General features: G+C 44.5%; 4 protein-coding genes and 1 non-coding gene across 9 annotated transcripts; 4 read left to right on the top strand and 1 right to left on the bottom strand.

Annotated features, from left to right (window-relative positions):
- Positions 1-8,741: 8,741 nt before the first annotated feature.
- On the top strand, positions 8,742-13,014 carry CD207 (CD207 molecule). The gene is made up of 6 exons (XM_039852549.1): positions 8,742-8,817; positions 8,914-9,030; positions 9,983-10,357; positions 10,932-11,083; positions 12,077-12,195; positions 12,763-13,014. Exons 1-6 carry the CDS (start codon positions 8,742-8,744, stop codon positions 12,911-12,913), a joined length of 990 nt encoding a protein of 329 aa, XP_039708483.1. The 3' UTR covers positions 12,914-13,014.
- LOC120594722 (U4 spliceosomal RNA) lies at positions 12,556-12,693 on the bottom strand. The gene has a single exon (XR_005650667.1). It is a non-coding gene; the product is annotated as a U4 spliceosomal RNA (small nuclear RNA).
- A 4,718-nt stretch (positions 13,015-17,732) lies between the features above and the next one.
- On the top strand, positions 17,733-26,423 carry CLEC4F (C-type lectin domain family 4 member F). The gene is made up of 7 exons (XM_039852567.1): positions 17,733-18,068; positions 18,967-19,083; positions 19,373-19,468; positions 20,165-21,283; positions 24,228-24,379; positions 25,257-25,375; positions 26,008-26,423. Exons 1-7 carry the CDS (start codon positions 17,993-17,995, stop codon positions 26,156-26,158), a joined length of 1,830 nt encoding a protein of 609 aa, XP_039708501.1. The 5' UTR covers positions 17,733-17,992; the 3' UTR covers positions 26,159-26,423.
- A 9,577-nt stretch (positions 26,424-36,000) lies between these two features.
- FIGLA (folliculogenesis specific bHLH transcription factor) lies at positions 36,001-45,624 on the top strand. The gene is made up of 5 exons (XM_039852516.1): positions 36,001-36,201; positions 38,834-38,986; positions 40,648-40,872; positions 45,260-45,294; positions 45,548-45,624. Exons 1-5 carry the CDS (start codon positions 36,001-36,003, stop codon positions 45,561-45,563), a joined length of 630 nt encoding a protein of 209 aa, XP_039708450.1. The 3' UTR covers positions 45,564-45,624.
- A 6,089-nt stretch (positions 45,625-51,713) lies between these two features.
- ADD2 (adducin 2) lies at positions 51,714-139,823 on the top strand. Of its 5 annotated transcripts, XM_039852510.1 has the most exons (18): positions 51,714-52,107; positions 85,074-85,164; positions 86,205-86,207; positions 98,051-98,165; positions 103,570-103,786; positions 105,491-105,629; positions 112,862-113,013; positions 113,455-113,535; positions 117,170-117,319; positions 118,747-118,890; positions 120,605-120,703; positions 125,209-125,385; positions 128,753-129,010; positions 129,836-129,955; positions 130,973-131,062; positions 132,996-133,143; positions 134,508-134,633; positions 138,256-139,823. In XM_039852510.1, the coding sequence occupies exons 5-18, from the start codon at positions 103,604-103,606 to the stop codon at positions 138,561-138,563; spliced, it is 2,175 nt and encodes a 724-aa protein (XP_039708444.1). In that variant the 5' UTR covers positions 51,714-52,107; positions 85,074-85,164; positions 86,205-86,207; positions 98,051-98,165; positions 103,570-103,603; the 3' UTR covers positions 138,564-139,823. The 5 variants fall into 5 exon arrangements, with proteins under 5 accessions (XP_039708444.1, XP_039708443.1, XP_039708447.1 ...); XM_039852509.1 differs by lacking the exons at positions 85,074-85,164; positions 86,205-86,207; XM_039852513.1 differs by lacking the exons at positions 85,074-85,164; positions 86,205-86,207 and having other exon boundaries at positions 134,508-134,641; positions 138,256-138,528.
- The last annotated feature ends 3,043 nt before the right edge of the window (positions 139,824-142,866 follow it).

Genomic DNA, 142,866 nt, shown 5'->3' with positions numbered 1-142,866 from the left:
ACAGATGTTGGTCCTCCATTCATACCCTGTACACCAAACTCCATCTCAGTGTCTGCTTTTGGAAAACCCAGTCTGTGACAATGCCAAACCTATGATTTTTTTTTTTTTAACTGTTTTCCAGTGTAATGAGATGTTAGAAATAGTCTGGTAGCAGTCTCAGCTCTTAATTTAGGGGAATGATTGTTGTGTTTCCTGGTGGAAATAGTTCTCTTCTGGGTACCTTAAGTCAGCAGATTCAAAGTTTCAGAAACAGCAAGTGAAACCCTTGAGGATGGGTTATTATATGTCAATGTGAGAGATACTTATTTATACTCCTTGGTACCCAGATCCAAAGATTTTGGGGGAAGAAGGAACCCCTAAATCAGGTGCTACCTGCTGCAGAACAGCTGCTAGAATTTCAAGGTGTTTTCTGGTTGGTTCTATGGCTGACTCTTCAACAGACCATTTGACCGTTCTGTAAGGCCAGCTGCTTCTGGGTGATGAAATATATGGCAAGTACATTAAACCCTATGGTGCGAGCCCGTTGCCTTTCTTCCTCCACTCTAAAGTAAGTTCCTTAGAAAAGGGCTACGGAGTATGGGATGTCATGACATTTATTAAGTGACTATGGATGGTGTTGTTGGCAGAAGCATGGCAAGCTGTGAGAACAAACCCAAATCCAAAATAAAAGTTTCTTTGGTGATAAAGACAAAACTGTGTCCCTTCCTTGATGGCAGGGCTCCAAAGCCATCAACCTGCTATTAGGTGGCACTTTAATCCACCCAAGGAACGGTATCATTTTGAGGGCTCAGCGTTAGCTGCTGTGCTGGCAATTCGGATACCAAGCAGTGGTGGCCTTGGAGTGGAGAAATCCACGCCATTGGGTCTCATATATGACATTTTAAACATGAGCTCGTTGAGTAATCACAGAAGAGGCTGGGCAAAGAGTCTGACTCTCATCCATAGAAGGGTCATCTCATCCACAGATTATTGAGAGTGTTTTCTTCCAGAGGGCTCTTTGGTAAGTACCGATGTGGGACAAAAATATTCTCATACTTTAGGCCAATTTGCTATCCAACTCCTGATGGAAAAGGTTCAGAGTAATCAACATGTTACTAGGTAGATGAGAGTTCCCACCCCTAACTATAAAGCAGTGGGAATACCATAATTATTAGTAATGATTATAATCATTACATTTACTGAGTGCTTACTATATATATTTGTGCTGGTATTAACTCATTGAGTTGCTACAAAATGCCTATGAGGCAGATATCATTATCGTACCCATTTTACAGATGAGGCAGTTAAGTAACTTGCCCATGGTTATACAGTGAATGCGGCCAACCCAGATTTGAAACTAGATGGTCTGGCTCCAGAGTCTTTGTTCTCAAATACCATGCTGCACCATCCCTTTGTCCCAGTCTCTATGGCCTTCCTTCTTTCTTCCAGTGTGTCACACTCCCTCAGAATCCCGTTCTTGCAGGAATGCCTTTTCCTCTGCTGCAAAAGTTTACCCGTACTTTTTCTTCAGATCTCAGTTCAAATGTCCCTTTCCAGGGACATCTTCTCTATCCCCACAAAGTCCGCTTCTCTTTTACATGCTCTCAGTGCTCTATGTACTTTTCCTTCATGTCACTTAACACAACATGTGATGTACTTGTGTTCTGTTTATTGTAAGCTCCAATATTTATTGTTCACTCCCTATGCAGGCCTGGCACAGAGAAGGCATGCAATATGTGTTTGCTGAATGACTCTCTGGTGAGAGGTTCTCATTGTGTTCTTGATTCTCTGTGCATGTGTTCAATGTTCTGTGTGTGACTGATGGTAGGTTGCTCTCTTCAAGGTCCTGCACACACACACACACGCCTGTAGCTCTAGAGCAGTTAAGCTATGGAGTTTTGAGGTTTTGTTTTTTTGTTTGTTTTTGGCCCTAAGATGGCTTACTTCTGTTTTTTCTTTCCAATTCAAGATGAATAACTCTGGACAAACACTGCCAGATGTTTTCATTCAACAATCATCTTGACTAAGCAACTCTTGTTATGTTTCCACATAAAGTTATCTCACTTGACCTGAACTGACACAAAGGATGGAGGGTCCCCCAAACCATCCAGCCAGCTGGGGTGTTGCAGAGACAGGATTCCATTCTAGGACTCAATGTTTTTCCTCTGGGTTGGTGGTTTTCAACTCCAATTGCATGTGGGATTCACCTCAAGAGTTATTAAAGATACTGCTACCTGAGTCCCAACACACAGCCGTTAAGTCAGAATCTCTGGGGGTAGGGCACTGGCATTTTTACAAACGTGCTCCAAGAGTTGAGGATCGCTGTGCTAGGTCTTAGACATGTAGCTCTCTCACTTCCCCACCCTACCCAGAGAAGGGAGCTCTGAGCAAGGGCAGTGTAAGCATGTAGTTCTTATGTTGTTCAGAGTCAGAAATATGCAAAAACAGATTTATTTGCAGGAAATTAAAAGATGTACCTATATCTCTGTATTATATTTTAAATAAAAGTTTGGGAAAATGTCATGCTTTACACTGTTTTAAACTACATTTTTTCGTTATTGCTTTAGGCTTAATGAGGGATATACTTTATTTTTCTTACTTGCAGGAAGTCAGGTCGATGCCAAGAATTATCCAGAGAGAATTGCACTCTCCTGCAGGGCAGAAACCATGGCTATTTTGTTCAAGGCTGAATCTTCGACATCAGCATAAATCTTAGCACACAATGGGCACTTGATACATTTCTCTGAATGAATAAATGAATGCTTGCTTTCCTTTCTTGTTCTTCACACATGGATAGAATCTCAGGTAGGTATCATAGCTTTTCTGATCACATTAATGCACCCTGAATAATCCAGTCAAATAATCACAACACGGCAGACTTTTACTGAATCAGCATTTCTCCCCTTCCTCAGGCTAGGCTCAGTCTTGGAGGTAGGAGATGGTGGAGGGAGGGCTTGACTTTTTGTCTCATTCCCTTCCCTTCTCTCCTCCTCACTCTTACCCACCCCCACACCAAATCGTACCTTGCTCTAGATGGCAGAAAGGTCATCCTTGCTTGAAGAGTTGAAATCTGGTATTCACGACATCTAGGTGGAACATATTCTAAATGCCAGTTCATTTTCTTAGGGGTGCTTTTCGTGGGGGGTTTAGGAGAACTGCATTATGGGGATCTCTCACTGGCCATTCTCTTAGCACAGGCGAGCCTCTTCTGGCTGTTGCCTCACCTCAGCCCTGCTTTCCTGTGGTCTCTCCACACGCTCCTCCAGGTCGTCCTTATCGGCACAGCCCCTCTTAATCAAATAAGAATAGCTTCCTACCAGAAGGAGCCCAAGTCTGGTCTATTGACACACATTTTTTCCCCTACCAAACTCTGGAAGAGCAGATTTTGCCTTTAAATTTTGCCTTCCTTCACCACCCTGCTGTCCCAAGGCAATAGCTAGCTAAAGCTTCTTGCCTTCGATTTCCCTGCCCCCTTTTAAATAGACTATTTTGGGGAGCAGTTTTAGGTTCACAGCAAAATTGAACAGAAAGTACAAAGAGTTCTCATATACTCTGGCCTCCTTCCCCCAGTCTCCTTCACTATAAACCTTTCCCCGCCAGAGTGGTACATTTGTTAAAATTGATGAACCTACATTGACACATCATTACCACCCGAAGTCCATGGTTTACATTAGGGTTCACTCTTAATGAAGTTGTTTCTGTGGGTTTGGACAAATGTAAAGTGACATGTATCCGTCATAATGGTATCATATAGAATAGTTTTACTGCCCTAAAAATCCTCTGTTATCCACCTATTCATCCCTCCCTCCCCTTTAACACCTGGCAAACACTAATATTTTTATTGTGTCTATAGTTCTGCCTTTTCCAGAATGTCATATAGTTGAAGCCATACAGTCCTTTCAGACCAGCTTCTTTCACTTAGTAATATGCAGTTAAGGTTCCTCCGTGTCTTTTCATGGCTTGATAGCTCATTCTTTTTAGCTCCGAACAATATTCCATTGTCTGATGTACCACAGTTTATTTATCCATTCATCAGCTGAAGGCCTTAGACTTTTCATTTATGTGTCAAGTACCAGACTCTATGTCTCAAATTCCAGGGACACATACCAAACTTTCTGATTGGCTCCATGAAGGCCACCCAAACTTAATATGGTGATGAAGTGTGGTAGGCAGAACAATGGTTGCCAAGATGTCAAGATCCTAAACCTCAGAACCTAGAAGTATATTAAGTTAGATGGCAAAGTTACATGGCAATGAAGGTTGCTCACTAACTGACTTTAAGACAGGAAAATTATCCTGGATTATATGGGTGGGCCCAATAATTATATGTAAGGGTCCTTAGAGTGGAAGCAGGAAGCAGAAGACTCAGGGTCAGTGATAGGATGTGATTAAAAACTAAACCTGCTGATGTTGGCTATGAGCCAATAAATGTAGGAGTTCAAAAGGAGGAGTGGTTTCTCAAAGGAGAGAAATTTTTGGTATCAGAAATGGGGGTGAGAAGGATGTTGGGGAAGATAAACAAGAGCTGTCTTGTTTAATACTTACATAAATATATACATAGTTATAGCTAGATACAGCTATGGACTTAGATGTAGATGTGTATCCATATACACAGAGATAGGAAGAATAAACTGGTATACAGCTTTTTTTTTTTTTTTTTTTGGTTAAGGCAGGTAATTTTTTTTTTTTTTTTGCTTACCTGGATTTTTTCTATAATGAATATCATTATTTATATAACAAAGAAATAAAAGATTTAAAAAGAACTGTGTGCACTTTTTCCAAGAGCCCTTTGTTACTTTCCTAATATGAATCTGCCCTTCCCAGTAAGACCATAGGCAAGTGCTCTTTGATTTGCATAGTTCAGAGCAGCCTCCTCTATCTGGACTCAGCCATCTTTCTGTGCAGCAGGTCATCCACGCATATCCATACAAAATGCTTATCATGGTGCCAGACATAACAGCCTGTTCACTGAGATCTAGCTCATTGTCACTGTTCCAGAAAAAACACATCTGCACAATGTCCTAAAAAAGAGGACCTCATTCCCAGTTCAAGGGAGACCTGGAGAGGCCCCCTGCAGTCTCCATGGTCCTTTTCAGTCTTGGGAGAGACTGCCTTTCTCTCTAGAATTAAAAAAATAAGAATGTTTTTTCCAACAGAAGATATGCTATCTACACGGGCAGGGTCTATCCGACTTTCTCCCTGTAATCTGGTACAAAGCAGGCATTCTAGAGAAACAAACGGATGAATTGTCTCACCTATCACTCCTTTCTTCTTGGTGTCTCTGCTCTACCCCCTGTTCCCAGGGCATACATCCAGAGGGCAGCAAGGAATCCTCTCATTATCTGGGGTGTGCTGATCAAATCCCCTATTCCATGATAAGCAGAAGCCCTTCTGAGGCCTGTGGACCAGCCTGACCAGCTGTAATAGCTCCTTTCTCATTTCATAGTCATTGTTCCTTCTCCTCTCTGCCCTCGCCCTCCACCCCAACCCTGTTGCCTCTCCCCAATTTTCTGTCCATTCTAATTTCTTAACAACTTGGTTCCATTCCCACTCCCATTGATTATGTCCATAGTCCACCTTTAAGCATAGGGTAGGTCCCAGCCAGAGAAGGAGAAAAAGTGGTCACATTGTTTTCTTCTTCTGCCTTTATCTAGAGAAGGTCTTAGAACATTTGTAGCATGACGAGTGGGCAAACCGAAAAACGATCATGGACTTCTCTTTCTCTCATTAGAGCAGATTTTTGGTCACTCCTGGTCTGGCCGGAAGTTCTTCATCCTCTGGAAGAACTGGCATCTTCTGAGCATCCAGGAGAACTGCTAATTTTCCTGGCTGGGAAGCTTGGCTAAGGAACTTGTCTCCTGCTTTGTCCGTTCTCCCAGGCTGCCAGGCCAGGGGGCACATGGAGCATCCAGAGGAATTGGTGCAGGATTGGTGCTCGTGCTCAGCAACACCTGCAAATGACCACGAAGAAGCCACATGTGACTCATTCCTTCCCTACAAGTGGGAAATGAAACTCTTCTAGCTGGGACTTTTACACTCCAAAACCCCACAAGGCCCACAGCCCAGGATTCTGGTTGCTTCATGTTTAACTTCCTCATACTGGATCAGCCTTTTGCCCAGCAATCAGCAGAATATCTATCTGAGGCCTCTACTTCTATCACTTAGATAAATGCTTCCCACCTTCAGCACTTTTTTCCCACAGTTGGCACCAGCGTAGTAAGGCTTCTGAATCCTTTCCTGGGACCACTGAGAGGGCTTATGGGTGTTCCATCAATGGCTTATGCTACAACCAGCGAGTGCTGGGGAAAAGTCAACTTTTTGAGAGAGAGGGAAGGGGCCAGATGCTCTCGAGTCATATTGTGTGGCAGCTCTTCTCCCTTATATGCTGCAGGAGAAGACCCAGACCCCAAGGGCACCTTCTGCCAGGGTCTTGAGCAACTCTGATTCTTTTCTACCCCCAGGCCCTGGACTATGACAAGTCGTGAATGTAAAGCCAGAAGCCAAGAGCAGAAGGGCTGAGGAGACTCTGGGGTTAGATGGGGTACCAAGCATGAGAGTCCAGGAGCAGAACACTCTAACCGGGGGAACCAAGGCTCTGCAACTAGATGAGCAGCCTGAAGAAAATAGGTATAGTCACAGAGACAGGCAGTGAGTTAGAGGGAGGCCTTCAGTTTGTGTGATTAGCTAATTTTAAAGGTTAGACCAGATAGCAGTCCTGGAAGCTATAGACAGATGTGGGTTAGGAGATGAGATAAGATGAATGGAACACCATCCTTATGACCCAGCTTCCTTCTCAGCACTTGGGAAGCGTGGTATGGTGCTCTCTCTGGGTTCTGTCACCCAGTCAGAAAAGCAGCTCCAGTCTGAGGTTTAATTAGCCAGAGAGAGAGAGAGAGAGAGAGAGCAGCAAGGGGCCTGTAAGAACAACAGGCTGGCCAGGCAGAGCTGGGCTATTCAGGGAAGTAGGATCCTCTCAAACATCCTCTGAAAGTATAGGTAGCTGTTTCCTTGGCCCTGTTCATTTAGCCTCCAGCCCAGGTCCCTGACACCATTCTGTCATCCAGCCCACTGGTTCAGCCTCAGTGAGACTGGGCTAACTTTCTAGTTTTATGGCCAGAGTTTTTTGAATTTTGGGTAAGTTGTCAATCACACTTCCTTTATGCTGTTGTTATGGAAATGAATGAGCACTTCCAGAGGCAGTGGGAAGAAGCAGTAGCTTCTAGAAGACTGATCCCAGTCCATCGACTGTAGGTTTCAGAATTAATGATCAGTCATCAATTTTTCCAATCATTTATCTTTCATGTACCCATCCATCGATGGGTCATCCAATCAGTTAATTGATCCATTCATCTATCCACCCATCCATCCACCCATTGATCATCCATCCATCATCTATCCATTTATCAGTCTTCCATCCATCCATCAATCCATCCATCCATCCATCCATCCATCCATCCATCCATCCATCCATCTCATCATCTATCATCTCCATCCACTCAGTTATCTGAACTGATTTCCTTTTCTTTTTCCTTCTCTCTCTCCCTTCTTCTCTTCCCTCTTTCTTTTCCTACTTTCCAAGAAATATTTGTTTAGAATCTTTTATATATGAGGTTTCTCAGATTTGGTAGACTTCTTCAAAGCATGGGAAGCTAGCCAGGAGAAAACTTAGTCCTTCACTGAGCCCCCAAATCTGCTCATTTCTGCACTGAGAAACTCCCACAAATGAAAGAACAGTTCCTGGTCTGATGTTGCTGAGCCTCCCCGCTTTGAGAGGCTCACAAGTGCAGGCAGCAAGGAGGAAAACCCAGGTTTTACATTCACATTTTGCATCTCCAAGCCCCATTTTATAAAGGGATACTGTATCATCTAAGATGCCTTAATAACAGAAAGTAGAATATTTCGTCACAGTGGTTTCCTTACTGGTCTCCCTGCTTCCAGGCTTTCCATGCCCTAATCTATGCTTCTCAACATGATTAGCGTGATCTTTCTATAATGTCCCTGTTCTTGTTTTTCTCCTGCCTGAAGTCTTTCATTGGTTCCATGTCACCCATAAGCCAGAGTTCAAGCTTCTTAACACTATCCAAAAGGATCGTCATGATCTGATCCCAGGTGCCTCTGTAGACCCATGCTCACCCCACTACTCTCATATGCTTTACACTCTAACGCTACCAAACTACTTACGGTTTGCCAAGCACACCATGCTGTCTTATGTTCCTATACTTTTAAATATGCTTATCCCTCTACATGGAACTTTTTACCATTATTCCATTCTCTGAACTTCCTTTGGACTGTACATACATATTCTCTTGTGTTATAATTTATTTCCTTGGGTCTGTCTTTCCTTCCAGACTGTGAGCTGCTTGAGTGCAAAGACTGAATTATTCATCTCTGTGACCCAGTCATAGTACAGTGCCTGGTACTTAGAAGGCACTCAATATGTATTTGTGGGATGAATAGATGGGTGAATGGATGAAGGATGAGGGGATAAAACAGGTAGGATAGCCTGGGGGCAAGATGGTTAAAAGGTCCCTGTAACAGATGCCCCAGAGAAGAAGACAAATGGCCTCTTCCTGAAAACTCAGACCTCTGAGGAGAGGACCGAGCTGTGGCATAAGCCAGGCAAGGTGCCTAGGTCAGGAATGGAGAACTTTGGGATGACATGATGACCTCTTGTGGGACTCACTTCCTTTTTCCTCTAGATAAAAGTTCCTTGGGGAGACAGCCAGCTAGAAACACCTGTGCCGCTAGCGCGAGCGTGCAAAATGAAGGCTGCAGAGAGCGAGGTCCCTGACGCGCACTTCACTGTAGATAAACAGAACATCTCCCTCTGGCCCCGAGGCAAGCACCAGTCGCTGCCCAGAACCTGCTCACTGCTCTGCTTCCAAAGCCATCATTTGCTGGCCTTCAACAAATGTTTTCTTCTTCTTCCAACAGAACCTCCTCCCAAGACGGGTTCGCCTCTGGTTCTGAGGAAACCTTGCACAGTTCGTGCTGTAGTTATCGTCCTGACGCTGGTTGTGCTCGCCTCCATCCTGCTGCAGGCTATTCTCTGTAAGTCCTCTGGTTTAATCATCCAGGCTTGGTCCTTCTCCAGAGCCAGTTGGCTCCCTCAACATCCAGACCCTCTCTTTCCTGCTCTCCAGTGGTCTCTCCCACCAATGGCTTTTTCATTTGTCTTACTTCTTCTCTTTCCATGTGTAGCCACAGAGTCTTTGTCCTCAGTAAGATGAGCTGTTGCTCTTTTTTTCTCAAGTCGGGGGAAATTTTTCCTGAATGGGAAGGGAAAGGATAGGCTCAAGCTTCCCAAGGATCCAACCCCAGGAGCTGTGGCCTTCTCTCTTCTCATTTATAATCTATTCATTCAACAAACATGCATTGGCACCTACCACGTGTGAAGAACTCTGGTAGATTTGGGTAATGGTAAGATTGATAATCACAGGCTCACTCTTAGAAGACTTCACAGGCAAGCAGAAGCGGGGACTAGAACCCGGTCTTAAATTAGAGTAGAACCTACTTGCATGCTTGTGCTCAAAGACACACTCTTTTGTCCCCGGGAAATGTTCACCTATTTCCTCATCTGTGTCATTTTCTCTTCCCTCTCTGAACAATGTGTCCCTTTGACCCAGAGCCTTGTGACAGCTCCTAACAGTGAGCAAAGTATTTCCTGACCTTACAGGATGGAGTCTCAGCTGTATCCTCAGCCTCAACTGACTAGTTAGAGAACCTGACCAACAAGCTAATAAATCCCCATGTCCCCTCCCCTCACCAGGACCCCTTCATACTCTCTTCATTCACATCGAGGGAAATTTCCTATTTCTTCATTGGTTCTTGTGCCCCTCCCTCCCCTCCTCCCTCCTCCCTCCCACACCACCTCCCTCCCTCCTTCCAGCCCTTCCCTTCCCTTCCTTGCCCTGCCCTGCCCTTCCTTTTATCACCCTGAAAACATCACCACTCCCACCCCTATGGATCCCCTTGAATAACCTTTTGATTTTTTCAAATCCAGATCCCTGGGTTATGGGCACACTATCAGATATAAAGACCAATGCCCAACTGCTGAAAGGTCGCGTAGACAACGTCAGCACCCTGAGCTCTGAAATTAAGAGGAATAGAGGTGGCATGGAGGCAGCTGGCATTCAGGTCCAGATGGTGAATGCTAGCCTGGATCACATGCATTCTCAGATCCAGAGGTTGGAAACCGATGTGAAAAAAGCCAATGCTCAGATCCAGATGTTAACGAAAAGTTGGGAGAAAGTCAACAATTTAAATGCCCAAATCCCAGAGTTACAAAGAGATTTGGATAAAGCCAGTGCTTTAAACACAAAGGTTCGGGCACTCCAGAGCAGTTTGGAGAATACCGGGAAGCTACTCAAACGGCAAAGTAAGTGACTCAGAAAAGAATGTTGAAAGTTGATCAGTGGTCCATGGGACCTTGCCAGTCTCAGTATGTGTGGAGGAAAGCAATAGAGGAGAGGGGCAGGCATGGCTGGAAAGCTCAGAAGAGAGGGCTGAGCATTGGGGTTGGGGAGGACTTAGGGGCTTTTCAGGAAAGGAGGGACCAGGGACCAGCTTAGGCTCTCACACAAAGGCACAGAATATGAAGGCATTAAGGAATCTCTGTTCTGGCCCAAAGCTAGCCATTTTTCATTAAGTTTCTTGTCCAGAGCTGAGAGGCTTAGCCACTTGTGACGGTAAGTGGAGAATTCTTTCTCTTTCATGAGAGAGACAGATTCTTGATCCATCCTCTCTCATTCTCCCCTCTCTGAGACCAGAGGTTCTACTAGTCTCAGCCAGACTTTCAGGATCTGAGAGAGTATCCCCAAGCCTCTACACAAGAACTCAAAGACCCCAGAGCCTAGCCTCATTTACTGCTATCTCTTGGATCCCACTCAAGTATCCCCACCACACTGAGAAATCAGGAACACCAGCGTTCACCTTTCACTCCTGTTCTCCAGGTGACATTCTCCAGATGATTTCTCAAGGCTGGAAGTACTTCAAGGAGAACTTCTATTACTTTTCCCGTGTCTCAAAGACCTGGTACAGTGCCCAGCAGTTCTGTAAGTCCAGAGATTCACACCTGACCTCAGTGACCTCAGAGAGTGAACAGGTGAGTGCTGTTCCTATGGGCTCTAGGAAGAGGGTAGCTTAATACAGCATTAGTAGCTGTATTAAGCAGAATGGGAAAGATTATGTTGCGGTGACAAAAATCTCCAAATATCAGTGACGTAACAGTGAAAGATTACTTCTCACTTACACTGCATGTCCAACAAGGGCTGACAAGGGATTTTATTCATTGTGGTTACTCAAGGATGTAGGTCAAAGGAGACTTCATCTCTACGTATGTTTCCATAATTGCTGAGGCAGGAAAAGGAAACATGACAAATTGTGCCTTGGCTCTCTCTAGCAACAACAGACATCACTTTTGCTCACATTTTATTTGCAAAGCAAATGATTCAATGCTCTTAGCTTCAAAGAGGTCAGGGAGGTACAATTTTTCTCTGTGCCCAGAAAACAAAAATATTTGTAAATAACATTACTGATACTACACAACCCAAGAAGTCTACCTGATGAGGCAGAATATCAACCAAGCCCCTTTCATCTGGGAGGTGCGCTAGCAACACAGGTAAGAGCATGAGCTCTGGGGCCAAAGCCTAGAGTCCCAACCTGGTCTCCAACTTGTCCTAGATGAAACACATATGATAATAGTACTTGCCTCAGAGGAAAAACAAAACAAAACAGGTAAGTGCATATAAATGTATAATGCCTCACACATACTGAGTGCTCATTAAATTTAGCTATTATTATCTGGGCCGTTCTCTTGGGCTCCTTGCTCTGGGGTTTAGCTGAGTCTTTCTGTGCTCCAGTACTTTCTTCCTAAGGGGCAGAAAGGCCTGAGTCCTGAATCTCTTAGTTGCAGAGCAGAGACAAACCAGAAAATGGAAGATGGACTCTGGGCAGGAACAGGAAGAGGTTTGAGAGAGGTCAGCGTGTGTAGTGTGTCTGTGGGCGGTCACCGAGCACAGGTGAAAAACACCCAGAGAGACAGGTGCTCCAACTCCAAGTGATGGCAGCGCTTCTACTCATTCTGTCTTTCCTACAGGAGTTCCTGTACAAGACAGCAGGTGGACTTGTCCACTGGATTGGCCTGACCAAAACAGGGAGTGAGGGGGACTGGTACTGGGTAGATGACACTCCATTCGACAAGGTCCAGAGTATGAGGTAAGGCCCTCGGACCCCTCCCTCCTCGCCTCACTCTTTTAGCCAGGGACAGGGCACGAATGGTGGGAGTGATATTTCCCTTTGACTACAGGGTTTGTGATTCTTCCCTTTCACAAATGGCAGGAGCACTGAGCCAAAATCCAGCTCACCTCTGCCACTAATTGGCTGTGGGATTGGAGACAAATCTGTGGCCTCTCTGTGCTCGCTGGGGTTTGGCAGCCTGGCTGTCCACCCAGTTTTGGCCGGGACCCTGTTCTAGGTCAGGTCTCAGTACTGTGGATTTGTGTAGGGCCTTGAGAGAGGTGGGCTGGTTTCGCCATAATTTGGAGGCTGCTTGCAGGCTCAGAAGTTGTCAGTTCACCAATTCCCTTTCTCTCCGGCCTGGGTGCCAAAACCTGTGACTCTATTACCTAGGACCAAAGCTGGGATTGTTTCAATTAGCAATAATAATGCTTCGGATAAACCTCATTGGCTATGATACTGCCACTGTACAGATCTCAAAGCTGGGATTGAAGTCATTCATTTCCTCACTGGAAATAAGTTTTTCTTTGTATTTTCTTTTGATAGGTTCTGGATTCCAGGTGAGCCCAACAATGCTGGAAACAGTGAACACTGTGCCAATCTAAAGATGTCCTCTCTTCAGTCATGGAATGATGCCTCCTGTGACAGTCATTTCCTTTTCATCTGTAAACGGCCCTACAACCCCCAAGAACTATGACAGGACTAGCCCTCAGCCTGGCAGTTTGAGCTCTAGTGCTCAATGAACTCAAGGAAGTGCTACTCTGTCCTCCACACTCCAGGGTGACTTTTCACCGTAATTTTCCTCCCTTCAGAATTTCCGTCTGCCTTGGCTGGGAGTTCTCCCACCCCATAGAGGCAGCTGGAATGGGAAGGAGAGCTTGAGTTAAAATGGGAGGGGAGGGTGGAGAGGATTTAGAAGTTCAAACTGCCTCGGTAAGGTGGGTCAGACCCATAATTTGGGTCAACACCCTGAGGTTTCTCGTCACTTCAGAGAAGCCTCAATTTCATCACACTGAAGTTGCTTTAGACACCCAAACAATTCTCCTATTACTGATACTCGGCGCTTCTCCAGTTGACCCTGCCCCGCCCCACTCTCCCAAATGCCCAGTTGCCTGCTTAGGTGGCTGAGTTCTCAGTGGGAAGAGCTCTGATCTTGGTGACTCTGTCCATGCTATGTCCCCATCATCCTCTTCTTCCACATCCCCCAAGGTCTGAGCCGCTTCTTCCCTGGGACAGGATCGACTGGTTCTGATCAGGGGCTGGACCAGCATTCGGGCTCTTCCGCCCTTCCCTCACTCAGTAAACTCCAGGGCTTAGCCCCTCTGCCTCATCGCCCTGCATCTCTTCTTTTTTCTTTATTTCTTACCTTCCTGTGCCATGTGCAAAGAAGCAGCCCTCAGTACCTGAAGAGGTCGCCTCGAAGCTTCACTAGAATAAAATGCTACCTGGCAAAGGCCTCCCTCTGTGTGCGCATTTTATTCCTATACAGGTGAGTGTTCGTGGAAAGGCCATCTGCTTTGCCGTGGTGCTGGAGAGCTCCATGGGGGTGGGGGTGGGAGAGTCCAAAGAGGGACTCCAACTCGGGGCTTCTCTGGTGACCAGGTTCTTTCTTATGCTGCTAGAAAGAATTCAAGGACACGGCAAACAGCAGCAGGAAAGCGAAAGTTTTATTAAAGCAAAAGCACACACTTAAAAGTGCGGGCAAATTCGGAGACAGAATTTGCCCCAAGCTTTTTGAATTACCGGCCTCTGTTTTCTTGGATGGAGGGGGACTGTAGATGTGGTACTTGCAATGCAGGTGATATTATAATGATATTATGATTAGCCAAAGCCGAATGAAGGACAAGGTAAAAGCTCAGAGCCCTATCCTGGAGGGGGTGATGGCTATCCATCCATCTTAAGGCTATCCATCTTGCCTCTGGGTCTTGGCTTGTTTCTAATGCCACCTAGAGGGGAGAGTGTGGCCCAAGACCATCCATCCAGTCTCTGCTGTGGCTCCATTCTTATACTTAGAATTCAAACAGAAAGGGGGCTGAGTGAATGACTAAGGAAAAATTCCAGAGCCGCATTCTGGAGGGGAGGGAGGGACACTTGCCTAAACTAACTAACTGTCCTGCCTCAGCTGGACATGAAGTTCTGGATGTCCTCAGGAAGCAGTCGAGGGTTCAAAATTAACAAGTAGAGAAACTTTAGCTCTAGAAATGCCACAGAATATGAGCAGTGCTTACCCTTGGAGTTATTGAAATAAAGGAGAGTGAGGTCTGCAGTGTCATGACCTTCCTGGTGGCCTCTCGTCATAGATGTTCACTGGACCATCTTCTACTCTGGCTTTACTCTGGAGGGGGAGACTCCTCAGGTTTCCCACTCTTCACAGAGACTCTGTTTGTGGGTCCAAATCCCAGTCCAGCGACTGAAGCAGGTATCCAGGTGGCACCAGACAGGAGGGGAGTGGAGGGAAGCAGGAAGGAGCACGGTCTGAGCACAAGGTGGACTCAGCACAGCGGCCCTCACCTCATTAGCATTCTCGTTAGGATCTTCATTAGGGTCCTGAGGAGAGGACGTTTTAAAACAGGCTCTTCTCCAGATCCCAGATTTCTTGTGTGCTCACATGGCGGAATAGGTGAGCAAGTCCTCAGGAGCCTTTATTATAAGAGTACTAGTCCCCTTTATGAGAATTCCACCTTCTAAAGGCCTCTTCTGATATCATCAAATTGAGAGTTAGGATTGCAGCATATGAATTCTGGCAAGACACAAACGTTCAGACCACAGCAGTCACTGTGTGCAGCCCACACTTAAGGAGTGGGAATTATGTTCTACTTTTTTGAGGATGGAATATCTACAGAAATTGTTTGGAATTTTTCTGCATGGGAGATTTATCTTTTTATGCATTGAAATATTTATTTATATCCATATGAATTCATGGATTTTATACTTTGGGTTATAATCCAATAATACTATATATATTTTCTTGCTCAAGCTATTCTAGCTTTGGCCACTGGGAGCTCTTTCAGTTGGCTCCTGTATTCTTTTGACTTACCTTCATCATTTTTTAAATCATCTCTTTACCTTCCAGCAGTACAAGATATTCCAAACTCATTTTACATATTTCCTGCCCCACTCCTAGAATCAGACAATTCTCCAAAAAGCCCTGGTTTCTTTTTTTGGAGAATGGTATTAGAAACCAAGATGTGGGTGCTGCTGCTTTTGGGCATTGTTACTTTTTCTTGGCTGAGAGAGCGAGGGAGGTAATGTATGTGTGCACTCTAATTGTTTTTTGAAAAGATCATTATGCCTGCAATATGATGACAGGACTTGAGGGAGGCAAAACTAAAGACAGGGAGAACCATCAGAACATTAATTAAATTAAAGCCTGGTGAGATGGTGGCCTGCACTGAGGCCTGCGATGTGAGGGATTGTGGTTGGATTCGGTGTAGGGTGTAAAGTCGAGACACTTTGTGCTGCTGGGTACGGGTGCTTACATCAGGGCACGAAGCTGCCTGTCTCAAGCCTCTGGCTGCCTGTGGTTTGGAGTTAGTGCCAGGCAGACTCCCCACTGGTGATCTTGGTAGCTCTAAGCATACAATCTCATGGCTCTGCAGCTTCAGAGGAAAGACTGTCCCCTTTTCAACAGTTCCAACCAAAATCCAGCATTGGGTCACATGCTCGTCCCCGAAGTAATGTTGGAAATCAGGGAGATGGGTTATGTTGATGGAGCCATAAGCTCATTTCTGGAGCTGGGAATTGGGTATGGGTTCAGCCTTGCCCTTACCAGACACACTGAGCATGATGGAAGGGTGGTTCTCAAGACAAATCCCAGGAGAGATGCCTGAAGAACGGATGCTGCTAAGGACCCATGCTTGTAGGCTATGGGTCTTTCCTTTCCATTAAAACCGCTAGATCTAGCTACTCCCTGGAATACAGCTGCCCACCTGTGTTGTTAGGGGTTGATATAGATGACTGAAAAACTTCTGGGTTGCCTGAAGCTAGAGGTCTACATATCTAGGAGCATAGCCCTATATCCTTCAGTAGGAACAGGGAAAACTAATGCGTGAGTGGTCCGGCCAATGATTGGTTTTGATATTAATGTATAAAATGTCCATTTGATTTTTTTTGGCCAGAACACAGGAAGACCTCTCTGCAAGGATGTAGCATCCTGCTGGAGTTTCTTTCCTACTGACAGGTGGTGTTCTTGTGGGAGAAGTCCGGGGTTTAGGGGAATAGGGACAGGAAAGAGGGGCCAGAGGAGGAGTCCTGCTGAGCACCCATCTGAGGCCATCATATCTGGAGGACTGCACCCCTCTCCTGGCCAAGGCTCTGCCCTTCCAGTTGGGCAAAGGGTCATCAGAATTCTACTTTGAGGCTCCCTTGGCTTCTCAGGCCCCAGCTTGGTCCCCTCCTGTGAGTGGGGAAATAGAAACGAAGGCATGCCCATTTTTTTCTGCCCCCATCCCTGGACCTCATATGGGCCTCTAGGGAGGTACTTCCTGCAGCTCCCCTCCCATGCTGAGGGGAAGAGGCTTAGCAGACGCTGCTGGGGCTCAGATGATGTTGTTGACTGCTCCAGAAACTGGTGCCTTTACATTCCTCCTATGTCTCTCCTCTCAGATCAGCTTTCGTGGACAGGAAACAGGTCGATGGATGTTGGCTCTGCATTCGTGCACACACACACACACACACACACACACACACACACACACACAATGCCATGTCTTCATGAACTGGGTGTAGGCAACCACTCCCTTCTTCAGCATGCAGATCAGCTGTGCACTCAGCTAGTTGCTGGCTGAGTTGACCTTGGCCATCCATGACACAGGCTTCTTCTGGACTAAAGCTTCTCTCTCGGCCCAGCCTCAGAGGAGGCACTTTCAGTATGGCTCCTCCACCAGTAGAGTGGGCTGCAGGCTTCTTATTTGGCACTCAGGAGGCCTCAGGAGGCCTATGGGAGGCTGACTCCAGGATTTGAGAACTGAAAGTGGAAATAGAAAAAAGCAACACAATATAGATGGAACAAGCCATTTGCAAGGTTGTAACTGACATCTTGTAAATGGGTCGCTGGTGAGGTGGGGGGACAAATATGTAATTAGATTTTTATTAGTTAAAATGTGATCTATTTTGATAAAATTGTAATTATCTGAAGTTATGAGGGACTGAGGAACAAGAATTGGTAGTATCCTCGGAACTGACTTCGGGAGGGGTGCCTTGACCAGCCAGTGGGATTATTGATTTTGTAACACTGGTTATTCTCATGGGGGAATGGGGACTTTGGATTCACACAGCTCCAGTGGGATGCCTCACTTCCCTGTCTTCTTAGTCTAGGTCTACAAGCAGCAGGAACCCCCTGAAGCAGGCTAGGATTATATCACCACAGCTCACAAGGACTTTTTTTTTTTTTTGCAAAGCTGAGAAGGAATCTCTGATTCTCTTCTAGGTTGCTGGTGAGCTAGTGAAAGGTGTTTGTGATTTGGAGGCAGAGGCTAGTGTCTGGGGGCTAGGTCAGAGTGAGGAGGTTGGGGTGATGGGCCTAAGGGGAGAGCAAGGACTGATGTTGATGGGAAGATGGAGGGGATAGGGTCTGGGAGGACTGGTGTCTGAGAGCCCTGAGGGGAGGGGCCTCACTGGGGTGCTTCTGCAGACTCATCAGGGCAGGAAGGCAGAGCTTAGGGGTGGTCAGGACCTACGCAGGAGCATATAAATCTGGGATAGCTCAGCTTCCCTTCTCACCGCTACTGGCCACAGCACGACCCTTATGAGCTGAGGCAGGGCACAGCATTGGAGGATGAAGGAAGCAGAGATGAATGATGACAAGGTCTACTTCTGCACAGACAACCAGAGGGTCTCTCTGTACCCCTCAGGTGAGAAAACTGGGGACTCAGCTCATCCTTGATCAGGGACTGGCCTGCTTGTCTTTCAGCCCTTCCTTGGCAGGTCAGAGCTCTGCTTGTCTCTGTCTCAGCCTCCAGAACAGACAGGCAAGGACAGAAGGTAGGTCAGGTGAAGACAGAGAGCCTGGGACATACCCTCAGTCTCCTCATGCAATCTCTCCAGTCCCTTTTCTTGGGAACGGCAACCTGGCAAAAGAAAGAGGGTGGTGAACTTTGAGTTCAAAGAGGCCTGGTTTGGAATCCCATCTCTGCACACTGGGGTGACCCATGAGGTGTCAGGGCCTCCAGGATGATGTTGCTCCATATTGAGTGGATTTCCCTGTATAGTCTTTGTTCCTAAACACAGCCCCAGATCCCCAGGCACAGCCCTTCTTAGAACATGAACAGTGGCTTCCTGACCGCAGTGGAAGGAGGCTCCAGCACTGACCCAGCCAGGTCAGTTTGTGGGGGAGGCAGCAGCCCCAAAGAGCTGTGAGTCTTGCTCTGGTTAAGATTCATGAACAAGCCTGGCCCTGGGACTCTGAGGTCAGGGTTCTTTCTCTGTCTTTCCCGCTCTCCCTCCCTCGGTCCCTCCTTCCTTCTTTCATTTAAACCATGCTTTTGCTGTTCTCCTTGTCTATGCCAGATTCTGCGCCCTGTGCCCCTCCGCCAGGTTCTAGGCTGTAGTCTCCTCTCAGCCTTTGTGTTGCTACTGTATCCCCCAGTGAGCTCTGGTGAACATTTCAAAGTGTTCCACTTCTCTTCTTCGTGATAAGTGTAGCAAGTGTTCTCATTTCCATAAGGCAGGTCAGGAGATCGAGCCCGAGGGGCTGACTCTGTCTGGCTCGCATAGCACACTCTTTTCTGGACACTGGTGTCTTCCCCACAGGCCTGGACTCCTCGGCAGTGGCTCCCACAGCCCCCAAGATACCAAGGCTTGTTCTTGCCATCCTGGCACTTATGCTCATGATCGCTGTCACCTCTCTTACGGCTCTCTTTGTTATGGGTAAGCTCCCGTTGACTCTCTCCTTCCTGCATAAAGGCCAGACACATGTGCTCTGCTCCTAGAAGGGTCAGTCCATCTCTAGCCCCAGGCCCAAACTAGAGCTTTCTTGAGAACGGTCCAAGGCCACTGTTAAAGGGGAGCCTCCCAAGAACAGAGGCCCATGAGGGAAACTCTGAGGGGTCTTTGGTGCCATCTCTCTCCTTCTGGAACTCTGACTCTGGGTGGGGCGGCCTGTTGTACCAGGCTCAGTGCTGAGGGACTGTGCTGACCCAGGAATGGGGTGTCTCAGTTCTACAGCACCCAAGACCTGCACCAGAGGCCTATGCCTTCTCCCAAGGGTTTCCAGGAGACAACACTACTGAGGAGTTACCTGTGGAACCTGACAGTGAGTAGACGCAGTGGGGGCAGGCAGGTGGGAGGGAGCTGGGGCATTCGGGTTCCCAGACCCTAGGATGTGGCTTTCCCCTAACCCTCTCAGGCCCCTGATTAAGTTCCACTCTCCTCACAGAAAAGCATGATCTTTTTTTAAAAAACAGCTTTATTGAGGTATAATTGACACATAATAAAGTACACATATTTGAAGCGTATAATCTGATAAGATTTGACATATGTATATACCTGTGAAACCATTACCACACTCAAGATAATGAACATATCTATCATCCTCCCCTCAAAGTTTGCTTGTTCCCTTTGTCATCCTTGCCTCTTCCCTCCTCCCTTCATCTCCAGCCAACCACTGATCGACCTGCAATATAGATCGGTTGGCTTTTTCTAGAGTTTTATATAAAAGGAATCATATAGTATGTATTCTATTTTTTATCCTTTATCAGTCATGTGATTTGCCCCTCAGTTCATGTGAGATAACTAAGTATTTTTTTCTTTTTTTGGCCCATGTTCTCAGGTGGCCCCATTCCCAGGGTCTCAGTGGCCTCAGTGAGCAGCAGGCTGCTTGAGGAGCACTTAGGGCTGTGCCGTAGACATTTCTCTTGAAAATTTTAAGGACATTCTGGTCGGCCTATGTAATAAATGATTCTCTATGTCATGGGCCTCTGTGTCTGCCTTCTCCATCTCTTCTCTCCAGATCCCTTCCACTCTGGCAGGGTGGCGGAGTTGCAAGAGGCTATCCAGATGTTTAAAAACCATATGGAGAATTCCAGAACCTGGAGTGGGGAGATCCATCTGTTGACACGCAGAGTGGATAATGTCAGTTCTCAGATCCAGATGCTCAGTGGTCACCTGAAAAATGCCAGTGCTGACGTCCAGATGGTAAAAAGCATTCTAAAGGATGTCAGTACCTTGCCTTTCCAGATCCAGACGTTAAGGAGCTCCTTGGAGGGGGCCAGTGCTGAGATCCAGAAGCAAAGGGGAGATCTGGAAAAGGCAAATGCTTTAAATTCCCAGACTCAGAGTTTCTTAAGCAGTTTAGCAAACACTAGCCTTGAGCTGCACATGTTAAGCAGAGGCTTAGAAAACGCCAATACTGAAATTCAGGCACTGAAGGCAGAGTTGGAGATGACAAGGGCCCAGGCCCAGTTGGCAAATAGTACTTTAAAGAATGCTAATGCTCAGATCCTTGTTTTGAGAGGTAATCTGGACAGTGTCAATGATTTAAGGGCCCAGAATCAGGTTTTAAGAAATAGCTTGGAAGGAACCAATGCTGAGATTCAGAAGCTCAATAGAAGCCTGCAAAATGCAAATGATTTAAACTCTCAGACCCAGACCTTTATAAAAGGCAGTTTGGACAACACCAGTGTTGAGCTCCAGTTATTAAGAGGTGATTTGGAAAGGGCTGGCAATGAGATCCACTTGTTAAAAAAAGATTTGGAAACGGCCGCTGCCCAGACCCAAATAGCAAATGGCCACCTGGAGCAGACAGATGCTCAGATCCAAGTACTAAAAACAGAGCTGGAAAATGCCAGTACCTTAAATTCTAATATTCAGGTGTTAAATGATCATTTGAAAAATGCCAGCAGAGAGATTCAGACCCTAAAACAAGGAATGGAGGGTGCTGCAGCCTTAAATTCCACGACCCAGATGTTAGAGGACAATCTGCAGAAAGCCAATGCTGAGATCCAGAGGTTAAAAGAGGATTTAGAGAACACTAAAAAAATGCTAACAACGAAAATCCAAGAGGAACATAGTAGACTGGAGAACCTTTCTGCAACCTTTGCTTCTCAGGAGCAGCTACAGAAGACCCAGAGTAAGTGGGAGGGAGGGGGTTGGCCTGGGGAAGGCACAGTCCATTGGGAGAGTAGAGTGTCCTGTGCCTTTGTTCTTTCGCTTACTTCATCACGCATCCCCCTGGGAAAGAGTGTGGGTGCTGGAGAGGGGCCAAATCCAACCAAATAGGCTCGATATGCCCAGGCAGTGGCAGAGGTGGCATAGGAGATATAGGCCTTGCTCTCAAGTTGCTTATCATCTGGCCAGAGTGACAAAATGAACACTTGGGGAATAAACTATGTATGGTAAAGGTGTGTAATCAGAATAGTGGGTGCCAGTGGGGGTAAACAGCTTTATTTCTGAATTCCTGTGATCACAAATGGTAGAACTTTGATCGAGTTGCTTACGTTCTCTGAGATTCATTTTTTTCATCTGCAAAGTGGGGATGATAACGTTTGCATCATAGTGAGGATCAAATGAGTCAACACATTTAACAAGGTACCCAGCATTCATGCATCCATTTGACAACATTTTTTGAGGCTCTATTATGTGTCAGGGGCATAAAGATGATTAGACTGTGGCCAAGAGGGCAGTTGATGAGGTATAGGCTGAAAGGACAATAGGCAGGGGCCAGAATGATGGCTTTCAAACTGTTTTGAATGTAACTACAGCATCAAATTCATTTTACATTTGTGACCCGGTATCATTATGTATATGATACGCACAAACACACGTTTCAAAAAACAAAACTTTTACTACATGAATGCACTCCGTTATTTTATAATTTATTCTTAAAAAACAAAAAACACCTCAACACAACCCACTAATGGGTTGGTCACTGCAGTCTGAAAAACAGTATCCTAGAAAGGTAGGCAGACCTGGAGAGACATTGGCTAGGTGAGGAAGGCCTCTGAGCTTGAGTTTCATCCTTCAGGAAATGAGAATCTATCAAAGAGCTTCAAGGAGGCTGACTAGATGGGTCTTCTGCCGAGCTGGAGAACAGAATAAGCAGAAGAGCAGTGAGATTTAGACATGCTGAGTTGGAGATGCTATAGGGACATTCAAGTGGATGTCACCTGCAGGCTGTCTGGAGTGTAGGAAGAGAGGCTCTGGCCACAGACATAGATGTGGGGGCCCTGGGTATGTTGGTGCTGATTGTGGCAATGGGAGTGGAGGTATAGGGTTTGTATGAGATAAAATGCTTCATGGGAAGAAGGCTGAGGGTGGAAACAGGAAGTCAACCTTTAGATGGCAAGAAGGGAAAGAGGTATTTTTGAAAGAGACTGGAGAAGGCAGTCTTAGAGGCAGTATGAGAACCAGGAGATGTACAGTTGTGGAAGCCAAGGAAGGATAGAATTTCAAGAAATGAGTGACTAGTCCTGGCAAGTTCCTAAGAGGGTCAAGGTAAAATAACCAGTAGACTTCCAAAGACTCTGAGCAATCAGTAAGTCAATGTAGTGAAGTTTCAGTGGAGAGTTGTATGTGGCCTGGAGGCCAGACCATGGTTAGTGGGGCACGAATGAAAGATCAGGCACACGAGTCATTCAAGGACCTTGCCTGAGGAGAGGAGATGAGGCTGAGGCGAAGGGGATAGCATGGGAGAGGGAAGGATCGAAAAAAAACCCTGTATCATTGATATTGACATTATAAAACCTACATATTAATTGTAGACCATGTGCCAGATGTTGAAAAAGAGAGATAAGAAAATAATTAACCACTTGCATTTTCAAGAAAATTTTTATATTTTCTATATGAACGCACTGCTAACATTTTGGTGAACTTCGTTGAGAGGGTTTTTCTAGATTAGAATAGGCTTGATCTGATGTGAGAGAAAGGAGCCAGCAGCCTTCATGGCTTCCCATTGCTCACAGGAAAAAAATCCCAAGCTCCTTCATAAGGATGTACGATTTTGTGCCGGTGAACCCGCCCAAGTTCGTCTCCTATCCCTCACGTGCTGACTGCACCAAATACTTGAATAGATCAGGCCACACCTGTGGTGTGGTTTCACAACTTGATGCTTTTGCGTCTACTTTTCCCCTGCCTGGTATGCCCACCTTGGCCCTGACCACCTGGCAAACTTTTCCTCAGTCTTTTAAGACTCAGCTCAAGTGACATCTCACCTAGGGTGTCTTCCTTGAGCCCCTCTTCCAGCCCAGGTGAAATAGATCATACCCCCTTTCCTGCTTCTAGTCTGACATGCACATGGTTTTCAATCAATGCATCTCCAACACCCTTTTTTATACCTGTCTCATTTACTAGACTGTAAGTTCCCTGAGGGCATGAATTATGTCTTATTGATCTTTGTATAACAGTCTCTACTTCATAGAGGTTAAGGAATGCTGAGCAACAAATGTCGAACAAAAGAATGAAAGAATAAACAGCGAGTCTCTTATGGTACCATTTCAAACAGCTGTGGAATAGGTGGTGTTGAGGAGCCGAGTGCCACGGCGGGGAGGGATGAAAGCGCTGGGAGAATCATCAGGGCTTGTGCTCATGGGAGGAGCTGATTGAAACTGTGACATCAGGAGGACCAGGTGATGACAAGGTCCCAGGTACGCTCCTGGGTGCGGGCAGCTGAAATGGACGGAGATGAAGTCAAGAAAATGAGTGACACTCTGGCGTGACTGTGAAGCCTCCGCCAGGGAGTTGGCAGGGTTTGAGGTGCAGAGGGTTGCCAAGTGATAGCAATGAGTTGGAAAACAGTAGTAGAGCCAGAAAGCAGGAGCACGGAAAGAGAGTGTTGTCTGGGTAGCAAAGCTGTCTGAGGATCTCTGGAGCGATGGAGCCAGGTGTCCTGGGCTACAGATTCCTGGCATATTTGGTAGTAGTGCAGCCTCCCAGGCCTTGCCCTTGGGGCACTGGGCATCAAGCATTGCATGTGCTTGTGACTCTCAGTGGTCAGTCCCTGCAGAGATCAGGAAGGCATGTTCTTGCATATCCACTGCCAGTCCCTGGTTCTCTCTCCTCCTCAACCTCTGCTCCAGATCAAATTCTCCAGCTGATCCTGCAAGGTTGGAAGGCCTACAGAGAGAACTTATATTACTTTTCTGGAATCAAGAAGTCTTGGCACATGGCTGAGCAGTTCTGTGTGTCCCATGGAGCCCACCTGGCCTCGGTGACCTCTGAGGAAGAGCAGGTCAGAGCTGCTGGCTTGGGGTGGTGCTGATGGGGTGGGTGTGAGATAAAGGGCTTTGGTGCTTTGGTCTTTCCTCTCTTGAAGCAGGTGTGGCAGAGACCTTCATGTCACTTCTGTAAGTCAGAGAGCAAATATTTATTGAGTTCTAGTGAGCACTGACAGCAAACACCAATAACCTCAATAAATGTGGGAGACACTTAGAGGCCCAGAGATGTCAGCAGTGAAGGGCAATGGGAGGTGGCACCAAGTGACTACCCTTAGAGTGTGGGAGCATCCTTCTGTCCCCATCCCTGTGTTTAGACCTTCAGCTTCCTCTCTAGTTGTCAATCTTGATTTTAACATCAGTTAATACACCGGCTGTGGAGGGCCCACAAGCCAGAGACTCAGGCTTCTTGGCAAGGCTAGACACATACATAGGAGCCTGAGGACCACCAAAGTCAATATAGTCCCTGGGTGGCCCATTTGCTGGAGGTGTTTATCAGAATTTACTAGGGTTGTTGACAAAGGACCACAATAGGTTTGGTACAATTCAATTTACAGAGCCACCTACTCTTGTGGTTTTCCTGAGACTGTTTTTGTATGTCTGTCAAAGGACATACTATTTTGTAAAACAAGTCTTAATAAACTAGCCAGGTCTCTGTCCCAGTAAAGCTTCATTTCTCACCAAGTCAACATGGGAAAAGCTGGACTTCCTTTGAGGGGATCTGGCTGCTGTCCTAGATCTTGGACAAACCATGGAAGGCCCAAGGAGGGGCCCAGTTCCCTCAGAAGAGTGGCTGCGTGCCCCTGGGATCAGGAGGGAATGACCTGGACTCTTACATGGCTTGGAGAAACAGCTCCTCACACAAGGTCAAACAACACTGTCTTTTCTCTACAGGAATATCTGGTAAAGTTCACGAGTACCTTCTACCACTGGATTGGCCTCACTGACAGGGGCAAGGAGGGTGTCTGGCGCTGGGTAGATGAGACACCATTCAATTCTGCCCAGAGCGCAGCGTGAGTCCAACCAGTTCCCAATGCTGTCCCAGGCACTGTCTCAGGCGGGCCTGGTTAAAGACTTGTGTGTCCCTGTCCTGTGTGTGTTTACCTGCCCAGTAAGGGTTAGTGTTGTGTGTGTGATACACATATACAATATGTGTGCAACGTGTGTATGGTGTCTGTGTGATGCGTGTGTGATGTGTGTGATGTGTATAGTCTGTGTGTATGTGTGTGTGTACATAGGTATAGTTGAGATCCTTTCCTGGACTCCTCCACAGAAGGGTTTCAGAACAGGACCGGTCCTGCGGTTGGCAGGTAGCCTATGAGTGGATTTTCTTGTTTGTTTATTTGTTTGCCTATCTATACACGATGTAGGCACGGTCCCAAGGGGCTCTGCTCCCATCATGGGGTCTCCAAATGTGAGTCTTAGGGTGGGGCCCTGCAGCTTCAGACACTCTTCTTATCCCTCAATCCTCAGTAACCAAAAACAACCTCAGCAGAGCCATCCTCATGGTGACTCTGGCCCCAGCTTTGTCCCCATCTTCAGGCCACCAGGGGATTAGGAACCCATGTCACTTCAACTCCTTATGCAATAGTGGAAGGAAGGGACCCTTCCTTCATCTAGCAGAATAAAGCCCTCTTTTCTCCAGGTTTTGGAACGATCATCAGCCAGACAACTGGAAGCACAGTGATGGGCAGACCGAAGACTGTGTCCATATTCAGAAGAAGTGGAATGACATGAACTGTAACTCCCTCTATCACTGGGTCTGCAAGAAGCCCATTAGGCAGGGTGTGGTCTGAAGCAGGCCAGAGCTGAGAGGTCATTGCCATTGCCAGCTCTGGATCATTTCCACCATGACCTCTTGTGAGCCTCTGAACCCTACTTGTTCTCTGGGGCCTTCCATTTGGCCTTTTGTGTTTCCTGCTCTGTCCTTTTATTTAACCCATTCAAACATACTTACCTCATGTGATACGGTGGGATCAACGGCTGCTTGTCATACCTCTGCATCCCTCTCAGCAACCAGCAGAAGCCTGTCAGAGTGGGTCTTTAATAAATATACATTGGATAAACAAAAGCTTTGTATTCATCTCTGTGACAGCCACCACACTCTGCTCCCTGGATTTGTTCTCCTTTCTCAATGTCCCTTCTGTCCTGAAACAAGCATATCTTTAAGGGCTTTGTAGCTAGGAATGTTTAGTTTGTTAAAAAATAGCAGAGTTTTAACACAAACTACAGGGACATCATAGAAGGTCCAAGTTCCCAGGAAGTCATAGCCATCCTAGATGTTCCCTGCACTTTCTCTGTTGCAGATGGGGCTGGAACTGGTTTTTTCCAGGCCTTTAAACCACTCCAAAAACTTATTTCTCTCCTGTGGCTGGCCACATCTTCAGATCGTTAACTCTCAGAGCCGAATCTCTGGCTTTGGCCTCATCTTGTGACCCCATTCACCCTCCCAGGGACTCAGCTTTCTGCCAGCTTAATTTGGAATGAGGATTTCTATAGCAGTGTTTTGCCCCACATTGTGGAGCCCCCTCCTATATTTGCACGGGGAACCCTAAGGAGATTTCTGGAACTCTTTCTCTTCATCGCTCCCAAATTCTAGCATGCACTGTCTCTCCAAACTCCCATCTTTCTCTCTCCAGCTTACTAAGACTGGCATGCATCGTGTCGGACCCTCCTCTCTGCACTGGAGTCTGGAAAGAGCCTCCAGGAGGAAACCCAGGAGGGTCATGAGCTTATCTCACTAGGAACTCAGATCACAGTTTTGCTCTGCCTGTTATACAATATCTGAAAACAATCATTTTATGTATTTTGTCCAGTTTTCTCATTGCTTACAGCAAAAAAGTCTGGTCCAGTTACTCCATTATGACCAGAAATAAAAATCTGTTCTATCTGTTATATCTTTGGCTGAATAAGACTTTAATGTGATGGTATTCATATTTTTCTTTTGGCTTTTTCTTTGACCTTTTCTTTTATGGTTTCTTAGCTTTTTATCAATTTTAGAAACTCCTCTGTCTCAGGATTGAAATAACATTTTGCTACATTTCTTCTACTACTTATATATTTTTTTAGTTTTTACATTTACATTACTAAGCATCTGGAATTTAGTTTTGAGAATATCGTGAGGTAGGCATCTACTTTTTCTCAAATGTTACTCAGTTGTAACATACTCTTTTTCACTGACTTGAAAAGCCAACTTTTTCAAATACTAAATTCATGAACTTGTTTCTGGACTCTTGATTGCATTCCACTGAGCTCCCTTTTTCTTTACTGGAACCACATTGTTTTAATTATTGTAGTTTTACGATATGTCTGGTTATCCAGCAGGGTAAGTCCTCCTTTAACTTTTTCAAAAAAAGTCACATCTTTGTGGCACTGATTTGATGATTGGTGGGTTCTCCTGAAGGGCATGAGGTGGCTAGTTGGATTTTTCATTGAAGCATCCCTGCATTTCTAACTTCAGTTAATCCAAGGGCTGTGGGAGGCTCCTCAGAAAGGAATTCTCTAATATATTGCCTAGGAAATAAAAGCTCCCCTGCCAGCAGTCTACAGCCCCCAGAGCGGGAGGAGGGCCGGGTGTCTCTCTGTTTGGTATAGAGATGGCCCCTGAAGTCCTCTGCTTTCAGTCTGGCTGTGCAGGCCTCTCTGGATATAAACCAGCCTTCTGCAGTGCTGGCAGCTGTGGGGTGTTGCCTGGTTATGGGATGAAGAGGAGGAAATGGGTAAGGCAGCTCTCTCATTTTCAGTTTGCCCTGTAAGGCAATGGGTACTTTCGAGTTCTGAGTTTACCAGGATTGTCCTGATTTTTATTCTCTCCCACCACTACTGCCAATTAGAGTTCTATTTTCTCAGTTCTGCTGAGTCAGCTACCACTCACCCACCCACTGCCAGCTTCCAAATTGTTTTGAAATTTTTTATCTGCTGTTGATTCTTCTCCCATTCTCTTTGTCATTATGGGTTTTTCTTATATTTATTTCTTTACTGTCACTATAGTAGATTTTTGGAGAAAACACACGTGAATGTGTGCATTGAATTTACCTCTTTTGACTGGATACTCATTATATTCTCTAATAAGAGATTAGGATATGAAAGGTATCATATTTATCATGTATTAACCACTTTATTGAATACATACGTAAGAACTCTGGTTAGTTTTATTTTTATTTTTTCTAGTTAATTGTATTGGGTTTCTGGATAAACAAAATTATTTGCAAGTAATGATAACTGGAACTTATATCTCTTTCTTTTTTGTTTGTTAGTGGGTTGGTAAGACCTCTAAAACGATGGTAGCTAGTAACAGGGATCGCTGGCATGCTTGTTTTGTTTCTGACCTTAACATGACGATTTAGTTTTGCACTATGTTGCTTGTTGTTGATTTCTGATAATTACCTTTTATTAAGCAAAGAAAATTTCTTTCAATTCCAAATCACCAGAGGCTAATTTCTAAATTAGAAATGGGTCCTAATTTGTCAAATAGGTTTCCAACATCTATCAAAATATTAATAAAAATCTTTATCCTCTTATCTATTAGCATAATAACTTACATTAATAATTTCCTAATGATCAATTATCTTTGTATTTCTTGAATAGAAACCTATTTGGTCCTGGTATTCTTTTTTAATATGTTGCTGGATTTGATTTCCTGATAGTTTATTCCTTGAAATGTTTCATCAGAGGTGTGTAGAGACGGGTAATACTTTTCTTTGTATGTAATTCTGTTCTTTGTCTTAGGAATTTCCTAGCATATACAAAAAACGTTGGAGCCAGTATTAAGTAATTTAATTAAATAATTGCTTAAATCATTAAATAATCAGAAAAAATACTGGCTCTAACATTTTTGCATATGCTAAGAAAACCCAAAAATAGGTTTCTATTCCTGCTCTCACTTTAGGGTCAATTCTCATGCCCAGGGAGGCCCTTTCTCTCCTCCAGGGGAGGTTGTGAAAGCCGCAGTTTCCCCAAGAGAACGTCAGAAAGGCAGAGAAATTAAGTTCTCTGCAGACTGAGTGGAGCCATCTGGGGAGACAGAGTGAAGTCTTCAATTGCCCCGGGGGAAGTGGTCAGCTTGTCACCCTGGACAGCCTGCCCCACCCTGCCTCTGCTTGTGGGAGCCCTGTACAGCTACTACTTTCAGTGACCATGGATTGTGTTGGTGGCAATAGCAGGCAGGCTATGAGGGACAATTGCCATCACATGGGGTGTGCTGTTGACATCCTGGTGCCCACACCTTTTCTCTCAGATTCATAGTTTCCAGTCTTCCTGGTTATGAGGCCCCAACCTTGTAGAAGCTGGGTCTACGCACTGTGATCTAGGCGAGAGCCTGACTCCAGCACAGGGAGAGGGCATAGGCTTCTTTGTTGTCACAAAATGACCTCTCAGGCCTGGTTTTCTAGGGGCAGGAAATGATTTTTCAGTCAGGAACATGAACACATTCTGAAAGAAGACGTCACAGCATTTTGAAGGTGATGGAAGTCACTAATTTAGAGGAAAATGTACCTGTGCTTGTAGTCAGCAACTCTGAGTGTGCTGCACCAACTAACGCCCCAGCCTTCAATGCTCCTGAATTCTTACGACGCTGGTCCCCCGCACCGTACCCAGATTTGGGGCTAGGCCTTGGCCCAATCCCTCCAGTGTGCCTACATCATGCCTACTGGAAAGACCCTCTCCTTTTGTATTTCTCTCATTTATAAGAGACGGTTATAAGTGGCTCGACCTCAACCCACCTTTAGCAATTCCTGCAGCTTGAAGCCAACCAACCCCAGGGACCCCCACTGCCAATGAAAGCCCCAGGCCTCGGGGAGAATCACAGAAAAGTGAAGAGGCCTGGGCTGCTCTGGGGCGGGATGATTTAACATAGAAGAGGGGCCTGCCAGCTGGGCCTCAAGAAGGCGCACTCCTGCAGGACAAGGGCCCACCCAGCAGGGTGTCCACAGCACAGATACGCCTCTTTGCTCCTCCTACCCTCTCCAAAGCATCCTGCACCCCACTCCTTGAATCTCTCAAAGCCTTGTTTATGTTGTAATCTTACCCTTCTTAGATATGGCAAGCATTTTCCACTCCCAGGGTATACAAGTCCCAGGACTGGGATTCCAGGCCCTCTTCAAGATGGCCCCAATGAGCCTTGACATCTCGACATCTTAACATCTCTACTACCAGATCATGGGAACCGAGCCCTGTACCTCAGAGTCCCCTTAATCAGCTCTGATTATAGCTTTTGTACTGTTGTTCAGAACATCTCTCTGCTTGGGTCACTTAGGATTTGTCTGTACAATAGCTGAGTTTCTGGGTATTCCAGCTGGTTCATAAATCATCATTGCTATTGTAGCCATCACTTAACAATGTGGTGGGAGTTACATATGACAGAAGAGATTGATGGTTATAGATCCAGGCTCTGTGGCCAGACTTTGTCCCTTTCTATCTGGCAAAGCTGGTTACTTGACTTTTGTGTCTCAATGTCTTTTGTGAAAAAAATTAGAGTACCTTGCTCTTAAGGCAGTTGTGTGGATTAAGAAAGTTATTGCACATAACGAGTTTAGAATGGTATGTGGCACATGAATCACTCTATAAAGGTGTTAACTGTTACTATTATACCAATGGCCTAATTGACTCCTCACTACAACTCTGAAGGAGGTTCTATTATAGCCTCCACTTTACAGGTGGTGAAATGAGGCTTAAAGTTTGAATGACTTGCCCAAAGGTCCTGTGAACTCCTATGCAGTAGAAGGTCTTCCCTCTGACCCACGACTAACCCCGGGCCCTGCTTATGTCTCAGCTCTTCTGTGAGGCCCCGCAGCCCACAGGGCTCTAAGCTTCCATCTACCCCTACTCGAAGCTGCCAGACGTCTTTCTGAGTCTTGTCAGAGCTCAAGGCTCACTGGCTGCTGCGGAAGCACAAACCGAGACTTGAGGTGAGGGACCCTGTGAAGACATGACCTTCTACCAGCTTCCTGCGGACAAAGACTGTGGGTCTGTTCCGCTTCTCTGCTCTTGGTGCAGAAGCACTTCTGACCCACTGTTAACCCTGCCTGTGATGTGGCCAAGTTGTTAACCTCAGCTCATGCCCAGTGGGGGTAGAGGAGGGGAAGCCTCAAGGGAAGTGAAGTATGGGGCAAGGAAAGCAGGGCCCCAGAGAGAGGAGCAGGGCCTGTGTGACAGTGGACCAAGTCAACCAGAAGCGTGGGGATAGGCTCAGTGACCTTGGGAGGAAGACCACTCAGATGTCGAGGAAAAAGAACTGCAGTGGAGGCAGCGAATCTGAGTTCTAGGCTGGGCTCTGCTATTGGCCAGCAGAGTGATTTGGCTAGTCACTCAACTTCTCTTGCATCGATTTTCTCGTCTTTACAATGGGAGTAAAGTCTAACTCCCAGGAATGTGGTGAGATAAAATAATGCATACTATCTAATAAAGAACATGTAATAATAATAATACAAATTTATGTGAATATGAATAATATGAAATTGCCAAATTAATTTAGATATTCTGAGCCATGCAGACATGTCTCTGCATAGTTTTTGAAAATGCTTAAGGTCCCCAATCATCAGAGAAATGCAAATTAACACCACAATGAGATATCATCACATATCTGTCAAAATGGCTATCATCAATAAATCAAAAACCAAGTATTGGCAAGGATGTGGAGAAAAGGGAACCCGCCTATACTGTTGCAAATTGGTACAGCCATTATGAAAAACAGTCTGGAGGTTCCACAAAAAATTAAAAATGGATATACCTTTTGATCCAGCAATTGCACTTTTGAGTATTTATCCAAAGAAATCCAAAACAATAATTTGTAAAAATCTGTGCTCCTTTATGTTCATGGCAGCACAATTTACAATAGCCAAGGTATGGAAGCAACCTAAATGCCCATCAACAGATGATTGGATAAAGAAGTAATGGTTCATATATACAATGGAATATTACTCAGCCATTAAAAAAACGAAATCCTACCATTTGCAATGACATGGATGGACCTAGAGGTTATTAGGCTGAGTGAAATAAGTTAGACAGAGAAAGATAAACATTATATAATACCACCTATATGTGGAATCTAAGGAACAAAAAGAACAACCTAACCAAAAACAGACTCGCAAATATAGAGGACACTCTGGTGATGGCCAGAGGGGAGGGGAGTTGGGGGGCTGGAAGAAAGGGGTGAAGGGTTAAGGAAGTACAAATTAGTAGTTGATAGATGGTCACTGGGATGGGGAGCACGGCATAGGGAATGCAGTTAGTATTAATGTAATGGCTACGTGTAGAGCCAGAGGAGAGAAAGGGCAATCAGAGGGATTGTTTCATCAACTATAAAAATGCCTAACCAATGTACTATATACTTGAAACTAATAATAAAATAAAATTAATTAATTAAAATAAAAATAAAAATGTCATTCTTTGTCTTCTCTTACCAAAGCTGTTTGTTTTTTACTGAAGTTATTTTTTAACATCTCTTTTGTGTCTTGACTAAGCTAAGGAGATTAAGGGAGCCCTGTCTGAGCCATGATCTGGTTGGTGGCATGAGGGCTGCTGAACACCCAGGCTGGCAGATGTAGGAGGGGATGCTCCTCTCAGCAGGACCTCAGGGTAACAAAGGTTGATGACATGAACCTGCTGGGACACAAGATGGAACAAGGTGTAATTTTTCTGTGTTTCGGAGTGGAAGATAATGTGGATTGGCTCCCTCCACCACCATCCTTGTTTCCTTCCTCCAGGGTGCCTTTCTGCATTGCTGAGGCAGGAAGGCTGAAGTTCCATTTTCCAGAACCCCCTGTACTCAGGGTTCTGGATGCCAATTAAGGTGACTTAACTAGAAACAATAGTGTGAGATTGCGAGTGTGGAAGTGAGGCAGAGCACACCGCCCTGTCCGTTTTTTGTTTTGTTTTTGTTTTTTTTGTCTATTTACTGTGGACAAGCCAGGGGGTGGGAACTTTCTCTGCAGCAGTGTTCCAGGGGCTCTTTCCCCTTTGGAGGGTTGAGTGGCAGCTGCAGGAGCTTCCTGCTCCATGATCTACAGCTTTGGTGGTGTGTTCTTGAACCCAGAACTCCTCCTGCTCCTCCAGCCCTCTCAATGCTTGTATAAGCACCTAAATCCCTGAACTAAATTCCTTATAATACCTAGAAGAGTTTCTGATCCTGCTTTGAACTCTGACTGGAGTGAATGTCCAGGGACTTTGATGCTGTGAGGCTTGATCCCTGCCAGGCACCAGCGATGGCAGAAGCCTCCAATGGAACAGCTCCATTTTTGGAAATGACACCCAAGAGCAATGATGGAGGAGCATGATTTAGAAGGAATCTAAGTCCCTGAGTGACCATGAGGGGCAGAGATGCCCCACTAACCTATGGCTTTCACATTGCTGGAGGAGAGAGATAAACTTATTTGTTCATTAGGCCATTCCATTATTGGGTGATCACAAGGTATCAGCATTAAGCCACCACCAGGTGTAACACTTTAACTCAAACTGCTCTCCCTCAGAACAGATGGCTTAATGGAGGAATCTAATGGGGAAGACATCAGAAAGTTACAGTTGGAGTCAATGGAGGGGTGAAAGTATGAAGGGAGAAATTCTGGGATTGCCACACTAGGTTCCTAATTCAAACCAGCTGGTCCACTCAAGAACCTGGCAATAAAATAGAATAATGTCAGTAATGTCTTTTTTGATGCTCAAGGAAAGTTAAGTGAGTAAACTGTCCTCGTCCTCAGTTGCATCCCCGTGCATTTGGCTCCTGTTGCTTTCTATCTGCCTCCCAGCAGGCAACAGCAAATGAACTTATTTTCCTTCCTAAAAATATATTTCGAAAAATTATAGAAGTGACTCATGCTAAATATGAAAAGCACAAGCAATATAAAAGATGGGATGCACAGATCACACCTCCCCATTCCCGGGCCCACTGCTCCAGGGAACCTTGGTCGAGCATTTGGTATGTCCTCTTCTCTTCCCCTTGCCCTTTCGTTGGAGGCAGTGGCATGGCGAGAGCTGAGGAGATGCGGCTGAGGAGGTGGCTGATGTGGCTAGGACATAGGTTAGATATCAGAACTGAGCAAATAAGTAAATATACTGAGGATGACTGGAGTCAGGTTTCTCACTATTGGAGAAGGGAGTTATAAATAAGGAAAGGAGGAAAACTAGAGAGAATCCTGAGGTGTTGAGTTGGAATTGGAGGTATTAGTGTGAATCGTGCTTTTTAAATCTATCTATCCATCTATATACACAGATAGATACAGCTGTATGTGTGTGTATGTCATGTTTGTGTGTGTGTGTATGTATGTATGTATGTATGTATATTTTTTTTGTTTGTGTAAGGGCTTAGAAGCTATGATATCCCAAAGGGAATCAAGCATCCAGTCTTGGTTTCTAAATCTCATCTTCCACTAGAAGGAGAATTGACTGATTCTAGGGCTGAGACTTGGAAAATTCAGGATGAGTCTGGAACCTGTTGTATCTTATTTTGGCCCAAGTAAGAAAATGCTCAAAAAAAGGTGGGGTCATGTAGAAAGGAGCCAGCCTGAAGGGCTTCCCACAGGTCAAATCTGGGACAATTTGAGTATTAAAATAAATAATGACATGAATGAATTACATCCTATTGAATAAAATAGAAATTCATGAGCCCATGTTTATGAATACAAAATGAATAAATGAAAGGGGAGAAGGGAAAGCTCTTCCCCCATAGGATGCTAACCATTTGGCCTTTATAGAGTGGTGGTTAATTCAGACAGGAGTCAGCAAAAGATGCTAAGATATTTCTGTATGAAATGTTTATCAATTAAATGGAAAAATGAAAAAATTCAATTTATGGTGAAGAAATCTGACAGACGCGGCCCTGATCACGGGATCAAGGTTAACATCACCACGTGGTGGGACAGGTCAGCATCAGGTATTCCCTGGTGTGATGACTGAGAAAAGCCAAGTGGCATCTTTTCTATGGATTCCCAGCCAAGAGGAAACTACCTGGGTCTGGATATGAAGAAACAGTGGACAGACCCAGGCTGAGGGACATCCTGCAGAATGAAAGACTTCTATTCTTTGAAACTGTCAAGGCTTTGAAGATAGGGCAGGACTGAGGGAATGCTTAGAAAAAGAACCAGGAAAATGGTAATGCTCATAGAAAGAAAAGAGGGTGATGGAACTAATGTGAAAAACGTTAACAAGTAGAGAATCTAGTGAAGAGGATAACAGTACCTCTTTGTTACTGCTCTTGCAATTTTTATTTCAAAATGGATTTTTAAAAAGTTTTGTGTTTATCCATTAATTTTTTTTTAGTAAATGCATATATGTTTATATATGTATTTGCATACGTGTGTATACATATATCCAGAAGCTCAGCTCCCAGCCTAGACTGGTTAAATCTGAATTTGGGGGATTGGTACCCCAAGCATGTGGATTAAAAAACTCCCCAGGTGATTCCAGTGTGCAGTCAAATTTGAGAACCAATGCTGTTTGTAATCCAGTGTTCACCACAATCACCGGTGCAGCCTGTTGAAAACAATTCCGGGACCGACTTCCAGAGACCGACACCGAGTTTGCAGTGAGCCCGCCGGGGGATGGGTGCAGGTGGTCCAGGCCCCGCCCCCGGCTCCCCCGCGCACCTCGTGCGGCCCCAGGTGCCCCCATGAAAGGCGCGGGCGGCCGGTCGACCCCGTGCGACGCCATGGACGCTGCGCCCAGCCTCCTGGGCACTCCGCCGCCCGAGGTGCTGGAGGACGTGCTGCGGGAGCAGTTCGGGCCGCTGCCCCAGCTGGCCGCCATCTGCCGGCTCAAGAGGCTGCCCTCGGGTGGTTATTCGTCCACCGAGGACCTCCAGTTGGTCCTGGAGCGGCGGCGCGTGGCCAACGCCAAGGAGCGCGAGCGGGTGAGCGCCCTGCCCCGCGCGGGTCCCCAAGGCCACCTGGGCTCGGCAACCCCACGACCCCGCCCCGGGACGGGAACGAATTCCTCTCTTCTGCCCGCCATGCCCGCTACAGAACACCTGGTCAGGATCCCGTGCACCCACTCTCCGCCCACCGGCGGGACTTGGAAGCGACTTCGGCCTCCTGAGGGCGGGCTCGTGTTCTAGCCTGGGAGAATGACAGTGGCCTTGTTACCTCCACTCTGGTCCAGCTGCTCATTCGCGGCTGCTGGGGTGGCCGCCTTACCTGCCAACTTACCTGCACTTGTGCAGGAAACAGGTTTGGGGAGGGCTGAGGAGGCCCCTGATAACTTCAAAACTGTCTCCCCAGGCAGGTGCTTTTAAAAGGCCCAGAGCAAGGGAGTTGCGATTAAATCTCACAACTGACGGCGCCAGGTGGGTGCTTGGGGGCCACAGGGCTCCCACCACCCCTTTTCCCTGCACTCTGCATCCAAGCACAAATGGGGTAAGGGAGGTACCTAATAGAAGTTACTCTTTTCCTTACTTTAAACAAAACAAGACGCCTTATTGTGCACCCAGGCTCCCACTCGACCCCCTGCCAAGGGAAAGTGCCTGTTTCCCAGTCAGGCGGGGTTCGCAACAAAGTTGCGGACCGGAATGGTCCTGTGGGCTGTAGTCGGAGCGGCATCTACTGGTAGCTTTTAGTATTTCTAATTAAACTGGGGACCCAGACTTTTCAGATCTCGTCTCCTTTGGTCCCTTTGCAATCTTTGGGTTGGGTTGAAGTAGAAGTGGATCCCAGAGAGGGACAGGTGAGTGGTGCAAGAGGCAGGGGTGCACATTTAGGCTGGGACTTGAGAAGGGTCTTCTGGGGGTTGTTCCTACACACGCCCAGGCCCTTAGAAATGAAAACCCAGTGAATCAACTAGAAGCTTTGTTTGGGAAAGGGTGTGAGGAGAAAGGACCAAGGAAGAATAGAAGACTTAAGGGAAAGTTGAGAAAATTGCAAGAGTCTCCGTGGTTTTACCAGGCACTAGACCCTTTATGAAAATAACTCTGTATGACCTGATGTGATGATGTGGCCCTCAAACAAGATTCTGATCCAATATGTTGCATTGTAAGTTGGCCTTCCCACCAATTCTTGTTGCAGAGAATTGATACTGGTGTTATATACTATTTTAAAACAAATGACCTTATAATTATACAATTAATATACCTGGAAAATATAGAGATGACTAAATAGGAAACAGAAACACCCATCGTGCAAATGTAACAACCAGAAACTATCATTCCCGTGTATATGCTCCCAGTCTTTTTTATGTGTAAAAAAGTTATGTGTATGCATATACTTAATTTTACAAACTTGCAATCTAGTACACATCTTTGTATTTTTACACTTAATATTATCAAAAGCATTCCTAAGCATTCTTTCACAGAGCAGCTTTTGACTGCAGAGTCTGACATAGAAATGGACCATAACTTATCCAGGCTCCCATTGTGGGGCATGTATGCTTTTTTGCAACTTTTTACTGATACATAAATCTATGTTCATGTCTGATAATTGCTTTAGAATAAAATGCTAGAAGTGGAATTAATGGAGTATATACAATCTCATGACTTTTGATACAAATTGCCCGACTGCTTTCTAGAAAAGTTTACTAATTTTTACTCTCTTTTACAAGATATAGGACTGTTCCATTTTTCCATGCTGGGTATGAATTAACAAAACAAAACAAAACAAAAATGTTACCAGCTTGGCACATGAAAAATGGTATCGAGTTTCTGTTTTAATTTGTAGTTCTTATATTTTCACACATTTATTGATCACTATTATTAAAGTTCAATATTTTCACAAATTTATTGATCACTATTTTCTGCAATGAATGGGCTGACCCCAGTGGGGCTGTCCATTTTACCTTAGATATGGGGTGGGAGAGGGCTATCTATATAAGTGAGTGTATTGGCTTTATGGTATAGTGGGATCCAGTTCATTCAGGGCCTGTGTCCCCCAGGGGGTGATCATCAGAGTTTCAGGAGCTGAGGAATTAGACTCTGGAAGTTTAAAAACAAAAACAAAAAAACACCTCATTCTACATTTCAAGTCTCACCAACATGCAGGCTCTCTGGACACTTGATTCTAAACCATTAACTCGGCTGTGAAAGAAGTTGAAGAGTTATAATAAAAAAGCTACAAGGTGGATATTTTCCACCTTGCGGATAAACAAATCAAGTCTTGACAATATGAAGGATCCTACACACTCTTGTAAAGCTAAAAGGTAGAGCTAGGTTTTAAATCTCGCTGTATTGACTCCAAGCTTTCAGCCACTCCCCCTACTACTTCTACATTGCAGTGCATGTGTTCTCAGAGGAAGAAGAGAAGGTAAAGTGAACATAGACACCCGTTCCAGCCTGTCCACCCACAGTGCTAAGTTTACATCACTCCCTTGTGATGTAACTTGCCAGGAACTACTGCCAGTGAAGCAGCAATGCTTTGGCATGTGCCTGCTGAGGTTCCCCACCCAGACAATGAGCCCTCATTGTGGAAATGAGCCCTCAAAATCCCCTTCTGTGGTTTGAGGGGGATGTCTGTATAAATTAGCCTCTCTGTGTGTCACTGTGCCCTTTTGTTTTCTAGATAAAAAATCTCAACCGTGGTTTTGCCAAACTGAAGGCACTGGTGCCATTTCTTCCTCAGAGCAGGAAGCCTAGCAAAGTTGATATCCTTAAAGGTGCAACTGAATACATACAAGTTCTCAGTGATGTTTTGGAAGGAGCCAAAGACTCTGAGGTAAAGGTTTAAGCAGTTGGAAAAATGATATCCATTGTTTATTGAGTCTTTTCTATGTGCCAGGCAATTTATGTATACATTCCAGTTAATTTATAATAGTTCTCTGATCTATTTGTGGTCCCCATTTTAACAGGAAGAAAACAAAACACAGGTAAAGGCCACACGGTTTAAGTGTCAAGACTAGGGATTGAGCCCAGGTCTGTGAGAGCTTTGGAGCCAAGTTCTTGACCATATATATAGTTACCTCCTGTCACTGTCCAGGGCACTGGGTTCCTAACCACTGAATTTTCAATAGGACTTTGACAGTTGGGGCATGAGAGGAGGATTCCATAAACTCACTCTGTGATGGGGGCTTCTCTTCAGCAGGAAAAACATCAAAAAGGACACAGAAAAAAGAGGCAGTTCTGTCCCTAAGGGGCCTCCCTTGGGAGAGGCCCTCTCTGAGGGCCAACCCTTCTGGATAGCTCAGCAGTGGTCTGGTTACACCAGTCTCATGGGGTTTTCTGACCATTCAGTGGGACAACATAAATGAACCTGCTCTGCAAACTATGAAGCACCATAGTGTCACCACTGTTATCAGGGTACACAGCTCAGATGTGTCCTTTAGGCAGGAGAAGGTGTTGGTTGATTTTATGGGCTCATGCCTTGAAGAGGAAAACCTCGAAGGCCTGAAAATGGATTAGTCATCATAGGAAGTAAGATATGAAGAGAGAAAAGACCTTAGAAATTAGCCCTGGTGATATCATTGACAGGAAGGAGGAGCCATCAGAGAGAAGGTGGCAGGAAGGTAGCAGAGAAGCAAGATGGGGGTCTTAAGTCAGGGAGAGGAGAATCTTGAGAATCTGAGGGTGGGAAGTAGTGGGAGAAGCTATGGAGAGGCTGGAAAAGGCAACTAGGACCATCGTTTGAGATGTGGAACAGTGGGCTGGAAGCCAGCTTGTACGGAGTTGAGGGTATGTGATTGATAAAGATCTGGAGTCCAAGCAGAGGTAAGTGGCAGACTTCAAGTTCATTCATCCTGGAAGCCTGAGACTGGAAAGAAGGATCACCACCCAAAAAGGAAGAAGAAAAGCTATTAGAACCAGTAAAGGTCCTTTCTAAGTAGCAATATGATTGTGTTTAGGGACAGGAGAGAAGGACAGGTACTAGAGAGAAGAGAAACAACCATTCTAGAAACTTAGGGCAGAAACAGCCAGGTATATAATGGTACTTTTTAGTTTTTTTCCCCCTCATTCACTAGTCCTACTTAGGTGACTATTGGGAAGATACATTCTGCAGTGGTGGGAAAGGATGGTTCTATTGGCCAGATTGGATGGTTGGGTTGTGGCATGGTTAGTGTTTGCAAATGTGCAGGTGGCTGCCTTAGTTTTTTGTTTGTTTGTTCGTTTGTTTTGCATGTTTATCATGTAGTAGCAGTGCTTTGTTTTGTTCTGTATTCATTAAAATATTGATCTATTTCACGCTATAATCGCTTTAATTACATAACATTTTAAGGTTACAGAAGAACGAAATACAGTCTATTGAGCAATAATTTTCTCTCATATTAACTTAAGCAGTGCCCTTATTCAAATGAAACTTTATCTGTTAAAACCTTGAAATACACTGATTTAAATTTTTAAATATGACTGTCATACTGTTTGACAACTAAATACGGTTTCTAGAAACAAGACCCAGATCACCAGAACTATAGCAACAGTACTTCTGAACCACATATATCCTTGGCTAGAGAGCTATTGAGAAACAACACCCAACATCCCAGCTTTGCTGTGGGCTTGAAGAATGAGAAGGAAGGGCCCTGGGCAGATGGTGGCAGTGGTGAGTCGGCATACACTTGTCACCAGAGTGTGATGTCTACGACTGGAGTTATCTCCCCGATCAGGACTCTGGTAAAATGTTCCTTCTTAAATTGCAGTATAGATGTCAAAAAACTCAAAATGCATCCTATGAAGTTTGCATGTTAAACGATGATTGGAAAAAGATGATTTTGTGCAAGTATCTAGGTGGGAGGTGGAGCTTGCTGGTTTGGAAGATCTGTTCTTATGTCCCCAAATTAATTGGTAAGCAGCTTAAGGGGATGGCAACTCCTCCACATCACTCAAAATAAACCTAAGCTTATTTTTTTTTATGACCCTAATTAATACATCAAATGGTCTTCTGGATTCCGATGTCTCTAGAAAAAGAAGTACTGTATTGCCATACATAAAGCTGCATGCTGATACCATATACAAACATGCACATGCGTGCACACACATTTTTTTAAATTGCCTTGTTAGAAAGCAGCATTTTCTAAGTAATAACAAAGGGGTTTATTTTAACAGCTCTTATTACTTTGCCAAGCTAACAAAGCCACTGGAAGTAGCAGCCTGCTTCTCTAGGTCTAAAAAGTGGACTTTTGGCTTTTGCTGTGTCTCATTATTACACAAACAAGACTCCTTATTCCATCTTACAACATGCTTGCTATTGAAATGAGAAAGGCATGTCAGAATCTGAAACCAGGTGCGCTGTGACAAGTTGCTTTGTGTGGAGTCACAAATGATGGTTGGTGGTGGGAGCCAATTTCAAATAGCAGTTGAGTACAGGCTCTGGAGATAGAATGCTATGGTTCTAACTCTGGCTTTACCACTTGCTAGCTGTGTGACCTTGGGGAAACTGCTGAATCTCTCTGGGCCTCAGTTTCCCGATCTGTAAAATGGGAATGATAATTGTACCTGCCTTGTACGTAAGGTAATTGTGAGGTTCAAATTACATTGTGTCAGTAAAGTGTCTAGCACAGTGTCTGGCGTGCCAATTTCACTCGGACATACATTATTAAATCTGACTGACTCACTGTGAGCAATCAATATTGATTGGTGAGCAATCAATAATAAACCACAGGCAACCTAGCTATGTTTGTAGCAAGTGTTCTGGGTTTTCTCATTTGTCTCACTAATGCTCCACTCTGGGTTGAGCTGCCTGCTGACTGAAGGGCTTTAGTTCCCATTTCTGATTTGATTACTGTTTTCTAAGGATTCCCTTTGTGCACATGCTCCGTCTAGATTTTCAAATTCTGGCCACTTGAGATATAAAACTTCCCTTGTCGGTAAACCCTTAGGAGACAGAATTCCTGTTGCTACTACGTGAGTTGACAGGGAATGACAGAATGAAGGAAAGGAGTGAAGATATGACCTGAACAGAACTTTGAACCTAATAATAGTAATGCTTCCACAAATATAAGTTTTAATATGTACTAAATATTAAGGCAAGAATCTTATGTGCATTTAATCCCCCACTGATCCTTATCAGGTAGGCATCACCATGCCATTCTCCTGGTATGTCATTCTCCTGGTAAGCTACCTGGTTGGTCCTTTCCGCCAGGCTTGTTGAGTGAGCCTGGTAGCAGAGCAGGCTTACATTGGCAACACGTAGGATGCATGGGAGATCCGTGTTTTCCAAGGATAAATGATCCTGATAATAGACCACATATAGTAAATTTTTATTTAAAGTGGGGATTAACATTTTCTAGTAGGAAACAAAAGTTCTGCCTGGAAATTTCTTTTACAAAGGAAATGAGACACTTAATTTTTAGTCTTTTAGCTAACCAAGTTTAAGGTGTTAGCCGGAAGAGTGCGCAAATACTTAGAATGAACAAGGAATTCATTACGCATTTGAGATTTTTATCTACACAGGTAACTTCTGTCAAGTGTGCTTTCTAAGGCCTGAGTGTAAAGAGTGCCATGGAAGCATTCTAGGATTTCATCAGTTTTGTCAAGCGTTTCTCGTTCTTTGACATTCAAATCATCATTTAAAAAATAAACATTTATTCTGAAACAGTAATCCATTCATAGAAGGGTTGCAAGAACAAAGAACTTTTTTCTTGACCCATTTGAGAGTTGCCACCTGATGTCCCAGCACCCCTTCTTTTTGCCCTTGGAGAGGATCTGAGGAGTGGATCAGCATCTCCACTGGCAGAGATGGGCATTTGGGGGGACTTGGGAATGGGGTCAGAACAGGCTGTGCAAGATCAGCAACATTCCTGAGAAGCAAAATCCCAAATGAAGTACATGAGAATCTGATGATGGCAGAGATGGAGATTAATTTCTTGGGCCAGAGCAGGTTCACTTGGAGACTGAATTAGCAAGTTTGTGTGTAGATGGAGAGAGCCGAGAGCCAGGTGAAGCCACAGCATCTGGCCTTGGTAGGGATAGGGATTAATGTCAAGGTCCAGGTGAGGCTCATTTGGAATTTGACTTCAAAGTGTAGGATTTTGCCATTTGGGGATTGGGTATTGCAGGACGGCAAGATGTTCACTAGCCCACCATTGTTCATTTATTCTCTTTGTCACCTGTGGCTATGATTTGGGCATTTCACATCTCCTCTGACCCCAACTAGTCTTCTGGTCCCCAGTCTCGGGTATTGTTGAGCTGACAACTGCTGTGACTGTCCATGGCGCCACTGTGGCTCTCTTCCCTAGGCCAGACTTGATGGGCCTTCTGCATTCAGAACCCAGGCCTCTTCTTGTCTTGCTGGCTTTGCCACTTCCAGTGGGCTAGAAGGTCACCCTCAGGTCCATATACCTGGTGATGTCCTTTAGCCATGTGGTTCCTAAACTCTGAGAGGCTCCATCCCCAAAAGTGGGTGCAAATCCTTGCTTTCCTCAGATTCTACTTTAAATTTCTTTGGTTCTATTACATTATGTAACTCTTCCCCATCCCTGGTCAAGGCCCAGGATGGCACGGTACCAGGGCTCTTCTAGGGTTCAGGAAACTTTTACACAATAATTCCAACTCCTCGGAATAACTACATCCTGATGTTTCAACCTGCCTCTCAGTTTTTGATTATAGGAAGTCTTCCCCACATCATATCTTGCCTCCTCCCTGCTCTGTCCTACTTGATGAGCAGTCATCTAAGCTCTGCCTGCCAGGCCACATGTTCATTCTCCCTTTCAACAAGTCAGCTTTTTTTCAAATGAGAACCTTGCTTTTCTTGTTAAGCTGGGAATTGAACTCTAATGCTGAGGACTTCTGTTCAGTATCTATCTACTGCTGCCGCCCCGCCCCCCCCCCCAACCCCCAAGTCTTGACTCAGTGGATGGAAGGAAAAGTGCATTGAATAATATGTTAAATTATCCAGCTACACAAACAACAGGAGTGCACCACCTTATTAAAGGAGCTGAGCAGTAAGCTGGGTTTCTATTTCTCAGACCACACTCTTCTTGGACCTTTAACTCCTTGACTTAGATGAGGCCAACAGGCATTTTTTTTTTTAATGAACTGTGAGAATACGACATCAATAAACTTCAGGTTTTCATATTCTGATACTTAAATATTACCTTCCTGGAATTTTCCAGGTAACTCTTTGGACAAAAACAAAGACAATGATTTATGATAGACTATAGGCTGATAAGATTATCCTTTAACCTGTCAGATAAATACAACAGTATATAAATTTGCCTCTTACGTTTAAAACATTCTAGATATGTAAACACTTTAAAAATTTTAAATAAAACATCTAAAGCTAAATTTGAGCTCAAGAAAGCTCGATCACATGTATAGTGAAAAGACTTGATCAAGATCAGAAAAAAAAAAAACAGGTTGTGTCAAGTACTATTCCTGCCAGTTTGTACCTATTGACCTATTCAGTTTCCATAACCACCCTGTTATGTGTAATTATGCCCATTTTACATGTTAGGAAACTAAGGAACAAGTAACTTGCCCAATATCCAATGAATCAATGAAGGATTGGTGTTGGGGGGTGTGGGTAATAGTGTTAAACCTTTCAACTGCCTTTCATTCTAACAAAACACCCTTGAAATGTAATAGATGAAAAAAAAATTTAACCTAAACTAAAGCATTTGGTTGCAATATTTTCTTATCCACAGTGATATACATCTGGGTTCTAATATCTGAACTACCCGACCATGATTTAAGTGACTTTATTTTTTAGTCATGTATTTGTTTTTTCTTCAAGTAGAGATTTTAGAAAATTGGGAAGATTTTAAATGATCTTAGCAAAACCATTGATGGACATATATTAAAATACTTCCAAATATTTTTCCTATACAACCGAATTAAGAAATTATCATAGTGTACATAACATTGTTCTGCTTTTTCTTATTCTATCATTGGCATGTTTAGAAGTTACTATACAGTCTTTATAATAAGTTTTAATGGCCTGTTAAATGGGATAGTTTTCTAATTGTTGGATATTTAAGTTGTTTTCAGGTTTTTTTTTCCTCATAAACAGGGCAAATAATCTGATGTGTTTCCCTTTTTCTGTATTATTATTTTTTTTTAGGATAGATTTCCAGAAGTAGAACTCCTAAGCCACAGGTAAGTACAATCTATGACTTGATGCATGGTGCTAATTTATAATGCTACCAGCTATGTAAGAGTGCTGATTTCATCAGATCCTTGCCAACAGTGAGATTTATTGAAATGATAGAATTTTAATGGGTAAAAATGGTATCTGTAAATTTAGACACCTTTGATTACTAATGAAATTAAATTTTAAAAGATATTTCTTTTGTAAACTGTCTGTTCTTATCCTTTAGCCATTCATAATAAACTCTGTTCTATGTTTCAGGCTCCCCCAATTATGAAAAGTGAAAAAGCTGGTCCAGGTCTACCTTCCTGAGACAAATAAATACAGCCTTGAAAGTTCTGGAGTCTTTTTAAAAAAATAATTCAAAGATTAGAATTATTCTTTTAAAGGCCTTGCCTGTCACAAATCTGCTCAGTTTTACTTTCTCCTTAATTTCATACTCCAGCCTTCACTCTATTCCTCAAACCCTCCAGAGGTTTCTAGTCCCATCCTCTCAGGTCCTACACCCAATATTTTTCATTCCATCTATTTTCATCACTCGAGGAATAAGTGACTGTTACCTTTCCTGGCAAAATTAACCTTTAAGAGGAATATGAATTAAGCCTAGAAGAATGTGGGGTTGTAAGTGCTGGCCAATGAGAGTGAGAATTTTCAAGTTTATCTCACTATCTAGCTATGGCCATATGGTATCTTTGTGCAAGCTAGACACCCATGTACCTTGAACACAGAGACAATCATCTTTTATAACAGTTGCTTACAAAGACATAGCACTTAATATTTGCTGGGTTCTGTTTCCCATACTTTATATATGTTACTGTTTTCACAACAGTCCTGCTAGATAGCCACAGTTATCCCTGTTTTACAGCTGGGGAAACCAAGGCACAGAACCTGTATTAGCTTGGGCTACCATAAAAATACCATAGGCTGGGTGGCTTAAACAACAAGTTTATACTTAAGGTTCTGGAGACTGGGAATCTAAGATCAAACACTGAAGGGTTTTTGGTGAGGATGCTTTTCCTGGATTGCCAACAGCTGCCTTCTCTTTGTGGCTTCATGGTAGAGAGCTAGTGTGAGTGAGCAAGCTCTGATCCCTCCTTATAAGGACGCTGATCCTATTGGATTAAGGTCCCACCCTTATGACTTCATTTAACCATAATGACCTCCAAAAACTGTCTCCAAATAGTCACACTGGGAGTTAGGACTTCAACATATTTGGTGGGTACAATTCAGTCCATATCATTCTGCCCCTGACTTCCCCATATTCATGTCCTTATCACACGCAAAATATATTCGTTCCATTCTAACAGCCCCAGAGATCTTAACTCATTCCAGCATCAACTCTAAAGTCTGAAGTTCAAAGTCTTGTCTAAATATCTAATCACATATGGGTAAGACTTGAGGTATAATTCATCCTGAGGCAAAATTCTTCTCCAGCTGTGAACCTGTGAAACCAGACAACTTACGTACTTCCAAAATACAATGGTAAACGGGCACAGGACAGATACTCCTATTCCAAAAGGGAAATAGGAAAGAAGAAAAGGTGTTGGATGGGTCCCAGGCAGGCCCCAAACCTCACAAGGCAAATTCCATTAGATCTTATGGCTTCACAATCTTCTTTGGCTCAATGTCCCACCTCCCAGGACCCTAGGTTGGCAGTAACATCCCCACACAGTTCTCTGCAATGGCCATGTCCTCTGAAACTGGAAGAGAACAGGCCTCTGATCTCTGAATTGCCTTTGGGATCATTCTTTGGAGAATAGTGCATGTTTACAACTAGATAGGTCTATAACCTGGTTCTGTAGAATCCAGAAAGTCCAGCAGCTGCTTTCTTTGTCCCTTTTAGTTCAAATTGGTAGTGTCTTTGCTGGTATAATCTCATCTCTATTCCTGGCCCCTGTTGAGATGGCTGATTAGGTCTATAAGTTGTACCCATGATCTCTTTATCAAATGATTGTGCAACTATACCCTTAGTGCTCTCTTCAGAACAAGCTTTATCACTTTTGCAATATAGGTAGGCTGAGAATTTCCCAAATCTCCAAATTCTGTTTCCTTCTTGTTTTAAAATTTTTCAATTCTTCTCTCTCCTCTTGCATTTTACTATGAGCAGTAAGGAGGACCCCAGTTGTACCTTCAATATCTTGCTTAGAAATCTCTACTACATATTTAGTTTCATCCCTTGCAAATTCTGCATTCTATGAAACACTCAGGACACAAGTTAGCCAAGTGTTCTGCCACTATATACCTAGTTCTTTGCCACTGTCTTTCCTCTGGAGTCCGAGGCCTCTGTGCTGATCATGTGGTTCTTCCCTCATGTTGCTGGGGTTACAGCTGCTGGTTGTCTCATTTTAATCAGTAATACAGTTGTAAATACTTTCATTTGGTGTCACATTTTTGTCAGCACAAAAGCCCTGGGTGGTAGGAGACTGTCTTAGTTTTCTAGGCTGCCATGACAAAGTACCACAGACTGGGTGGCTTTGATCTCTTGAACGTTTCAAGAGATCAAAGCGTTAGCAGGGTTGGTTTCTGATACTTCTCTGCTCGGCCGTGGTTGGCCATCTTCTCCCTGTGTCCTCACACGGTCTTCCCCCTGTGCCAGTCTGTGTCTATATTTCCTGTTATAAAGATACCCACCCTACTGGATTAGGGCCCACCCATGTGACCTCACTTTTTATCTCTTAATTCTCTCATTACCTCATTAATTATCTTTTTGAAGATCCTATCTCTAAATAAAGTCACATTCCGAGGTACTGGGGGTTAGGACTTTGATATAGGGATTTTGGGGGAACACGGTTCAGCCCTTAACAGAGGATAAGCATTCTTACCCTCACTCTCCAGCTGGGAAGTGAGACCCCACCGTCAGAGTCTTTCCTGAGGCCACATAGTCACTGGGACTGAGACTGCAGCCCCAGCCCCTGGACTCCTACTTCTCTTTCCACAGCAGGCCTCGGCTACAGGGTTGGCTGAACTTGCACTTGTTAGAAGAGAGTGATGCCTTCAGGAGATCTAGACTTAGAATATATCAATGGTCTTGCTTTGAAAGCACTATCTTTTCCCCATTTAAGTTGGGTTCCCCTAATAGTAGGCCATGATTTGAAATTTATTTGAGAGGCAAGCCCAGGAAGCACCAATAGGGGAGTGGGAAAGTGATACGGGGAAGAACAGCAGTCTATGAAAGATGCATGACTGAGCAGGTTACTGTTGTAGGCAGCTGGGGCTCAGTCCTGCTGAGGCGCTCTGGGAGGCTGTGTACAACATGCCACAGAGGTGTCCTCCCAACACCTAGGGATAAGGGACTGAGCTGTTTACCCACTAAGTCCTGATGGTCATTGGTTGAGAGCTGCTCCCCGGCAGTGCCAATTCCTCTAGCATCTCCACCTTGCCCTGAAGAAGGCCCTTGGTAAATATGCCTGGGCCTGGAGTTGGGCAAGGCACTGCATTATCCAATTCTGTGTAACCGATTACTGCAAATTTAGCAACTTAAAGCAGCACATTTGTTATCTCATAGTTTCTGTGGGTCAGGAGTCATGCCTGGGCATGGCTTAGCAGGGTCCTCTGCTTCAAGGTCTCGTTCAAGGCAGAAATCAAGGTGGTGGTCTGGGCTGGGGTCTCAACTGAAGGCTTGGCTGGGGAAGGCTTTCAAACTTATTTGGTTGTTGGCAGATTTCCTCTAGGACTTTTGGACGGAGGGCCTCGGTTTCTAGCTGGCCGTTGGCCAAATGTCGCCCTCAGTTCCTTGCCATGCAGTTCTTCCTAACATGGCTATTTGCTTAAGTAAAGCATGCAGGCCAAGAAGGCAATCAAGAGAGCTAGCAAGGTGAAGAATCTTATGTAATGCAATCACAGAAGTGACATCCTATCCCCTTTTCTGTATTAACCAAGTCATAGGTCCCACCGTCACCTAGGGGGAGATGATTACACAAGGGCATGAATATCAAGAGGTGGGGACACTGTAGGTGACTGTTACACTGCCATTTGTTCTTTTTACAAGTTATTGCTGGCCAGAAACATTTTTGTCAAGAGACTTGGAGATTAGAAATAATTTTATTGCAAATCAGTCAGAAAATTTAATTTTAAACTATCTGGCCACTGGGGGCTAGCCAAATGTGATTTTTCTGGCTCTCCTGTCCCTAGCTAAGGACCAGGCATCTTAGACTTTCTGCAATGGGGACTTTGAATCCTAGTGATCTTCCCAGGACAGCCTGTGGAACTAACTACAGTAATGGTTTCTTTAGTTGGATTTCAAAGTGAATTTAGAATTGAGTGAGAACCTCAGGAACTTCAACTAAATTCCATCTAGGCTAGTAATATGGAAATTAATATAATAAAAATCTTGTTTCCTGCCTGGCATTTGAACAATTCCCAAAGCCACAGGATGGTGCTACCCTTCCTAGAACTCGTCATATTTATGCATCATATTCAGATGGCATGTGAGAGAAGCTAGAGACATTTTTTTTTTTCAGATGCTAATGGCTAGAAGAGCAAAATTACTTTTTTAGGGGAAAAAGAGAGTATATCATTTCAGCCTTATCAACTTTTTCAGTGTCTTGTAGTAGTTCTGCTTTTTTAAAGTCACTTATTTTTGTCCTTTGAGAGGTTATGTGCAGGGCAATGGTTAGAGCTCACAAGCTCTGGAGCCATAGTGCTTGAGTTTGAATCCTGGCTTGGCCACCCACTCGCTGTGCAATCTTGGCCAAATTACTTAACCTCTCTGTGCTTCAGTCTCTTCATCTGTAAAATGGAGTAATAAACTCTACTCTCATAGAGTTTTCATGAGCATCAAATGAATAAAAATGCATGTAAAGCCCTGAGAACAGTGGCAGGAGCCAATGAGAGTGTTATTTTTAGTTTGGAAAAGCTAAAAAATACACTAGAAGAGAAAATTTCAGTGATAGAAATGGCCAAGAGTATTTATGAAACCTGCTATTTCTGGATTAAACAAAAATTCTCTATTCCCTTTTTGGGTTCTATTTCAGAAAAGTGACCACCATACCTGTGATTTCAGAGCTCTAGAGAAGGGGGTTCCCGACTTCCCAGATATTTTCACTTTATACTGATAGTACACAGCTGCCTGAAGTGTCTCAATAAACGCATCACTTTCTGGTTCTGGCCAAACAGACCACTGGGTCCTGGGGGCTGAGCTGCTTATAATTTGAGTGGGTTTTGACAGCAGAACAGGGAGAGGGCTTGTGCACTCAGTGATTCTGATGATGAAATGGGAAGAATGAGAAGCTCTGAGTGGGAAGGAGGGCGTAGAGACTGGGGGATGGAGGGACTGGAGGAGCTAGAGCAGAAAGACAACACTACGGCATCTGAAATGGAAAGCCTGCCAGTTGTTCTAGGGCTGCTCTGCTGGGCATTTTCTCTTTTTCTACATTACTAGTAGCTCCTATAGAAAAGCATTTTCTAAATGTTAGCGTGTGGAAGAATCACTAGGGATGCTTGTTAATAATACGGATTCCTGGGACCACCTCCAGAGACTCTGATTCTGCGGCAGCACTGTGGTCGGGTCTGGTGATTTTTATGGGGGTGTCTAAAAGCTGTGGTGCCCCAGAACCTAGAAGGAGCAGAGGGGGCATTACCTGGTTGGGGGCTTTTCCAGAAGCAGTACTTGCTCTGCAATCACATTTTTAGAAACACTTAGAGGGAATGTTGATTTAGGGGAGCTGGTGGAGATTATGGGCGTCTAAATTCCCATGCTGCCGCTTGATGTTTCTACTCCCTGAGAAACACTGTGGGAGACTATTAGAATATCATTTTACAGAGGAAGACAATAAGGCCCAGTGAGGTGAAGTGACTTCATCAAGGCCACACAGCTAGTTAATGGCAGGTCTGAGACTGTGTCCAAGTATTCTGGTTCTCCATCCGGTATTTCAATTCACTAAACACCTGTTCCCTGTGGGGTGGCTGACTGGGAAAGAGAAGAGTGAGAAGAGGAAGTAGTGAGAATTGGAGGGAGTTGGGCCCCAGATCCCAGAGGGTAGGACAACAACAATTTTATCCTCTTTGAAAACGGAGTCAGAATTAGGATAGGGGTAACTTTGGCTTGTAATTCAAATGGTCAGACAATTGCTATTAAAATCATTCATAGCGTTATCTTCTAAAGGCAGGATGTCTTGGACAAAAAATATTCCCAGACTTTTTTTCTTTTCTTTTCTTTTTCTTTTTTTTTTTTTAACCCCAGGGAGGATATATCTATCTCCTAAGGGAGCTTATGTTTCAAATTTTCTTCTAGTAACACAGTCCTCGTATTGACTCTTTGGCTGTACCGGGCAGTTGGTGGAGCGTGTGTGTATGTGGGCAAGTGGCCCTGGGCGGCAGGACTGCGGCAGCGTGGGGCGGCGGACACTGCGGGCGGGGGCACTGCAGCACCGTGGCCCGGGGCGGCCCGGCAGCGGCCCGCTGGAGGGGGCGCTGTGGGCACCGCCAAGCGTCCTTTTGTCAGTGCGCACCGCCAGTAGAGCTCTCATTTCCTCCCAGCCTCGTGCGGGAAATGGATTTAATTCTGACCGCAGGGCTGTAAGGGACGAGCGGGAACGAACGCCTTTTGTCAAGGAGTGGCAGCCTCTGTTGTCTGTAAATCACCAGTGACGCGGAGAAGCTGCATTGCTGGTGGAATTCCAGGCAGCTCTGACAAGTGCGGGGCTGCAGGATGGGGAGAAAACATTGCTTTGCAGATTAGCTGGGTGCATTCATTAAGCAGATCCAAAAGAAAAGGAACACACACACACACACACACACACACACACACACACACACAGAAACAAAACGAAAATAACAGCCCACAGCGGAAGTCCGGAGATGGATAAGAAGCCATGCAGAAGGTAAGCCCGTCTCCGGAATGGGTACCGTGGGTTTGCCTTGGTTTTGTTTATTTTAATGGAATTCGAGACCCTACAGCATCCTTCCACCGTGCGGAAGCTGGCTGGTCCAGATCCGTGAGCGTGTTAGTGAGTGCGTCTGCGATGCAGCCCTTCAGCGTGGCTGTGTTTTATGCCTAAAGGTTTCTGTTGGTGATGTAACATTAGAGGTTCTTTGGAAACCAAGCCTCTGCATAGGGACGGTCGGACCCGCTTGCCGTGAGCCAAACGCCTGACAGGTGGGGCCTTTTTATCCGCCAGGCGGGCTGGTGGCAAGCCTCTCCCGGTCGGCCTGCCCCTCCCTCCCCTTCCGGCTCGGCCACCGCCCTCTGGGAGAGCCGTGCTGGGCGCGCTAGGAGGAGCTGGGCCCCTTCCCCCGACCATCGCCCCGGCGACGCGCTCCGCTACAGCTTCGGGGCGAGCAGGTGCGGCGGCGGCGGCCGGCTGAATTTGGAGCAGGAGACCTGGCAACTGAGCGGGTCCCGGTGGGTTTGGATTTTTATGGGACTCCACCACTTTGGAGGGAAAAAAGGCCACGGTCCCCAAGGAGGTCTTGCTGGTCTGTTCATCTCTTAGCTTTCATCTTCCCTCCCCTCTCTTCCCCTTGCCCCCACCCCCTCCCACCTCCCTCCTGCACCTCTGGAGGAGGCCACCCTCCGTCCGGGCAGCGAAGGCCAGTGTCTGCTTGTTTTAAAATCGCAACCGTACCTGGTCTTGGGGGAAGGGTGGGAGGGGCAGACTGCTGTAGGATGCTGATCAGGCGCTCGAGTCTAGCCTATTGTCTCGCCTTTTCTCCCTTTCTTCTTAATCTCCTCTTCCACTTCCCACCCCCACCCGGAAAATAAGACGGAGAGGGGGAGAGAAAGAAAAAAGCCCCAACCCACACCCTATCAAATTCTTTTAAAAATTGTCATTTATCTGTGACACATGATTATTACCCATCTGTTTCTTTATGCCCACTCTTCCTTCCTTTCGCAGTTTGTCTTCTAAGATTTAACGGACTCACATGAGCCTTATAAATAACAGAAATCAAATCTCAGTTTTCCAAATGGACATTTTGTGTTTTATGAGTATCCCCAAAGGAGGGGAGCAAGTGAATGGAGAGGGCGGACTCCCCTCCTTTCACCTCTAGTGTGTGGATCCAGCTGGGATACATGAGATACTTAACTTGGGCAGTGAGGGGTGGGCTCATTGCGTGGATTTGAAAATCATGTTTCATTTTAAGGGAAAAATAGTTGGTCAACATTTGGAGTGAAAGTGCCTTAAATGAATAAGACTGGAGAAGTAACTGAAGTTTTGGACTTGCAAGTCATTCCACCCAGTAACATATGAATAGCATACATTAGAGAGTTTAAAAAGGGGGTTAGATCATTGAATATTTTCAGTTTATAATGTTACACCTTTATTCTGCAATGTGATCCAGATATTTCTCAATGCCTGTGGACCAGGATCTTGCCCAGACCCCCACCCCCAATAGGGCACAATAAAAGCAGACTTTTCAGTATTAGTATGATGTGAATACATTTTGGAGAACCACTAACGACAAATCATTCTTTAATCCAAATTCCATAACATTTTTGTAGCAAGTCCTATGTTCTTTCTCATCTACCAGAATTCTTTAGCCCTGTTAGAAATGCAATTGTCACATACACAATACACGACACTGCCTGAAATGACACACCACATAGTTTCTAGTCCTGGGCTGAATATGCTTTAAATATTAGTATAGTGCTGGAATTAGCAAATTTCTGCTATTCTTAAGAGTTTACAGGTGATCAGATGTGTTCGTTGGCAGAGATTTTAATGTCGATTTTTAAATATATATAAAAATGCTTTGACAAATATACTTATTACCCACATTGTTCCACAAGAGATTTAAGACAGTTTATAGGAATTCATAAAATATAGCAAGGCAGCCTAACTAAGAAGTAGATGGAAATGAAAACCAGGAAACTAAGTGTAGAGACATAAAATGGCATTAAGAATGGGACTAATGCAAAAATACAAGCATAAGACCCTCTATAATTTTCCTGAGGGGAAAACAAATGCAGCTCTCAACTTTCTAGTAGCTCATGCAAAAATGGAAATTGGCCAGCCCATGGGTCATATGTTTTATTTATTTGTTGACTCATTCACTCACTTGTTCACTCAACAAACATTCAGTGAGGACCTACTACTACATGCCACATTCTGTGAGACACAGACATGGTCTCTGCGCTGACGGCACTTACAGATGAATGCAAGAAACAGACATTTATGTAGAAATCTCTCTGATGAATGTATATTTACAAATTGTGATAAAAGCTTTGCAAGAAAAGCGTGAAACACAACATAACATGTTAGAACATAAAAACAAAATAAAAACTTTTTAAGAGAAGCACAACAATTCTTGATTCTAAGAGCCGAAAGGAACTTTTTTCAAATATGAAACAGTGTTTGGAATGGCATCTTCAATCGTGTCCTCATCAGATGCAGGATGGGTTGCCTTCAGATGTGTGTTTTTTTTTTAACTAGCATCTCTCCATGTAAGCTCATGTCACACTACACATCTCTCCGACCCCTAGGATTCTGAGGATATATGTATTTTGAGGGATCTGTGTCTTCTCTAAAATTAGTGATTTCTTTTCAGGGACATAACCTTAAATAATGAATAATAAAAATGTGTTCTGGAAAATCTGACGGCCACCCCAATACCAATGCTGAGGCCTCTGTTTGCTCTGTATTTTCCCATGTGAGCCAGGGGCAGGCCTGGTGTCTTGGATCACAGCACAAATGAGGAGAGGGGACTTGAAACAGGGGCATGTGGAGAGAGAGGTGAGGAGGCACAGGGTGCAGGCTTGCCAAACTCAAAAGAACAGCTCCTGGGGACCACTGCTGGACTGGCAAGGAATGCAGCTCTCATGCCAGTTCTACCCAAATATGGACCAAGCCTCAGCAATTTATTAGCAGCAGGTGTTGTAGTAAAAACGCAATGAAAAAGTTACTGTTGCTGGTTTCAGCAATAATTGGATTAGATTTCCATTTAATGAAGGGTAGTAACCCTCCAATAACTGCCTTATGTCCACAGCAATGACACAGGTAATTTGGTGTAATGATTAAGTGGAACTGGACTGTCTGACTTCAAATCCATTTTTCTACTTGCCAGCTAAGAGACTTCAGGCAAGTTAGTTAACCTCTCTGTTCTTCAGTTTCCTCTTATGTTAATATGTGGATAAATACATGGTATTGATTTCATAGTGATATTGTGAGGATTAGAGGTATTACATGTGAAAGACTCGCAGCATATAGTCAAGTTCAATAAATGTTAGCGATTATTACTAAGTTTATTAGTGTGAAGTGACACCTCATTTATGTAGGCACTTCAGGATGGTTTGAACTCCAGTAGAATCTTTAATTCTGATATCTGATTATCTTCAAGTAGCAAACACATTTTTGAGTTTACTCATATTGTTTTGCACAGCATGCTTTATACATTGTCTGCATTTGTATTTTTAAAGTCAAAATTCAGAAAATGATAACGTGTAGTAACTAGACCCGAGGCTATATCTTTCTATTGTTAAACCTTAAATGGTGTTTTAGTTTCAGCAAAACAATATTATCTGTTGCAGTGAATTAATTTTACTAATTTGATAAAGTTTGATAGTTGTATTTACTTGCACATTTGTTTTGGCATTTTAGTTATGTAAGAGCTATAAAGTATACGTGTTTGGAACTGGTCTTTATGAGTGTACATATTTAAGTAACATTTTAACAAAAGTGATTTAGGTCAGCCCCGGGTCCATGAGAAATTTTTTTCTTTCAAAAAAGGATTTCTATGTAGTTTACGCATTTTGAGCTATGTACAAGGACACACCCAAAATTCTTGGAAGAGAATTTTGTATCTCTAGAAGAGAAAGTGCAGCCCCAATATTTGACTGCCATAGTTTTAGCCTGCAAGAATTTTTTAAGGCAGTAACACCAAAACTGCCTCTGTATTCAACAACAGCAAAATCCCACAGATTCAAGGAGCACCTATGAAATGGCACGCTGCCGGAAAAGACTCTCCCTAACCTATCTTCCAAGATAAACTACGCATGGAAGCTTTGTCGATGTTATGGAATGAAGTGAAAAAAAGAAAAGCCTAGTCTCTGTGGAGTACAGTGTTCAATTGTATGGGTTAAAACAAATTTATTGATTATAATGTTCAAATCTATTGAAAAAATGTTTTGTACCTAAGTGATCTCTCAAAGATTACAATAAATGTTAGTTTCCTACCATAATCGTGTTTTTTGGTAGCTTTCCTTTTGATACATACGTATCATAGATGTAGACATAAATATTTCACAGAAATACACACACACACACACACACACACACATGCACAGAGTCATATTTGATGCCCAGGACTTAGGAGTTTCTTGGGATGAGGGACTTTCAGTGCTAAAGCCAGGACAGTGCCAGGCAAAGGAAGACGGAGACAGATCCCTCTCAGTTTCAGAGAATAGGGAAAGAACAATGGGCCCAGATTCTTTAAGGACTTTCTAGAAGATATGGTACAGATGATGCCAACCAACATCAGCCAGCTCATGATTCAACAAGGGTCTCTCCTGGGAAGAAGCAGGGACGTTCTCCCAGCCGAGTTCTAGAATATTCCTCAGGCTCACTGCACCAGGCATGGTGGGTTGTGGCACAGTTGGGTGAGGGTAGAGCTGTAAATCAAAAGGCCCTAGGAACTCTTATCAGCACCTTCAACCTGGGGTGTCTGGACCCCCAATCCTGACATATGCTGAGGGAGTCCCCAGTAAAGTGAGGCTTTAACATAGCCAGCTTCAACCCAGGTCAGTTCTGAATACCCCAACAGTTATAGCTCTAAATAAAGATATACATGAGTACATAAATGAATGCCACTTGGCCCAGCAGTAAATACTCCTAATATATTTGATCTGACACAGGACCTCACCCACAAACAACTCAGGCAGGACCTGGATGCCAAGGAGCTTAGGACGTAGTTGCCAGAAAACAAATTTCAGTGCTCCGTGTGATATCTGGAATGGTCTTCCCTTGGCCCAGCCTTAAAGTGGCAGGAAAAGACTTACAAGGAGCGAATCCCTCTGGCTTCTATGAATGGCAGCTCTAAGGACCATTTGACACCCTTAACCCCATCCTCACACACATACAAATAGCTGACTGGACCAGGCATGGACCTGTAAGGACTTGGAATTTCAGGACTGGTGGCCATATTAGGCCAAACGGGGGAGGGGAACAGGGTGAGGAAACAAGCAAACAAACCAACCCCCTCCGCCCCCCCGCCCCCCAAAAAAACCAAAACGCAGAAACAGACATGAGGGAAATCATGGGTCATCCCCCCACTTCCCTGCCAATTTAGACAAGAAGCCACTAGCTTCCTTGAGGTGGCCACAGTGATTCCCATTAGAGTAGCTTCTGCGAGTAGACTTTGGTCTCTATGTTGATGAGGTTGCCCTCCATCCTGCCTGGGCTCATTTTGCTTGTGTTTCCATTTCACACAGCCCCGCTGCTCCTGGCTGGAACTCTGGATTACTCTAGATTCTGGATTCTCTTCCTGACATTGAGCCCAACCTCCCTCCCTCCATCCACAGCAATCCTTCCTAAATCAGAATTGAATCTTGTCATTCCGCTACCCAAACTCCTTACCTATCTTTCCTGCTTACATCTTCTTCCTTCACACTGTACCCTCTCGGTCCGCTGAACCATCAGCTGAACTACCATCTTTCTGAACATTATCTCTCTCCCCTTCCCACCCGCTACCAGCTTCCTCACTTTTCACAGGCTCTTTTCTCCACCTTATATACCCTACCCCTACTTTTTGTCTGTCAAGATGCTTCTTTAAGAAAGCCAATCAAATACACAAACTTCTAGCAAGACTAATTAAGATAAAAAAGAAAAAAAAATGAACATTAGAAGTGATATGTAGAACAAAGAGATGAAGAGATTTGAAATCATAAGAACACTCTGCATTATTGGATACTAACATGTGAAAATCTTGATGAAATGGACAATTTTCACAGAAAATATCAACTACCAATATTTACTCCAGAAATTGAATGTCATGTTCCTGGATGGGAAGAATCAATGTTGCGAAGATGTCGACTGCTCACAGATTCTGTCGTGTGGATGGCAGCCTTCCTGGTAACCAGAAGTGATGCAGATTTGTTCCTATTTTTATATTCCTTTGGTAATTTTCTGTGGATCTTTGAAAGAGGTAGTTAAATGCTTGTGCTGAATTGTGAATCATTTTATTGAAGGGAAAGTCTATACATGTGTATTTAAATGTCTTTGTAAAAATGTTTTTCTTGAAGACCAAATGAATTTATTAAACTTTGAAATGTGTGGGGACTTTACGAAGACAGAATTTCATTTAACAATGGACATGATTTTCTGCCCACATTATTTTATTGAATATGAATTTCATCATGTTTGTTTTCTTTGCTCAACATGGAGCCTATATAAGAATCTCTTGACTTTTACTTTTAAAAATCTATGGTGAAAAGACACCAGAAAAATGAGGGTGGGTTCAGTTCTTTCTTTCCTGTGTCAGATGGCAGAGCATCCACACTGGTTATTTCAGCATTCCTTTATTTAGAATTTATTCTCCTTCCCTCTTAGCACCACATTTCCCTTAGATTCTTCCAACACCCTCATTTGTGTCCTAAATTAGCTACATCTGTTACCATAGTTATGCGGTATCTAGCTGAACCCATCTGTGCTTGTTCCAACAGTACTGTGCGTGAGACTTCCTTTCTCGTATTTCATAAAACATACCAATATTTTATTCTTCTTCTCCTGTCCCCAACCTTTATTGTTTTTAAGGCAATACATGTGCATAGTTAATCAGTCACACAAGACTGAAGGGCTTCTAACAAAAAGCAAGACTTCCTGCCCCACCCCAAATCCTTTATCCAAGGGCAAACGACTGTGTTTAGCTGTGTTTCCATTCTGTATCTCAAAATAATATGCAGATATTGCTGTGTCTGAATTTATCAACTTCGATCATCATCTGGTGACTTTCTGCTGTGAAAGCCAAGGATGTAACTTATTTACACCATACCTACATCTCCTCACCACCTTTCATCCCTGCCACTCCAGCCAAAAAATTTATTAAAACCAGATTTTGCATTTCACGACTGTTGACTAGGTCATTCGACTCTCTCCTCTGCAAGATAAGGGTATTATCACCACCTCACCTTGCCTGCTTCCTCCTTCTTTCTAGCTGAACATTTACTTTTGCATTATCAAAATTGATAAAATATTCATTCTATTCCACAGCCATAGTTGGTTTCTATGGTTTGTCTATAAGGTAATTCTAAAAGCTGAAAACTCTTCAAGTGTTCAGGACCTAATGGAGAAACTACGTGAGCTAAGCTAGCGTGTCCTTGCGGGGGGAGGGGCCACTGGCGTTCTCTACCTGGATGAGAAGGAAGGGTCTGAGGGTGCCAAAGCCTCTTTGTTCAGAAAGTAAATCTGCACAAGAAATTTGTTGCCTCTATGTTTCCATCTAATTTGGAGATTACTGCTTCATTTTTTCAGCCTTAGCAATCATCGTTAAAATTGAAAACAGTTTGGAGATACTGCTATATATATCTTAACTCTGTTAAAGCCACAGTCTGTAAAACTGTTGTCGGCTTTGAAGCCTGTACTTGTTATATTTAGTTCTGAGCTGAAGATATACCAAGATTAAGAATGTCAAAGAATGTTTAAAAAATCTCCTTTTAACTGTTTAATATATTTATGGATGAAATCCAATATCTAGGCTTTATCTCAAAATTATCTTTTTATGGGAGGATAAAGAGGGTTAGAGGTGAATTAAGATAGACTGTAAGTTGATAATTGTTGGGGCTGGGTATTATCTATCATATAAACTGGCACTTTGTTTTGAGTGAAAGGAGGTGCAATTAACAATTATACCGAAACAAGAGGTGTAACCTGGACTCTCTTGGGCAAACTGCTAGGTGATGGGTTCTTGGGGCTCATTATAGTATGCTCTCTAATTCTGTATACTTTCAAATTTTTCCATAATTAAAAAAAGATCTGTTGTTTTGTCCTGTTTGCTGTTTTATTAAAATTGGAGCTTTTCATTAAGTCTGCTGGGAAGTGAGGAGCAGGCCAAGAAAGCGGGGCTTCTATTTGCAAAGCCACTCCTCATGCTGATCTGTAACTATCTTGGTGTCTCTCCTATTCAAGGTACTTCATTATCTTTAACCTGCTAAACTATTCTTTCAGTTAGTAAGGTTTTGAGAAGGTCTCCATTCCCACTTTGTAATTCCCATGGCCCATCATAACTTGTTTTAATAATGTTTTTGCTGCTGTAGTTGTGAGGTGATGTGGGCGAGGCTCTTGGACAAGGCAGCAAGGGTGGGCTCTGCCTTTCAGGATGTCAGTCATTTTGATTTTGCCAATCAGAGGGCCCAGGTGACTGTGGATTTGTAATAAGATCCTTTGTGCCCTATTCAAGGAGGGGCCGAGATGGATGACTGCCCAGATCCCAGATGGCACTTTGGAAGGATTCTGAAAGTATCGGGCAAGGTACTACATCATATGTGGGTTCTTTCAAGGCTAGAATGCTTCTACTATAGGATCAGAAACCAGGTTTTTAAAATGCTCTTCGTGTTGCTGATATATTTACTATTGTGTTCCCCCGGTATTGTACAGAAGGTCATTTTTTTTTTTAAACAGTATTGTATGAAAACTATGCAGTACCTCTGCACAGGTTCTCTGCTGTGGGTCTAGAGGGTCACTTTTTATTTTATTTATTTGTGTTTTTAAAGTCAAGCATGTTGAGATATGATCTATATGTATAGTAAAATTCACCTTTCTTAGATGTATAGTTCTATGAATTTTAATAAATATATACAGTCACGAAACTTCCACCACAATCAAGGGTTTAAAAAGTTCCCTTAGGCCCCTTTGTAGTGAATCTCCTCCATTCCTACAGCTCCTGGCAACCACCCATTTGTTTTTGGTTTTGCCTTTCCGTAATGTTATGTAAATGGGATCAGACAGTGTAGCCTTTTGTGCCTGACTTCTTTTACCTTGCACAGTGTTTGTGAGATTCATCCGTGTTGTTATAATGCTAACAGTTCAGTTTTTGGATTGCTGCATAGTATTCCTTTGGATAGCTGTACCACAATTTGTTTAGCCTTCACCCAGTAAAGGACATTTGGATTATTTCCAGTTTTTGACAATTATGAATAAAGCCATTGTATGTACTGGAAGGCAGGTTTTTGTGTAAACACAAGATTATAATTCTCTGCCATGTGATGTGGTAAGTGTATGCTTAACTCATAAGAAACTGCCAAATTCTTTCCAAAATAACTGTACATACCATTTTGCATTCCCACCAGAAGTGTATAAGGATTCTAATTGCTCTGCATGTGGTATTGCTTTTTTTTTTTTTTTTTTTTTAATTTTAGCCATTATGATTGGTGTGGGCTAGTATCTCATGGTGATTTTAATTTGCAATTCTCCAATAATCAATGACATTGAGCATCTTTTCATGAGTTTGAATATCATAGTATCTCTTCTTTGGTTGTTTCTTGTTTTTTAAATGTCAGTAAGGTTCTGCCATTCTCAAGCAAACAGGGAAGCATGTTTCCTTAGTCTCAAAGGGGGAGCAGAAGAATAATGCAGGGGGAGTGGAATGAGGGGAAGTGGGGAAAGCTGCCTAAGAGGAAGGTGATGTCAGGGATGTAAAGTCAGGTCCTGGGGTATCTGATCCTTCCCTCCTGCACAGGCCCCTTCTGGAGTTCTTCTCTGGAGGATTTTGTGGTTTGTATTGAGAGGCTGCTCCTTAGGGAAGGAGGGAGGAAGAGAGGAAGACAGCTGTAATATTGATTCCATTATTTTTTATTTGCTTACTTCAAGTTCTGTTCTTTATACCTTTAGTTCAGCAATGTCTCTTTAAAATAGACAAATAGACAGATAGTAGACCTACTGTTAATTTTGGGAGGGTGAAGAGAAGGTGCATAAAAGATGTTCAAGAAAATATATGTTTAAATTTGATTGACGTAGGGACTAGAAGATATATTTGTACAGTCATATTAACAGCAGCACTATTTACAACCTATAAAACATGGAAGCAACTCAAGTGTGGATAAGGAAAAGGTGGTATATACATACAATGGAATATTATTCAGCCTTAAAAGGAAGGAAATTCTGACATATACTACAACATAAATAAACCTTGAGGACATAGACTAAGTGAAATAAATAGGCACAGAAAGACAAATACTGTATGATTCCACTTATATGAGGTACTTAGAATAGTCAAATTCATAGAGATAGAAAGTAGAATGGTAGTGGCCAGGGGCGGGGTGCACGTGGGGTTAGTGTTTAATGAGTATAGAGTTTCAGTTTTGTAAGATGAAACGAGTTACGGAGATGAGTGGTGGTGATGGCTGCACAGCATTATGGATGTATTTAATAACACCGAACTGTTCATATTTAAAAAAAGTTAAGATGGTAAATTTTATGTTAGGTGTATTTTATAGCCATAAAAAAATTTTTTTAATGTGCCATTGAGGTATACTGGCAATGATGAGTAATTTATCACAGTGGTAGGTAAGTTTATAAGGTGTGACTATGCGTATCAGTCATTCAGTCAGTCAACAAGTGTTTACTGAACACCCTCTATGAGCAACTACTGTTGCAGGTGCTGAGGATGCCATGGTCAATCAGGAGGTCACGCTCTAGTAAGGAGAGAAAGATGCTAAATGTGAAAACAAAGAAACAGTGCCAGGCACTGATACCTGTACAAAAAGTAAATTCAGATAATGAGAGAGAGTGACCACAGAGGCTGTTTTATCCAGAGTGGCCAGGGAAGGCCTCTCTGGGGACGTGACTTAGAGCTGACTTAGGTGGATTAGTGGGACTGGGTCGGAGGATGAGGTAGTGCTGGCTGATTGCATGCATTTCATTTTGCTATTTGAAACAGCATCGTTGGCTGAAAGTGGGAGTGAGGAGGGTGTGGAGGAGATTTAAGGAGAGATAAGAGTCTACGCCAAGGAAGGGCAGGTTGCCAGGCAATGCTAGGAAATCATTGGAAAGGTGTGGATGGAATTTTAAAATGAGTACTATCCGCAGAGTTGCGTGCAGGAGTCAACTACTCAGATGTACACCAGGAGCAAGGTCATGTAGCATTTCACCAAAGGTGGGGTTCTCACATTCCGTGAGGCGAGAACAGCAATGGAGAGAGGGACAGAGGAGTCAGAGGTGTTTTGCAAGGAAATGATTACCCAGCTGAACAGGAGAGATGTGAAGAGTGAAGTTTGGGGGTAGATAGTGAAAAAGTGAGTAGAAGGTCTCAGAGACATTGGAGAATTGCTAGAGGGGGGATATCAGAGTAAGTGAGCTGGAAGGGGATGGTCAAGGAATAGGATGTGAAATCCAGATGTTGGCGGTGGTGATCTTATTGTTGACAGCAAGATCTAGGGTATATGACCATGGAAGTGGGTGGCTGAGGCTGGGGTGAAAGTAGAGATAATTGGCCTTAGAGGCCGAGGAACTGTAAGGCTGGGTGTTGAGCAGATTGCTGTGGGGATGTGTACCTGAAGTAATCAGGAAAGAGAAAGGTTAGTGGTGGAGGGGAAATGGTGAAGTCACCAGTGAACAAGGCGAGTGACCAGGAGAGTGGTAGAGGATAGCCACAGGGGCAGGGGGGTGATAGGAAGTCTGTCTAGTTGGAAGACGTGCGGTCCCAGGGCAATGAGGTTTTTGAAGCAGTGGAAATAGATGGAGGTGGGGTTAGGGCACAAGGAGGCTGTCTACACTGTTCCCAGGTCCTGAGTATGCTCAGGGGAGAGTCAGGCTTTAGATTTGATTTTTGGATCACAGAAATTGGCTTTATGTAGAGAATGCTGCAAATCATTATGTGATTATTCAATGACATTGGTTTCCAAGCAGGAAGGAAGATAACCAAGGAGGCATTATTGACTGTGGCCTTGTTCAAAACTCACGTAAAGGCAATTAACAGTGTCTGGTGTTGTTTACCAAACTACTAATCTCATGAGAGACCTCCCAGCAGTTCTCGCGAATTATGAGAAGAGAAGGAAAAACTTCCTCTCTTGAGGCATCTTGTGTTCTCCTGTCATTAATTCCCGCATCACCCTCGGCCGTAAATCTCATGGAGAGGACGAAAGGCTTCTGTCCTTTCGTATCACCATCTTGCTTTGGCTCTGTGATGACTCCCTTGTCTAACCTTGCTCTGCTGACGGTGACCTTTAACATAATAAACTGCTTATGGGAATAATGAGGATAGATGGAGAAGATGCGCTTTCTCATAATTCATGGCTCATGCATCAGAGCAGGACAGTTTTGGGAGCATGTGATGGGAAAGCGTGGGTTTTCTCAAATGCGTGGCCAAAAATCTCAAAATACCTCATACTACCTGGCAATCTTGATGCGTTTACTTTTCCACCTCCAAAATAACTAATTCACTCCTCCTTTTAAAAAAATCTCCTTCCCTACCCACCCCACCCACCTTGCTGGGTGCCTCCAACTCCATTAAGAAACAGAAGCAATGAGCTGAGTGGCCCTGCTTCTGTCAGGGGGCCATCCTTCCTCTGGGCCCTGAGCCCCGTTTCCTCTCATCTTCTCAAAAACATCACTCCAATAATCGGTCTTTTTTTTCCCTCTTTTCTCTTACTTAACCCACCACCAACTCCGTCTTTCTCTTCTCTTCTCTCTCCTCTCCCTTCTCTTCTCTCTCTTTCCTTCCTTTCCTTTTCTCTTCTTTTCTTTCTTTCTTTCCTTCCTTGTTCTTTTTCTTCCTTCAGAATTATTCCTTCTCTTCTCTCTCTCCCACTCTCAATTGCAGCGTTCCCATCAGCATTGAGGCTTGCTCCAATATCTCCTACGTAAGCATCTCAGCTACTATCCCATTTCTCTCTTTAATGCTCTCAGCAAAACTCCTTGCCGTTGTTACCTTTGCTCACTGTCTCACTTCCTCTTCTCCACTTGGTCTACTGTCCTCTCTGTGCTACTGAGTCTGCTCTTGTCAAGGTCACTGATGACCTCTTTGTTGCCAAATCTAATGGCCTCTTCTCTGTTCTTTTCTTACTTAACCCCCTAGCTGCATTTAATACGGTGGATCACTTCTTGAAACATTCTGTTGTCTGGTTTCTGGGACCCTTCAGTCTCCTGGGTTTTCCTCTGCTTCACTGGATGTCTCTCCTCTTCCTCTGTAGGGTTCCCTTCTCCTCTACCAGACCTCGAATGTGGAGAACCTCATGACTCTGCTCTGGGCCACCCAGTGTTCTTTACTAACTCTCCCTAGGGGAGCTCATCCAGGCCTTACCTTTAAAATCATTTATATGCTGAGGAGTATAAAGTCTCTATCTCCCTAGAACTCTAGCTTACTGCTTCTCAAACTTTACATGCATATGGATCATGTGGGGATCTTGTTAAAATGCAGATTCTGATTCTACTGGTCTAGAGTGGGGTCTAAGATTCTGCATTTCCTACAAGCTCCAAGATGGTGCTGATGCTGCTGGCCTTGGGATCTTACTCTGAGTAGTGTTGAGTGATGAGGCTACATATTTGCCATTTCCACGTGGATGTCTTACAGGCATCTCAGACCAAAGCTAACATGACCCTATCAGAGTTTTTGACTTCTTTCCTCAAATCACTTTCCTCGGCAGTACATCATCCTCCCAGTTGCTCATGCCCCAAGTCTTAGAATTATTTGTGTCCCCCAAAATTTATATGTTGAAACTTTATCCCCATTGTGATGGTATTTGGTGGTGGGATCTTTGGGAGGTGATTAGGTCCAGAATTGGGATTAATGTCTTTATACAAGAGATCTCAGAGCTGTTCCTTGCCTCTTCCACCACGTGAGGACATAGTGAGAAGATGGCCATCTATGAATCAGGAAGGGGCGTTCACCGGATACTGAATCTGTCAGCTCTCATCTCCCTGGAGACTTCCAGCCTCCAGAACTGTGAGAAATACATTTCTGTTGTTTATAAGCCACCCAGCCTATGGTATTTTATTATAGCAGCCTGAGCTGACTAAGATAATAATATACGTTTGTATTTAAATGTATTTAAGGTCTAATTAGCACAACAACCCTGTAAGATAGATGGTATTATTAATCTGATTTTTTTGGATGAGAGAAGTGGACACATAATAGGCAATAAATAAATCTTTATGGATCGAGTAAATTAACAAACTTTACAACTAATAACGATGTAACCCTATATAGACCTGCGGTTTATATCTTTAAAAAATCCAGTTCATCCTTTTGGTTTATTTTTCTGCTTTGTTGTAAGTATAATAGTCAATTATGCTATTGATATACATGGAGAGATAGGGAGGCAGTATTTATTTTGAGGTTTCTTTGTCCTTGCTAAGCACAATTAACTTGTAAATATCCATAGACAAATGTTCAAATAGTGTGCATATTACAGAACCTTTGGCTTTTTCAAACCACCTTTGAAAAGGGTTATATGCATTTAAAACATTAAAGTTATTTATGTCTGATAATTACAATATTGTGATGTGTCTTATGAAAACATTGTGTTTAGTGTGTCCTTGAAAAAAGCAGGGATACTTTTATTTCTCATTACATCACTGCATTTTCTATAACCTGTGAGATATATAGTGAGATAATGACATTTAAGCTCCAAGATATATTCTTTTCCTAAGCTTTCTTTGCCTATGTCAATGTTGAGAGTATCGTGTTCTGTGTTGGCCATCACACTTACAAGGTATGATCAGAAGTGGCTGGGGTTCAGGAAAAAGCAACCTACATGGTCAGGTAGATGGAAGCTGGTTCTTATGAAGACTTCTGAAGGGACTTGGGTTGTTTAGATTGGAGAAGAACAGGTTAAGCCACTACTTTGCTATGCTATTTATTTTAAAGGAAGTCTTTTAATAATGTTGTTTGTAAAATAAAGACATCTTTTATAATGTGAAAGTTTACTTATTTTTATAAATGTGAGTTTCTCTCAAGAGTGGGAAAGGGAGATGTACATTCATTATTGTCTTTATAAATCCCATTACAGCCTTCTCTTAAGAATCAGTTGTCTTTTCTAGAACTTTCTATATGCCAAAGCAAACACTGCACCAAACATAATACTGCATATCTTTCTCTAGCTCTGTTCAAAGAAATATCCTAGAGCGTAAGATTTTTTTTATATAAATGAACTCAGAAAAGCTCAAAAGGAGCCTTAATCATTAGTCAGGGCCTTTCTGTCTTTATGTTTCTTAGTAACATGTGTCAAATGTCACATAAGTAAAACATTCCCACTGGAATCCCTGCAAGTTCAAGTGGAAGGGACCGTAGAGACCTTCCAGTCTAGCCCCTGAGTTACAGAGATCAGGCAGATGAAGCCGAGAGAAGACAAAGCACTGACCCAAGGCGAGGCACATAATTACTGGCGAATCCGGGGTTCCTGAGAAGTTGTTCTTCAGGGTATTGCTTTCTAAATGTCAACTTCTTTACTTTTTTTAACATCAAAGTTTTCAAGATGCCATTTAATTTCAAAGAAAAGAGACAGGAGGAATATAAGTTCCTTATAAGAATCTCAAATATGGTGGAGAGGGTGGATGGGGCTGATGCAGGCTCTCTAGATGGCTACGCTTCTATATTGAGCCTTAATTTTCATCACTGGATAGAGGGGAAAAAATTACAATTTAAACTTTGTTGCAATGTTACAAAGTATATTAGTTTTTAGGGTCACCTTAACAAACTACTACAATTGAGTAGTTTAAAACAACAGAAGTTGATTCTCTCACAATTCGGGAGGCTGGATGTCTGAAATCAAGGTGTTCACAGGGCCATGCTCCCTCTGAAGGCTCTAGAGAAGAATCCTTCCTTGCCTTTTCCTACCTTCTGGTGGTTGCCAGCAATTCTTGGTGTTTCTTGGCTTGCAGCTGCATCACTCCAATCTCTGCCTCCATTATCACATGGCCTTCTCTTCTGTGTCTGTCTGTCCTCTGTGCCTCTATATATCCAAATCTCCCTCTCTTTATAAGGACCGCCACCATCGGATTCAAGGCCCATCTTAATCCACTATGACTTTATCTTAACTTTCCACGAAGACCCTACTTCTAAGTAAGGTCACATTCACAGGTTCCAGTTGTAGATGACTTTTTGGGAGACACTGTTCAGCACAGTATGTAAAGTTGCAATAATTTTATGTTTTGATTTTGCTAAGAATTTATATTTGTACATCTTGTGTCCAGGAAAGAGAGAGGGACAGAGAGAGAGAGACAGACAGAGAGACAGACAGACAGAGACAGACAGAGACAGAGAGACCAAGAGATCGAGAGAGAGAGAGAAAGAGACAGAGACAGAGACAGAAAGAGATAGAGCATGAGAGAGAACCTGCTTCCTAAAGTTTATCCTGTTGTTGGGCATATTGTACCTTGGACAAAATTGAGGTTCTGTTGGAAGGAAGATGGGAAGGTGAGTATTGCCTATGCAGCTGGCAGTGACTGCCATGCACATAATTTCACATGGTGTTAGTGACCAGGAGATTACCCTTGTTAAAAATTTGTCCTCATTGTTCTTCACAAGACAGTGCTTCCTATAGAAGTCCAGGTTTTTAGCATCAGCCTCCAAGTTTAATCCTGCCAAACATTTTAGCTCAGTACAACTCAAGCAGTATGAGCGCCCATACTTGTATGGCACCATGCTACACTTAAGTGCCTTTTAAATTATTTAATGGTTTGATGTGTGTTTGTACTCCTAAGCTAATTGCATTTTCTTTAATGTGCTTTAAGTGAATTTGGAGCTTCCCTCTTTGCATATGCTTAAATACATAGCTGCCATGTTTAAAGTAATACACTCGGAATGCATTATAGAAGCATCTTTTGGCCAACATTTAAAGCAATAAGTAGGCAGAGGCTCCTACCTCCTCAGAGATAACTGATGCTGCCTTATGGCCCAGCAGACCTTGTCAGTGGTGGGGGGTCTTCACTGATTCCTGCTCTGGTCACATTCTAATCACCAGGAGAGTCAAAGCACATGCCTTTGTTCTTCAGTAGGACCTGCAGCGAGGAGTCCTTTGTAAGAGAAGGAACGAAAAAGGTCTCTTCTCCATTTGGTTCTCTTCCTTTTTCTGTGTGTGTTCAGGGAGGCACACAGGCCAGAGAAAAGGAGGCCATTTAGTGCAGTGTAAAATGGCTTAGCCTGACAATAACGCAGCAGACAGTAATATGAAAGATAAAGACAGACATCTACTATGGATTCCAAAAATGATTTCTTTTTGATCTCTGCTTGAGCACGTGACATTTCTAATCCTACCTGGAGGCAGGTAAACAGGATGAAAGGACCCACATGATAAGGCAATCAGGTCATCAAACCTGAGAACAGGAATGTTCTTCTCAAGTGAGGGCCTGCTGGCTGGGGGAAAAACCATCATGAAGATTGTGCCATTCTCCAATCTCTGCTACGAATACAAGCTCTTTCCTTCTGTTCTGGGTAAAGGTAATCAACCTGGGATGTCAAAACACCTTTTTTCCTATTAGTAAAAACAGCAAAAAAAGATTTTTTTAACCATTAAAATTTTATGTCCTTATAAATTTCTAAGAAAGCACAGGTCACACGGGCCTCATATCCAAAGGCAGCAGCCAAAAGGAGCAATTTTCCTGGTACAATTTTGGTAGTTGACTTACTGTACAAAAAGGAAAAAAAAGAAGAATTTGAAATTGTAATCCCCCTGAGTGCAAAGGAAATGATCTGTTTATCATTGAGTAATGTTTTAGAAAGGTCAGTCTGAAAAACTGGTTCCTGAGCTACTGACCCATAAAGAAATACTATCCATGGAAAATGTGTGTAGAAAGTATAAGGAAAAGGGTAATGTAGCAGAAGACAGGATGAGTTTCTCCTGTCCGAGTGACTGTGCTGTGACATGATGGGAGAGCCCACGGCATGATGGGAGAGCCCATGGCATGATGGGAGAGTGTTTGCCACAGAGCTGTGGATTGCGATCTCAAGACCTGGCTTCCTTGTTTGAATCCACCGTTGGACTCTCAATTCCTGGAGTGCAGGGACTGTTTGAAAAATCTTTGCTGTCTCCAAGCACTTAGCCCAGTGCCTCATTTGGTCTTCAAAAGCTGACATAAGTAGCGACATTAGGAAAGCAATAATGTCCAAGTAGATCCATCCAAAACCATTTATCTCATCAAAAACATTTGGCTCAAATGCTAATCCAGCAGCCCCAGGCAGTGCTCAGTGGAGGGAAGCCCAGCCAGGGGGTAGTTGTTGTCTTGCGGGTGAGTGTGGATGAGACCTGGAACTCTAGGATTCCACAGGCCAAGAGGGCTCAGCGAATACCTAGAGGTACACAGATAACAAACTACCAAATAAACACTTGGCCACAAGTATTTTGACTCCCAGGCCATCGATTTCCCATCTCACCCCATTCTGGGAGGTGGCAGAGTCAGACTGCCTGAATTAGAATCCCGATTGTCCCCACTTACTAGCAATGTGACCATGGACACATCTCTTCACCTCTCTTGCTCAGTTTCCTCATCTTGGTGGTACCTATCTCATTAAGATTATCGTGAGGTTAAAAAGAATTAGTGCATGGGGTGAGTGCCTGGCCCCATGAATTCTTCCATAAATCCTAGCATCTCTGTTACTACTGATGCTTTTCATATTTGCATCTTCTTTAAGGCCCCAGAATGAGAAGGAATCTGAGTAGTATGCTAGGTACTGAAATTGATGAGAATCATCAGAGAGACTCACCATGATAAATAATTTCACTACCCACTGATGGGCTTGGAGGACAAGTCTCTTAATTCAGCTTGAGAAATCAGAGGAAACTTCACAAAGGGGTTGGCATTCAAGCTGGGCCTTACAGAGCAACTTGGGACACTCTTGCTTGATTTGATTTTTCCTTGGAAAAACCCTTTTAAGCACAAACGCTCTTTTTAAAAATTTATTGGGTGCTATTTGATAAGTGATAACCACAGTTGCAGGCTCACTAGCTTGTTACTATTCCAGTTCTGTCAAGGGGATATTTATTATTTACAACTTTTTGCCACCATTTACATAACCTGCAGGTTTTAAAAATAAATTTGTTTCACTGTGAATTTAGATTAGAATAGTCCTTGTTTTGGCAATAATCTACATGGAGAGATATTTATGTAATTTATACAGTTAATCTGTTTCTCTAACTGTCAGCTGCAGGGGCTGGGCTCAATTTATCTCCTCTCTGCAGGGTCTTCTGTCGTCCTTGGATACTCACCTCACATATGTCCCTGAGAATATGCAACTGATTAATCATAAAAATGATGACATTCCTTGGAATAATTGGACATTATAGGAGAGCATCTGCTGTGCTTTCTCCAGAGGGAGGGGCAGGCAATCTTCTAGTCAGCACAGAAAGCTGCTCTCCCTGGGGGAATGTGCTCTGAGGCAGACGTCTGGCTGTGGATGGGGATCTGGCCTCCAGCACATGGCATTTCCCTGCTTTGTGCTGGGACGGTAGAAACCCACATTAACCTTAGAGATGTGGCTGTGCCGCAGGAGGAGACCAGCCCCCTTTATGTCTAAGTACCACTTCCATATACCTAAGGCCTCCCTGCAGCCTAAACTTGCTCCATCTCTGGTTCTATATTTTGTGGCATTATGTGGGAAAAGGGTGTGGCATAAAACAAAACAAAACAAAACACCAAATTATAGCAAGGATAGGGTAGGGGCACCTTTATAATTCACCTCGAAATCTTAGGTTCAGTTTCCTTACCTGATCCAAAGCTTGAAAGAAGAGAACCAGAGGGCACATTCAGATCACCACCAAGTCCTGTTTCATTTTTGTCTCCTAAACATCTCCAAACCCATATACTTTTCTCCATCTCTTTCATGCCCTGAGTTCAAGACTCATGACCTCCATTTAGATATCTATAGCAGCCTCTAAGTGGTCTGCCCATTCCTACTTGTGTCCCACCCCTCTGCTCTGTTCATACTATAACCAATGTGGGCTTTCTGTATGCAAATTGGACATTATTTAAAACTGATCATTGCTTCCTGTTATTCTTAGAAAAAAGATAAAACTCTACTAGAATCTTATGCACTTGCTCCCTCGCCCACTCAGCTTCAGCCACACTGGACTTCTTGCTCCTTACACTCACCAAGTGCTTTCCAGCCTCAGGGCCTTTGCACTAGCTGTTCCTCTGCCTGACCTGGCCTTTCCTGTCGTTTATAACTCAGCCTAAGTATCATCTCTTTAGAGGGAATTCTCTCTCTCTCTCTCTCTCTCTCTCTTTCTCTCTTCATATATATAGTATACATGCATAATATACATACATATATATCTATACGCACATATATACTTTTTATGAACTGTTTGAGAGTAAAGTACAGACATAATGCTATCCAGCTGTCCATTTATTCCTAAATATTTCAGTGTGTGTTTCCTAAAAACAAAGACATTTTCTTACATGACCAAATACAATGATCAAAACTAGGCAATTAACATTGGTACATTCCTATTATCTCATCCGCTTTATTCAAATTTGGCCAGTTGTTCCACTAATATTCTCTATAGCAAGATAAAATATTTATTTTCTTGTTCAATAATTTCTCCAGGATCATGTCTCTTTGAATTCCTTCAGGCTGGAACAAACGTTTCTCAGTCTTCCTTTATCTTGCATAACTTTGACATTTTTTAAGGGTCCAATTATTTGCAACGTGTTCTTCAATTTGGATTTCCCTGATGTGTTCTCACTATTTGGTTCAGATTATGCATTCTTGGCGGGAGTACTGGAGAAGTGATGCTGTGTTCGTCTCCATGTATACTATCAGGTGGAGCACATCGACTTGATTTGGTTAGGGTGATGTCTGCCAGCCTTATCTACTGCAGTTACTATTTATCTCTTATAATTACTAAGTGTCTTGCTCTGAGACCGTGTAAACACCCTGTTTCTCATTCTAGTTTTGCCCACTAGTTTTAGCATCCAATGATGTTTCTTACTTGAAAAAGTTATTACTATATAGGTTGCCAAATGATGAATACATCAACCTCTTTTTTTTATTTGTTTGTTGTAGAGTCTATTTTTGTATTTTTTCAATATTTATATTGTAAAATACACATACCATGCCATCTTAACTATTCTTTACAATGCAGTGATGCCCTCTTTTAATTCTATTCATAGCTGTTATCACTCTGAGTTTTAAAAAGTATGTTATTTATTATCTATCTAGGATGTAAATCCTGTGAAAACAGCATCCTTACCTGCTCCATCTCCCTTAGTGCTTGGAGCACTATCCAACATATAGAAGGTGCTTAGTAAATATTTGTTTAATGAATGAGTAAGTGGCTGAATGGATGAATATGACCCAGTACCATCTGGCTGCCACATGTCACCCCCACTGGCCTTTCTAGGCTCCTTAGCTCTGCTCTGGCCTCACTGGCCTTCCTTTGATTCCTCACGCTTGCCTTGTTCTGGTGCACCATTGGGTCTTTGTACATGCTAGTGCCCGGGCCTGGAATACTTTCTCTTTCCTGCTTCACTGTTGACTCTTATCCTTCCCTACAATGTCAGCTCAAATGTCACTTCCTCAGGGAAGCTGTCTCTGACCTTTACCAGGAGGCTAAATTCCCCAAATACAGGGATACAGTCTTTTATTGTTCTTTGCTTTATTGCACTTCACAGATGTTGCGCTTTTGCCAATTGAAGACGTGACTTTCCAACAGCAAAAAGATTACAACTCACTTTATTGTGATACTCACTCTATTACAGTAGTCTGCAACCAAACCTGCAATATGTCCGAGTTATGCTGTATAGGTATTCCTGGCACAGTTGTAGCTCTCCTTCATTGCAGCTATCACAGGTGCAGGTACCATAGTTTCTGTGATTATGGGTCAATGCCTGTTTCTTGCACCAAACTGTAACTTTATGCTTACTGGGGTGTTGCTTGATTTTGCTCACTATTCTACCTTCTGCATAGAGTTTGCCGAATGCTATTTTCCTCAGTTGAACCACTGGCAACATCTAACAACAGCTTTCATTTATTTTTTCCAAGCATTCAATTTGGATGGAGTTGATTGAATGAATAACTCAGCAATTTAAATCTTCAATATTTGGTAGAAAATTCTCCTCGGTGTGCTTTTAATATTATAAAATATTCAACATCGCTATTAAAATTTTCTTTAGACTTTACTTCTGTCAGATATTTACTCAGAGTTTTGAAATAGTCAAACGCATTTTGTTTCGAATGCGAAGTCTAAATGCTTTCATTTTCAATGCTAAATGATTTAAAGTAGGTAATATTGTGACTGTAAATTGCCAAATTAAGTTCATTTTTATTTATTAAAAATATCAATACAATATACAAGCTAGGTACTCTTATTATGTTTCAGAAGTATTTAGCTAGGTTTCTTTTCAGAAAAATCAGCTCAGAATAATTTTTTGCTTCATTCAAAATAATTATACCAGCACCTTGCCCTGGAACAGCCAATAAAGTTTGTAATGAAAAACAAAAGTTCTGAAATTCATTCCCCAAAGTATTAGTAATTCTGAGAAGGGAGTATTTAAAGACAATGTTCTTATTTACTTGGCAAATTAAAATCTTAATTTGAAAGGCGTTGTCCTCTTCCTAAAAGCTTGTTCTTGTCTTTGCCTTGCACAAGGATGACTTTAAATAAGCTGCGGCCATGGCTTCTGGGAGGCCTCTACTCCTGGGTTTTTTTTTAAACCAGGTTAATTTAAAAACAAGATTGACAAATCTTTCAGAATTTTACAAGCTTATTTGTCAATCAAAATTTAAGATTTTACACAGTGATCAAGAAGAAAAACACATAGCAGTGATTTATCTCTTGTTTCTGGTACATGTCCGTTGAGTCTGGGAGCGCAGGGGGGACCCGTCCTGTGTCCTCCTGACTCAAAGAAGGGCTGAAGGAGTTGTAACCATTTGGAAATTGCTCGTGGCTGCAGCAGGAGGATGGGTTCTAAAATGCTTTTCCCCAGATGAACCTCTGTTCATATTTCACCGATCACTAAAAGATGCACAGCTATGCCAAACTGGAAGAGGGTGGGAAATTATCATCCTCTTCAATACCTGAAAGTAAAGAGGCAACAGATTCTAGTGAACAATGGCATCCGTCATACTTGTGAGCCTGCCTCCCACAGGAGCTGCCCTCTTTGTTAATACGTTTGCCCTCACTAAACGCTGTCCTTTCTCCTTTATTTTCCCAAAGCACCACTAACACAAGGCTCTTCTGCATGTCAGACTTTTAATCAAAGGATTAGGCGTACAGAAGTATTTATAGTATAGAGCCGGAAACGGCTTTTAACTTCAATGTCAGATGTCCTGGATTCTCAAAATGTATTGGCTGTTCTCTATTACAGGGGATTTTGCACTGGCTGGTTCTTTGGCCTCTGTTCTTTGCTATGTTCTAGCCTCAGTGCCCCTGACTGTCTTGCATATCCTGTCTTTCCTAATTCGCTATTGGTGTACTGCTTCTGATTTTTTGTTACGTCCTCTGCAAGGCAATCTGTCCCTTTGTTTCATCATCTTCTTCCACACTAAGGTTGGTGAGTGTTGGCAAGGAAAAGGAAAACACTTGTTTCATTTACTCTTACAATGCTTCTGATACAAAATGTGTGGATTATTTCCCTCACCTATCAATTCTCTAATACCAGCTAGGCAACCTATAATTCAACTCAATTCTGACACTACCTGCCTAGAATTAGCATCAGATCCTGCAGGTTCAGGGCTCAGTCCCACAAGACTGCCCCTACCTCAGATACCAGTTGCAAGTCTGGGCTTCCCATACTTCTGACTGAATAGCCATAAATTGGGGGTTCCTACAATTCCCTCCTTGGGTTCAATAATTTGCTAGAACAGCTCACAGAACTCAGAGAATCACTTACATTCACTGATTTATTGTATAATAAAGAACATGATTTAAAACAATACAAATGAACAGCCAGATGAAAAGATAATAGAGTGAGGTCCATAAGAGTCTCAAGCACAGGAGCTTCTGTCCCTGTGGAGTTGGGGTGTGCCACCCTCCGGCACCAATCTAGAAGCTCTCCAAATCCTGTACTTTAGAGAATTTTATGGAGGCTTCATCACTCAGGCACGATCAATTATTAACTCAATCTCCAGCTGCTCTCTCTTCCCTGGAGGATGGGGGTGGGGCTCAAAGTTCCACGCTTCTAATCACGGCTTGTTCTTTCTGATGTCCCGCCCCCATCCAGGATCCCAAGCGTTACCTCATTAGAACAAAAGATGTTCCTGTAACCCAAGAAACTTCAAGGCACTTAGGAATTCTGTGTAAGATGCTCCTATCATCCCTATTCACTCAGGCAATTACAAGACTTTTAGGAGCGCTGCATCAGGAGCCTGGGTCGAAGACCAACTATTAGAACAAAAGACGTTCCTAGCAACCTTATAACTCAGGAGTTTACAAGAGTATTAGGAGCTCTGTGTCAGAAACTGGGGGCAGAGACGAGGATATATATTTATTATTTCATAGCAAGGGAAATGGGAGTTCACTTTTCATATTTTAAGGGACCCATCAAAAATTCCTTAGAAAACAAAACAAAACGAAAACCCTCATAATCTCCCTCAGGATAAATGATGTTTCTCCTGGATTGAAAAAATGTTTTGCTGAAGTGTTTGTTTCAACTGGCATTTTACCCTGCTCTCCATGCTTGCAGTGAAATTGCTTTATATAATGTAAACGTGCAGTATATATCTTATCATCCAAATCTGTTAGGTTCCTGAGTTTGTATTGTGAGAATGTAGATAACAAGGATACCTAAGTCTAATTAATCAATCCTCCCCCATCCCCCTTTTTAACCTCTTTAATTTGTATGGAGTGAGAAGCATATTAATGCCATCCATTATTATTGAGATTTTGTTATTTTTCTCATCAATTCTCAATAGTTTTATATATATATATCCTGATACTATGTTATTTGATGCATAATAGTTCGATATAATATTTTCATTGTGAGAATTGCTCTTTACAAATATAAAAAGAATCTTTGAATCATCTAGTGACTTTTACCTTGGATTTTATTGTCTTTGATGTAAATGTTGTGACCCATAGTTTGTTTACATTTTTTAGTGTATTTTCATCCAGCTAATTATTTTTAATGATATCGTATGATTTTATCATAGTTATATCTTTTTATATGTAGCCTAGCAGTAGATTTTGTCTGCCTCCCGCAAACATCTTGTCACAACCATTTCTTATTTGTGTCTTCAACTCTCTGGCTGCAACATAGAATTGGAATCCATGTCTGTTCCTGGTCATGTTGCATGACTGACACTGCAATCCTGGTACAGATGTAGCATGAGAGATGCTCATAGGGGTGGTGTGTGTGTGTGAAATGGCTCTGGCCATCCAAGGAGCAGCTTCCACATCATGGTGGGAAGGCTGCTAAATTTTCTGGAGGTATAGAGCCTGAGCCAAGAGACAGGCCGTGGGGGAGGAATAAGGCCTCACCTCCCTGCCGGTGAGCTGTCTCTCCTCCAGGTGACAAAGATAAGTGCCTGTATTAATCACTATTGGTGCCTTTCCTTTCAATCTCATAGGTCTTATGACAAGTAAATGTTTACTATTGTTCCGGCTCTAGTCAAATTGTCATTCGTTATTTCTGGAGCTCTTCTGAGTTATGATCTGATTTTGCATATGAATTGACAGCAGTTTTTAGTGAAAAGTTGGGGGAGGGCAAGTTATAAATCACTGGTCAGACTCTATTCTAAACTGGAATTTCTTATAATAGTCACGATCATTTAAAAACTCGTGGTCATCTCTTACCGGATTTTTTTTTTTCATTTATAAATAAATCTCCCAAGTGGTGTTTAAATTTTTTTTAAAATTAGCAAGCTACAGAAACTACTGGACTTTGTGCACTGTACACTGGACTTTGGAATCAGTTGAACCCAAGTCCAGTTCACCTCTGCCATTTATTAACTGTGTGTTCCTGAGCAAGTTACTTAAGCGCTCCGTGCCTCAGTTTCCTTTTATGAAAAATGGAGATAATAATTTCCGCTCTTAAGAGTAGTAGTGAAGATCAGAGACAATCTGTGGTGTGTTTGCCAGACTTGCTCCCTTTTGGACACATGCATGTGAGAAGCTGAGTCACAATCTGATGAATTCTTAGGGAAATAGAATCAGAACAGGGGAACTTGGATGAATTAAATGTTTCAAAACAGCATCAAGTCTTAAGTATCCTTTTTATGATAAGTGTGGTCTCCCTCTCTCCTGAATTATGCTTTAATGAGCATCCTGAGTGGACTAATGATTCTGCCTCCCTCCAAGCTAATATTAAGTATCCATTCAGCTTTTCTTTTTTTCTTTTCTTTTCTTTTTTTTTTTTAACCCAGGGGTGGGGAGAAATAGATTCTCTTCATGTCCAAAATAAAGAAACCATTAAAAAGATTTTTTTGAACTAGGCAGCTTCTTGAAAGGCATATGAAAAGTTCTAGAAGTTATAAATAAGCTAAATAACTGATCTCAGTTCAAAGCATTATATCATGCCTTATTTGGTTTAGAAATTTCAATTCAATGTGGTGGCAGACTTCAGGGGACTCTCATGAAACCTAGAGGGGCATTTTGCAAAAATACTTAAAAATCGTAGGTCAGCACAGTCAAGGAGCTGTCATAAGTTTTCTGTCTACTCAGTGGGAGCAGAACCAGTTTAAATTCTATCATAATGTGAGGAGTCATGTATGGAAACCTGAGTTAATTCATGCTATTTCTATGAAAACCTGGTTAACTAATACTATTTCTACATAAACTTGACTTATCTTGTGCCAATGATATTCTAATGCTGCTTGACGAGTGCTCCAGACATCTGCCCAGATGGCCCACCTTTTAATCCAGCTCTAATCCAACTACTGCCCCTGCGACACTCTCCTTTATGCCTTCGTGCCTGTACAACTCTCCTTCCTCCGGACAGTTTTTAGGTGATGGGACAAAAGTCATTGTCATCTATCTGATTGTTCTCAGCCTTTCTTCTCCCCTGGGAGTTGAAGAAGACTGGTTGTTTTGTACACCAGGGGTCCCCAACCCCAGGGCCATGGACAGGGTACCTTGTTACTGTTAGGAACCAGGCCGCACAGCAGGAGGCGAGAGGCAGGCAAGCAAGCGAAGCTTCATCTGTATTTGCAGCTGCTCTCCAGCTAGCATCGCCACCTCAGCTCCACCTCAGATCATCAGGCATTAGGTTCTGATGGGAACACCAGTCCCTGGTGCCTAAAAGGTTGAGGACCGCTGGCGTACACGGCTCCTTCCCTTGCCATGTTGTACGCTCCTGAGGAGGAAAGGACTAGGACACGGCTGCCTAATTAGGCCTGTCCTTCTGGCTTCTGGGATGAAAAGGGGGAGGGGAGTGTGGATAGAGGCAGGGCTTGGGAGGAGAGGTGGGCAGGGTGAGGGAAATTGAATGAACTTTTAAATTTGCATCATAAAGTTGAGGCTGTCAGGGAGAGAGTGAGGGGAAGGGAGAGAAGAGGGTAATGGGAATAAGGCAGAGCCGGCTGTGGCAGAGGAGTTTTTAGGGTGGGGAGGTTGTGGCTTGAGGAAAAAGGCATGTGGCAGCTGTGTGTGAGTGCAGTGGATCAAAAAGGAAAAGGAAGATTTTAAAAAGCACTTCTGGGGACTCCTTATTCTTCATGGTGTCTAAGAAATTCAAACAAAGGATTTGAGATATTTTAAACTTTGTGTCACATAAATCATGTCCATGGGACTGTGACATCCCCCAGGACTGACCAGTGTGTGATGAAGTTTTGTCGTGCTATTACTCTGTCAGATTAAAGTCTAGTCCTACTGGCCAATGGGGTCATCTTCTCTTTCAATTAATCATTATGTAAATCTCTCAGGGTTCCATTCAGACGGCACGTTCCCCCATTTCTCTGTTTAGCTGTCTCACCGTAGCTTTCCTGTGCTGATAAGAATCAATGCTATCATCATTATCATTAATAATAATAAGACCATCGCAATAATTGGGACAGCTGGGCAAAGCATCACTAGAAGTGAAAATGCAGCTAATACTCATTGAACTCTAGAGATAAAATCTTTAAATTCTTTCTCATGATGACGTCAAAATTGCGAGTACTTTTTGGAGGTGATTTCACAGTGTCTAGAATAAGAATGCATTCGTTTGTGAAAACTTGGCAGACCCTCCTCAGTCCTGGTATGCGCAAGCTGTTCTTCCAGAGTTGTGGAGGATAGAGAGACGAGTCCACAATGGCGCCGGTGGGGCTCTTGGTTTCAAAGGACAGATGGGCCAGGAACCTGAATGGGAAGAATGTGAGGTCGAGGGTGCTCACCTCCAAAAGGGAACTGACACATCGTGGGCTCAGAGTTCATAGGATCAAGCACATGTATCATTTATTGCACAAGACTATCCTTGACAGGCGTCACCTTAGGATCCCTTTAATTTATTCCCCACACCTGGTTTTCACAGAGCATATCCCTCAAGATGCTGTCCTCCTCTCCCCTCTCCTGCCAGCAGCCAGTTCACCTGTCTTTCCCTCTCTCCTTTCTATCTCAGACCCTCTGCTCCTTGGTGGTAGCAATATTGAGGTTATCTTCTCCTTTCCTCCCAGAATTTGTCCTACCCCTGACTCTCCAAATGCCCCCACCGACCCAGGAGCATTTTACCCAGGCTCTTTACCCCAAAAGGCTTCCCTGGGCCCAACTCCTGGCCTCTGGTAGAGTACCGGGTTTGAACCATTGGTGTATGCCGGTGGGCTGACTCTCCCGTTTGGAGAAACGTGGGGGTGGATGTTTTGGAGGAGAAAGTTCTGGGCTGGCATTGGGTGGTCAATTCTACTTCTCTAAGCCATTCCCAATAGCATGGGTCAATCACTTGGCACTTGTCCCAGGCCCTTGCCAATTGTCCTCTCCCTCTCCATGTGGATAAATTAATTCCTTTCCGTGGATCTGTTATGTGGCCTGTGTACTTGTCCACTGGTTGGTTTGAGTTGTCGGTGGAGCCCCTGCCCCGCTGGCCAATGCTAGCAATTTTGTGAAAGTGTCCTCAGTGTCCCTGCTGGGGAAGAGACTTCAGGCCCCGTCAGCGGAGTGGGCAGGAGGCACTGCCGAGACCAGGCCCAGACGTCTAATTCTAGAGCTAAGAACAGACTGGTTTCCTTGACAACAGAAATGAAGTCTGCTCATCTGTTCCTGAGGGTGGGCTTCGTGTGTCTGTTGGAAAGCACTGGGACTTGGGGAAAGGCAATCCTTTCTTTATCAGTGCAGCAACCCATTTCTGAAAACTCGCCAACTCCTACTGAATTATTAACAATATTAAGAACTTCCCAGGTGGCACAATGGCATCAGTTGTATAATCTGCACATTGGGAATCCAGTTATAGAGTCTTTCTTTCCTTTCCACTAGCATTGCCTCTGATCCTTGCTATGTTTTACCAGAGCTGCAGCACCTTTTCGATAACGCATTTTAAGATGTCAGTCAAATACATACTCACCCCTAACACTCCTAAAAGCTAAATGAAAAGCATTTCTTCCTCCTTCAGCTAGCAGTGATTTGTGTGGCCAGGCTGCTGGGAAGAAATGAAAATCGTCCCTTGACAAGCTGATATTGGCTCAAACTTTCATTTGTCAGATGGCATCCTCAGAAAAAAGCTTTGGAAGCCAAACCCTCATTCTTGATATGAACCAGAAGACAGACTCAAGGCAAAAAGCTGGTCTATTTGCTTTGCCCACCGGTCCTGATTTCAATGCTGCGTGTCTTAGTAGTGGCTTGTTATTTAATTCATGCACCGCCCTTTCCTTCCTATGCATTATTAAAGCCTCCTTTAAAAGCAGCCTACGGATCAGATGGGATCACGGGGGAGAAGACGTGCCAGCAGTGATTTCACATCTCCTGTAAGAAGCAACATCTGCTGCAGGAAAAACTCAGGGAAAAGATTCTGCAAAACTGTAGCCTATGGCAGATCTAACAAGATGGCCCTTGGAAAAGCAGCTAATTTGTTCAAATGTGTCTTATTTTATGTGTGTCTATGTCATTGCATGGTATTCTTATATGCTAGGTAATGTAGATGGGAAATTGTCAGCGGGATTTATGTGCCAAGAGTGACTGTGATGAGATGGGAATTAATTAGCAGGGGAGTAAGATTCAGACAGATCTATGAATAACAGATGGAGGCCAGAACCCGGCACCTTTTCAATGACTTTCTTCTTGTGAAGATCGTCGCACTGTAGCTCAAATTTAGCCCTTGTATGGCCTCCTCCCCTAGTAACCAGGGGAAGAGCTGTGGTTTCCAAAGCCCTCCACGAGTTCTTCTGTTTCTCTCTCTCCAAAAGAAAGATACTGACTCCCCTAGGCAAACAGTGGGCTCCCTTAGAGGAGGCTTCCTAGGCTGAGTCCTTTGTTTAGTCCTTTGTTTCCTGCCCCTAGGACCTTGCCACTCTGACTCTGGCGGAGGCTGGATCCTTCTCTCCATCCCCACCTCCCACATCCCAGAGCCATCGGAGGATGGCTGGGGAGAGTGTTGGCCCAGGGGCTACTTTCCCATCTCAGCCCTTGCCCCGCATGGACCAGGCAGAGACACCATTGGAGCTGTTAAAAATCACAGACTGACAGCCAAAGAGCACCTCAGAACTGGAAGAAACCTCAGAGGCTACCTGGTTCCGCCCTTTATTTTACAGATGGGGAAACAGGAGCCCAGAAAAGTTAAGTGGCTTGCTGTCGATCACAGAGCGCGTTAGTTGGAGATCCAGGACCAGATCTCTGACCTCTAGAGTCTGTCCAGTGCTCTTTCCCCATGACATACCCCTGGAATGTCCCTTAGGGCCCTGGTTTCTTGGTATGGTGTGCGGTTCAAGTGTATATCCAGGGATCAAGAATGCTTTCTGTTTTATACATATAGGATCTTGCTTGGACCAGATACTCTTGGCATTCAAATGTTTCTCAGTTGAGTAGAAATTAATTGAGGGCATACTGTGAGCCTAGCAATGAGCAAATGAGCCGCTTCTATGTGGATCCGGATTTTTGTAGATGGGCTCTAAGTGGGAGTGTCACCGGCTAAGTGCAGTGCTGTTTTTGATTGGTTGACAAAATGGTTTTGCAAACTGTAAAGATCCATAGTCCTCATACTACATGTAAAAATATGTGCTGCTTCTTGGTTTGGTTACAGAGTCATGGCTAGGTTCTCCCCTGCTGCCTGAACCCAATTTTATGAACCCAGTGAGAGAGGGAGGGAAGTTTGAAAATATAACCATAAATATCATTTGTTTAGGTCCAACAGAATATCAGCAGTTTCATTTTGCCTGTGATGCCTCAAAAATGAGGGGCGGAAATACTCCCAAAGAATTCCCCTTCAGTGTCTTCTGAGGCAGAGCCTGCTGCCTGTTGAATGATGAGTTCTATTAGGGGAAACTTAAAGTTGGTTGGTGCAGTGTCCACCTCCCATTATGGAAGATGTCCGGATGCCTGGTGTGACATATGGGCTGGCCACTTAGCAGATGCTGCCTAATGAAGTTAGTAACCCAGGGGACCAGCAGAAAGCCAGCAGAGCTCATCGTATATCTCTGTGGGATCTGCAGAAGGGTTTTCCTTTCCCCCATAACTCCAGCAAGAGATTGTGCAGCCATGGATGTTATGGCCTTCAGAAATGACACAGTTAGAAGGGCCTTGAGGTGTCATCTCATTGTGCTGTATGGTCTGTACCTCTCCTTCAATTCTTATCAATCGCTGCCTATTTTTTAGGTACTATTCTAGGTGCTGGGGATACAGTGATGAGCAAAATTAGACAAGACTCTTCTCTCTTAGAACTTCCAGTCTAGTTTGTTGTTATTTTTACAATTTTGAGGAAGAAGGTTTCACACAACAAGCTTTTCCCTAATCACACACGCAGTCTTCCCCTGCCTTGGTGTCAGCCTTTTGCTCACATCTCCTCCTTTCCCCACAAAGAAGCATCCTGAGGCTCTAGGGGTGTGCACAGTGGGAGCCTGTCCATCATCGTTGTCCTAGGCAGAACACTGGGTAAGCAAACGTTTCCTCCTTTGTCCCTCTTTGGTGCCCCATGAACCTTCAAGGGGCCAGGGTTCCCTGTCACAATAAAGTTAGGCAGTGTATATCCTCACGGTGTGTCTCCCTAAGTGCTCCATGCTCTCTTCTGTTCCCCGCCCTATCAGCCGCTGATGTCTGCAAATCTCCAGGAAGAATGCTGTCTCATTAAGTCACACTGTTGTAGGCAGGATCAACAAATATGTGATCGACTCTCCCAGGAGTGCTGGTCTTTAAAAGAGGAGACATATTAGCCAAACGAACCGCTAAACGATCAGACTCGGGGCGAGGATGTTTAGGGGGCCTGGTGAGATATGGGGGCAGAACAGCCCCAGCCCCCACTCTGCACCTGTGGCTTAATTGGCCTTGCCTTCCAAGGTCACTCAGACTGGGGTCATTTTGCCCTATTGACTGGCTTTTTCTTACAAGTGCTGCGTGTGCGTATATGTGTGCAAGTATGTCCATGCCTTCTAATTAGGTCTGTTTAACTTAACGTATATCTATGTAACTAATCTTGGCCTATAGGTCCTTTCGAAGAATATCAGTGTTCAAAGTGCCTGAGGTGGTGCTATGCTCACATGTCCCCATCATCCAATCCCAAGGGAGTCACACTTGGCTTCTCTCCCCACTCCATGCACACAGGGCAGAAGTGATGAGATACTTCACATATATTATCCCAGGGCTACAATTTGGGCAAGACATGGGATTCATTTTCCTGACACTATCTTTCACCAGTTACAAATGGTAACAATTGCCTGTGGGACTCTTGAGAAATTATAAAGTATTAATTAGCAGAAGCACTGTGTATTTAAAATATATGGCATATTAAAATAACGATTAAATTAAACTTACTTTGCAGAGTAGAGAAACCATCTGGTCCAAAAATCTGAGGAGTTGAGTTTTGCTGCATACATTAAGAAAAATGTTTAAATGCTTCTAGAAATGGTAATTTTGTGTCACTTTTTTCCTTAGATGTGGAAACTGAGGCACAGAAGCAGGTGGTGACCTGGCTATGGTCGTAGCCTGAGCAACTCTAACTGACATACCTCCATCTCCTATAGAGGTTTGGATCACTCTGCATGTCTAGGGGGTGTGTTTAGACTGTGAAAGGACTGTGTTTCTATGACTGTGGTTGCTCCTTAGAAGTCATGTATTTCAAACTCGTTGATCCCAATGACTTGCAATTCTTTTGGCTTAAAAGTGCAAAGCAAGCATTCCGGCCATTTTCTGCAGAGATGAGGAGGACAGAGCCAGGAATATCAGTCCAGTCACTGACAACTACATATCGGTGTGTCCTTCTTTGAACAAATCACACCTTCTTGGTCTCCGTTTTCTCATAGGTTTAATGTAGGGGGAGGGGCGGGGTATGCTGTGTATCAGTCAGGGTCTAACATAGAAAATAGGACTTCTTCAAGTATCTCAATACCGGGCATTTAATGCAGGACATTTGCACAGGTCATGGAGGAGCTGAAACAGACAGGGCATGGAGAGGCAGCCTAGAGATTAGCTCTAGCAGGAAGTCACGTCCACTTGGAGGATGGAGGGAGAAGGGGAGGAGGTGGTGTCATCTCAGCTAGGGACCAGGGTCACTGTGGAAGCTAGAACGTGCTGGGCCTTTCTGGCAGGAGCTAAAGCAATGGAAGAGATGCTACTTGAGGCAGAGAGTGACGGAGGAAATGCCCCCCGTGTTCCCACCCATCTTGAGTCAGGGCCGCCTATTGCCCCCACCCCAGCAGGAAGCCAGTGACATGGAGTCTGCAGGGGTCAGCAGGGAAGGTGAGGAATGGTTAGGCCAGGAGTAGCCCAGGCCAGGTTGCCGTTGAAGGGCCTTGTAACCCTAACATTCAATGAGACCTGGAAGTTCAATGTGTCCTTGAGGGTTTGCCAATGGGAAAACCAGGCCAAGAAAGCCAGAGTGGTCTTTAATGAGACTCCCACATTCTTACTATCAGAAATAAACACTGTCAATGCGCATCGACCTTTTTCTGTACTGGGCTTGCCTCTGTGGGATAAGACCAGACAAGCATGTAGGGATGGTGTTGGTGGGCAAGGGGAGGGAGAGAAGGCACAAGAGTTGGAAGGATGAGAAAGAGGAGACAGAAGAAGGTTCATACCGGTAGGTGGAGGGCTGAACTCAAATGCAAAGAGGTCAGAGGGCTTCACCCATGACCGGGGTGGTTACTGTCTGTGCAAAAGGATGCTTCTCATCATAAAACAATTCATAACAGGGCAGTGTCCACAGCAGGCTTTTCTAGAATATTTAATGAATTTTCACACAAAGCACCTCTTTTATAGAGTGTCTTCAATCAATACCTGTCAAACTGGATTGGTGTGAGATCCCCTCACCTAAGGTACCTCCTCCTGAAGGAGGGGAAGTAGCATTAGCAATCTCACTCTGTCCTCAGCAGGGCCAGCTCTTCACACAGGCAGGCATTGCAGCCTCGGTGGAATTCAAGGTGCTAATGGGCACTCTTTCTCTGGGCTGCAGGCTCTTTAACTGTAAAGTGAGGGCATTGGGTGTGCTTTCAAGGCCTTCCCGACTGCCACACAGGGGTCTGCCCCAGACCCTGGCAGACAGGTACAGGAAATGGCCCTTTAAGCCATGCCAGGAAGCAAGCATGTGAGGTGTAGTTAGGACACTTACACGGCCATGTCCCATGGGGTCCAGGCTGAGTGAAGGCCTGTGGCCTCAAGGACAAACTTAAGTAACCAGAAGCTCTTTGTAATAATTTGAGATCTTGCATTCCTTGGCTGTGAAATGGGCAGTATGTAGACATAGCAACGTTTCCTGTAAATCTATTTTCTCTGCCACCTGCTGCCCTCATGCTCACATAACTGCTCCTCTCTCAACACAAGACCTTAAAAACTCACCAGCTTCTTTGAAGTTCCCATCCTCTCTTGTTTTCTCTCAGTCTTCCTTCCCTGCCACTTCTGCATTATGAAGTCCCAAAGTGACAGTGCAATGCGGCAGGATCTTCTTGGATTTCAGGGAGGGGAGAGGCCCGTGGGGAGGGAAAATGCTGGGAACACTAATGCATTAATCATTTTTGTCCTGACTCATATACAGAGATGCGTTAACAGCAGAAAAGGTGCCAATTTGATGACAAATGAAAGGTACTGGAACAGAGAAGAAGGAGAGAGTTAGATGCCAGAGTCTGGAAAGACCTTGACCGGGGGACAAGGAGAGGTCTGGTTTGAACCAGGCCACAGGGGCAGGGACGTGTGTGCAGTTGAGGGCTGGCATGGGGTGGAGAGAGTGGTCCTGTCTGTCTATCTGGAGTGGATATTTCACGTAGAGGAAGAGTGGGAGATGATGCCTCAGTACTGGCTTGAGGAGCTTGAAAGCCAAGATGACTTTATCCTGCTGTCCAGAAAGAAACGGTACAGTGCCCCTCCCTGTCCCCAAGACCATGGCAGACATTGGAAATCAATCCCATGTTCTTTCTGACTGCAGAGGAGGCCCCAAGCCGTGCCAAGGCAGCATTACCCATCCATTGATACATGATATAAAGCCTTGTGACCTTCTTTGCTACAGACAATGAGAAGTTGTGGTGGTTGTGTAGCATTTTAGAGATATAACCATGTGTGTGCATTGAATTGGAGGAGGGGCCCTGGAGGAAAATGAATGTAGTGAGAATTCAGGCCAAGGGACATCTGTACTTTCTTCTGCCCATTCCTATATTGGACTTGGTGGGCCAGCTTTTGTTTGTTTGTTTGTTAACCTAGGCTCTTTGAGTGGGTTAAGCTATTGCACTCCCAACCTCATACTAGGGCATTTATGCCAGTGGCCTTTCCTCTCTTTTCTACCAATCTGAGCATATCAATAGCCAGTCACAAAAAGCCCATTAGAGGTACATTCTCATCTCCTTTTCGGACCAAGTGTTTTTCACTCCATAAAAACATTGAGGCAAACATACCGATTTATGAGTCTCCATCAAGTTGATTGAAATTAGGAAACTAAGATTCTGTTACCAAAGTTTCCTTTCTCCCAGGAATTGTTCTGGGCCCTCTGTAAGCCAGGAATGAGGTTTTTTTTGTTTTGTTTTGTTTTTTGGGGTTTTTTTTTTCCCCTCAGAAAGGATGAGACCATTTCTTGGTTGACCCTGTTAGAAAGTGATGAACTGGAGCAGTCAGAAGTCATTAGCATTGCCCCAGTGAGCTGCTGTTCAGTTCATCGACTGAGTCCAGGGAGACACGCCACCAGAGGTCAATGACTTGCATTCACTCTTTATCCTGCAGCTGAAAGCTGGGCTCCTCCACTGTCACAGTGGCCCAGTATGGTGGTTGATTGGATCTACAACTTCCGAACCTTTGTTCCAGGGGTCTCCTTTGTCCTCATGCTGCTGCTGCTGATGATAAGCTCTTAAATTCTTGCTACTCAAAGAGTGATCTGTGGACCAGCAGCATCAGCATCACTCAGGAGTTTTTGAGAAATGCAGATTAACACCCCAGACCTGCTGAAGCAAAGCCTACAAGTTAGCAAGATCCTCAGGCGATTCCTATGCTTATTAAGGCTACAGAAGCCTTAGATAGTTCTGGAGGCCGGGAATCTGAAGTCAAGGTGTTGGCAGGGCTATGCTCCCTTCAAAGGCTCTAGCAGGAGAATCCTTCTCTGCCTCTTCCTTCTTCTGGTGGCTCTGGAGGTTCCTTGACTTGTGGCAGCATCATTCCAGTCTCTGCATCCATCGGCACGTGACCATCTCCTCTATGTTTGTAAAGACACTTATAAGGACACTTGTGATGGGATTCAGGGCCCACCTGGGTAATCTAGGATGATTTCATCTTGAGATTCTTCACTTAATTACATCAATCAAGACCTATTTTCCAAATAAGGTCACATTCTTAGGTTTTGGGAGTTAGGGTATGGACATGGACATATTTTTTTGAGGGGTCACCATTCAACCCACTACAGACCCCCTTGGAACAGTCCCAGGCAGCATGCTTCTGAGTCACTTGCCAGGGCTCACTCTCCTCAGTGAGGCCAGCTTGGTGTTCTGATTTACCCAGGCTGCTGAAAACTGCCAAATAATACCAGCGTTATTAATGCTTCTTCTATGACAGACACTGTCCTATGTGTTTTACACGGATGAATCCATTTGCTTATAACAACCCCTTGGAGTTGCTATTCCCACTTTACAGATGAGAAAACAGCTATGCACTGGTTCAGTGACTCACCTAAGATCTCACAGCTAGTAGAGGTAAACCTGAGGTATAAACCAGACAGTCTGCACCAGAATCTGTGCTCTTCACCTTATGTAATAATGCTTCTGAAATTATGGAGGGCTCAAAAGGTGGAGGAGAAGATGGCACCTGGGTCCTTTGTCCTACTTCCCAGGGAGCCGGGCACAAGGAAGGCCAAGGCAGCTGTCTTGCCCTCACCCCAGGGTGCAGGGAGGTTGGAAGAACCCCCATCTTGACACTGTATAGGCACACGCTTCCATGAGACAGCTTGTCATGGCTAAACACCTTGCACTGGTTTTAAAACTTGCACTGGTATGTAAAACTTCCTTTAATTTGCTTGAAAGGTGAGAAGAAGGATCTCCCTTTGCATTCACTCTCTCTATACCCTTCATGATTCTGGTTTGCATTCATTTGCCTTCTTCTTTTTTCACAGACTGAAAATATCATTTCTTTCTCTTGAGTTCCAAGCTCCACTGCCAAGAAGCCCTTCCCAAGGCACAAGCATGTCAGACGGCTGGGCACAGCCTTTTGTGCCTATAATAAATGGCCAGGTCAAAGGGGTCAGGGAATTAGCTGGGAAAACCTGCAGCCCAGTTGAGGTATTTTCACTAGTGATGTAGCAGCATTGTAACCAGCAGTAGAAGCTCCAGATTACCTGCTCAGATGGAAAAATGGAACCTACCATTTAAAACTGCATATCAGCCAAAAATATACCTGTGTCTTTAGAATAGAAATTCAGTAGCAAACAGAACCTGCCCAATTTTATTAAGCTCAGTTTTACAGATTCATTGACATTCCCTTGAGAACATTTGTTGAGGCAGTCAGCCCAGTTGTATGCTTGCTGGCAAGATGGAATTCAGATTGTGATTTTAAAAATTCAGCTGTTAAAATGTCAACAGACCACATGAAGAATGATTTAAAAGTAGCACCTAACATTTATGGAGCCCATATTATTTATTAGGTCTGTACCTTCATACATTATCTCAAAATCCTCTAAGGAGGTACTGTCCCTCTCTGCATTGTACAAATGAAGAAACTAAGGTCAAGAGAAATTATGTAACTTGCCCAGGTCACACAGCTAGAAAGATGCAGAGCTGAGATTCAATTCTTGGCCCTTAATGCTCTCTAGAGACTAGATTATTAACCATAATGCTATATGGGGGAGCCAACTCACTGGGCCCTTAATGTGATGAGATAGCTTTGGACTCCTGTTGAGCCCTGCACGCCACAGTAGTTCTTAATTTTCCCTTTGTTTGCCTCAACTCTCTCTACTCTCAACATTGAGAAAATGCAGGGCAGATCCAAATGGCAGATCTGGGAGGGTTCTTGGAGCGAGGATATAGGGGATGGGAACTAGCAGTGGCTGAGAACATAGTGTGTGCTAGTCTTTGTGGAGAACACTTCTCGCCAAGGTGGTTTTCACTGACTCAGTGAATCAGAAATCCACATAGTCAATCCATTTCCATTTTTATCTCATTTTATTTTCTTTTAAGTTCTGGCTTTCTCATCCTGGTCTGCTCTTGCCTTATGACATTATGCTCCTGTTTCACAGAGGAGGAAGATGCTTCCTGACAGAACGTGGATGTACACTGAGTGAAATCTGTTTGGGAACTGGGCAAGTTGGTCTGCCTTGCTTCATAAATTTCAGGACACTATATCTGGCAAAGAAGCAAGACAGACAGCCAATGAAAGCTCATCTGCCGATAAACCCCAAGTCAGAGTGTTGAGGGACTCTCCCAAAGCCCCATGGTCTGTTTCTCCTATCTCATCCCTTGGCTTCTCAACCCAGTGGATGACTTGCCACCCTCCTCATGCTGTGAAGGGCAGTCCCTAAGTTGGTGACACTAACTTCTAAATTGTGTTCACATATTTCATTAATTCTAAGGCACACATTTTCTCCCACATGTCAACATCTCTGAAATTGAAATATGTCCTCCAATTAATGATGACATAATTATAACTGGCAGTGGTTTTCTTTTTTTAGTTATATTTAAAATAATGGTGTGTCAATTAATCAATGATGTCTTAGATTTGAAGAACTACAATAATGCCAATATTTATCTTTACCCCTCAACAGCAATTCAGTACCTGGGCTGGCATCTCTCTGCCTTCACTTCTGAGTCCTATATCAAAGCTCTTCTTTTGCTCACCTGTGTGACCAGCCTAGATAGATAGATTATTAAGGTAATTGTTATGGTTAACTTAATGCAGAAATATCTATCTATCTATCTATCTATCTATCTATCTATCTATCTATCTATATGTATATGAAGTCCAATACATATATTAACATCACACTCAAGGAAATAAATACTTAAGTAGACCCACAAATATTAAAACATTACTCACTGCTTCATAACTTCTTTAGATTTCATAAAACTCTTGATAAGATTTAGGAAGGAAGGTAATGAAAGATAAACATCATGATAACTATATATATATATATATATATATATATATATATATATATATATATATATAGAGAGAGAGAGAGAGAGAGAGAGAGAGAGAGTTTGAAATAGTTTTTTCCTTAATATCTTCACGATGAAAGCAATGCATACAGGATCATAGGAAGGATCATAAAAGGAAGTGGAAAGTCAAACAACATGTCTCTTATTTTTTCCATCTTGTTCCTGGCACTGTGACAATCTGAGACTCACTTCTCAGGTTTTTGGGATGTGTCCACATGGATGTCCCAGAGGCTAACAGAGTTTCCTATGTGAGCCTTTAGACCCTCCGACTCTTTCACATATTCCCTCCAGTTTCCACCTTCCCCTCATCCTGGGCATACTAACTCTCCTCCTCTCCCTCCCCCAAGTCAGCAGGTCCCAGATCTCATTGGAGTTTTGACTTTCTTACAGCTTCTTCAGTCTGGGGAAGAGAGGGAGCCCTCTCCAGTTTCAGATGCAAGGTGTTCTTATAATTTTCTCTTTTGCTCAATTAGTGAGGAAAAAAAAACAACCCTAACAAAACCAATTTAAAAAAAAAACTAACAAAACCAATGAACAAAAAACTAACGAAACAACTTTGACCATAATGTGCTAAAAGAGCATTTATTTCCACCTCTTGTGGCCTAGGATATGGTTTATTCTTTTAGACATAGAAGGATATGTCACCCAATAGCTGTTTACTGGATTTCTTGGCTGGGGATGGGGATGGGACAAGGGTGGTCCTGCCACACGATTCTGTGGATTACTGTTCCCTTTCCTATTGAAGAACAAATGCTGTCAGATTAGACCAAAAAGCAGAATCAACTGTTTTGCTTGAACTTGACCGAGGTGAAACTTCAAAATATAGGTCCATTGGTTTTAGGTATAGTCTTTCCCGAAGGAAAAAGGTAGACAAGATGACCGCTTAAAAGTATCTGTGACTAGATTCTATGACGGCCTGAGGACAGAGAATTCTATGACAGAGAATTAGAGGACACGTCAGTTCAATTAGACAGCCTTTTTGATGAGCTTTTATCTACATAGTATGCAAGTTTGGCTGACCTTTTCACTGAAGGAACTGAGTATTTGAACACTGAGCCCAGCTGTCCTGCTAGTTCAGCATTGTCTCTGCATCACCAGGGTTTCTGAATCCTTTTTTATTTCACCTTCATTGAAAGCATGAACTCCGTATAGTTTTGTGATTGGTGGCAGAGGTATCTGAAAAGTGGGTTGAAGCTCAGTGCTGGAGCCTCAAGGCTGAGACCTGCATGGAACCTGCCATTCATGAACCACTACTAGAGCTCCATCATGGGCCTTCGAGTGCAGGGATTGTGAATTACATCCTTCGGTGTCTCCATGCCAGAAAGAGGAACCAGAATTACTGTTTCGAGTGCTGGCTGAATCCCTGGGGCTTATTCCAGAAATATGGCACTTGGGCCTTGAGCTCTGGCTATTTGATGATTTTCATTACCCACCTTCCTACCAAGCCCCTTGCATCTGCTCACCTTCACTTGGACGAAGGATGAAAGCGCAGTGAATTAAAAAGAGAGAGCAGGCTCTGGAACCAGAAGGGGTCAAACTTGGCTCTGCCATTTGCTAGTTCTGTGACCTTGATCAAGTCACTCCATTTCCTGGAGCTTCAGTATTCTCCCTTGAAAACCAGGATGATGGGCCCTTCACTGCAGCACTGACGAGAAGGGCCCAACATAGCACTGATACCGATTTGGATTTAACAGCCCAAATTCTGTTGATTGAATAATGTCTTCATTCAAGGGCTAACTCAGAACCTTGGCCCTCATAAGTGTGGACCAAGGTTTCCAGTTTCCTGTTCCAAAAAACATTGAACACTTTCATTTATTTTGAGTTTCCTGTATTGGTTGAACTTAACAGTTGAGATATATATATATCTGAAAATGAGTGTCAGAGGCGGTCTGAAATGAATGTGTTCAATGCTAGTTGAAAATATATAGTTTTATTTGTATTCACATTTTTCCTCTTAACATGATTGTGGGCCTCTAGTAGTCAGGGGCCAAATATCATTTCTTTTGGGAATCTTCCCTCTCACGCCCAATTTCAGTTCCTGCTCACTCCTGGGCACCAGTAGATACTAAACAAATAGTTGGGCTTGTTTAGTGAAAGGGAATAAAGCTGATTCCATACTGTGAGAAAGAATCCTGGACTCATTTGTTCCATAGCAGTGTAATTCCTGGATAGCAGAAGAATGGAAAAAATTGCCTACCAACCATTAAGTTTGGCATCCTTTGCTAGAAGGGTTTTAGGATTCACTGGACCCTTCCAGGAAAGTGTGCATCTGGCATGCTCAGAAATGAGTGCTGCTTAGGCCCTCAGCAGTCAGGAGGTTAAAGCATTCTTCCAGCCAAGGGGGTTTCCAGAGATGGACAGCGTGAGGCTTGAGCATCTGTCTCCTTCCTCTTTCTCCCTCTCTTCTTTTAAATTATTTCTGTCCTAAATGGTTATTACAGTTAATACCTAATGTAGAATTTTGGAAAAGTCAGAAATGCGTGGAAGAAGCTGGTGATAAGCTTCACCCATAATCTCACCACCCAGAGGCGCGAGCTTTCTCTTTATCTGAAAAGACCAGGCAGGGTGTGGTACAGTCCCTTATTCAACGGTCTCTATTTACCCTGCAAAGTCACAGCAGCAAGGCTGTGACCGGGTCTTCCCTCACGTTCGGAAGTCTCATTCAGGGATCGGTGAGTCTAGGCTCTGACTTACAGGGTTGAACTTAGAGCAAATGCTGTGCTGTCCTTCTCTGGGACTCGGGCCTGGAGCTTTCCCAGGCTGGCCCCACCATGGGGCACAGCTGTGCATAGGGCCGTGGTGGGAACAGCTGGGAAATGACAATGTGCAGCATCTTTCCACTTAGGACTCAGGGAGCCAGGTGATACAGACTCTCTGCTCCTGTCTGGAAACTGCCCACTGAAGTGGCAGGAGACAAGCATCTGCCTCTCCTCATTGTGCAGGGAGCTTAAAAAGATTTTTCTAAAAAGTCAGACAACTTGAGCATCTGTTACTCTCCTTCTAGACCTTTTGTTTATTTCACAGCTGCAAGGAACAACCCACAGGAATGCGATTTTGTACTCCAGTGATTCCATATACCTGGTCTTCAGTGGGACAGGGAAGAAAACAGCCTGTGACAGGGAGTGTCTCTCATGATTTGCAATCCTCAGCTGCTCTCTAGGACCATGAATCCTAAGCCGAGTCTTCACTGAGTAGGGTCAAGAGCGTGAGAACGCAAAATGGAGGTGTGAAAGGGGGTTCCAGGGGTCCCCTGAGCAAAGAGCAGAGGTTCCTGCAGTGAGTTGAAGGAAGAAGGCACAGAAAAGAGTGCCCCAGGCTGAGACCAGCATGGACCATCCTTGAGGTGGGAACCAGTCTGGTGCCTGCCAGGTGCTGGCAACAGCCCCAGAGCACCAAAGATAGGAGGGAGGGTGGAGGCGGGCACTGAGAGGCCCATGGGGCTTTGTGTGCCATCTAAGAGAGTGGACTTCATTCTACAAGGTGGCAGTCCTCAAGAGGCAGCGGGTAGTTAGAGCAAGAGAGGCAAGGCTCCCTATTCCTTGGTTGGGATGGGTGGGTTTGAATTTCCAACACGGAGCGTGTGTTTAGTTTGAAAAGCAAATTCAGAATTAAAATTTTAAATTTGATAAATGTAAAAAGAATACCTATCACTTTTGTGTTACAATCTAAATTTGGCCGGATTTTGTCTAGAGGAGCAGAATTAGAAAAAGAAAAAGGTGAGGGAACACTGCCCCAGGTGATGGGAGCCACTGATAGGTTTTCAGTAGGAAAGTGACAGGCATGGGCCAGATTTGCATTTTTAGAGCAGAGACTCTGGCTACTGACTGGGTAGGGGTATGAGAGAGGAAAGACTGAGCAGAGACGATGAAAGGGATGGAGAGATGTGGGTTTGATTCAGGGCGTAGTGCTCTGAATAAAGAGATATTTAGGACATAACACCAGAGAACTTGGTGACAAAGTAGGTGTACAGGACAAGAAGAGGGATGAGTCAAGGCTGCTTTCTGGGACCCTTGATGAGGTGGCTGGCTGTGGGTTGGGGGGCAGGGAGGAGGGGCTGGCTGGAGGAGGGAGGCTCTGGTGCAGGGTTGGCTAGAGTAATGGTCTGTTTGGTTGGTAGATTTCAAGATGGCCATGGAACATCTGGGCGGACAAAGGCCTCTGGGTGCCTGTGACTTGTCCAGGTTCACAGTCTAGTGGATGGCTAACTAGAATTAGAATCCCATATCCTAACTCTTCCACCTCCCAGCCCAGCTTGACTGCACACTGAGAGCAGGGAGCAGGTAGCCTGAGGTACCATGCCTCTTAGGAGGTGTCAGGCACCCTACGTGTTGATGCTGCTGTTCTCATTATATGGGCACCCACCCCTTGCTTCCAAGATCTTTCCACGGGGCCTGGGTAGCTGGCTGGAAGCTAGGGCAAGCTAGGAGAAAATGAAGGCTCAGAAGATTGACAGGCCAGGGTCCCCAGAGGCCCATGCAGAATGGCAGCCTTACCCAAGGTGCTGGACCCTCCTGAAAGGCCCTGGCATCAGGCCTCTTTCTCTTCCTTTTCCCTAATTAAGACTTGCTGATCCTGCACCTGTCCTGACTCTGCTCACCTGACTCTGCAATTAGAAATTTGACAGTTTTAGTACCACGGGTGAATGTTTTACAAATAACAAATTTGTCTACAACGCCTCTCATAGCTATTTTTATTTTAATCAGAGGATAATCCCGGAAATCAAGGAATGGAGCTCTCATAGTGGAATTTCAACACTGATGGAATTGGGGATGGGAATTATTATGTATAGTATATACTTTACTTATCTGGGGCCAGATGTCTGCCTTCCTACATGAATGGCACAGGTCCCTTCTGGGTGCGAAGGATTAATTCTCTCAGTGAACACGAGAAATAGCTCAGATTCTGACATTTCAAACCTTAGCAGGTTTTGGGCATGGGGCAGCCTCACACTTCTGTGGCAGGGGCTGCTGGGGAAGGTGAGGAAACTGGTGCTTCAGGTAAGAGAGCTTACCTGACTGCTGGGTTGGTCTTGAGGGAGGGTCAGTGGCACGTCAGCAAACCCCGCTCTGGAGCCAGTTGGTCCTGGAGGGGTGGGCTCCCATGTGGTGGGCATTGGACAGAAGCAGCATCAAGTGGTGGCTGTGACCTTGTTCTGTTCTAGCTAAAAATAAAACCAATGGAAGAAGAGTCACAGCTGGCAGCTGAAATGCAGAGCAAAGAGAATAGCTTTTGGAGATTTCTATCTAGAGTCTCGAACTGGAGGCGTAAGCATCAGGACTGGGCTCAGGGGCCATGTAGGCACTGATAAGCCGAGCCCCGGGTGTCCTGGTGTCCTGGACTCCCTCAGGCATACCATACCTACTGAGACACATTCTCCTTGCCCTCATTGGTGAGATAAGACTTCCCAGATGCTCTGTTCTAGGCAGCACCAAGTCAGAGATAGAGCAGAGCTAGCTGGTGAGGCAGGACAAACAGGGCCTGGGCCCCAGAGCCATGGTGGGGGTGGGAGTGGGGTTGGGGATGCTGCTGGCTCTGGATGAGACAAGCATCTCTGGATCTCCAAGGGGAAACGGATAACTATCACTTGCCTATTAAAAAAAATTTTTTTTTCAATGACTAACCCTTTGAAGACCTTGATCCCTAATATTTTTGGGAGTAGTAACTCGCCCTCGTTTGTGAGATATCAAAAACTTTATATTCCTCCTTCAGGAATACTTTATGACCTGTTACCCAGGTATTTGCTGGTATTTCTTCCCTTGAACTCTGAATGAAAACATCTTGAATCCAACAATTCTTGGCCCGGGAAACTCCCAAATCCTCCCACTGGCCTGGAGTGTGATGTTCTTCGGGCTTCTTCTGTCTCTTGGGCTGCATCCAAAAATCACTCACACCACATCTGTGAGTTTAGTAGCTGTTAGTGAAGTGCTTTCAGGTGGGGGTGTGTGTGAAAAAGGCGTCATATCCCTTCCGGTCCAGCAGCTCCTGGCCCCCTGGGCTCATTTTCTGCTCCCTCCGCCAAGCAGAGCAGCCTCCCTCCTCTGCACCTTGCTAACACTCAGCAAAGGGATTTTCCAATTCCTCTCTTTGAAAGGAATTTTGATCCCAATCGTAAAGACAATAAGGCTTTTTTACCTTTTTCTAGACATCATTTGCTTTTAAAATAAAAATCCATTTAGTTTTTAAGAATTTCCCAGAAGTCTTTGAAATAAATTGGCACTTAATGCTACTGTGAAAACGATGCAAGAGTCATGCTGGTGCAGACAAGACCCTGATATTTGTCATGTTTGTGTTTTCCAGTTTCCACCTGGATGTTTGATGTCCTGTAGATGTGGACAGTGTGCCTGAGAGCAGAGCAGGGAGCACAAGCTGAACGCTAAGAGGCAACCTGAGACAAGGCCGGTCCGGACTCCTGGTAATTCATTGGTAGTTTTTGGTGGCGATGGGGGTGGGGCACGCTTTTTGGTTGGGTCCATCTCACCAGTACGAGCTTCTGAACACTCAGGTCATCTCCTGAACTCCCCCAGTCCTGCTCACTCATGTGCTACCATGGAATCTGAAGGATGTTGGAAGTCACTAGTCCAACCCTCCAGCCTAGGCAGAAGCCCCTCTACAGCTTCTATAGTTACTCTGATGCTGAGGAGAGAGCTCACCACCCAGAAGGCAGCCTGTCCCACCTTCCTGTTACTGAGTAGCTCTTGCTGGTGGAAAGTTCTCCCTTGTACCCTCAGTAGGATCTACCTGCCTGCAGCAACCACTCTCTTTCCTGGTTCTGGCTCCTGAGGCTCTAAGGAATCAGCCTAATCTCTCTACCCCAAATATATGTTGGGGACAACTGGAGTGGAGGAATGCAGGATCTAGGGCCAGAGACAGTCCTGGTTGAAATCCCGACTCCAGTGTTATCTGTGTTATCTTGGACAAGTTAGTTAATCTCTCTGATTCAGTTTCTTTATCAGTAAAACTGGGACAATGATGTCTGCCTCACAGAGTAGTCTTGGGAATGAAAATAAATCATGAATAGAAGTTGCCTGGTGCCATTTTATCACTAATTCTCTGACACCAACTAGATGTCCCACAACTCAGCTCCGTTCTGACATTACCCCAAGTCGAATGGCACACAGATTAACCATCACAAGTTACAGACAAGGTTGCCTACAAAGTTGCCCTCACTTTAGAGACTAGCTAGAGTGGGGTCCCCAGGCCACCCACACTTCTGACTGATTAAGATATAAATTCTGGGGTTCTCATGTTTCCTCTTCAGTTTCTATAATACACTAGAACTCACTGAAGGCAATGTAATTGCAATTACAGTTTTATTATAAAAGATCCAACTCAAGAACAGACAACTGAGCAGGGTCCTGGGGGAGGGGTGGGAATGAGGGTGGAGGGAGTTGTGCAGAGTTTCAGCACCCTCTCCTTGTGGAATCCAGGTGTGTCGCCATCCCAGCTCAGCCAGCTGGAAGCTCCTCCAAGCTTTGGTGTTCAGAGATTTTTAATGGGGCAGCATATTGACAGGGAAGGGGCTTTATTACTAGGCATAATTGTTTAAATCATTTGTCATTTGATTGAATTCACTTTCCAGCCTCTCCGCCTCCCTTCCTCCATGGTTAGGAGTGGGGCTGAAGTTGCAACCCTCTGATCAAGTGCTTGGCCTTTCTTGGTGGAAACTATCTAAGGGTCCACCATAAGTCATCTCATTAGCATCAGCTCAGGTTTGGTGAAAGGGGCTCATTATGAATAACAGAAGACAGTCCCAATGTCCTTTGGATATTTTAGAAATCCCAAAGGTGTTTGAAGCTCTGTACCAGGAACTGGGACAAAGACCAGATACCCTCTTTATGATGTCACACCTGTGCAACAAATGCTAACCTCCTCTGGTCTTCAGCATCCTGCTAACCCTCTTTTTTATGATCTCCAGGTTAACATGTTCCTCCTATCTGGTCAAAGAACTAGGCATTATCATCAGTATTTTCCTAGATGTTCTTCGTTTTGTTCATATAGCTCAAGATTGAATTAGTTTTTGGACTAAAACATATAATTACAGTTATTTAGTGTGCACCTGTTTACAGTTGAATCATATGCCTCTCATTACTCAAGTTCCTAATGCTATGATGATTCTAGCTGCTAAACAACAAATAATAATAGCAAATGCTTAATAGCACTTGCTATGCACCAGGCACTGTTTTAAGTATGTACTTCACATACATGAACTCATTTAATCCTGACAACAATCTAAGAGGTAAATATAATCCTCATTTTATATGCGGGGAAGCTGAGGCACAGAGAGTTTAGGTAACTTGCCCAAGATCACATAGCTAATAAGTGGCATAGCTGAGATTTGAACTCATTGTCTTGTTCCAGAGTCCATGCTTTTGCCACTAAGCCATGCTGCACACAGCTTTGATCACCTATGAAACATTTTGAGAAGGGAAGGAAGGAGCACAAAAGGATGCCTCTGGTTCACCAAAGCCAAAGGGTTTGAGCAGGTGAGGGAGTCAGAGCTTCCATTTCTTTCCAATTCCTCTGCCTCTGGAGCAGCCCTCTGGGGCTGGGCTCTAACAAGTGAAGGCAGGCCTAGGGGCATAGTAGTGTGGGCACCTGTCCATCAGGCCCAGAAAGTCTTAATTCCTGGCGCTTCAGGAAGAGGAGAGCTACTTCAGAGCCTTCATAGACTCATTCCTGGGAAATGCAGCCACTCCAAGGGGAGAGGGAGAAGATAAGACTTTTCCCGTCTAGATGGGAAGGATTTAGGCCAGGAAGGCTCAGTACTGGGCTGTGCTGGTCAAAATCCTAGTCCGGAGAAGCTCAGGTTCAAGTGGTTCTGGAGCTGGTGGGACCTGGATTTGTAAGGAACTCAGGAATCCAATGCACTCATTGTGGGAGATGGGGTGTTGCTTGTTGCTAGTTATAAGGATCTGGGGCAGTGAAAATGCCAAAGAGATTTAAAAGGGGTGGAGTGCAGTGGGCGATGCCTCTGGAAGAATTTTGGTCTGTAGGGCTGACTGCCCAGAAGGATTGGGTGGTGACTGCATGTGTACATGGTTCCGATGCAGTCTCATTGTGTTGAACTTTGCAATCTCTTCTACTCCCCAACTTCCAGGGAAGGTGGGTGGGAGCATGATGGAGGCGAAGGATTCATAACTCACACTATTACGTGGGATTGACTTGAACCCACAAGGCAGCTGTCGGTAGGTCATGTGTGTTCTTTGCAGATGTTTTCCTTTTGGCATTTGGCTTGAGGGAGAGGCAATGGGGGGATGTAAGAAGGTCTCTTGCTCCAGGAAACCTGGATCCTCCATCCTTCTGTTTTTTCTACATGAATCAGTCTCTCTCCATAGAGTAACAGAGCTGGAATGGGTCCCAGTGGTTATTCTGTTCACCTCCTCATTTAGAGATGAACAAAGTGAGACCCAAAGATGGAAATTACTTGCCAAAGTCCACACAGCTAGAGAATGACAGAATTGGGGCAAAATCAAGGCTCTTACTTCTAGTCCTGAGCTAGTTCTACCAGAAACATCCTTGATGGACTCAATCACTCAATCACTATTTCTTCACTTAGTTGAAGAATCTGGCTTCAAATGTTATGAAGTACAACCTCAACCATTCTAGCAACCTGGTAAATATGTTACAAAATATTTCTTTAAAGAATGTTTGTTTTGTTTGTTTTTGGCCATCACTCCCAGACTCCCTTCCCCATCCTCCCATGGACATGACTGGTAAGGATGGTGCTCTGGTGAGGGCTTTCGTAAGGAGATGACTAATTAGTAAAAGAATTAAGATCAGAGGCCATGGTTTAGTGAACTTGCATAAGTGGGTTTTGGTGGTATTTGGAACACTACTGCTGTCCCAGGTCAAGTGCACGGTTGGAGTGGGAAGAGGGGCCTGAACAACCATGGGAAGTGGTGCCTGACACTAGCATTAGAAATACGAGGCTTTGCGCCTTCTTTGGCAGGCTTGCTTGAAATGTCTAATACCTGGACTGGACACCTTTCGTTACCTGCTACAACCATTAACATCTAGCCAGTTGTAAAACCCTGTCTGCCCATTAGAATTACCCAGGGAGTTTTAAAAAATCTTAATGTCCAGGTCACACCCCAGACTAATAACATTGAAATCTCCGATATCAGTATTTTTTAAAGTTCCCCAGGAGATTCCAATGTGTGCCCAAGGTTAGGAGCTATTGCTTTAGGCTAAGGGTTCAGGGCATCAGCTAATTATTGAAGGACCCATCCATGTGTCGTCTCTTAAACTTGCGATTTGCCCTTCCCAAAAGGGAAACATGAAAAAAAAGAAAAAGAAAGAAAAGTCACCTTGAGTGTTCTGGATTGGATGGGGCGGACTCCCACTTCTCCTCTTACTCAGTGCATCATCCTTGCCTGCCCACTCAGAGGGACTGTCAGCTGGAGGGTAGAGTCCTGACAGAAAATGGAAGAAAGGGTCACGGACAGCTCACCGACAACAAAAATATGCTTTACTAGCTGTCTGCAAGGCCTCCTCTTTTGTAACGAGCTGCTGGCTGGAATGAAAGCTAAGCCTTGGGCTAACACGATCAGCAGAGGGAGCAGAGCAGACCAGGACCAGGGTGGCCAGGCGTGCTCTAAGAGAACAAGAGAGCTCTCTGCCTCCTCGTGGAAGGAGAGCCTTCGGAGGTAAAGTGAGGGAGAGGTAGGTAAAGTGAGGGAGAGGTGAGTTAAGGATGAAAGCCAGGTGTCCTGATCTCATGGAATGCTCTTTTGTTATTATCTCTCTACTCGTGTTTGAAAGCTAATTGTTGTCCAATCAAGACACTTGCCTTCTTTCGCTGGGAAGGGGATCAGCCAACAAGGAAAAGGCAAAAGCTCTGTAAGGCCCCCCAGGTGTTGAAGGGGCATAACCCAGAATGGAGGACCTAGCAGTGGTGACACAGAGGGGGACTGGCGTGGCCAAAGCCCCACCGCTGGGAGGTGGAGGCTGGAACTGCAGTCTGCTTCTTCAGATGTGCTCCATTATGGCCATAGAAGACATCCCTTCATTCATCATTCAGGCATTTCAAAAAGCATGCTTGAGGAAGGAAAAATCACGTCTTTTCCCCTGCCCAACTCTCCAACTATTGCTCTGGTCCTCACTTCAGGGACCAGGTCTAGATATGTGGGACTCTGGGCGGCCTGGCAATCCAACCCGGTGCCCTTCAAACAGTGTTTATTCTTTTGATATTTCTCAATATTTATTTAGTTTGGTTTTGGAGAAACTAATATTTCATTAATGAAAATTGGACACCTCTTTTAAACTTGGAATAAGAATCTGATTCTGCGTTGAGACACGTTTTACAGAAACAGATTCACCAATAATCCCTTTCCAGAGGCCAGAGAAAATTTAAAGTTGTGCAAAAAAGCACTGCCCAAAGCGTTTCCCACGTTTGAATAGTTCTCGCTCAATTTCCCACTAAATTTTTTTAGGTTTCTTAGAGGTTTTACATTTTAGATGCGATACTAATTCCCAGTAAATAGCTTTACACTGTGTAGATATAGATCACAGAAATGCTCAGAAAGGTCTGCAGGTCATGCTTGCACTGGACGACCTGTCTGCTTCAACCTGAGGGTGGCCATGGAAGCCTGGCGGGTCAGGGAGGGCTGGTGGAGCCCTGACAGGTGCCATAGTTTTAGTTGGGCCGATGACGCATTAGCGCCCCCTATAGACCGGCATCAGGCGTCGCCTGGCCCTCGAACGCGCGATCCGCTTTACACCATCCAGCGAATAGCCACAATCCCCCTGGGAAGCCAACCCCTCTGCTTTGAGACTGGAGCACCCACCTGTCCGCCTCCCTCTTCCCTCCTCTGCAGGGTTACAGGAGTGCATTGCAAACCTACAAGAACAATGAGTGAGGAAACTGTCCCCGAGGCTGCCTCCCCGCCACCCCCTCAGGCGCAGCACTACTTTGACCGCTTCTCTGAGGACGACCCTGAGTATCTGCGCCTGCGCAACCGTGCGGCCGGCCTGCGGCAGGACTTCAACCTGATGGAGCAGAAGAAGCGTGTCACCATGATCCTGCAGAGCCCCGTGAGTGGGGTCTGACTCAGGCGGGGCGGGGAGGGGGCTGCACTGATTTGTCGGGGTGAACCTGAACGATAACTCCGTTTCCACTTGCTTAGGGTCCTAGCAGTTTTAAGCCCACTGAGAAAGACGGGGGTCGCGTGGGTGTTTGATTCTCTCTTGTCACTGGTGGATGGCGAAACCTGGTCTATGTGCAGGGGGTTTGGCTCGGGGTGGGAGGAAGTGGGTCCGAGAGACAGGCGCCTCTCCTCAGTTTCCTGTGCCCCCTCTGAGCTTCAGTTTCTAGTGTTCCCTCCTTACCAAAAGCTTTAGCAGTGAACAAATGCGTGTAAACCGGAGGCCAGCAGGGGGCTCTCTGTGGGAGGTTTGGGGCTCCCCTTCCAGAACACCACAAAGAACTTGCTGTTGGGGCAATGAGGCAGGCATGCGTGGAGCAGCAGTGAAGAGAGCCTGGAACGCCCAGGAGGTGGAGGCAGTGGAGGGTTCAGGGGGTTTGGGGACAGGGGCCCGGGAAGGGAGGGTAAGTCAGGGTCACCTTACCAAGGCTCCAGGTTTGAGGTTAGTTGGTGCCCGCCTGGCAGGGACACAGAGCTTATCCTGAGGCAGCTGGTGCACTGAGGACAGAGTGTAGGCCTAATGGACCACTGAAGTAGAAGTGCGCTGCAGGCCCTTGGGCAGGGGTGGGGGTGGGAGGTGGGAAGAGCAGTGCGGACAGAGGCGGTAGAGCTGGTGGGTCCTCAGGAAACAGTGCATGGTCCTAAGGTCTGGGAAGCCCAGGGATGAAGTTGTCTTCTCCAGGTGCTTGAAGGGATGGGCTCTGCTTCAGCTCCCACCTTGGGGAGCCAGGGCATTAAGTGGGCCACGAGTGACCCTGGCTGAGAGCACACAGTGAATGCTCAGGCCTCACAGAGGAGCACTGAGGGATGAGCCTGATCCTGGTGACAGGTGACACTGTGTTGGGGAGCCGGAAGGAATATAGCAAGGTGCTAAAAGCACTGATGTGATGGCAAAAACCCCAGAGTGTGGCTAGGAGGTGTGGTAAAAGTGGCAGAGTTAGTACCAGCCCAAGTGTTGGGGCCTGAAAGGATGAGTCTCTATTCTCAGTCAGGAGATGGGGATGGCAGGAGCTCACGCTGCTACTTACTGTCCTTTTATAAGATTCACCAACACTTAAGCAGTCTATTTCCTCCTGTGTTCTCCACTGCCACCTGGTGGTCAGGCATGCTTTATTCATAGTCTGATGGTCTGAAAAGCCAGGTAGAGGCAACCTCAGAGGTCCTCAAATCCTTCTGAAAAGGAAACTGAGAACCAGAAGAGCCATAGGCATGGCTAATGGACAGGGAAGATGGCACACCTTTTCATTCAGTTCTGCTTTTTAAAACGTCTCAATTACTAAAGTGAAGTCGTGCCATGTCTGATGATAGGAGGGGCCTTGACTACCACTTAGACACAGGAAGGACCTGGAGTCTGGAGTACTTTCCATAGGGCAAAGGGAACAGGAGCCATCCTCAGCAACTCCTGTTGCTCCCCAAACAGTAGTTTAGGAAGGCTCCTAAAATCCCTGTTGAATTGCCAAAATGTCCTCTGCGGCCCAGGGATCTCAAGTGTGGCCCTGGCCTAGATGACCTAGGGGCGGGTGGGCATTGGAAAAGGGGCCCTCCATCTCCCGCATGAGAAGCACGGAAGGAACCAGCACCTTGGGGATTTCAGTCTTTTAGGGAGGAGCTGGAAGGCCTCATCCAGGAGCAGATGAAGAAGGGGAACAACTCGTCCAACATCTGGGCCCTGCGGCAGATCGCGGACTTCATGGCCAGCACCTCCCACGCAGTCTTCCCAACATCTTCCATGAGTACGTGGGGAGCTGGGGAGCTGCCAAAAGCAGAGGGTGGGGGAAAGTGGGGTGTGAAAGAGAGGAAGGAGCAGCAAGAGGCAGCTTGGTTGCCAGGCTACAGGGTGAGTGCTGCAGTTGCATTAGCAGACCTGGGGGAGCTGAGCAGCAGCCAGAGAGGTACCTGGCTCTGTTTCTAATGCTGCTGTGATTTAAAGATCCACAGGAGACTTATCCTTGATGCCCAGAAATAGTAGGTTGGGGGGCGGGGCGGTGATGGTGACTCAAGGGAGAACCTAGTTCTGGTTCTGCTGGGGGAGGGACAGGATAACATGGCATCACTGCTCTGAGAAGGCGGCAGCCCATAGAAGACCCCCCTTCCCACCCCCCTTCCCCACCTCATCAGTGGATCAGCATGAAGGGAAGAGTTTTGCAACTCAAGGTTCCTTACATGGCCTCTACTTGAAGGTCCAGGAGTGGAGAGTGGAAAGTGAGGATTCTGCTCCCTGATAACTCTAGCTATGGGTATAGAACTAAAGAATTTCTTTGATGCTAGCAGCATCCCTTGACTTAGGCTGCTCTTCCCTTAATCCCCTGGAGCCACACCCTTGGATATGGAGTGTGGGATGGGAGGAGACCACTGAAGCCAGTGTCTCTAGGCCCTACTGGACAGACAGGGCAACTCTATAGACCAAGGCCAAGAGCAGCCAGGCCTGGGCCCAAACCCATCTTCCAGGGCTCTGAAGCTCTGCTCACACCTTTAAAAAACAAGCATGGACAATTCTTCCCCTCAACAAGATGAATACAGGATTATGGTGGAACATTAGGAAAATATTCAAGAAATAGAAATTACTATACTGTGTTCTTATAACTAAGAAACTACTGTTATCAATATTTTGATATATGTCCTTCCAACTTTTTTCTCTTAACATGTATAGATTATGCAATATGGATCTCATTATCCATATATATTTAACAACCTTAACATGTCTTGACTAATTTTTCACACAGCAAAATAAGGTTCTATAATATAATTTTGGGTGGATGTATGCTATTCTATGGCATGGCTGAATACACCATAGTTTAATCAGTTTCCCATTTTTTAGACTGTTAGGTTGTTTCCAGTTTTTTGCTATTATAAACAAAAATGCAATGAATACCTTTGTAAATAAATCTGATTGCATCCATTACTATTTTCTTAAGATAAATTACTAGAAATAGAATTGCCAGATCGATATATAGGCATGTTTTATAGACTTTAATGCATAATGTCAAATTATCCTGGAGAGAGATGGAACCAACGTACCTTCCCACCAGCCATGCACTAGAGTGCCCACTTTCTCCACTCTGATGTGAAATGTGTACTTCCATGTGTTTCATCCTCATGATTTGATAGGTGATCAAAGTACTTTATTTGTGTTTTAATGCGCAGTTAGTAATGAGGTTGGATGTATTTTCATATACATATTGAACACGATTTTCTTTTTGTAGTAAACTGCCTATCACATCTTTTTTCAATTTTCCTACTTGTATATTCTTTTCTAATGGATTTTCAAATCTTTATAAAGTTAAGACTACTTCTCTATTATCTTTCAAGTATATTGCAATTTTTTTCCAGTGTCTTGTTTGCCTTTTAATTGTGTTCATGATGTTTTTATCTTATAGAACTCTTTAATTTCTGCATAGTCGAATTCATTGTTATTTTCCTTTGTGTGCTTTGCTTTTGATTGCATGCTTAGAAACACCTTCCCTGTGATTTATCATCAATAATATACCTTTAATTATTAATTTGCCAAATTTTTCTCAACTATTTGTACAAGTTTATTCTTTAAAGTAATTTTAGACGTATTTTGTCAAGTGTCCTCATTTACCTCAAAAAATTCTTCTTGAGGTTTTGATTGGGATTGCATTAAACGGGTAGATTAATTTAATGGAGAATTTATAAATTTATAATTATATATTAGAATGTAAGCTCCAGAGGGGAAAGGGTGTTTGTGTGTTTTGTTCCCTGCTATATCCCAGAATAGTGTCCTGGACTTAGGAAAGTGTCTGGCAAATACAAGGTACATAAAAAATATTCATATGGATGAATTTTAAATCTTTTCAGAAGTGATGTATTTCTTTTTATTTAATTCTTCTTTACTGTCCATCAGAAAATTAAGGAGTTATTTTCATATAGTCCCTACTAATTTCTTGTTATGTTTATCCTGGAAATTTTATGTAACTTTGTTACTTTAAATGATTCTTTCTATGTTCAATTTTCTTTCTGGTTTTTGCTGTCATCTGGGGTGATCAATGGATTTATATATATGTTTAAACTAGCCCCTTATCAAACTCTTAATTTCTAATATCTTCTCAGTTAATTCTCTTGGTTTTTGTATCTAGAAAAAACACATAATCTGCACATAATTTTTCATTTTTCATTCTTTATTCCAACATTAGCTCTTTGGCTTATTTTTCCAGTTTTCTCATTGCATCTGTTAGAACTCTTAGAACAATGTTTAATAATAGATTGGAGAGTAATCATCTTGGTCTTGTTTCTGACTTTAATGGAAATTCTTTTACCATAAGAGTTAGAGGTAGTTATTCTTTTCATGTTGTGGAAATATCTTTCTATTATAGTTTGATATGCATTTTTCTCAGCAATGGATGTTGAATTTTATAAAATGCACTTTTGGGTATTTATTGATCTTTCTTCCCTTGAACTATTGATGTGATGAATTATATTAATAGATTTCTGAATATTGAACTTCTTTTCATTCCTGAAATAAATCATTCCTGGTATTGATGCATTCTTTTAAAAATACTCTTCTGTATTTGATTTGCTAGATTTTTATCAAGGATTTTTGCATCCATATTCACATATAAGATTGGTCAGCAGTTCACTTTTTGGGAAATCTTTATTTTCTTTGCCCTAATGGAATTTAAAGCAGATAGATGTCTCTGTTTTTTGGAGATTTATTATTGACATGTAAAGCCATCTAGAACTGGAATATTTTTTATAAACATTTTTTTTTCTCAATTTCCCCTATTTTGTTGGTTCTTGAGTAGATTTTGGTCATATGTTTTATGTAAAATAATCCATTTTTTGGAGCTTTTCAAAATTATTGGAGTGATTTATAATATTATTTTTATCATTTAAACTTTCTGCTGTGGATAAATGAACTCCCACTCTCATACCTGGTGCTGTGTGTTCCCACTTTCTCTTTATTGGCTAATCCAGATGTTGGTTTATTCGTAGATCTTCTCTCAAAAGCCAGTTCTTAGATTTACATATTGCTTCCACTAATTTTCTTGTTCCCAATTCATGCTTTTGTTTTTATTTTCATTAATTCTTTTCCATAACTTTTCTTTCATTTATTTTGTTATTTATATTTTTTCTAGAAAAGAATAAAATGGATGATTTCATATTTAATTCAATAATAAAGATGTTTAAAGCTCTGAATTTTTTCTCTCTGAGTATAGGTTTGGTCTTATCCCATGAATTTTGACACATAGTATTTCCCTTATTGCTAATTTCTAGATAGGAGATTGCTATTTTGATTTTATTTTTATTCTAAGAGCTATCTGGGAATGTATTTTCTCATTTTTAAATGGTAGAGTTTGCAGCCATTTAAAGATTTGTTGATAATATCTAATTTTATTGCATTATGTTTGGAAAATATTTCCTATTTAATGTCTGTGTTGGGGATTTATTGAGACTTTCTTTGCGGCCTAATATCATTTCAAAATGATACATGGGTACCAACTCTGTATCTAGGGCATAGTATTTAATCTATATCTTCACTTATTATTTTTGATTTTGTCAAAAGTGAGAATTGTGTTGTCTTCTACTGTATTTTACATCAGTTCATTTCTCAGTATTTCTGATAGCTTTTGCTTTGTATATCTTGATGAAATGTTATTCAAAGTGTAAATGTTCTTTATAGGTTTACCTTTAATCCATGTAAAATGATCTATAAAATCATTTTCTTTATCCAAAAGAATATTGTTTTCCCTGATTTCTACTTTGATAATGATATTATGATCTCTGTTTAATTTTTGTTTATATTTGCCTGGCATACTTTTGATAATTCTTGTATTTTTACCAGTTTTATGTCACTTTATTTTAGTGTCTGTTTTTTGTAACCCTCCTATAGTATTGTCTTCTGACATCTATTGCTATAGTAGAGAAATCTGAAACAACTTATTTTTTTTTTTGTTATTTTGTAGTTAACCAAAATTTTTTTCCAGATGTATGTGGATTTTTCCTTTTATCCTTGTATTTCAGAAATATTTTCAGAAAGCATATGATTGTAGGCCTTTTCTTTTCATGGACTACCCCCTTCCCAACTCCGCCAGAATGCAGTAAATCCTTATAATTTATATACACAAGTCTTTTTTTTAGTCCAGAAATTGTTTCTGTTAGATCGATACTGATTATCTGGCTCTCTGGTCTTTGTCTTCCATATCTGTCGTCTTTTCTGTCATTATTTTCATGTCTCTGTCTTTATACTCTTTCTTTTGAAAGAGAAATAGGGCTGACCAGCATTTCTGTTGCCTCACCCACCAGCATCTGTCCAGAAGACAGCTGGGTGACCGGAAGTCTGATTAGTGCGCATCCAGGACGTCTGAGTCAGGAATGTGGAGAGAGGAAGTCAAAGTGTCACTTGCTGAAGCCTAGAGAGGTTGTTCTTTGTCCAGCTCCATTTGCCTTAGAATTCATTATTTTGTTTTGTTTGCAATAGTGTGTCTTTCGGCCTTAGTTTTTGTGGGATTTGGAGAGTTGTCATCGTTTTTCTGTTTTCCAAAGTCATCGGAATAAATGGCTCAGTTAGATCTGAGTTGTAAACCTGGTGATCAGCCGTCCTAACTGTTGTGAGACTGATCAGAATAAACATTCTTTCTATTGAGACCTTGAGAGCAACCCTTGTGCACTGTTGGTGGGATTGCAAACTGGTGCAGCCACTGTGGAAAACAGTATGGGTGTTCCTCAGAAAATTAAAAATAGAACTATCCTTTAACCCAGCAATTCCACTTCTGGATATTTATCCAAAGAAACCCAAAACACTAATTCAAAAAGATTTATGCACCTTTATGTTCATTGCAGCATTATTTATAATAGCCAATATATGGAAGCTACCCAAAAGCCTATCAGTAGACAACTGGATAAAGAAGATGTGGTATATATATATACAATGGAATATTACTTGGCCACAGAAAATGAAATTTTACCATTTATGACAACATGGATGAACCTAGAGGGTATTATGCTAAGTGAAATAAATCAGACAGAAAAAAACAAATACTATGTGATCTCACTTATACATAGAATCTAAAGAACAAAATGAATGAGCAAACAGAAACAGACTCAAAGATACAGAGAACAAACTGATGGTTACCAGATGGGAGAGGGGTTGGGAGGCTAGGTAAAAACGATGAAGGGATTAAGAAGTGCAAATTGGTCATTACGAAATGGTCTCAGGGATGTAAAGTACAGCATAGAGAATATAGTCAATAATATTTTAATAACTATGTATGATACCAGATGGGTACTGGACTAATTGGGGAGATCACTTCATAAATTATATAAATGTCTAACCACTATCCTGTCCACCTCAAACTAATATAAAATAATATCAAATGTCAACCATGATCGAAAAAAAACAAAAAAGACCTTGAGAGCAGAGGATGGAAACGCCTGTGGAGCCCTTGGTTCTCTTCTTCTGCCCTCAGGCTTGTGGGTGGAGTAATCCCCACAGAGTGGGAGAGGGGACTCTGTTACAGGACACGGAGGATGTGATGGGATATTTTCAGACCTACTGACCTCCTGGCCTGGCCATCACTGGAACTCCACAGTTATTTGTAAGAGAAGGATTCAAAAAACTCTGGGTCTGAAGACCTTCCCAAAACAGCCTACCTCCCTACCTTATGCTTTTGCTATGCCTCCGTTCTTGCTGCCTGGGTGAAGCAAAGAGGTAATATCTTATCTGGGGGATGCACGGAGAGGAGGAAGGAAGCCCAGATTGGTTCATTTGAATTAAAAATTGTTGACTTTGGAGTTTCGTTGTTGCTTCTCTTGCCAGTTGAGCTGGGTCTTTGAACGATGTCTGTCCCTGCCCACGACATTTACTGGACACATGCCCCGGAGGTGTAGCACAGGCCCTTGGGGTACATTTCCCCTGGAGTGCTCAAGGCTTGCTCTGCTTGCTTTATGTAGGGCCAACAAGCACCCATTCCAGTCTCACACTCACCACCTTATTATTTCAACTAATGGCAAACTTGGTTCAGGACATACATCACATTGTATAGTAGCGAGGTTTATAGAGATGGCAGAAGCTTCCGAAGAGCATTTTAGTCCATTAAAGTCTTTAATGGGATTCTGGGAAACGTAACATCAGAAGGCTACCAGCCAGATCTCATTTAAACAGAACCCTTTCCTATTGATTGTCTTATTGGTTCTTAGACACTAACTGATCAGAGTGCTGGGGTTCAGATGCCCTATTCTGCCTTCCTGAGGCCTGCTGGCAGTGGTCATCATAGTTAATAGGACAGACCGGACGTCAACTCCTAGACCCTTTGGGTGCTCTGAGGACAAGACTATCAAACCCTAGAGGCCCATTTCCAAATCCCTTCCACATCCTCCAAAATTCCCAGAAAGAAGTCATGAAGAACCAAGAGAGGAGTAGATGTGACCCGCCTGAAGCCTGATGCCCTTCAGCCAACCACAGCCACACTGACTTCTGCGAGTTTATCACTTGTCAGAAAAAGTTGAAGAATTTACTTTCTGACTGACATGGCATTCTAATTGCCCTCTTTCCAAATCAGAGAAAAATGACAAGAATAGTTAAAACAATATGGTAATAGCAGATCTAATGATTAGTAACTTCTTCATGAAAACTGTTGAAATATACCCATATTTTCACTCAGAAACTTATTCTTGTTTTTTATTTAATGTCTTCTTTAGGGTTTATGGTAAGCTTGGCCTTCTGAGAAACCTTCATTTTGTGGCCTTGAGTCTTGCCATGATTTTTGACCAAAAGCAATGCCATTCTTACCCAAATAAGCAGAGGACTTTATTGGGCACAGCTATCCGTTTTATGGATTTTCTCCCCCTGGGTAAAGGTAAAATAATGTTAAATTCCCCACCTGTAGAAATCTCTCACGCAGGTGTAGTGCTAGTGAGATTTTGGAGAGACTCAGGCAAGGCGGCAGGGGCAGGTGGGAGCCCCTGACCCTGAGAGCTGCTCTGTCCTCACCCTGTCCCTTTGCAGACTTCTCCATGATGACACCCATCAATGACCTCCACACAGCCGACTCCTTGAACCTGGCGAAAGGGGAGCGGCTAATGCGGTGCAAGATCAGCAGTGTGTATCGGCTCCTGGACCTCTACGGCTGGGCCCAGCTGAGTGACACCTATGTCACGGTGAGGAGAGTGTCTGGGAGTGGGGTGGGGACACCCTGTGCGGCCCCCATAATTCCAGAGGGAGAACTCCTGGCTGTTGCATGGCCATGGGACTGCTGGTGCCCTTCGGCCAACATGCATTGAGTCTTTCCAAGGTGTCTCACCGCTGTGGTCACCTGAAGTAGATAACCTGCCCAGTGAACACTTCTCTGCATGAGGAGCTGGGAACTCCTGGATCTTATTCCTAGGGCTACCCTTGATCATCAAGCGATTCCTCTTGTGGCTCCATTTCCCCAATTCCAAATAAAGGCCAGGTCCTCTTCATATCTCATGGGTTGTGTCAGGGGCTTGAGGAGGAAGATTTGGGCACAGTGGGTTCAGAGCAAGAGGGCATTCAAGCAGAATGTCCTTGGAAATGACCATGCTCCTTTTTTCCACTGAGAATGTGTGTCTTTCCTCCAGATGAGGGTCAGCAAGGAGCAGGACCACTTCTTGATTAGCCCTAAGGGAGTTTCTTGCAGTGAAGTCACGGCATCCAGCCTGGTGAGTACAATTCAAGGTCTCACTGCTCATTCCTTATTGCAATGACAGCACCCACTCTGCTCCTACAGTGATAGGTTATCTTCATATTATCCACTGCTGTCCTGTCTCTCGTGGAGCTCACAGTCTGGTGGGGTAGAAGAGACACATGGGCACCAAAACAAATTGAGTGCCCAGAGCATGATGTGACCACAAGACCCAATATGAGGTGCAGGCGGCAAGAGCAGTAGGAGGGAGGAGAGAGTGGAGATGGGCCTGGTCCTCTGAGCCTGGGATTTATCGTGAAGGCTGGCGGTGGGCAGGACTTTCTGGAAGGGAAATACAGTAGAATGACAGTTAGTGCTTTGTCCCAAAGCAATGCAAGACTTGTCTAGCGTTGGTGCTGTTAGAGATAGCTTCTGCGACCCCTTCCGGTTCTCCTGCTCCTCTTAGGTGTGGTAGAGAGATACATCCAGAAGCTGGTTTCAATCAGGAAAGATTTCTGGAGGGGAGGAGGAAAGCAGTAGAAAGGACTGTCTTATAAGCAGAAAAGACCCGATGTTTCTTAAATGTGTGGGCAGCAACTGTTGTGCCATGCGCTTGGGAGAGGAAGATGCCACCTCGGGGCCTCTACCAGGCTTGAGACACACTCAGATATTGAGTTTAGGTACTCAGTTAAAAGAGCAGGCTGACAAAGTCACAGAATATCTAGGCAGGGCAGGATATCGAGGACTGCCAAGGCCACTTTACAGGCAGGAGAGGGTGCTGGTGCCCAGCGAGGGTGGGTGACTTGCACAGAGCCATCCAGGGAGGTCATGGCAGAGTCAGACTGAGACCACAGACACAAAGACAGCGCATGCTCTATCTTTAAGGCAGTCACGGTCGGGTGGGGAGAGCAGGGGAGGCAATCAGTGATTAAACTCAGACAGCAGAGTGTCCAATAGAGATGAAGGAAGCTTGGGGAGCCCAGGGAAGGGGCCCCAAGCTCAGTGAGTGCTGTCGAAGGTGGAGGGGGCAAAAGAGGAGCTTCTGGGTTGAAATGAGGAGTGAAGTACTCAGGAGCTCACGGAATAAGCTGACTTAGATCAGGGCATTAGCGAAAGACGGGGCAGAGCTAACCATCTCCTCAGCAGGAGCGCTGCATGCACCAAGCCCAGATGCGTGCCCGGTCCTGGCGTGCTTGGGAGGATAGGTAAGTGGGCGAGTCTGGCTCACATACTCAGTGTCTGGAGGTGAGGCCGGGAAGGCGCTAGGGACCAGATGATAAATGGCACTGAAGGCCTATTACGATGTCTTGGCTTTATCGTGCTAGACTTGGAGAACCTCTGAAGCATTGTTAGCAGGCAAGTGATGAATCAGGTTTCCATTGCAGAAATTGCACCCAGACAGCTATGTGGAGGCAAACTGACATCATGACAGCTGGTTGGGGCTATTACAGTTGGCTGGGAAATTCTGGGCCAGTAGCCTTAGTGGGCCTGGTGATCCTTTGGGTTGGGAGTGTGGGATTGAGTTTGAGGAGCTGATGGGACATTCAGGAAAGAAGTCAACTGGCAGTTGGTTATCCTAGGTTCAGAAGAGATCTGGCCTACAATACAGGTTTGAGAATCATGCGCACGAGATGTTCAGGGTATGTGTGTAAACTTGGCACCATTGTGTATGGTTGTGCAGCCCATGCACTGCAGTGAGAGAGCCTGGATAATGAAAAGGGAGAGGATGGAAACCAAACTGTGATTCACTCACTAAGCATGTCCTGGTACTGGGCGTGTTTTTCAAATTGGCACAATGGAAGCCTCCACACACCAAGCCCTGTGCCCCTGGGGCTGCCCTCATTTGGACAAAGGCACTGAATGGAATAGTGGCTGCCCTATTAGGCTGTAGAGATTCTTGAGTGACAACAGATTGCACATCCAAGCCTCAGGTAAGGATTGTACGAGATCAGAGAGAGAGCATCCCAGAGAGGGAACTCTGAGCAGGTCACACATCCAAGGAATTGGGGGAGCTGGGCTGAAGGAAAACCAGGGTTCAGCATCAGACACTCACAGGTTTAAGGGATCAGAGTTAGGAGAGTTGCTGCCACTTCCAGGTGCCGGCCACTTTGAAGTCACATTCAGTCTGTACAATTCACTTAAAATAGGATTTGTAAGAGGGCATGTTGAACATCTTACTGATGCTTCTGCTTAAACAAATGATGTCAATAGCGTGTCCCTTCCCCACACAAGTCTGTCCCTTCTTTTGGTACCATTTTGTCTGTCTGGGGCTTCTGGAATGGGGGTAGCGGGCAACTTGTGGAACTGCCCCGTGTGCTGCATACAGGATGTCGAGGTGCTACAAATTTAAGGGCTACAATTTTAATTTTTAGAAACTAAAATCTAGTTTGTAAATAATGCCAGGGACACCTGTCGTCAGTAAGTTAGGCTAACTGCAGGCTGCAGGGAGATTGCCCCCTGGGGGCCAGGGGGCATATTCAGTAAGAAGTTGTTACGAGGGGCTCGTTTCAGGATTTCGGTTTGTGTTGGGTGCCTTGGGGAGGGTGCTAAGAAGGAGGTGTCACCTTGGACTGTGTGTCACCAGATGCAGCAGCAGTTCCGTGGGGGAAGGTGTGGCACGAGGCCAAAGCTGCCCTTGGTAAAGAAGCTCCGGTGTCCCTTGTTAGCCATGAGATGGGGGGGGAAATGTGTTGGTCGTTTTTATGCTTGCGCAGTGTTGTTTTTGTCTGTGCTTGGCCATGATTAAGGAGCAGTCAGTCCCTTGTCTTTCTGTGTCACATTCAAAAGTGACCTTCTCTGTTGGTGATTTTCCGTGAGAGTATCTATGTTAAGTAGGGAACACCACAGCCTAACTGTGTGCTAGGCCAGCCAGAGCCACCAGCAATTGTGTGCAGACACACACTCACCCTCCCCACACTCACACATGCATGCATACGCACACACTCACACACAAACATATGATTTTTAGCCATGACACCTACTAGCCCCTCAGAGTCAAAAGTAGATTATAAAACCAGTGACTACTTTCTGTTTGTCCTTTAAGATCTAGCTTTTGGGTGATTGGTAAACATGTATTTATTATACTATTTTTTTTTTTTACTTTTGTATATGATTTTTTAAAATTCAAAATAAAAAGTAAAAAAAAATAGAAAGAAAAGGTGCAGATGAGATGTTACTTTCTTGAGAAGGCTTCTCTGATCCCCCATTTTACTGAGATTAAAGAGTCCTCCTAGCCGTTGCTGGAGAATTCTGCAAATGACTCTCTTCTAGCACCTTGCTACTCAACTTGTGCTCTGTGGACCAGCAACCTGAGTATCACTTGGGAACTTGGTAGAGATGCAGGCTCTCGGGCCACATTCTTGGTCCACTGAATCAGAATCTGCATTTTGACAGGATCCCCAGGTGATTCGTAGGCACAGTAAAGATTGAGAAATGCTGCTGTAGCACTTTTTATGCTGAGTTATAATCCCTTGTGTCCCCTGTCAGCCTGTGCACTCACCGAGGGCAGGAACTGGGTCTCTTTTTCCCAACATCAAGCACAGCCATTACTCGTGATGCGGTGAGCGAGTGATTGCCGGGTGTGTAGACATGTAACAGGCCCACCTGCGGGGAGTGGGGTGCAGGGCCTTTGCCTGCCTGTGGTTGTAAGTCCCCCTTCTTCCCCGGCCCAGATCAAGGTGAACATCCTGGGAGAGGTGGTGGAGAAGGGCAGCAGCTGCTTCCCGGTGGACACCACAGGCTTCTGTCTGCACTCGGCCGTCTACGCAGCCAGACCTGACGTGCGCTGTGTCATCCACCTGCACACGCCGGCCACGGCAGCGGTGAGTGTCAGCTCTTCAGCCAGCAGTTGACTCCCTGAGGCTGACAGCAGACCCATGCTACCCGCTTCTCTGAGATTTTCCCTGAGGAAAGACCTAAGACCCCCCAAGCCAATAACAGTCTCATCATTTAAAGCTCTGTAAGGATTTCCCGGAATTCACACTAAAGTAAAGAGAAGGAAACACAGTGCGGGGACCCTTAATCCCCTCCATTTTTCTAGCTATGTAGGTGTTGGTTTGGGGAGACAAGGCAAAGGTGTATAATGTCTGCCCCACTGCGTCCCCTGCCTTGCCACACACCAAAACCAGCTCCACTTACCCTGACATCACCTCCTAAGTTTCTCTACTCAGGCCAGTCCTGTTGGATGCAGGGCTGGTGCTGCCCCTCCCGCTTCCCACCCCAGCCCGGGCTCTTGTGACGAGAGATCCTGACAGAAGATACGATGTTGGGAATCTGGACTTGCCCACTGCTCATAGCCCAGGGTGGGCTGGGAGCCGGGGACAGGAGCAAGGAAATCTGGGAGAGAGTAGAAGGAAGACCCCCTCCCTTCCCCAAAGAGCAGGTTGTCCCCTCAGGGTATCTGGTAATTTCTCCTCATTTGGCTAAGACACTAATATTGCTTGGAAAGACAGCAGACAACCGTTCTGGCTGTCTCAACCTTCACCGCATCTCACTGACCCCCCAGGCTACACACCCACAGAGGCAGAGCAGACTTGTCACTGGCCTGTGGTTTTCTCAGAAAAGCATAATGGTCATGAGCACTCAGACCTTCCAGAATTTGGACCAAGACTAGATGATGTACTTGTGCCAGATGTGCAGAGCCTGGGCTTAGTGATGGGGCAAATTGAGTGAAGGAGGCCAAGAGGCTCTCCTAAACCGTTCCACACTCCTTCCTTTTAACAAAAGGCAGGGCGGGTGTATGGGGATTACCACCGGGTTTTAACCCTGTTCCCTGGCACTCTTATTGCCCCGTCACTAGTAAAATGGGCTTCACAACAGGCCTCTCTGTTAGTGAAGAGTTGTGGCTGTTTCTGCACTGTACTCAAGCCTGAGGGTCTCTACCAACCAACCCTAGGAGATCCGGGACCCTGCTTCATCCCAGCCTGGGTGCCAGCTCCATCACTCCCTGCCTCTTCCCAGAGTCCTAGGACAAGAGCAAAACAGAGGGTGGGCAGCAGTAATAGTTCTCGCAAGTACATTCTTTGCAGCAATTTTAAAAGGTGATATATTGACATGGCTGCTATGAAAAGTGTGATGGAAAGACATTAGAGGAAGCAGCCGGAAAGCAAGACCCCAGCCAGGTAGAGGAAAGTCAAGGGTAGCGCCTTTCTCATGTGATTGGTTCCCCAGGGTAGAACGTGACTGTGCCACCCTGAGGAAAAGGGCTGGGGGAGCTGCAGGTGCTAACCATTTCCTCGTCCCACTAAAGGTGTCAGCCATGAAGTGGGGCCTCCTGCCTGTCTCTCACAATGCCCTGCTGGTGGGGGACATGGCCTATTATGACTTCAATGGCGAAATGGAGCAGGAAGCGGACCGAATCAATCTGCAGAAGTGCCTTGGACCCACCTGCAAGGTTTGGCTCAGTTGTTCTGAGAAGATGCTTCAGGGCGGATTGTCAAAAGCCTGCATCACAAGTGACATGTGTTCATTGGACAATGTTTAGAAGTTGCACTAAACAAAAAAAGTGAAATAAAACTCTATCTATCACATTACCTTGAGATTTTGGTAGACACCCCAAATGTATTCACATGTACTTACGAAACTAGAATCATAAAATATATTCCTCTTTTTCCCTTAGCAATATACAGTAAACACCTTTGTATATTCTTAAATATTTTCTACGTCGCTATTTCAAATATTAAATTACACTTCATCGTATGAATGGCTATGCCATCATTTACCTGAACAATCCTCTACAGTTGGATATAGTAAGGTCCCCACCTCCCCCACCCCCAGATTTTCTCTTGATGTAAACAACACTGCAATGGAAAATCCTTTCAGCCAAGTCTTTGTGTATGCTTGAGATGATTTCTTTTGGATACATTCCTGAGGGCAATTTGGCAATACATTCCTATTGCCAAATTGCCCTCTCCTCTCCCCAATGTCTAGTCTATGAGAATGCTGTTTCCCTTTGGTCTCCCCAAACTTGAGTGTTATTATATTGCTAACTTGATATAGAAAAGTAGAATCTCATTATCGTTTGGTTTACGTCTAAAGCACATAATTTTACAACAGCACGTAATCAGGGGTGGTCAGCTTAGGATGGGAAGTTTCAGAGCCGAGCCTGGGTTGATGGGCACCTGCTCCTGTCCTTAAAAGGCACTCAATGCCCAAGTCATTTCCTGTCTGTGAGTCCCTGTCTTCTTATCTCTGACACAGAGGAGAAATCTCTGCCATCTCTCCTGCCACTCTCTAAAGCTGCATGAGCAGTACCTGGGGAGGGATGAGATGTTCACATCTATGAACTGCCGCAAAAATTTGAAAGATGGGACATTTGTTCTCTGCAAAATCTTTTGTGGGCCAGAGTCATTGTCTCTTTGCATTTCTCTGGCACTTGAGAGGAAAAACCTCCAGCTGTTTTCGGCAAGAGAGGACGTGACGATTTGGCCTCAGCCCAGGTGTGCATGGTCAGATCCAATACATGGATCTGTGTGTCCCAGCTCCCAGGTGAGCATCAGCTGGTTCCAGAGAGTTCTCTAGGATAAAACCAATCAAGAAGAATTTCTGGCACCTGGACCCTGGGGAGTCAGGGTCTTGGTCTAAATTTATTTCTGAGTTTTCCCCGCTTTTATCTTCCTGCCCCTGGCCGCGTCAGAAACATTGCACCAATGATGAGAACACGTGGGTTCTAGTTCCCATTCTTCCCTTAAATAAGCTGGGAGACTTTCGATTCCTTTAGGCTTCTATTTCCTCTATAGTAAAACCAGTGAGTTAGATTAGAAGGTTGCTACGGCCTCTTTTACAGAATTGTCAGATCTTAGCCCTGCCAGGGCCTCACCGGGTTTATAGGGAGGAAAGCCGAGGTCCAGAGAGGTTGTGCGCCTTGCCATCAGGGTCGCAGGTTGCCCACCGGTTTCTGCAGAGCCGCCCCTTAGAGCCCCGCCTCCACACACACACTAACTTGTGGGGTAGCATTGGAGTGTTTGGGTAGGGAGAACGAATGGTGGGGGGTGGGGGTGGCACTCTGGGATTGGATATCAAATTGATCTGAATAAAATGAAAATCTCTCCCTCTTAACTAAAGTTTAGAAGGCTTAAAGTTTTAATTAGCCATTTGCTGCTCTACAGATCCTGGTGCTAAGAAACCATGGCGTGGTTGCTCTAGGTGACACTGTGGAGGAAGCATTTTACAAGATCTTCCACCTGCAGGCTGCATGTGAGATACAGGTGAGCAAGTTCCTCTGGTCAATGGCTCTGACGGGCCTGTGGGCAAGAGCGTGGCCCCATTGGCTCTGATTTAAGGAGGGCTCTGAGCCTGTCCATCTAAAAGCCTTGTCTTATTTCTCTGCCATGGCATCACCGTATCCATCTAAAGTTTCACACTTAGAATCAGTTTTGTAGCTTTGAAAAATTTATCACCATTGTCTAACAACCAACACCCAACTCTTAGGGGTCAGTGCCCAGAATGGGGAGCTGCCTGGGCTCATCAATTAGATGAAACTATAATAGGACAGATAAAAGTTTTTACCATGCTTACATATTATCTGCAATATTCCTGTTATATCTGGCAATGCCCAACAGACACCACACAGGTGAGGGTTTTTTTTTCTTTTTTTCTCTCCTCTTCCTCCTCTTTTTTTTTTTTTTTTTTTTGATGTGAGTAGATTGAAAAAACCATGAACATGGTCAAGTCCAGAAAGAGAAGTGGAGCGCAGGCCAGGGTGGTGTTGACGTGGCAGCCTGGAACATCTGGGAGCCCCTGAGGGGATGTGTAGGCAGCCCATCCCGAGCTTCTCCTAACCAGTGGAGTGGAGGGTGGGTGGAGAGTGTCAGTGGTCATGGGACCCCCTAGAGGAGTTGATGAAGAAGCAGCAGGAAAACAGACACAAATTTTATAGCTTTATCAGATAAGTGGTGTTGGATAAGCCAAGCACATGTTCCTTTCAGTGTGATAAGACATCAGGGATGAGTAGGGGGCCTCGAACAGCTGACCGGGCTCCATCCTTCTCAGTTCTTAGCTGTGTGCCTTGGGTTGGGGACTTGCTCTCCGTGAGTCCCCCGTTTCCTCAACTGCAGATGTGGATGCCTATAGGGTTCTTGTGAGGACAGCCATTCAGACAAGGAGAGGTGCTGCTGATGGTATTTTGGGGACTAAGTTGACAGAAGAGGAGTCTTGCTGCTCCAGAGTGAGTCAGCTCTCTGCAGGGCCTTCTGGGTGTCCTGTCTGCCCTCTCCTGGCTGGTCCAGGCAGAGCAGTGCCCCGGTAAGAAGGCCCGCCTTTCTCTTGGGAGTTATGGGGAAGAAGGGCCTTATCCCAAAAGTATCACTAGTAGAGGCTCTGATACCTTTCTCAATGTTTTTAAAGGAATATGTTAGGGATAGTTGTTAAGACAGTGATGAAGATGTGTTAGAGGAAGTGGTATGAGGCTGCCTCCTCCCTCCCCCCAGAATACCAACAGTAGTCGTCAGAACAGGAGAGTATGGAGAAGGTGGAACAGGACCAAGGAGGTGCCTTTCTAATGTGGTAGCTTTCCTGCCCCCGACCAGTGATACCAGCCCTGAGCTCTGACCCCTGACTGGTGTTAGAACATGACAGAGCCTCTGATATGCCCACTTTCCCTTCCCCACATCTCAGCTCTTAAGAATTCTTCATCTTCCTTCTGAGAAGAAGCTCCCATGAGACAGTTGTTCTTATTTCTTTGCAAAGACAGGACAGACCTAAGAATGAATGGAGAGAGATGCTCATGTCCCCCTCATGGTGAAGTGAAGTGTGTCTCTCCCAGCCTCCAGACCTTCAGACATGGCCACCGAGCAATTTAACCAAAGGCAGGATAGCCATCTAGCATCTGCAGAGATGAAAGGGCAGAGCTGACAGCCCAGCAGCTGTTTCTCTTGGCCCTGCCTGCTGTCATTTTCTTTTTAGTCAGGACTGGGTTTGATGTGACCTCGTTAAAGTACATCAGGCGATGGAGGCAGATAACCCCCAGAAAAGCACCAGTGGCTTCTTTTAGCTGGTGGAGTAGGAAGGCTTCTAGAGAGAGAAATGAAACTGGAAGGTGTGAAAGACAACTCAGCAAGATTAGGTGTGGGCGTTTTAAAGCACGGAAGGCCCCACATACCGGCAGTCTGCAGGTGCTGTTGGAATTGCAGCATCTAGCTGGATCGTTTCTGATTGAATTGCCAACATTGAAGTTCTCTTTCCATTGTGGGTCTAGTTTTCTCCGTTGGTGACCTTGGCAAACGAGCAAATGTAACTGTGGTCATTTTAGTGGTTCAAGGCTCAGAGCCTATTTTGTTCCCTTGGGTTAGTGTTCTTTTTGCTCCCCATCAGTTTGGGGTTCCAGGAAATTGGGTCAACCCCAGCTGAGAAAGGCAGCTCCCTGCTCTGCTTACAGGCAGATGGTAAGAAGCTCAGGCAGTTCTTCTGCATCTGCTACCCATCACCATGGAAACCAATGAGGGGAAGAGGGAGATGGGAGGAGGCAGCCCTTGTGGGCATTTCTCTCCTCCTCCATGGATGACCAGTCTCCAGGGGATATTGTTTCTCAGCCTTTCATGGTAAAACCTCATGAGTTATTTCTCATCAACATTTATATGGTGCTTTATATGTAGTAGGCGCTATTCTAAATGCTTTGCAAATATTATCTTCAGCAATCCTCATGAGGTATGTACTACTGTTTTCGTTTTATAGATGAGGAAAACTAAGGCACAGAGAGGGTAAACAACTGCCCAAAGTCACACGGCAAGCGAGTGGCAGGCCAGAATTCCAGTGCAGGCAGCCTGGTGCCTGAGTCTGTGTCCTTAAACACTATGTTGCCTTGCACTGCAGCTCGGGACAGTAGGGGTCAATGGAAGAGGTTGGCTGACAGGCCAGGATCCCCCTTCAGAGAGCTGGCACTTCAGGTCCCAGGCTAGAACCCTGCCTTGGCCAGATTCAGTTGCAGGATGACCTAGGTAAATTGATCAGCCAGGTAGAATTCAGTATCTCTAAGGGAACATGCACTCAGACTCAGAGCAGGGTGTAAGGGACTTCAGAATTAGAAAACATGGCAGCAGAGGGTAGACGTGGGACCAGTAGATTTCAATTCCCTATAAATCTGTATCAACTCACTGTGACCCTTCTAACATTTGGACAACAATACAGTAGGCTGCCTCCCCAAGCATGGAGCCGACTACCTTCTAGGGATATCAGATGGGGACTCTTACTATTGGTGGGAGGTTGGAATAAATGACCTCTAAGGTCTCTATCTTTGCCAGAGTGTGGAGTCATCTTTTTAAGTTAAAAATGTAGCCATCCATTGGACATATGTCTTGGATAAAGAGGGTGTAGAAAATAGTGTTCTAGCTTTCTCCCCTTCACAGGGTAATGGGGTCATCTTGAGAAGGTCGCCTGGCTGACCTCCATGAAGTCTAATAGGGGCCGTTTGTTACACTGGTGAATTTAATACAGTCTAGGGTGTGTCCCAGACCCTCATGGGATCATGTGTTCACCAGCAAGACTGCGTCCTTTTATTTTCAGTAAAAAAAAAAAAAAAACTATCACAAATACTGAAATTCTGAAGGTTTGTGTAATAAGAGCTATTCCCCTGTAATAAGCAGGCTTACAGTGGACCAGCAAATGTTAATCAGAATGCTAGTATATTGGGGCATAGCGCAAAACTCCTGGCTCAGCTGCTTTCTGTAGCTGGACTTGCCCAGGAAGCCAAATCATGGCCAATTATATCTGAGTGACAGACATGGGGAGTAAATAAAATGTACTGTTAGATGAGCATGGAATTAGATAATAAGAGGATTAGTTAAATTAATGAATCTTTATTAGGAACATTCTAAAATTGCCTGCTGTGTACACATACCTCTTGCCCTAATACTCAAAGTCTGTCGCTGGCGACCACCTGTATTGTCCCCTCCCCCGGAAGCCTTGACAGTGAGACGAACACTCTAAGTTCGTTGGTGAAAGCTGCCTCACCCTGCGTAATACTGGACTGTGCATAGTCAGCTTTTCATCTGTCTCCTTCCTGGTTTCCTTGACTGGGTAACCTCATCATGGAGGATGCATTCTTTCTTTAGATTTGTTAATTCAGCCCATCAGGCTACTTCATATTTCATTGGTCTAGAAGCTAGCCTGTTTCTTTAAAGTGACTTTTTTTTTTAAAAGAAGGGAAATATTTCAAACATAGAGAAAAATGCAAAGAATAACATAATAGTATGCACCTGCTACCCACTTCGCAGACGTAACAAGTATTAACAGCCTTCGTGCTTCAGATCTTCTCCTCTTGAAGAAATAAGATATTACAAGCAAGACTGAAAGTCCACTTTGGAGTCCTTTCGATCCTATCTTCCCACTCTCCCCAGAAGTAATCAGAAACTGAAGTTGGTCTGTCCCCTACATAAATTTTCAGTCCTCTGTATTGTTTTATTCTTAAGGTTTAACACTTGCTGTGTCCTCCTTCTCTATAGTCTCTAAAAACTGACATTAAGAAAGAAACTGTTAATACTTCTTTCCTCAGAAATGAGTGCACACACAACAAGTTTGGGGTGGCTTTCCTCTGGGAGGAAAAAGACAAATACAGCTCAGCTTTCCAACCATTTTTGTTTCTAGTCTTCCCTAATCCCCACTCTCCATTACACACATGAGCAGAGGTAAATGCATGGGTATGTGTGTGTACACGCACATGAACACACACATGTGCATGCACACGCACAAGCTCAGGGCTCTCTGCTCTTCACCACAGGTGTCCGCTCTGTCCAGCGCCGGGGGAGTGGAGAACCTCATCCTCCTAGAGCAGGAGAAGCACCGGCCCCACGAGGTGGGCTCCGTGCAGTGGGCCGGGAGCACCTTTGGGCCCATGCAGAAGAGCCGGCTTGGGGAGCACGAGTTTGAGGCCCTCATGAGGATGCTGGACAATCTGGTGAGTCTCCTGCCATTATCCTTTTAGGCTAGTCCATTAAGGCTTAGCCCTAGAACCAGTCAGCATGAGGCAGTAGGTGGGCGTCAGAATTGCCAGCATCACAGTTATTTCGTTAAAGTCTCGTTGACTGACAGCTTGACTTAGAATTTGTGGTCATTCTAATAGTAGTTGAGGTGGCCTTTGCTATCCCTTCCCAGGGCTATAATGTCATACCTGCAGAATGCTCTTTGGAGACGGGGTAAGAAGATATTGGTTGGTAAGGGAAGTAGTAATACAGTAAAAATCAGAACCACAGAACCTCTCATAGTGTGACTTAGTTCACACTTTTGTAGTTAGTTCTTTAATGCAGAAACACATAATACCACCAATTTCATTATTTCAGGTGAGCAGCATCGTGACAATATGCTATTGTAATAATTGAATGAATTAGTCATTACAAGAGTTAACTGGGAAGTGTCTAGGAATGGGATTTAAAGGATACACAAGAATTTTAAGACATTCTTTCTTCTAGAGGCTAACGATTTAGTTGATGACATGACACATAAGCCGGAGACAATTCAAGAACAAGAAGAAAGCTTATACCACACACGAGGAGCTAATTGCAGGAAGAAGAGACTCTTAACTTCTTAGATTGCTAATAGTGAAACATGAGACCTAGCTTTGTAGCATTTCCATATCTAATTCATCCCTCACCACTGCTCTTGTCTTGGTCTCTCCTCATTGTGCCTAGGTCATTGCGATAATCAATACTTTCCTCTTTGCCTCCAGTTCCTCCTAATCATCTCCACCTTATTACCAGGCTGACCATGAGGGTCACTTTATAATGATGAAAGATACAATCCACAATGAAAATACAACTCTCATTAGCATTTGCATGCTGAATAGTCTATGCCTAAATAAGGCACCTGAACCAGACGGTTTCATACAGGAATTCTTTCAACTCTTTAAGAAACAGACAATTCTTATGTTATTTTAATCTTTCTCAGAGAAGAATGAAAGAAGGACCATAGCAATTATAACATAGTCAGAGCAATCTTACTTGGAGTTGATGAAAAATACTGCAAGAAAACTAGCAAATAGTATGCAGCATAACATCAGGATAACAATACACAATAACCAAGAAAGGGTTCATTCCTGGTATTCAAGGAAGCCTTAATATTATCAACCTTTTAAATATGTTTTATAATGTTAATGACTCTAGGGATAAAAACCTTTTGATCATTTTAATAAATATAAAAGGCAGTGGACAACAATTTGGCATCAACTTATAAAAATAAAAGCTGTTAAGTAGAACAAGAAGACACTTATTTAACATAATTAAAATGACTTTTCTCAAAACATGAGCCATTATTATGGCCAAACACTAGGAGTATTTCCATTAAATTTTACACTTGATCTTAGCCAAAAGCCCAAGAAGCAATCTATTGAGTTTTGAAACAAAATAATGACTCCTGCTCTCAGCGCTGTTATTTAATATTGTTCTAGAATAGAATTGGAACTCAATCCAAAGCAAGGAGGCATAAAAATAAGAGGTATAAATATTACAAAGGAAACGAAATTATAATTTTTTGTAGATAGCGTGGTTACATGCCTTAAAGTCCAAAAGAGTCAACTGAAAGTAATATAAGAAATAATTAGTGTATTTTAAAGTAATCACACGAAAATGCATACAAAAATTAGTAGGTTTTTTTCTATTTTAACACATAATATATTTGAAAATATAATAATGGGAGAAAATAACTCCATTTGCAAATGCAACAAAATCATAAAACATTAAGCAGAACTCATTTAAAGAAAACCACATAGCTTTACCAATAGACATCAGAGAAAATCTGAAATCAGTGAAGAGCTATCATTTATTTTTGGTTAGAAAGCTTCCATAGGATAAAGAGATCACTTTTCCAAATTGACCAATAAATTCAATGTAATTCCTTTAAAAATGAGGAAAGGTGTAAGGACTTAGCAAAGTATTCTTCTAGGTGAAATTCAGAATGGTTAGGAAAATCCTATAAGGAGAAGGGAAATTAGGGGTACTTGTCTCACCACATGGTAAAGCATGATAAAGCTTAAGTAACTAAACAGAGGAGCACTAGTGCAGAATGCACAGGCAAATCAGTGTGACATTTGCCTTCTAGAAAATCTAGAAGTAGATCCCAAATATATGAGAAATTTACACAGGGCAAACAGGGCAAAAAGATAGACTGCTAGCCATTTAGAGAAGAAAACTAACATGGATTGCTACCTCATGCCTTTCGACAAGATAAATTCCTGATTTATCAAAAATTTAAACATATAAAACAAAACACATAGATATTAAAAACATAGATTAATATTTGTGATGGTCTTGTGCTGAGGAAGACCTTGCTAGCATGGCAGGAAAGCCTAAAATCATGATGACGAATATTAATAGATATAATTACATTAAAATTCAAAATGTGCATTTTCTAAACCATTCCCTCAACCATAAACAAAACTAAAAGACAAACTATGGGAGGAAATGTTTGCAAATCTTGACAGTCAAAAGATTAAAATCCTTAATATAAAAAGAAACATTATAAATCAATGTGAGAAAGAAAAACATATCAACAGAAAAATGAATCAAGAACACAATTTACAAAGGAAGACATTCAAGTGGCCATCCAGTGTAATTAAAAACATCTAATTTTACTAGTAATCCAAAAGAGAGCAAAACAGAATTAGAGAAAACAGAATTAGAGAAGAAGCTGAGAATGGCTTCACGGCTGCCAAGATTCCTGAGTATTCTTTCTCACTGAGCAGCAGTCCATTCTCCTTTTGTGAGAGACATGGTCTTGCTTAGGAGTCAGGGGTGTTCTTGAGTCAGATTTGAGAGTTCTGAGAGGAAAATATTTAAGAAGCCTCAGAGTGGAGGAAGGGAGGCTGACTATTAGAATCCAGCTGGGAAGCTTTTAAAAATCCTGTTGCCCAGACCACACTACCATCTGGTGACACGGGCAGTTACGAGGTCAGCCCAGGCATCAGCATTTTTAAAGCTCCCACATGGTTCCAATGTGCAGGAGGGTTTGAGAACACTGCATGAGATGAAAAGTTGGAGCTTTGTTTGGGTAAGGAGCTCTGTCTGGTCCACAAGGTCCCAGGGATTTTCTCAGCCTTGGCGTATTGGGGTGGAGGAGGGGAGAGTTTGGGGTGAAGGAGGGGAGAGGGTGGGAGATCAAAACAGGAAACAGTTCTGAAATACAGCCGAGAAGCGGCAAAGCCTGAGTTGTATTATGGAGATTAGGTTTAAAATGAGTTATTAGATGGAAGGGGATTTAGTGTGTGGGTGGGCATGCAGGCATATAGAGACCATTTTCCCCACAATCAGTGGTTCTTTTTTTGTCCTTTTTAGGGTTATAGAACAGGCTACACGTACCGTTACCCCTTCGTTCAAGAGAAAACCAAACACAAAAGTGAGGTGGAGATTCCGGCCACGGTCACAGCCTTCGTGTTCGAGGAGGATGGCGCCCCGGTGCCCACTCTGCGGCAGCACGCCCAGAAGCAGCAAAAGGAGAAGACCCGCTGGCTCAACACGCCCAACACCTACCTGCGGGTCAACGTGGCTGACGAGGTCCAGAGGAGCATGGGCAGCCCCCGGCCCAAGACCACAGTAAGGCGGGCAGCGAGGGGCTCCTGATGGGGAAGGCCAGGGTTGGGGAGAGTGCCCGGCTATGTGTCTCCTCTGGGCCTATGTTAGCACAAGCTCTGATTAGGACTTTCTATCGGACGTCTGGGAGCAGTTCTTTGTGCCCATGGAACCTCTGATCACCTCTTTCTTACACCTCTACGCTGAGTTTTTGGGTCTAGAGGGTGGCTGGACCAGGTTATCCTTAGCAGCATGAGAGCCAAGAGCAATTGATGTTTGCTTCTTGCTCCCACATCCAGAGGGGGCTTCTGGGAAGTTCAAGAATGGGTATCCAACATTTAAACTGCACATCTGATGCAAACCCAGGAGGTGGGTGGGATATACATTTCTATCTATTACATTATCTCCCCCACCCCAACACACACACTCACTTTGACTCTTAATCTGATTTTTTATTAACATTAAAGTAGCTAGCAGCCAAATAGACTAGCTCTTCATTAAAAAACGATAATAAAATAAAGCCTTGCAAATTAACATCATTGAGTTGTCTAATACTGAAGCTCAAGTGACTGTCTATCTGTCATTGCTGGTTACCAAGGATCTGACCTCTACTCTTAAGTATTCTTTATGGCTATTGACCTGGATCTTTTTCGGCAGCTAGGTCATTTGTTGCCCATCTCTGCTCTGGGAGACAGACATCACAGAGACCCCCTGGGAGAGACTATATATGTATAGGCTTGCCGACCTTCCATGTAGGCCTGTCGGCCCAGATCTCATGGGGCAGACCACTGGGGAGGACACCTGGGTCTTATTCCTTTGCCTTACCCACCTGGCCTTGTGTGTGTTCAGTGGATGAAGGCTGACGAGGTGGAGAAATCCAGCAGTGGCATGCCGATACGGATTGAAAACCCAAACCAATTTGTGCCTCTCTATACTGACCCCCAAGAAGTGCTGGACATGCGAAACAAGGTAGGGTGGTAGCCATCTCTTGTCCCTCAAGGATGTGGGGGGAGGCTGGTTTCCTAGGGTGCTCCTGACTTATCAACACCCCATGGTGCCTCTTATGAGTCAGAAAGAAACTACATTTATTGGCTTTATTCCGGGCACTGTGCTAAGTGCCGCACTGATGTAGTCCTCTAGAACCCTTACATAGAGAGGTGTTTGCTTTAGGCATTAGGTGTGTCTAAGAGACCTGCCCACAAATTGAGTTTTTATTAATTCTATGCTATTTTCCTTTTGGCCCATTTTCAAGATTTCAAAATCTTTTATATTTATTTCTCCACCTTTGCTTTACAGTTCACTTATATTTTTAATGTTACGTTAAAAACTTAAGTTGTAGCAGACCACCTTCAGATACACTCACAAAACAGCTTGTCTAAGGACCCTCTGAAGTGCTTGTTTGAAATGCAGATTCCTGGGTCGCCCCCCCATCTCACTCCCCAAGAGATTCAGATTCAATAGGTGTGGTGGCCCTGAAATCTGTATTTTATTTTATTTTATTATTATTTTTTTAACTCCTACAGCACCTGGTCTTCCTAGGTGGTCTCCCATCCAAGTACTAACCAGGCCCGACCCAGCTTAGCTTCCCAGATCGGGCTTGTTCAGGATGGCGTGGCCGTATACTGAAATCTGTATTTTAAACAAACTCCTCAGGGTCTTCTTGGGAATATTAAAATTTGAGACTATCCCTCAAGGATCGACTCTGCCTCCTTTCACGCTTCACTTCCTACAGTTACCTTGCCTGAGTCAATGAGAATCTGGCGTTTTACATAAACCGCTCGTTCACTCTGAAACAGACGTGGAGACTGTCTCAGAGTGACAGACTCTGTTAGAAATAGAGGAGACAGGCATCCAACCGCTGGAGGACCTTTTTAGACCCAAGTCACAAATCACACTGGACACCAGTATGCCCCGGGAATGCCCTTCCCACACTCCACACTCTGACACTGAACAGAGAGCTCACTCTCCCCCTCCTTTTCCACACAGATTCGAGAACAAAACCGACAAGATGTGAAGTCGGCAGGGCCCCAGTCTCAGCTCCTGGCGAGCGTCATCGCTGAGAAGAGCCGAAGCCCGGTACAGCAGAGGCAGCCCCTGTCTGGAGGGGAAGCATGTGTGCCTCCCGGGGCTGGGCAGCAGGACCCCTGAGTCCTCATGCCCACTTCCCTCTGTGATCTTGGGTGCTGATGCTCTTGCTGCAAAACGGACGCCGTGGGGTCCAGGGGAGTGTCTAATCACCCGCTGTGGGCACTGGGCGGGGCAGCAGCTGCCCAGCCTGCCCATGCGAGTGAGGCTGACTTCCATGCTTCTCCCGTGGAGCTCCACTCTGCCGTCTCTTAGAATCCTGCAAAGTGGGGAATGTGGCTGGCAGCTCCCAGCTGCTCGGGTTTGCCTGCCTGAGCATTTCCGGCCTCTGTGCGGATATGGCATCGTGAGACTGTAGCTGTAGGAAGATGCTCGTGTGCTCTCAGAGGGGAGGCACGTGTATAAGGACCAGTGCTCCTACAGAATGGGAAGGGGAAGGTAGTTGCCCTCCCCACCCCCCACATAGAGTTAGAAAGTATAAAGTTGTTGTTTCTATGCTTGAGATAGAACAGTGTTTGTCTAGTGCTTAGCAAAAGGAGTAAAGATCAGACTTCTGGCTTGTGTTGGAAATCATTGCCACTAACTACAAACTAGCAATGGGCATGGCATCTTTCTTAGCAGCAAGAAGGGGTAAAATACAGAAACCATCTTCTCTGCTGAGCAAATCGACATGATGCAGTGATTTCAGATCAGGCTGCAGCCCACAGCGTGTGGGTGCCCATTGGCCGGCAAAGTGTGAAGGTTATGTCATCACACTCACCTCCATCTCATCTCAACTCAGCCAAGATGAGGAACACCAAATGTGCCACGGGTTCAAGAATAGAAATACCCCGTGATACTGGGGCGATGTGAGAGTTCAAGGCAATGAGCAAATTGTTAAAAACTTTGCCATTTATACCTAATGCTCTCCTTGGAGTCCCTCTTCTTGGAATCCTGGTCTTGGACTCTCTTTCGAACCTATGATTCCTTAAGATAGGTCCAGTAGTGCCCCTCTTTTGGGAGGAGCCCGTGAGCCCCTCGTCAGGAGGTCTGATGGGCCAGAGGAAGATGGCCAGGCATGTGTGGTGTGGGCCAGCTGCCCAGGGCTCGCCTGCCCCTGGGTTTCCCTTTCTTTGCTCCTCCTCAGCTCCAGAGCACTGCATTCTCAAAGGTCAAGATGAGGATGCTGGATTAGGAAAAAGGACTATGGAGTCTGAATTTTAGTCCCTGTCTTGAGCTAGAGGGGTCAGAGAATTCCTGAAGCTTACACGAGTTTACTCAGCTGGTGAGCTCCCAAGAGCTAGGGGCTCCATGGAGGTGGTTAAACAGTGCTTTTGCCAATATCCCCGCAGGGACCTGCAGTCTAGGCAGGTTGAAGATCTGAGATTCAGGACCTTGGTCCCCTTGTAATTTATGACTGTGTGCAAAACAGGCCTAACACTTTGGACTGAGAATGCTGAAGCCGCTGTCTGTTTTACTGCTGTGTGCTGTAGCTTGTGCTGCTTTGCGGGAGAGGGAGGTGCAGGGTGGGGAAGAGCTGGCATGATGCTGACTGAGCCAATGCTTTGCTGGCTGGAATTTGGCTGACTGACTTTGGGCCACTGACTGTATTTGTATAGTGATGGCTTGCAAGCGTCCACAGGAGGGACTGCAATAAAGGTGTGTCTTCCTTCTGCTTGGGAGCATCCTTTGATTTTATTTCTGGGGCAGAGGGTGGACCCCCTGTATTCATCCAAGCAGTTGTAAAGAATCCGGGTCTGGGGGTGAGGTAGCCGTGGGGAGAAAGGAACAGCCCTACCCTGAGGCCCTGGGCTGTTTCCAAGAAGCTGCATGCCACGCTGTCCCTAGCAAGACCACGGGCAGCCACATGAGTCTGAAAGGAAGCTCGGGCCTGGGCCCCAACCCCGGCGATCAGAGAGCAACACACACTGTGGTTAACTTTCAGTCTACAGAGAGCCAGCTGATGGCCAAGGGCGACGCAGACACCAAAGACGAGTCAGAGGAGACGGTGCCCAACCCTTTCAGCCAACTCACTGACCAGGAGCTGGAGGAGTACAAGAAAGAGGTGGAGAGGAAGAAACTAGAACTTGAAGGTAAAGAACCCTGGTGCTTCAGGATCTCCCAGGCTGGAGAGGAGGGTTTGTGGGGGGGGGGAGAAGAGGCTTGGCCTTGAGAGAGAGAAAGAGAGAGACAGAATGAGAGAAAGCAGAGCAACCGGCAGACCTGGAAATCAGGCCTTCCCTCCTGGGCCCTCAGGGCTCAATCTAGCCTCCTCTTGCTTTCATTTTTAATCCTCACTTGCTTCTCTCTCTCTCTTCTCTGTCCTAGCCTCAATTGAACCTTCTTGCTCAATCACCAAATAATATTCTTACTAGCATAATACTATTAATCACAATGACGACCCTCGTTGCTCAGTGCCTAATGTTACATGGTGTCCTCAGGACCTCCTCTGACCCTCTCACCTGGGTATAAAGAGTTAATCCTTATAGAGTGCTTAGAATAGTGCCTATAAATATGGCTTACATCAGTCAACACCAGATAAATGGTAGCTACGAGAAGATAATTATAATAGTGATAATTATTAATTATCTGTCAGATCTGTTATATAAACCTTTTTAGCCTGGCTGTCAAAACTCTCCACTAGCCGACTTTATTTCACTCCTTTATTTCAGAATCTCGAGTTAAGCTCACCTCTCTATGTTGACTCCTAGAAAGACATTCATACTCATGATAGTTATGCCCTTGTTCATGTCCTTGCCCTTTCCTAGCATGGTTTCCCTTTCTGGACGAGCCTGATCCAAAGGTATCTACACTTCAGGCTCCACCTCAAACCCCCTCCTAGGAAGCCTGCTCTGTCTCTCCCCACCCCCACACTGAGCTGTCCTTTCTCTTTGCCTCAGGCGCAATCAGGGCTTAAGACCTAGAACTCAGCTCTTAGTTTTGTCCACCAGGCTAGGCTTTCACTCCCTCAGGGCAGGGTCTTCCTCCACCATCCCCCTCCCCACCCAGAGTCAGCTGTCTTCCTCGGGGCCAAGCCGGCACTAGCAAAACCCTTGCTGGCTTCTTTGGAGTTCTAATGGGCCAACTGAAAAAGTAGGTAGAAAAATATGGTGCTTTGAATCCCTAGGCATTGTTTGGACTGAACATGTAAATTAGATAAATTAAATCATAAAGGAGCTACGTGCCAACAAATCACGGGTGGAAACTCTCTTGCTGCCCTTGTCAGGGGTAATATTTCATCAGTGGATGTGTTTGATGGAGGAAACAGAACGTGACTCTGACTCCTCCCTTTGGCATCCCCAGGATGTAGCAGAAATAACAAAAGGATGGGGGAGCAGGTAACTACAGGCAGGAGCAATGAGGACCAAATAGAAGAAAGCAATTTTTTTAATGCTCTCTTTCTGCCCGTCTCTCTTCTGCTTGACCTTTATCCTGAGGTAGTTTTCTGTATTTTCAGGAAAAAAGGAAACTGCCACAGAGGAGCCTGGCTCACCTGTAAAGTCTGCACCTGCTTCTCCAGCACAGAGTCCAGCAAAATCAGAGACAAAGAGCCCCGTGGTCTCTCCCTCCAGGTCTTTAGATGGTGAGTCGGTGAGTCTGACCTCAGCAGCCAGGAGAGAGAGATGCATTCACAGGCCTAGAAAGAGGTCTGCATGGAAGGCGGGCCAGGCGTGCACCCTGCAGGGACCCAGCCTTTCAACAGGTGTTGTCTCCCTACCCGAAAAGCTTTTCCCTCTGCCATTTCTAGAGAATCTGAAATAGGGGTTACCAAAATAAACTTGTTCCGTTCACAGGCTGTGACCATACACCTTACAGCTTAGGCCCAGCCCAAGCAGTGACGAATAAGTTAATGACTGACTCGGAGCCTCTCACTTCTAACTCAGGCTGGGTTGGCTGGTGGGCCTTTCCCGATGCACTAGCCCACTGCTCAGACCTTAATATGCCCAAGGATCATCTACAAATTTTGTTAAAATGAAGATTCTGGGTCAGCAAGTCCAGGTGGGACCTGAGACTCTGCACTTCCAACAAATTCCCAGATGAGGCTTATGAGGTCATCCTCGGCTTTGTGCCTGGGAATCACGTGGGGGCGTTCTAACAGCCCTGAAGCCTGCCTTGGTCCCATCCACCAGCTGTTGAGTTAAATGGTGTGGGGGTGGGGCCGGGGATGCATGCAGCCTGGAGTTTTAAGACCCCACCAGGTGAATCTACTGTGTAGCCCAGGTCGAGAACCACCTCACTAGCTACTAATTTAGAGAACTGAGTTCTAGGCCCAATTCAACTGCTAACTAATAACTCAGCTGCTAATTTGAGAAAATCTAATGATCTTTGTACCTCAGTTTCCTTGTCTATCAAATAGGGCTACTAATATTTTCCCTTTTTAAGGTTCTTATATGTATAAGGAAAGTTGGAGATGAAAGCATACATTGAAAGAGTAAAAGCGTGATTTAAATGTAAGATCCGATTATGGTTATGATTGATACTGTGTATGACAGATAATACTTTTATAGCCCATTCCACCTAGATCATGAAAGTGTCTTTAATGAGCTCTTGGAATCACTCCTGGGCATAAACAATCCTCCCCGGCTCCCTAGAGCCCTCACCAGGGAGAGGCGTACCGCCATGCCAGGAGCAGCGGCTTGGTGGCCTCAAGGAGTCTTCTCCCTCCTGGGTGGAAGGTCACCTATGTGGAAGCTGCTAGAACCCCCCAACCCCTGAGCACCCTCCGCAGGTGAATTGCTGCCTTGTATGCGGGCCTGGTGCTGCCAGAGGAAACCGATCTGCTTGAGGCGAGAGCCCCAAGTGGATGTCCCCCAGCTGTTTGTGCTCATTGTGTCTCATCGTGGTGGTGTTGTCGACCTGTCTCCACAACGTCTTCCTTTCTCTTCCCATTCGTGCCTTCATCAAAGGACTTTCCTCCGATTCTGAATACTTGTCTCTGTAGTAAGTATAGAGAGGCTGTTTACTAACTCACTCCAACTCTCGCAATGGGGGAGGGAGGACTTTTCAAAAGAAATACATTTCTTTCCATTTTTTTTTTGCAACTCACAACCCTGCCTTCGGGAGGTTTCCTGGCTATAAAATTCATGACCAATTCCACATGTGCTGTGCATGGACAAGGCTTCTCTGAAGGATATATACACATAGGACACGCCCATGCACAAACACACACCAGTACTCCATGGCACACCACCCAGAAGCAGCAAGGCCCACAGTGAACGGGCACTAGGGCCAGCTCCTGGGTACTCCCCGTGGTGAAGCGCTTACGGCCCTAGGGCACCTCTGCATTCCTGTTCCCAATGCTCGGGCACCTCCAGGGAGCCCATGACCTCCTCAAAGGCTGTGGGCCAGAACCCAAATGACCTTGAGACCAACTGTCACCCAAGACCCTTCCTGTAACATGGACAGAGCTGGGGAACACGGGCCTCCTCGGAGCAGACCCCACATGATGGGGCATAAGCTGTAGCTGCCTAAGGTGACCAGTGAGGAGTGGGGTTGGTGGCTTTGGCCGGCTGCCCAATGGCTTGCCCTGCTCCTCCAGGTGGACAGGGCTGACCCTCTGAGCAGCATCTGCGCTTTCACACTGAACACACTCATCGGATCAGGGCTGGCTTTTTCACTGTGTGGCACCATGCTCTCAGGTCCTCTTATGCTGAGTCACCTCAGCGTCTCGCCTCTTCGGTCTCCCTGACTCCTACTCTGTTAGCTTCTCTGAAGGAGAGTCTTTTAAATCCTCTTCCTTCACATCTGACCATCTCTGTCATTGCCTTCTCTTTGACCAGCTCCTGACTGTCTTTGCCCCTGCCGACTCCATCCCCCAGTGAACCCTCAGGAGCACCAGCTACACCTGCAAAGAAGTAGCCCTGCACTTAATATCAGAAATCAGCTCTGCCACTTACTAAGTTAGCCATCTCAAATAAGTCCCTTCAAAACACTGCATAATGGAGGAACAACACAAACGCTTGCCCTTTCTAACTCACACCATTGTTATCAGGATAAAATGAGCTAAAAAATATAAGAGGACCTTATAATGTGCTTAGATAAATTAGTTCTCATCATGCACTATGTTCTCAGGATCGCAAGCAATTGCTGTTGTTAGCCCCTAAGTTTTGGGGTAGTTTGTTATCCAGCAATAGATAATTATTAAATCGTGGTGAATAGTAAAAACTAGTTTTATGGAAATTAGTTCTTCTGTGGGTTGACTGGGCTCAGCGGGATGGTTCTTCTGCTCCACTGATGTCAGCTGGGGCTGCAGTCATTTGGGAGCTTGACTCAACCGGAACTACAGAGATGGCGCATTCACGTGTCAGGAGCCTTGGCAGTGGCAGCTGGAAGGCTAGGCTCAGCAGGGACACTGGGATGGCTGGGACTGTCAATCATCTATCTCTCTGTCTATCATCTATCTATCTATCTATCATTATCTATCTATCTATCATCTTTCTATCTATCTATCTATCTATCTATCTATCTATCTATCTATCTATCATCTCTGTCTCTGTCTCCATCTCTGTCTCTCTCCATGTGGTTGTAGGGCCTCACCTAACAGGTTCCCTCCAGGCAGGATAAAGACCTGGAGTGGGGAGTGGGGCCCTGGCTGTTAGAACGGGCCAACCAGGTACCTTCCTTTTTGGGTTAATCCTTCTATCTTAGAAACACAGGGTTCCTGTCACTCAGGGATTCCATTCTCCTTCTTCCTTCCCCTCTCTGCCTACTGAGAAGATACCCTCCATTCTTACAAAGTTCCTCACTGGTGTAGGAAATGAAGTGAGAATGAAAACATGTATTGCCATAGTAGTGAAGCCAAACCAGTTATAATTCTTAGATGCCTCCAGTTGTATGTGACATGACGCCCCCTTCCTATAGTCTCTGTCGTTGCCTGTGTCTTTTCCCTTGTTCTATGCCTGGAAAAGCTTCGAGCTGGGCCCTAACTGGGCCTCCTGCCATGTTTGGACACCATTACCTGTTTGCTTTTATAGTCAAGAGCCCAGAATCCGACCTGGCACGGGCTCGTTCCCAGGGCAGGCTATGAAGAAGGGATACAGGTTTGGATGAGACCCCTGCCTACCCTCTACCCCTGCAGTACAGCCTGCCATCCCACTGCTGCAGACTTACTTTGTAGAATTGCCTAGAAATGGCTCTTGTAACCCCAGGTAGAAGCTCTCACCTGAATGACATCTTATGGGTCATATCTTTTAATCTTTTTCCAGAAGGTGCTAAGAAGACAGAAACGAGCAAAGCCGCCACAGAGCCCGAAACAACACAGCCGGAAGGGGTGGTGGTCAACGGCAGGGAGGATGAGCAGACAGCAGAGGAAATTCTCAGCAAAGGCTTGAGCCAGATGACCACCAATGCCGACACGGATGTTGACGCCTCTAAGGACAAAACCGAGTCGGTCACCAGCGGCCCAATGTCCCCAGAGGGCTCACCTTCCAAGTCTCCCTCAAAGAAGAAAAAGAAATTCCGAACCCCATCTTTCCTGAAAAAGAGCAAAAAGAAGGAGAAAGTGGAGTCCTGATTCGTAGCACCCTGGAGCTCCCATGTGCGTCCTGTCTCCCCATGGCCCTTTCTCCCATCTCCGTCCCTGAAGCAAGGGGCCAAGGAGGGATAGAGTAGGACCCTGGACCACACTCGGAGGGGGACATAGAGATCGCCCGACCAACCCCTCATTTACAGTTGCCCCAGAGAAATCGGGTGACTTTCCCAAGGTTCCACAGTAGTTAGTGGCAGAGCCTGCACTAGAATCCAGGTCTCCTGGCTCCTAGTCCAGGGCTCTCTCCACTATACAACACTGCCTAGTTGTGGGCCACCTTCGTGAGGGCGCTGCCCACTGATCTGAGCCCCGGGCAAGAGGGCCAGAGTGGGCCACAAGCTCTCACAGGCTCAGACTAAATCAGGTCGAGGCTCCCCCTGAACAACGTCCTTTTCCTCACGGGAACCCAGTCTCCTCTGATGGAGCTATCACGATGTTTAGAAGTCTCTCTTCTCTTTTTCATAGGATCCCTGCCTTGCTGCTCATACTAACCAAACAAACTGACCTGCCCCACCACCAGTTTATCTTTGTTCCCAAGGGCTGATGGCTTAGCTTGTGCTTCCCCAATCACTAACTCTGAGCTTTCTTCATGGAACCTCCTAAATGACAGATGGAAGAGTTGTAACAATTGGCACACATAAGGAAGGACAAGCCAAGCCAGCCACAGAATGGGAGATAACTTCATCAATATAAGAAGCCAGGAACTTGACCCATTCAATTAGTGTATCTCAGGCGCTTCAAAAGTAAAACCAAATTTAGCTCAGAAAATAGTTGTCTCGTGCTCAGGACAGAAATTTGGGGAAATTTAGATCTTCTGTTGGCTTTAGGGTAAATGAGGAGGATCAAAAACAGCACAGGGAATGCTATGCTTTTCTAGCTTTGCATGACAGTAATGTGGCTCCACTCGTCTCACTCCTGTCCAGCAGTCAGGTGTCCCCTGACCTTCCCTCAAACCCAGGAGCACTGGCTCACAGAGTGGAACCGGCATCTTACCCTTGGCACCTTGACCTTGGCTTCTTTGGGTTCCGACTCAGTCATTCTGGGTCCAGCAGAGAATGAGATGAGCCCTTCGGGATTAATCAGAGAAATGCGTGGTTGTCCCCGGCCCTGTCACTGTCTGTTCATCCTGGGGCCTGGTAATAGCCACGGCTATTATTTTAAATGCCAACACTATATTTTCATATTCTTCCATGGGGCATTGTTTAATGAGCATTGTTGGCTCCTAAATAGACAATCCATTCTCTTTAAAGCACCACATCTTCAAAGGATATTTTCCCTTTCTGTCCTGATTATTGTAAAAGTATTTTTGAAAGTTTTTAATCATAGTTTTTCATGTTCGAGCACTTACTATATATATAGACACTGGGCAGGCTTTACTCACATTGTACCCTTTAACCCTCATGATAATCCTGTGATGTGGGGAAGATTATTCCCATTTTATGGGTAAGGAAACTGAGCCCCTAAAAGGATAATTAACTTTTTCCAAGTAACTTGGCTAGAGAGAGTCAAAGCCTGGATTTAACCCAAGTCACTCTGAGTCCAGAGCCTTTGCTCTTAACAGCTATGGTGATCAGAAAACGTTAATCCCCAAGGATGGTGGTTTCAGTCCAGGAACCATTTCCGTGGCTGATCTCCACTGTATAATGCAGCACTTGAAATGAAGTTAGGAAACTACCTGTGTTCTCTCTCATCAGTGCATGTTAAGTTCCTTGGTTAACGTGGACTGTGGCAAGGCCAGTGTGGACCTCTGACAAAGGAGAGGCAAGGGCCTTCTGGTTGGGGCAGGAAATATCATTCATTATTGGGCTATTTCTTGAGAAGGAAGGAAACTGACATATGACTATGGGAAACCCAGTGCTGTGTCTCTCTAGTGCAGATTCCCAACTGCTAACCCCTCCGCCCCGCACCCCCACACCCTGGCCCCTCTCCTTCTACCTTCTGATTCGGTCTTGTGCTGGACAGCCTGACAGTCAGGGGCACTGATGCCTCAGATAAGTCTGTGATACGAGAAATGCCTTTAAAAGCCAATCCTTTGATGCCTTCTTTTAAAAAGTGGATTTCACATTCATTTATTGATCCCTTCACAATATTCGTTAAGCACCCATTAAATGTCAGGCATTATACTGACATTAAAAGAAAATAATCATTGGGACTAGACTAATCAGTAGCAAGCAAGGTTAAGAGATTGGTGGAGTGGATACGACCATTTGTTTGTATCCAGTGTTTGAGTGGTTGTAGCTCAGAGATGGTTTGATTAACTCTTGACATTCAACAAATTCTCTTCATTCCCTTTATAGCAATGAGGCCTCATTTAGGTGAAAATGCCAGAGCTTGCTGGAATTTGGGCAGCATCCTTGTAATTTATGCTATGGGCCCACCTCGTATTTATCCATTTGTTCATTATTCATGCATTTAAAAAACATGAATGAGCATGCATCACGGGCTAGGCCTGGGGGCAGGGCTTAGTCCCAGCCTGCGGGAAGTTCATAAGTAAAGGAGGCACATAGACAAGCGACAAAATGGGCAAGGGTGTAGAGGTGGCATGAGGAAGCAACGGTTTACTGTCTTCTGGGCCAGAGAAACCTTCCTGAAAGGAGCGATGGTTGAATTAGGTTTTCAAAACAGAGGAATTTTCCAAGAGGACAAAAGCGTTGGCAGAACATCCCGTGATGAGGGAAGAGCGTGTGCAAATGCACGGAAGCATGAAACTCCGTGCTGCCTGCACTGAGCAGTTCTGTCCTGCGGAGCGTGAAGTGTGAGGGGTGGGCGGGGATGGCGTGGCTCGTTTCATGGGTGGGCAGGGCTGGTAGAAAGCGTGGAGAGGCTAGACTTTATCGTGTCAGGGGGTTGGAGCTGCTGAGTCATGATCAGGCTTGGACTTTAGGAAAACTCTGATGGCTGAGTGGAAAATGGACTAAAGGAGTGGCCACATGGGAGACTGCCTCATAATGAGGCTTTTCTGAAACATCAGTGCTAAACCGGGTTCAGTGTCCTGCCTTACACTACATTTTCCTTTATTGCAAATAGTGAGCTTCCAACACAGAATTTATTTCCATTGAATTATTTGGATAAGGCCTCTTAAGAGATTTAGACAAGGAGAGCTAGTACTTAGAGTTTCCAATTCTGTTCTGACTAGTGTAGAGTTGCTGGGAGAACTTTTGAGTCATTTCTTCTTCCTGTGTACATGGGATGTGGCACGCTCAGCTCCAGGCTTGAGGCCGGACACTGGATGCGGTTGAGGTGTGTGGTCTAAACAGAGCCATGGGTTTTTAGGGTGACAGGAGGGGCCATTGTCTTTGGCTCTGGATAAAAGTAGGGTGAAAACTTGGACCAGTATCTGTCTGGAGAAAAAATATACATGGAGAGCTCAGAAATGGTAGGCAATGGGTTCATGTTGAGCAAAGCCATCGTGCTTGGGTATGCTGCAGAACAAGAACGAGAAAGTGGAACCAATCAGCTGTGCTGTGGCTGGCTGAGCCGGGAAGTGGAGAGGTTTATGAGGCTGTTCCACAGAAAGAGGGGCAAGGGTAGGGAAGACATGGTTACAGAGAGACACGCCTGGTCCCAGTGACCCCCATGCACTGGTGGCTGGCACCCAGCATTGGTGTGAGAGAACCATCTATACCACGTGACCTTTCCTCAAACTGTGCAGAAAGCTCTGTCAAGTGGCAATCCCCAGCCCATGTGGGCTCCATTAGAGCCTCCTGGCTTGCAGGTGACCAAGAAACTCCTACTTTGGCCAGGTAATACACAGATTTTTTTTTTTAAATCCTCCCTCGATATTCCTGTAATAAAAATGGGGTTCTTCCTCTGCAGATGATAAATTCTTTATAAAGAACATGGAGGGTTTGAATGAACCCCGCTGGAAAGCATTGCTCTTATACCAGTGACATATATGATGAGCTTTGAATCCTGCTCCCTGTGTCTCATACTTTGTCACTCACTCCTGAGTGTGGCAAGACAGTCCCTCAGATGTCAGTTCAGCACTGTCATAACAGAGGATAGCTGCTTTTGTCAGCGTGGCAAGAAATTCTATAAAGCCACTTCTCTGATAGCATGGATTTGAAAGAATCATTTTCTCAAGAGCACAATTCACTTCTGCAAGTCTGAAAGATTAAAAAAGATTAAAAAGAAGCTTGGATTTTTCCATGCAGGTATGCATAGGGATAGCCCACCATCAGCCTGTGTGCCATCTTTTACATAAATATGAAATTTATGTTCTAGTTCCAGGCCAAGAGCATTCAGTTTCTGACTATCAAACAAATGGGAAAACATAATGCTTACTCGT

This window comes from Pteropus medius, unplaced genomic scaffold (assembly GCF_902729225.1).
Source record: "Pteropus medius unplaced genomic scaffold, Ma_sr-lr_union100, whole genome shotgun sequence".
NCBI lineage: Eukaryota > Metazoa > Chordata > Mammalia > Chiroptera > Pteropodidae > Pteropus > Pteropus medius.
Note: the sequence above shows the minus strand (reverse complement) of the source record. Positions and strands in the feature narration are given on the sequence as shown.

Bases quoted from the DNA above. Each gene is read 5' to 3' on its own strand.
- CD207 (XM_039852549.1), top strand. From the start codon at position 8,742: ATGAAGGCTGCAGAGAGCGAGGTCCCTGACGCGCACTTCACTGTAGAT. The intron at 8,818-8,913 runs GCAAGCACCAGT...TTCTTCCAACAG, and splicing joins CATCTCCCTCTGGCCCCGAG to AACCTCCTCCCAAGACGGGT. The intron at 9,031-9,982 runs GTAAGTCCTCTG...TTTCAAATCCAG, and splicing joins CCTGCTGCAGGCTATTCTCT to ATCCCTGGGTTATGGGCACA.
- CLEC4F (XM_039852567.1), top strand. From the start codon at position 17,993: ATGAAGGAAGCAGAGATGAATGATGACAAGGTCTACTTCTGCACAGAC. The intron at 19,084-19,372 runs GTAAGCTCCCGT...GGGGTGTCTCAG, and splicing joins TACGGCTCTCTTTGTTATGG to TTCTACAGCACCCAAGACCT. The intron at 21,284-24,227 runs GTAAGTGGGAGG...CCTCTGCTCCAG, and splicing joins GCAGCTACAGAAGACCCAGA to ATCAAATTCTCCAGCTGATC.
- FIGLA (XM_039852516.1), top strand. From the start codon at position 36,001: ATGGACGCTGCGCCCAGCCTCCTGGGCACTCCGCCGCCCGAGGTGCTG. The intron at 36,202-38,833 runs GTGAGCGCCCTG...TTTGTTTTCTAG, and splicing joins ACGCCAAGGAGCGCGAGCGG to ATAAAAAATCTCAACCGTGG. The intron at 40,873-45,259 runs GTAAAATGTTCC...ATTTTTTTTTAG, and splicing joins TCTCCCCGATCAGGACTCTG to GATAGATTTCCAGAAGTAGA.
- ADD2 (XM_039852509.1), top strand. From the start codon at position 103,604: ATGAGTGAGGAAACTGTCCCCGAGGCTGCCTCCCCGCCACCCCCTCAG. The intron at 103,787-105,490 runs GTGAGTGGGGTC...TGGGGATTTCAG, and splicing joins CCATGATCCTGCAGAGCCCC to TCTTTTAGGGAGGAGCTGGA. The intron at 125,386-128,752 runs GTGAGTCTCCTG...TGTCCTTTTTAG, and splicing joins TGAGGATGCTGGACAATCTG to GGTTATAGAACAGGCTACAC.